The 144179-nt window shown below is 40.4% G+C and overlaps 3 protein-coding genes across 3 annotated transcripts; 1 reads left to right on the forward strand and 2 right to left on the reverse strand.

Annotated features, from left to right (window-relative positions):
* Positions 1–25081: 25081 nt before the first annotated feature.
* Positions 25082–46567, reverse strand: LOC134501471 (tyrosine 3-monooxygenase-like). The gene is made up of 12 exons (XM_063309312.1): positions 46433–46567; positions 45045–45219; positions 43970–44058; positions 43112–43179; positions 42388–42438; positions 41588–41733; positions 37248–37383; positions 35170–35239; positions 30916–30972; positions 29845–29940; positions 26617–26750; positions 25082–25241 (listed from the first exon to the last, which is right to left on the reverse strand). The coding sequence occupies exons 1-12, from the start codon at positions 46565–46567 to the stop codon at positions 25082–25084; spliced, it is 1317 nt and encodes a 438-aa protein (XP_063165382.1).
* A 3165-nt stretch (positions 46568–49732) lies between these two features.
* PAH (phenylalanine hydroxylase) lies at positions 49733–86796 on the reverse strand. Its single transcript, XM_063308504.1, has 13 exons — positions 86669–86796; positions 83754–83861; positions 73953–74136; positions 67356–67444; positions 63720–63787; positions 57423–57619; positions 57017–57152; positions 56423–56492; positions 54975–55031; positions 54366–54461; positions 52416–52549; positions 51847–51962; positions 49733–51004 (listed from the first exon to the last, which is right to left on the reverse strand). The coding sequence occupies exons 1-13, from the start codon at positions 86687–86689 to the stop codon at positions 50961–50963; spliced, it is 1320 nt and encodes a 439-aa protein (XP_063164574.1). The 5' UTR covers positions 86690–86796; the 3' UTR covers positions 49733–50960.
* An 18831-nt stretch (positions 86797–105627) lies between these two features.
* ASCL1 (achaete-scute family bHLH transcription factor 1) lies at positions 105628–106348 on the forward strand. Its single transcript, XM_063309313.1, has one exon. The coding sequence runs from the start codon at positions 105628–105630 to the stop codon at positions 106327–106329; it is 702 nt and encodes a 233-aa protein (XP_063165383.1). The 3' UTR covers positions 106330–106348.
* The last annotated feature ends 37831 nt before the right edge of the window (positions 106349–144179 follow it).

A 144179-nucleotide genomic window follows, 5' to 3' on the forward strand; every position in this document is an offset into this window, starting at 1 on the left:
TAAATCATATAAATAAAGTTTGGGATGCTATTGTTAAAGGTTATATATACAATGGTAAATGAAAGAACTGCTGTTCTAGCCATTTTGAAGATTAAAATGGAAAGTATGTTTTTTTTAGTGTAATGACATCCATGCCTGTATTAGAGAAAGGATGATAGATTTTTAAATATCCACGTCAGTTAACTTACTGTGAATCTGGCAGAACACCAATTAGTTTGGGTAATTTGGCAAATTTTTCTAGGAAGAGCAGAGACAAACAAACTCCGAGACTATAGTCCAAACAATTTCACAAGACATTATCTACTGGAAACTAACACATTTTTAACCATTGTCCAAAAAGTGATATGCAGTTTCTATTCTCTGAGCCCTAATATCTGCACCTTTTTCACTTCTTAAGGTACTTATTGCAAACTACCAAATTATTACTGATGTAATAAAACTAGATTGGAAAAACCAATAAACGCAAGGTGTTTCCAGGTTCTGCTCCTAACTTTCCTGTCTTCTTCGTCCTGAAAAAAATCAGATTTTGCCTGGCTCCTTATAAGTTATTTTCCCTAGACTCTAGCCCTAATTCATAAACTTCTACCCTGCCTTTGTTTCCTGGCCTGCACCCAAAGGAACAGCATTCCTGGAATAAAAAGTTGGCAATCCAACCAATATAAAAATCATTAAGTTAGTGGCTCCTTCTGGAGCTAGTTATCTAAGGAATTCCAATAGATAGTTCTTTGACGAAGAACATTTTGCTCAGAACACAGCTGGAGCAACGGTGCTTCTATGTCCTACACCACCCCCACCATGCTATATTGCTGTGCAATTGCCTTAACTCTCATTCATCATCTAACACAGAGATAGGAATCTTGTGATCCACCAGATGTTGCTGCGGAACTGCAATTCCCCGCATCCTCCACAATCAGCCATGCTGATTGGAATCCCCAGGAGTTGTAGTTTGGCAATGTTATTAATTATATCTGTTTCTGTGACAATTTCATAGTATAAACCAGTATAGACCAGTGCCTATGCTGGCTGGGGAATTCTAGGAGTTGAAGTCCACACATCTTAATGTTGCCAAGGTTGAGAAACACCGGTATAGATAGACCTGTGTTGTTGTTGTTGTTGTTGTTGTTTTTTAATGGTGGAATCACTGCTTTCTGAGGGTCTTACCACAAAATAGTTCAATGAGCACTTCTGAGCAGATAAATGGGAAGACTGAGATACCATGCTTAGGCTTCTGAAATCCCAAAGATTTAAGACAAATCCTTTCCACTCAATTCTTATATCTTCAATAATTACAGCCAAGAAATTTTTTTTTTCCTTTCAACATGCAATAGTTCTAGCACTGTGATAAATTCTAAACAGATATAGCATTTTAAAGTCAGATTACATTCCCCCCCAAATAAGGGTTAAGTTGACCCTGGAGGAAGATTTGAAATGGCATCCCCCTCATCAGAAATACATTATGTCTATTATAAGGAAACTGCAGCTTCCCAATACTTAACCCAATCTTTTAGCTACTCCTGTCCTAATAGCTGTAGTGACTATACCTAACTCTTCAAATCCATTCCATGTGATGGGACTCAATTCGGTTAAAGTAGACCCTATTGCATTTTTATTGTCTTTTGGTATTTATGAGATATGCATTATCAAATAATAGTAGCCTCCTTCTATTAAGGATAACCAAATAAGTCTTGCTCCATTGATAAGCACCTCTGAGATTGTTGATTTTTAATAAAATATGGGCTAAGGCAGACATAGCTCTCCAGTTTATTCAGTTTCTTCTCTGATGATGTTAAAATTATTGTCAAGTGAATGTCTTTTTTATACATGGAGGTTAATGACAAATATGATAATATTTGTCATTAAATGTTAAATTTAAATATTAAATTACATATTAGATATTAAATTTGTCATTAAATATTAAATATGAGAGCCAGTTTGGTCTAGTGGTTAAGGCAAGAAACCAGGTTAGGCTAGAAACCAGGAGACTGAGAGTTCTAGTCCCGCCTTAGGCACGAGAGACGGCTGGGTGACCTTGGGCCAGTCACTCTCTCTCAGCCCAACCCACCTCACAGGGTTGTTGTTGTGGGGAAGACAGGAGGAGGAGGGAACGTTAGGGATGTTCGCTGCCTTGAGTTATTTATAAAAATAATAAAGGCGGGATAGTAAATAAATTAAATAAAAAATAAACAAATAACAGGAAAGTTCTCCCTGCCCCCACAATTGTGGGGGTGGGGTGGGGGTGGAAATGGCATAACAGAATCTCAGAACCTGATGCCTTAATGCAACAATGCCTTTGTGCAGAAGCAATAGCAGTCAAGACTTCTGTTTTGCTATCAGAAAGCTAGAGCTACTGTGATACAAGAGTTCTCAAACAATCTGTACTGAACAAGCAAACTAAACTAACCATGAACCAGTATATACAGAAATGTACTTGATTTCTCTCCAAGATGAAACTATGAGGATTCTTTAAAATATACACTCATCCGATTTTTCAAAATCTGGACGGCTATTCAAGCTGGTTGGGCGCCATTTTCCATGGTTTATTGCCTGTAGTGAAAACTCCAATTCCCCATGCTCTATTTGCAGTAAACCTAGCATGGCAACAATCTGTGCCAGTTCCACTACTAGTGTAGTGATTTTTTTTCACATCTTATGTATGCATGTATGTGTACATATATACTTTTTTATTGTGTAATAAAAAAGAAAAGGAATGCGCCATTCATAGGCCAAGGAAAGTATCTGTTTACATCAAAGTTGAATTTGCTAATAGAAAAAAGAAATGATTTCAAAAAGTACAGGGAAAAACAGCACCCAGGTGACTGTTGTTCCAATCTGTAGTTTATTGTTGTTTCTATTTGTTCTAGTGGTGTTTATATCAGGCTTGGACTGAATTGTCCTTCAAACACAGGAATATCTTTTGCTAGGATAGACACTAAGTCTGAGCATAGATAGAGAAAGAGAGGCAAAAAGCTCTAACTATCCAACTATCCAAGCACAGGGAAATTAGCTTTACTTATAATAGCAACCTGTATAAATAAATAATTCTATCACTTGCCCCAAATTAAGACTATCATTTGCGTTAGGCTGACAAACAGTTATCTTTATACCATGGAAATTGTAGGTGAGATGAAAGACATTTCATCCCCAAAAGGGAACCAAAAGAAAGTTTCTAAAACCTGTTTACTGTTCACCACTTCTCCTTTGCACCTCCTCCTCACAATGGACAATTGGAGCAGAAATAAAGCCAACTCCAAGAAAGGTAGCATTTTTTGTGCAAAGTGGTAGGTGGGAAAATGTTCGTCAGGGTTCTCCTCCCAACTGCTGTCTTTCCCTGAGATCATCCCACACTCTGTTTACAACCATTTGGCAATGATTCGTATTTCCAACCACCATTATGTCTAATTGTCATTCTATTATTCCAAGAAGTGCTGCTATCTGGATAAAACGGAAAAGGCTAAGATACATTCTGATGTTACTCTTTGACGAAAAAACAATCAACATAAATTTCTGGGTTGAATCTAAAGACCTTCTTCCAGTAGAGGAAACACATCCTCATGAGCATCACAAGCCAGGAAGGTGAGGCAAATGATGTCAAAATTATCATGACATCATCGCACACTTGATATGAAGTTGTGTTATGACATGATGATGCATGCAACATTATTGTGGCTTCTAATAGATGCCTATGCATAACTATTGGGGCAACTGTGTCTGTATCTAACTCATATATGGAATGAAACGAGACAACTTGAGCCCAACAAAAGCAGTCACTTCATTTCTCCAATGAGCACTTTAAAATGCCTGAAAGTATCTCAGCCCAGAGAAGCACTTTTTAAAATAATAGTACAGAGGATGTAACATGAGCTTAATCATTTCCAAATGGATCTTGAAAAACGTTTGGAAATTTACCATTACACAAAATCACAGCAATGCTACTAGAAAGTTACAGCAGTTTCCAATAAACTTGAACTTTTAAGTTTCCTCCATGTGGTCAGTTTCAGAACGTCCAGTTCTCCTTTTTATTGTATGTAAAAGCTAGTTACTTCTGTCAAAGTCTTTTTTAAAATATTGGTATTTATCAAAGTGTTGAAGCTGGCATTCTAAAAAAAATTACGTTATGTTCCACCACAGAAGACTCATTGTGAGATGCAAGAGGAGTCTATATACCAAAGCTAGTTTAAGCTGCTCTTTTTCCAAAAGGCCACTTGACATTCCATGTCACCAAATCATGACCCAGTCAAAGCAGTTCATGTAAAATTCGTTATTTTCTCTACCAATATGGAAATATTAGGGAAAACGCCAGTTATGAAGCTGAGCTGGTGTCATTGCTGGAGATATCCTTCTTGAAGAAAGATTTAGTATCCTTTCATGAAAACCATCTGTTCCCCATTGCCTGACTACTTTGACTTTACAATGGCAATAAATATACTGCTGGTACAGAAATCCATTGCTGGACTGCAATCGTTTCTTAAAGGAAAGGGGGAGGGATGGTGCTGTGGAGCAGGGGAAAAGACAGTTCTGAAATCCAACTTAGATGTAGTGCTAGAATAACCTGAGATGCAGAAGAATCAAGAGGACAGCAGAGACCTGGAATTCTGAAAATATCAAGTCTCTTGATGGTGCAGAGCCGATGTAGAGCCTAATCATCTTATGTATGGAAAGAAGGTTCTGCATAAGGTTTTGCATAAGCATTCATCAGAATGTGTGAAAATTGGGACAATGTCTGCAGAAGCCCTTTTCTTTCCCCCTCCACTGGCTTACTGGAATATCTGCACAACAGTGGCAAGCTTCCAGCCACTTTCTTAGTAAGAGCACAAGAAAAGAGATAAGGGGTTTGCAGCCATAAATTGTCTATGTAGAGGAGCCTTACAGTACTCATTGGAATTCTTGTGTTGTTGCTACTTTAACCTCCCTTCTAATAAATATTACTAATCAGAAGTCTGAGAGATTTGTTTTTTGGATTAACTGTTTTCAGTCCAGGTTGTTAGGAGGAAAGTCTAACATTATTGCAGCTGTGGATTGTTACCAGCAGCGCTTTATAAAGTGTCTGGAAAAACCTACAGCAGGCTGCTGTGACAAGGTCACCAGGCATTCTGCACATAAAATCCCCCATGTTTTCTCAGAGCTGGAAGTGAATTGGGAAAAGTCCTATGAGGTGATTGGGTGTCAGCTTCACTTGGTAGTCTAGATCAAGAAATCAACTCCACAGGAAGGTTAAAACTACTTTTATTGAGATTGGCTATAATAATAGAATCTTACAAGTCTGATTGTGCTGTACCACCTCCTCCTTCTTATAGTTCAGTGAATTGGGGAGGCATCTGGCAAAGCCACTTCCTAATGTTATCTCACTATTCCGGACTTACAAAACGTTTCAGCCACTTTTGCCTAGGTAATGGTTTCTGCATATTTCCATCTAGGTCATCTTGCTTACTCTCTATATTATGATTTTTTTAAAAAATTGGTTCAATTATGTCCGATTCTCAGAAATTGCCAAGTCCCTGCAGTTTTCTTGGCAAGGTTTTTTGGAAGAGGTTTGCCACTGCAGGCATCCATCCCTCCTGTAGTGAGGCATTTATTACTACCTGGATCCACCTACCTCTCTGCTCCTTGCCTCCTTCCTAGGGCTGAGGGAGAGTGACTGGCCCAAGGTTACCCAGTTGGCTTAGTGCCTAAGGTGGGACTAGAACTCACAGTCTCCTGGTTTCTAGCCTGATGCCTTAACCACTACACTAACCTGGCTATTTTTTCAAACAAATATTGCCTATCTCTAAACTTCTTTTTTTGTTGAAAGTTTGTTGAAAGGATTGTATAGTAGTAGTTACAAAGAACCCTGAAGGCAGTAGATTATATAGGCCATTGTTTCAATCAAGATTCAGTTCTGGGCATGGGATAGAAAATGCATTGGTCACCCTAATGGATGATCCATGTCAGTACTTGGATGGGAGGCACCATGACCCTCTTGTCTTGCTGGATCTCTCTGCAGTCTTTGATACCATCAACTGTGGTATCCTTCAGAGTTACCTGTAATGGGTTGAGATCTTGGGGCCTATTTTAGGATGGCACCACTCCTTCCTGAGTGGTGGATTTCAGTCATTGGTTACGGGGAAGATAAGTTAAGCCTCAAACAATCAAGTATGGGTTATACCAGGGCTTGGCCTTCTTCCCCATTGTGTTTGACAAAAATATGAAGCCATGGGAAAAGTCATCCCTTGTGGTGGCATCAGTATACAAATGGTACTCAATGTTACTGGCTTTTCAGAGCCTGAGAAAGTGGATAGCTGTTTGCAAAAATTGCTAGTGACCCAAAACATTTTATATAAAACAGTTTTTTTTAAAGGTTTTTATTTAAAGTAATCTGAGATGAGCCCACCTCTGGACAGTACTATCTAAGTGGAAAATCTAAAATGGTGGTTCTTAAACTATTTGAGCCAGTTACCACTTTTCCCAGCCTCCAGAAATGTCATTCCCACATACAAAAAACAGATTCTGTTGCTGTACACAAGTGTCATGGCAGCAGCAGTCACAAACTGGATCCTTACTTCACAAACAAGCAATTATGAATTGCTTCATTACCCCCAGGATATGCTCAAATTACTGCCTTGGGGGTAATTAGCCCCAGTTTAAGAACCACTGGTCTAGAGTCTCATTATTGTTCTGCATATGAGTTGTGAATGTTGGAAAAGGAAATCCTTGATAAGTTATGGCAGAAAAAAACCCCCCTGAAAATCAACACATCCATAACATGCTGGAAGTGTTCCTATAACATTGGTGTGTTTCTTATAACAGAGAACCCTGATCTATAGACTAGTCCACAGTTTCTCAGCAAAAGCAACTTTAAGATTCAACTTCCAGAATTCCCCAGTCAGCATGGGAGTTGAAGTCCATACATCTTAAAGTTGCTGAGGTTGAGAAACACTGGTCTAGTCAATCCATTCCTTAATTTGGCTTTGCCTTCATCCAGCCTTGCTTGTAGGAGAAGTCTTTACCTTTACCAAGACAGATTTGAAAATTTGAAAGTGTGCATGTTTGGGTGCATGATCATCTAATGCATAGCACTAAAGTAGCTTGGGATGTATAACTTTCCCTAATATGTGCATTTTTGTACATAAGATTTGATTTTGTGTCACAAAATCCAGAAAAGTACAGGATCTGAAGAAGGGTTATGTTGAACACATCACTGCACTTGGAATCTGGGTTGCTTACAACTGAAGCTTGAGCTGGTCTATTTGTCTAACTTTTGGCTCAAATTATTATTTGCTCCTGCTGGTTTGGCCCCTTCAACTTCTCTGGACAGTTTTCAATCTGTCTGGAAGAAGCCATTGTCTAAAAATCCTAGTCATATATGGATTTCCACTGAGATTTTGGTTTCATTGGGATCTTACAGAATGAAAACAATTCTTGGCCTGCATGTTTGGATATCAAACCCGCAAAGATTTAAGGAAAAGTTTTCCTCCCTAAGGGTATATTTTTAGCCTTTTAGTCCAAAACAGCAGAGGGTCTTTACAATGGGATATCTTGAGAGCTGCTTGAGGAAGGCCTCGTAACACCCAGTTGCAGAGCACCTTTGTCCTTGAGGATCAGGCATTGCAGAAATGATGGGACATATTCTTCTGTGCTATACTGTTTATTTTATAGAGATATTCATTCTCCTTTAATCACTTTTATTTTAGTGAAAATGCTAGGGGATGAATTTTATGTGTCTCTTCTTCATTCAGGTCCCTGCCAAAGAGATACTAATAGCATGGTTACGTTTTGTACTCTTGTTGTTGCAGGATGCAGTGCTTTACCAAGCTGACTTAAACTAGTTTTGGTTAGTTTTCTTTTGAAGCCTATATTTCTAAACATAATGTCATAATGGCAAATAGGAGGGTGAGTGCAAGATGCCATTGTATATATCACACTCTGGTTTTATTGGTCTGTGCTGAACTATGACTGTAATAAATTGGTTCATGTTCCTCCATAGAAACCCAAGATATTGTTTGCTTAAAATGTTGGCCAAATGAATTTCTCCAGTTTTCTAAAAGAACATTCAGAAACAAGTGTAGCTTCATGTTTACCTATCAACTCTTAATACCAGTTCAGACATACTAAACAGCCTCAGAATTAGCATCAGTCATTCATTTGTCACCAGTGATGCACAGCCAATTGTCCAAGGAGCAGAAGTAAGATAACCACCTTGTCCTTATATTGAACTTTAGCCTGAAGGCTGCAACTGGTTACAACTTTGAGAAGAAATCATATTTTAAATGGAAATTAATATGGAGTATTACAAAGCAAAGCATACATATGTGGCTAATTTGTATGCCATTTAGTATGGCTTTGTTTTCTTAGCTGTTTGGGTAGCTGTCAACAAAATGTTGTTACAGAAAGGGTTAGGTTTATACTTTGGTCCTGGTAGATGAAATCTTTCTGGCCATTGCTTGCTGATGATGACGTCTCAAATTACAGCATATCACACTGGGAAGAATCATTTATCTAAATGAGATTTGTTTGTTATGGGTTTTTTAAAAAGAATTGGCAACATTGCTGAAACATGGGTGGAATTTGGCACTTACTTTTTGTAGACTAAGAAGTATGCAGAAGATTCAGGAAACATAAGATTGAGAAAGCTTTGCTGAACAGCAGTGGCAAAAAGCAGGAAAGAGGGTGCTCAGGCTTCTAACCTATGACTTTGATTTGCTGACATCGAAGTTGGAGAATGTCTATGTTTGCATGTTCATCCTTCAGACAAAAGAAGGATCTTCTGGCCAGCTAGAACAGAACATTAGAATATAATCTCCATTCTACTGTTAAATCTTCAAACCTGCTCAACAGATTATATGAAAAACAGATTACATGTTAGTCTATAGATATATATGGGAACAATCAGTCAAAAGTGAAAAACACTTTATATGTTAAAGATTTCAGATTCAAATTCTAGCATCTTAAGTTATTTTAAACAGAATTATGGAATTATGGAATTCAAGAAATGGAATGATCCTTGGAGATTATCTAGTCCAGTGTTTCTCAACCTTGGCAACTTTAAGATGTATGGACTCCTTTAAGATGTGTGGATCTAAAAAAAAAATTAGTCTTGGTGGAATCTGGCCAGATCAGGAATCAGAATAAAATATCTCAGTGTCTTATGACAACTCAGACCATTTACCTTGCAGAATCTACCTTGCAGCTGCTCTCTAGGTCTCAAGAAGGTGTTCCCCACCCCTTTTAGATAGAGATGCCAGGGATCAGATCTTGAATCTTTTGTATGCAGAACACGTGCTCAGCAACCGAGCTGTGTTTCATATAATTTGAGAAAGCAGAACCTGATCTAAGAACAGCTTTCATCCTTAAAATGTAAAGTCTCATAGCTGCAAGGGTGGGGCAGGGAGAATAGGTGGCTAAATCCAACTTTAGGTAGGTTTGATGCATTTTCAGAATTATTTTAAATTTCTGTTCCCAGGTTATTTTAATTAATCTCTCTCCCCATAACACACTCTTTTGCTGTTGTTGTTCTACTATTGTTCAATCCAGTTGGATTTCATTATTACCACATCTGGCACCATTGCCTCTTCTACACCTTTATTTCAGGTTCTGTCTTTCTTTTTCCCCCTGTTCATATATAGTCTATCCTTATGGCTATGACAGTAAGTGAAGCACTAAATATGTGTGAACCTGTGAATGTAAGTATACCTTCTTTTTTAAATAGGGGTGTGTGTGTGTATGTGTAAGAGGGGGGGGGAAGGAAGGAAGGAAGGAAGGAAGGAAGGACAAAGTGTTTTTTACATTTCTGAGGTTTATTTTGAAATTATAGTAAAACCAGAATTTAGTATAGCCATCATAAAAAGATCAAGAATATGAGAATGAAATTAAGCTGTACTAGTTATCTATAGCCAACATGAATTTTAACAAAGACTAGATGCAGACATGAATGCACAAGGGAGTTTTGATAACAAAGAGTGCCAGTGTGGTTTTGAGCAGAGTTTAAATGTCAGCAAATAAAGTACATTTCAATACCCTTACAACAGTCTCTGTTTACATGGTTTTGTGCCAGTATTAGGGCTAATAATGGCTTGCTATTGGAGATACTTTGGAAGACATCTGCTAAAGTTATTTTTCTCCATCACTGGATAATCCTTCTTTACATCAATGAACTTTGTCAGTTTCCTCAGTGACTTCAAGATAATCAGAGAAATAAATATAGGAACAAAGGGCCTTTTTAAAGCAGTAGGATTCTCTTTCAATCTTAAAATAGTAGAGATGTCTCAGATATCTATAATAAGTTTAGTTGCTCCTTCTGGGAACAGGAAGGAAGGCCTCAGTAATCAATAAATGAGAAGTTCTCAGTAGTCAAATTAGAGATGAAAATAACAGAATTTGGAGATGTCAAAAACCAAAAAAACTCACACAGTTTGGATGTAGGTGATGAAAGAAGAAAGGATAATTGCAAAAGTTAAATGAATTCTGTATGATATCTACAGAGCAGATATTAGGTATTTTCTGGAACAGATACACAATTTGAGGATTCATAATGTTCACAAGAAAAAGGAAAAGAAAACTGCAGTCCCATAATTCTTTAATCTGCTGGTAGGGTATCACAAGTGATCTTTAAACATTACTTCCTGGTGATCCTGATTAAGGACTACTCAGCTGATGATAGCTCTAATGGACAGGGCAAAAAGGGATGTGGCCATTGGTACTCTACTTTTGTGGTTTTCCTGTTGTATTTCCTTGTTCATTAATTAAAATTACATCTACTGTCTTGCTTCCTTATTTCTCACTCATGTTCTTTAGTTTGGCTTTAGTCATACACTCTAATGAATCAGTCTGAAATCTGTGAGAGGTTTTTGAAAGGAGTCTTGCACCTTTATATTGTAGACAGTGTATGCCGAGAAAGGGGAAAAAAAATCATGACTTCTAATATTCCGATTTCCCTACCAATAACCTGACCTTTGACAGGAAAGAGTAATAAAGATACTACTTGTGCCTTTTCCAACCCAGGGCTGGTCTTTGAAATTCCATCCAACATTTCCTCTCATTGATTCCCATTTGGCATATCAGAATCATAGTGGGTTTAATGAGTTCTGGCAGCTTCTTTGTCATGGCCTGAGTAGGCACTTCCTGAAATGATATGTCTAGTCTGCATATATCTGCCTCCTTCTTGGTAGGCGGTCTCCAACCTCCATCACATGACTCTTCCTTGGGCAGCATGGGATTGTCTCATCTGCAGGTGTCCCAAAGTCACTCTAAAAAATTAGCCTAGCATCAGTTGTGTAATTCTACTGGCACAGAATGATTTCTTGATGTTCCTAGTCCAGAGGGGAAGGTTCTTCTACTTGCCTGTCTTGTACCTACCATCACTAAGAGAAATCCCAGACAGGATATAACCTTAGGCAACACAGTGCAAATTGCCTTGTTTCAGAAGAACATCCTAGGCACGGGTACAGGCATAGCAGCCTTCCTGGTGTCTGTACTTTTCTATAAGGCATACCTACATAGCCAAAACTTGCTGCAACCCTTCCAACCTCATGCCGCTGGGGTGGTTCACTCCAAACCCTGGCTCCAACTTTAAGTGTAACGGAAACCCAGGAACCTCTTCTGTATGTGCTGGCCACTGTTTCTGCTTTTCCTGCCAGGAAGTTTATGCTTTGGCATTTGCAGACACATCACAGCTGTCCAGCTGATAAACTGACGCACTCTGGGTGGCCCCATTTGCCTCCTGAGATTTCACAACTGCTGCTGAGAAGTGAACCTGAAGATTTCCAAGCTCTCCTTCAGACAGATGAACTTGCACACAAATTGAGTGTTGATTTCTCAGCTCTTCCGTAGAAGACTATTTCTTCTTCAAATATTACTCCATCTGCTGCTAAAGGCTTGGATAAAAGTCTGATCTGACCCAAGGCATCCTTGCATGAATATACATCTATAACAGTGTTTCTCAACCTTGGCAACTTTAAGATGTGTGGACTTCACAGTGAGAAATGCTGGTTTATAGAGATCATCTTCTCATATAAACATAACTGTTTGCAAAAATCTTCAGTGCATGTTCTAAGCCACATACTCACACATCTTAAAATGGCTAAGGTTGAGAAACACTGGTCTAGCCCCTATGAGGGAAAAGGATGCCATCCCCAGCTGTGGATCCCACTGGACCCTGAATAGATTGAGATAGATAGTCAGATGATAGATAGATAGATGATAGATGGATAAATAGACAATAAATCCAAATGAATATCAAAAGGAAAAGATAGCCAAAAAGAAAAGCAAGGATAAAACTCCAAACAAAACCCAAGACTGTTATGGGGGAATCCCTGGTGCACCCAAGACTGCATCTGCTGCTGCATTCTGAACCAGCTAAAGCAGGGTTCCTCAGCCCTGGCAACTCTAAGCTGTGTGGACTTCAACTCCCAGAATTCTCCAGCCAGCAAAGGGAGTTGAAGTCCGCACAGCTTAGAGTTGCCAGGGCTGAGGAACCCTGAGCTAAAGCTTCTGAATTCTCTTTAAGGACAACTCCATGTGGAGCACATTGCAACTCACCTCACAGGATTGTTGTTGTGGGGAAAATAGGAGGATGGAGGAGTATTAGGTATGTTAGCCGCCTTGAGTTATTTATAAAAATAATAAAGGTGGGATGGGAAATAAATAACAAAAATAAATAGTCCAATTGGGAGGTAACTATGGCATAAGTGACCATGAGCAGTGCCTCCCAATCTAGGAATGTGTGGAACTGGTGGACAAGAACTATTTATGAAAAGACCTTCCTGGCCACAGCTGCCACCTGCTCCTTGAGCAGGAGCCACAAGTCCAGGAGGACCACCATATTATACACCAACTCTGCTTGGGGAGTGCTACTGATGTTAATGATGGAAAATCACCAGACATGAGGCCCTAAAACCCACAGTCTTGTCAGAGCTGAACTGAAGCCGGTTCCTCCCCATCCAGACCTGCATAGTTCCCAGGCACTCTACACTGTAACAGAAGAAACAAAGCTGTTCTGTGGTCAGCTGATGATGGACACAATGGACAGATGGGTGGTCAGGTGATCATTATATGGAAACAAAAAAATGGAGAAGTTTCTCACAACTCTGTGAACATATATGGGAGCTAAAAAAAAAACCCCAGCTCCGTTGCCCACCACAATGTAAATGGATGTTCCTCTACCTAATTATGTATGGGACTCATGTATTCCCTGTGAAAGAGGCAGGATTTCTCCCCACCCCATCTCTCTCTCTCTCTCTCTCTCTCTCTCTCTCTCTCTTTCTTTTTTTCTTTCTTTCTTTCTCTTGTCTCATGGGGAAAGCTAGAAAAAGATCCAGAAGAATCCAGAATGTCCAGAAGAGTGCAATGCTAACAACAGCTAAGATACTGTGCAGAACCCTCAACCTCCCAGGCTTCTGGTAGAGGACCCAAGGTTGAGGAAGGCACATACCACCGATAGGGGTGAGAAGGGAATTTGAGAGAGAGAGAGAGAGAGAGAGAGAGAGAGAGAGAGAGAGAGAGGGAGGGAGGGAGGGAGGGAGGGAGGGAGGGAGGGAGGGAGGGAGGGAGAGAGAGAGAGAGAGAGAGAGAGAGAGAGAGAGAGAGCGCGCATAATGTTTCTCATGAATGCTGCAGCCAATTTGGGCCAGTATTCTAATTAGCTCTTTTTCCTATATCAGTTGGGCTGCAGAATAACTAAATTATTCTCTGAATTCAATAAGGGGTTGCACTGAGATGCAGCCTTGATAAAAAATTTCCAGAAATTTAGCCCTTTCTCTAAATTTCTCTGTTTTGGATTTAACAATTTATTTTTAAATTACTTTAGAATTTTGGTATTAACTTCTGGTTTTAACCAGCCATTTCTGTATCCTTTGTATACAGAAAGGGAGGATAGAATTTCCTAAACAAGTTAGCAGGCAAACAATGTGGGAGTAGATTTCACTGAAGTTAGTGTAAATGTAAGTAAGCCTAGGCTATAAGTTCATCCTTGTTTGTCAAGTTTTTTTTTAGCACATACTTTATTCTAAAGTCAATGCATCTAACAACAGATGTGTACATACAATTGAGCAGATTTACTCAATTATACAACTGATTAAGTGGAAGAAATTTTTTTAATAAGAATTTTATTAAGTTTGAAACAAAGATAAAAACTACAAAAAAGCAAAAAAGCTACAGAAGGAAAAAACTAAAAAAAGTGTGAAACACAAGAAAAAAGAATTTTGAAGATTACATAAAGAAGTGACTTCTGACTTTCAACAGCAAGAATATACAGCAAATTCCATAATCAATCCCTTGCTCTATTTCAAACCAAAATCACATTATTTCTATAAATCATTCTATTAGCACACTATAAAAATCACTAAATACAATTGCTCCTCCCCTTGCATTAAAAGAAAAAAAGTACATATAAACCTCCAAATCAATTTCCCTCCCCAAAAACATTTATTTAATTATTTCCTTCCATTCTATATATTTCTGTCCACTATAATAAAAATCAAATTATAAAAACATTTAAATTGTTTACTTTTATAATTAATAATACTACAACAATCTTAACCTATTAAACCTAAAACCAAACAATTATTATTATATCTTATAAATCTTAAAAAGCAAACAAACCTTAAAAGTAATCCAATAAATCTTAATCCAAATCATTAAAGAAAGATAAAATCATACAAGCTTTAATATCAATCCAAATAAGCATTCTTAATTCTCTACCCCACCTCAGAATAAACCAAAGCATTTACATATCTCCATATTATGCAGAAGGCATTTTTCGTACAGAAATCAAACAGCCCAGCTACCCCGCCTTGAAAAATCAGACTTCTCAGTAAAAAACCTCCCACAGAACAGAGCCTCTTCTTTCCCATAACATTCCATCAAAAAAGAAGATCTCCGAAAGTTGTTGACACAAGAGAAAGTATGCTAACAAGCAGCTCCCAGAGAAAGTGAATAGAAAGCAGAAGATTCAAAACAGCAGATTCAACTTGTAGGAAAATGTTAAATTCTTCAAATTCAATACAAAAATAATAGCAGGAAGACAATTATTTATTCTCAATCCTCCTCAATATCCAAATGGGAAAACAAGCTAAAGCTTCAAAAAATTTTAAAAAATTAGTCCCCAAAATAACAAGCACCAAGAGAGATCACTTCTCCTTGCTGTAGAAAGTCTCTCTTAGGGTACATAACTTTAAAAACATATAAATTGGGTGATTTAGAAATTGGGTGGCTCAACCTAGTGTCCCTTAAGGCTACAGCATGACTTGGAAATGGTAACATCCCTGCCCCCCCACCCCGGCGGCTCTTACCCAATTGGCGCGAACACTGTTTGTGATTCTCGGGCTTCAAGTCGCTATTCCAGAGGGCAGATGGGATGATTCCAAGCGTTTTCTTTGTCCGTGAAATCACTCTTGGGCTTCAGGAAAAGCCTGCCTGAGCCCAAAAGAGAACCACCACTGTCAGTTCTGTCCCCAGAGCTCGCGGACACAGCTGTTCAGTTGGCCATGTCCCCAATGGAAGTCTGATTAAGTGGAAGAAACTGACGAAATCAATTTGCAAAAACTGTTGATTAATCTTCAATTGTGGTAGTCACATTTTAGTCCACTCTTTATTTTCTTACAGTTGAGAGTGGAAGGCTCTTAAAGAAAGGCTAAGTTGATGGTAATACTCAAGAGCAGGGCCTGATTTCAGAAAGCATAGGCCAAGACTTAATTGGGTCCCCACTTAAAAATACACTTGACCCAGACCTTTCCATGGGACTTTTATTCTCAGGAATTGCGAAGGACTGGGTGCTGTTTTGAGTGAGCCTCTTACAAGTATGGACTTACTGGAAGTGGTGACAGCAACAGCTTTCTAAAGAAATGAACAGCATTTTAATTTCCTACAATGCTTGGTTGTTAGTTAGATTGTTTACTCATTAATGTCATCCCAGTACTCAGTGGGAGAAAACATGATCTACTTCTTGAGTTCCAAGTTAAAATAAGGACATTATCTTTCAGGAGCCTTTCTGTTTGGTAACAATACCTGGCTTGAGGTTAACTTTTTGGCTAATAAGCAAGGCCAAAATCTGAAATATAAACAAATCAGTTTGCTTAGAAACTGCTCTTTTGTTTATTCACAACTCATTGACAGAGTATTCTTTATAAAGTAAAGGATATTTCCACGAAAAGGTAATTTGCTCCAGTCTAAGGGTACAATGCCCATGTTCCAACCCTTGACCATTTTTATTGCCTACTGATATCATGGTAGGCCTTACTCAAGGCCTATATGCACTGATCACAGAAGCTGTCTGCCTCTAAGAAATCAGGATATGGAGGGTCACTCCCAGAGTCCCTACTGTCCTCTTCTTCACAGGACACAGTAGCAAAGGTCAAATATCACAAAATGAATGAAATTGTTGTATACTGAAGCTAAGAGATATTTATTCCTTTCCCAAGCAAAGAAAAAGCAGCAGTGCAAGGAGCAGAGGTTCTTCATTCTTCAAGTCATTCTTCAAAATATTGCATATTGGTGTTATCCAGCTGGATCCAACTCCAACAGAAATTCAGGTCATCCTTGTCAATTTATTCATTTAGAAAACAAGGCACAATACCAACACACAGAGCTAACCACAATTCCATGGTGCTGAAATAAAATTTAGGTTATTACATAATCTCACATATACATAAAAAGGGAATCCAGGAGTTTAAAAAACAGTAAAAATGCCATTCACAATATATTAACACTTTTTACCGCACTCATTGCCCTAAGCCAGAATCTTGTTTGGTTGGTTTCAGTTTAGTACGTTGTGTGAAACTCACCTCTGAGATTTGTAACTTAGAGTGGCTTAGGGCACTATGTGAATACAACCCATTGTGGCCCAGTCAACAAACCATGATTTTAAATGGTGGCTAAGCATGATGCCAATCTTTACCTTTATCAAATTCCTTTTCAAAGTTTGTACATTTTAAATTTCACCTCCAACCTGGTTCCTTGCAGATGTGATGCTTTATGACCCTCATCGTCCTATATAGGCCACGTAGAAAAGACTGTTCTTAAGAAGGGCTACCCGAATGATTGATTACCATGGTTGTTTTCACCCATAAGGCAGTTCTTTCTCCTAGCTTGATTCTTCTGTTCCTTTTTCTACAATCAGAGAACAGAGGAGGGAAAGATCCCTGCCAGTTTGAGTTTTTCAAATACTTCGACTGAGATTATAACAGATCTTCAGAAGCGCTAGCTGTTCATTTTGCTCTGTTCCCATTAAATATGGAAATTCCCTGCCAAAGGAACAAGGATTCCCATTTTTTTTTTGACAGCTGGACCCTGAGCTAGTCAAAAACCACTCAAATGTAACTGGAATAAAGGCAGCAGAGACTTTTTTTTTTGCTCTGCAGGTCAGTGACTCCCAAATCTTTCTTTGGCAAGCAAACCAAAAACCTCTTTCCAAAGTCAGTCTGTGTTGAGGATGATTATGAACTGAAATTTGGACAGCAAAATCAAGCATGGTTGATGCTGTGTTCAGAGGAGGATTTGAAAATTCAATCAAATGATATACATGTTGGCAGAGTGCTAGAAAGCATTTGGCCCAGGAGAGATCAGAAAAGTCACATACCAGGCATTTCTATAAAAATAAATTTATTTACAGAAAGCACAAAAATATATTTACAGGCTTTGAATTTTCACAGGCTCTCAGAGAGGAGAGAGATCTCTTTCAGCTGCATACTCTCTGCAAGCCTAAAAAGAAGGAACTAAGTAACAAGCAAACTGCCCTCGCTTCAGGCTATGCAACTATTAACACCTAAAAAGAGGACAATCAAATTCAACCTCTTCACCCGCCCAAAATGATTAGTTACCATAGTAACCTTAATCTGTAGCAGAAAACCATATACCAATAATACATTCCAATAATATTGTTAAGTCCAGCCTCTACATCAGCCTTTCTCAACCTTTTGACTCTGGAGGAACCCTTGAAATATTTTTCAGGCCTCGGGGAACCTCTGCACATTCAGGTTCAACTATAGGCCAGAAGTTACAAAATTATTATACTTGTTCCATGTGTAGGCCTATAGGCCTGTATGCATTTACAGTGTTCTTAAATTAAAAATAAAGAATGATATTTACCTCTTTAATGTGAAGTTGCCCAAATTTGAAATAATTTTTTAAACAAATTGTGATCTCCTAGGGAACCCCTAGTGACCTCTCATGGAACCCTAGGGTTCCACAGAAACCTGGTTGAGAAACCATGTCTACATTGTCCTAAATGCAGGATTAGACTGGTCAGGACAGACTGGTCCCTGTGATAATGGGTCAAGATTGGTCTGGATGGCTTTTCACATACTGTGGCTAGAAGAATTTCAGCCAAACAATTTGTGCAATACATTCATCTGTTTTATTTTGTCAGTGCATTTCTTGATATGTCTTTCCAAGCTGGCAGTGTTCTTAAACCCATGCACAGATCTACCATACTGGGTCTCAGATTGCTATACAGAATCACACTGTTGTAAGTTAACCCTGTCAATTAGGGATCTCCACCAGTGTGATTAAGGTTGTTCTTTGGAATCCATGTTGCTTATAACCCCTCCCCTCCCTTTTGAGCTTTTTTTTTTAATGATGCAAAAAATCAGCCAATATAGGCCTCTGCAGCTGATCTGGCCAATCGGAAGGTCGGCGATTTGAATTCACGTGACGGGATGAGTGTCATGAGTAAGGATGGCGAGCAGGGGGCTCCCATCCAGGCTGTAAAGCGCATGCGTAGTACTGAGGAATTAGGTAGCCATTCAAAGAGACACAGATCGGGCCCACCTTAGCCTTTGGGGTTTATATGTCTGGTTTTTCCCACGCTTCTTCAGTTTGTTAGGATTTTCTGTTATGTAGCAGTAATAAAACACTAGAGACCTATTCCTTGTCTCAGAGTGGTTCCTGGCTGTTAGGACAATGAGCTCCCGTTGCTAGTCCCAGGTCCTGCCAACCTAGCAGTTCGAAAACATGCAAATGGGAGTAGATTAATAGGTACCGCTTCGGCGGGCAGGTAACGGCATTCCATTCAGTCATGCCGGCCACATGACCACGGAGGAAGTGTCTACGGACAAACGCTGGCTCTTCGGCTTTGAAACAGAGATGAGCACCGCCCCCTAGAGTCAGACACGACTGGACTTAATGTCAAGGGAAACCTTTACCTTTTACTAATTTTTGAGTCACAAAGAGCTAACTTTAAACAATTCTCTTGTCCATTTAACTTGCAAGTGGTTGTATTTAAAAACCACTTTGCACAAGTTCTTTTGCAATGCAAATTACTTACAGATGTAAAAAGATGCCCAGGTGGTTTTGCATAAGCATTTCACTGTGCAATACTACCCATCTCTACTCAGAGCTAAGCATTATTATATTTAATGAAACAGCAGCCTGTCCAAATCTTGTGCCTTGAGAAGCATTTAGCTGCCTGGGAATTCTGAAAGTTGCACTCCAACATCTCAGGAAGATATAAAGTTGGGGAAGGTTTGCAGCCTTGTTCAGATTACCCCAAGCACATAATTTGTGTACTTTTAAGAATATGCTGATTTTTTCTGTTCTGCAAAAAATCACTCAAAGGGTATTAAGATAGTTAAAGTATGATAGGAATGCCAAGGATGAAAGCCTGAAATGTTGAGAGTTTCAAGCAGATTTAGCAAAGGAGTGCCAGGTTTTGGACTGCCTTGTCCAACAGAATGTTGAGCTGTGCTACCAGAACTTGTCAGCAGGGCATACCATTCATTTCATATTGCATTTAAACTGTGTTCAGTTGCATGGCATCCTTTTCCTCTAATTTGCTTCTTTTCTTTTTTACTCCTTCCACAGAGCAAACAAATAAATAAATAGACAACTGAATCATTGCCCTGAATATATCCACTTCCTTTTTTGGTGGTATGGATGTGTGTCTGCTGTGGAACCAACAAAACACTAAATAATATCTTTACCATGTTTTGACATTTACCCTGTTGTTACTGTTGTCATTTTAATTTATTTTATTAGCATGGAAAGTCTCCGGTATGAATACGTTCCACAACACTAGTTGTAGAATCAACATTATCCAGCATTATCTAGTTGATTTTTTTTTTTTTTGGACTTTGAGTCAGTGTTGACTCCTGGCGACTGCCTGGAGAATTCCCTGAAATTTTCTTGGCAAGGTTTTTTGGAAGTGGTTTGCCATTGCCTCCTTCCTAGGGCTGAGAGAGAGTGACTGGCCCAAGGTTGCCCAGCGGACTTTGTGCCTAAGGTGGGACTAGAACTCATGGTCTCCCAGTTTCTTGCCTGATGCCTTAGTCACTACATCAAACTGGCTCAAGCTGAACAATGGGCTGCCATAATTAGTAAATTATTATGGATTGTTAACCTGTTTTTTTTTTTAATTAAAAGGAACAGAAAGCAAAGATCTGTAGTAGGATGGTGCTTTTTAACTTGACTTAAAGGTGAATAAGGAGCTGGTATAATTTGTAGGTGATACTAAATTATACACATGATAAAAACCAAACCAAATGTGAAGAGCTCTAGAAGGATCTCTTAAGTGTCACCCAAATAGCAAATTCAATTTAATTAATATACATTAAAGGAAAACTCCTAACTTCACAAACAAATTGATGGGGACTGAGCTATCTCCAACTAACCAGGAAAAAAAAATCCTTGGGGACATTATGAATCATACAGTAAAGACATCAGTTCAGTGCAGGGCAACTGTGAAAAAGGCAAATTCCATGCTGTAGATCATTAGGAAGGAAAGTGAAAATAAAAATGCTAGCATTGTGTTTATGCAACCTCAGCATCTGAGATATTGCATACAATTCTGGTTGCCATGCTCATGTATCTTACGGTTACTAAAACTTCAAATATAAGTTAAATATGAGAATGAAGTTCTACATGCTTTGCTCCCTCATCTCACCAATCAATCATTTTTAAGTGAAACAAAACTGATTTGTTTTGGTTTCATACTACTGTAGACTATAACACTCTTTTTCTGTATGCAAGGAATATGAAGACTAAAGAAACCAAGGTTATAATGGGGCCAACCTCACAAATATTAAAGTAGCCTTTTCTCTGTTTCCTTTCTCTCTATAGTTTCCTTTCATTACACAAACTTTTAATGGTTTATTATTGGGAAGTACCACAGAAAGAAAAGAATGCCAAGGTGCAATGGGGAGCGGGGGGGGGGGGGCAGGAGTGGAAAATATTAATGTAATGCTGTCATCTAGTGGACAAAGGAAGATTATTATTGGAATACTAAAATATAATACAGTTGCAGAATATATTAGTTAAGATTGTTTGCAGATGCTGGCCACCAGTGTAGGTACCATTTAGAATACTGTGATCAGAGTAATACCATTAGTTGTGATCTTACAACATGTTAAGGTATGGTTTACACTCACCTAAAAAACTTGCAATAAAGCATGGCTTGCAAATCATACTGGCCGGGTTAAAAACATCTAAAGCCAAAGTATATAGTCTTGTTAAGTTTTCACCTTTGAATATAGTGCCAATTCAGCCTTTGGTTTGGTTTGGGTTTCAGTTCGTATTTTCTGACTGCCATGGTCTCCTATGCACACTACAATGTCTTTGCACTTTGACATCATTAGCTTCTCCTGGTGGCTTATTAAAGGTGCTAACCACAGCAATTATCCATAATATCCCAGTGTTGTATCACATTAGGGCAGGGTTTCTCAACTATGGTTCCATGGAACCCTAGGGTTCCATGAGAGGTGACTAGGGGTAGCTGGGGGATCACGATTTATTAAAAAATTATTTCAAATTCGGGCAACCTCACATTGAAGAGGTAAGTTTCATTCTTTATTTTTAGTTTAAGAACACTGTTAGTTCATATATACAGGCCTACACATGAAACAAATATAATTATTTTGTAACTTCTGGTCTATATTTGAGTCTGAATGTGCAGGGGTTCCCTGAGGTCTGAAAAATATTTCAAGGGTTCCTCCAGGGTCAAAGGTTGAGAAAGGCTGGTCTAGGACATTGTGAGAAGAATGTGTGGATGATCAGAGCTAGTGTTGGTTGTCTCCCCTTAGTGTTTGTCTCCAAACATGCCCAGGTGGGCCAAAGGAGCCTTAATTTTTACAACACCTTCCAGCAGGGTTAGAAATGTGTATGAAGGGGACTATACTAATACATACAGAACTTGTTCCCAGTTTGTACCAAATATTTTTCGTTAAAAAAATCATGGCCAGAAAAAAATCATTCTGTTTAATAGGCATATGGGAAGAATTATGTATTTTATCCATTTAATAAAAGTTCTTCATTTTACTTATGGTATAATAAAGTTAAAATTAATGTGGATTTTAAAAATAATTTTATTATATGTGCCATATTGAGAATATGGAATAGATATAAACCCAGGTTGTGCCCAAAAAACATCTCTGTGGATCTCAGCACAAGAAGCATTTCAGAGAAGAGAAACAGCACGCAAAGACAAATGGTTAACATACTGAGAATTATTAGAAAATCATAAAGGGGAATGTAAGATTAAATCAAGGGAACAAGTAATGGCAGAAGGATTTGTCAATGTTTTTCCCATTTACAGTTATCAGAAAGATTAAAAAATGGATAAAAAGACTTATGGTATGGAGCAAAATAAGACAGAATTTGGAGTACAATTGTGCACCAATGATGAACATGTAATTGCTAAAATGTATAAACTTTTGTTGAAATTAGAAACAGAGGAAGAACAGGTTAAAGAATATATGATAAAGAGGGCTAAGAATTTTGGTTATAATATACAGATAGACCAATGGGAAAATATGTGGTTAAAAGGGTTGAAATATACATTATGTTATGATCTCAAAGAGAATTTTTACAAAATGATACTTGAGGGACATGTAAAAAAGCTTTAAAAGTTTGGATTCAAATTCATACATTGATACAGAGGATCTTAAAGATTAATATTCCGTTGAAGCCAGAACTTCTCCTTTTAGGATTGATGGATAAACAGTTAGAAAAAAGCCATGGAAGATTATTTCAACATACGATTGCTGTGGCCACATTTCTGTATGCACAAAGATGGAAAGATTCAGCACTACCCACTATGGAGGAATGGTTGGCAAAATTGACAGAAGTTGTTGAGATGGATAAATTGACTTCTTTGATTAGAGAAAAGACACTATCTACATTTATTGGTGACTAGAAACCCCTTATGGACATTTTCCCCTTTGTGGAAAAATGAAAAAAATGAACTCGTGATTTATGGTTTTGATGATTAGACAGGATAGATTATAGAAAGAAGAGAGTCATGATGTAACTTTAGAGACAGAGGTTAAAATATAATTGTACTGATAACTGCTGTGAAGAATACCAGAAGCTACTTCTTTATATCTTTATATCTTGCTCTTTTTTTCCTACTTTCTTCTATTTTCTTTTCCTACTGCACTTTTAGCTTTTCCTGTTATTTCTCTCCTCCTGTTTCATTTTCTCTGTTCTAATTTAGTTTGTAGGAGTTCTTATTATTGTTCTTAAAACTTTTAATAACAATTATATATGTAAAAAGTTCTTGATCTGACAATGAAGCAACCTCATGAGACTGAGCACACGATTTTGCTTCTTATGTTATGAATTCTGGATGAGCTTTCAGGTGATGCATTTATTTAGTGTCAGACATTCGCTTACAACTTAAGATAAATAACCATACAGTATTACTGGATGAACTGGCAAGACAAATCAGCATGCTTTAGAGATCAAATAATCTCAACAAAAGGATGGATATACAGGTAGGCAAAATGAATTTGGTCTGCAACTAGAAACATTAAAGGCCCATCTGAAAAAATAAAAGAAGATACTATTCCAGCAAAGGCAAAATTAGTAAGAGCTATTCCACTAATCTACTATTGGATTAATGACATAAACTCATGAAGGACAGATTTGCCAATCACTATTTACAGGTAGTCCTCAACAACCATTTGTTTAGTGATGGCTCAGACTTACGATGGTGCTGAAGAAACCGACTTATGATCTGTCCTCACACTTACAACCATTGCAGCATCCCTGTGATCACATGATCACAATTTGGGCTCTTGGCAACCAGTTCGCATTTATGACCATCGCAGCATCCTGTAGTCATGTGATTGTCATTTTTTACCTTCCTGGCCGGCTTCTGGCAAGCAAAATCAATAGGGAACCATGTGATTCGCTTAACAACCACTTGGTTCACTTAATGCCTGTGGTGATTTGCTTAACAACCACAGCAAAAAAAGTCTTAAAATCTGGTTGGATTCGCTTAATGACTACATTGCTTAGCAACCAAAATGCCAGTCCCAATTGCGATCATTAAGGGAGGACTACTTGTAGTCATGAACTGTCAAGTTCAGAAAGCCTTTTTCATGGTGGCAACTAACTATGGAACACCTTCCCCAGAGAGGTCCACTGGGACCTTCTTTATGTTTGTTGCATGAAGAACTCTCCCCCACTCCCACCAAGAATCAGGCTACCAGATTAAGTTTAATTTGCAATGATTATTTAAACTTTTCATGGTTTTTGCTTTCCTGTTTTACTGCAGACACTTTTATATAAAATGTTCATGTTTAGAATTATATATTGTTCTTGTTTTGTCAGTACCCTTCTATTTTATTTGTTTCGTCACCCAGAGGATCCTATTACTAGGCAGGATGCAAAGGGTGATGATATTGATAATAACACTGATAAAAAACAAAACATAAATCCTAAGAAGATGTATTCTTCGCAACCCCAGTTCCTGGAGAACATGGCCTGGTGGACCTTGCAGGGGCATTTGGCCATCCCAGATTGATGGCTCAGATGGGCCTTTGATCTAGTCATGCAGGGCTACACCAAGAAAACCAAGGGAATAAAGGAACACAAATGACCTGTTTGTGTAAATTTGTTTTATAGGAGTAAATCTGTTTTCTAGGAGTGCACCTAAAATGTACTGCAAGAACGAGACAAATTATCATTGAAAATTTCCTAGAAAATGGCTGATTTGAAATTCACAGGGCTTCTTGTTCCCTTGTTTGGCAAAACATTTCACTGACTTTCTATTTTGAAATGGATTTGACTACCTACTCATTTTTTCCAGTGCTGCAGACAATTTAAATGAGGACAAGATCCTCACTCTAGCACTGTTCTAATGATTGTCTTATACATACTATAAATTAGGTCAATTATTTTATGAAAGCTTTTCCAAAACATTACAGAGAGTGATTAGTTCCTCTTTCAAGTGAGTGGCAATTTCTGATACTTTCTGTGGTGAATCAAGAACTTCCACGCTGCAGGTGATGGGGTTGTAGTGAAGAGGAAAAGGCTTCTTGATTGTAAGAGCATATTTCCTGTGGAAAGCAATAACAAAGGATGGATATCTGGTCTGAAGAAAAAAAAGTCTTTTCCAATTGCATGACAGCATAATGTACCATTGCCTCTAGCACTTTCTGGCAAAGCAAGATTGGCCTTAATATTTACCAAGAAAATACTCATTATGGTTTTGATTTTTTGAGGATGAGTGTGCTATCTATGAGTGGAAACTTACTCTGTCTTTTTTCCCTTCCCTTTGATCCACATATAGAAATAATCTACATATCTCATTAGACTTTTTAATAACGATCTTTAAAGGTTAAAAAAAATGGAAAGGCCCTGATATAACCTTTATTTCCAAGAAGTCATCTGGGACCCCTTTCTTGGAAAACAAAATAGACGAATGGCTGCACCCCGGTGCTTCATTTGGAAGTATGTCCAGCTGCCCAGAAAGTAGGGCATGTGTCATGAGTAATGATGGTGAGCAGGAGGGGGCCTCTATCCAGGGGGGAAAACGCATGCGTAGTACTGAGGAATTAAGCAGCCATTCAAAGAGACACAGATCAGGCCCACCTTAGCTTTTGGGGTTTATATGTCTGGGTTTTTCCCACGCTTATTCAGTTTGTTAGGATTCTGTTTATGTAGCAGTAATAAACACTAGAGAACTACTCCTCGTCTCAGTGTGTGTCTCACTGTTAGGACAGCATGTAAACATAGATAGCACAAAATGTTCTAGGGAAGGGAGGGGCCAGAGAAACCGGCATAAGGCTTTGTGGTAGTGCATCAGTGCTTTGTAACAGGTTATGCCCACCATGGGAATAATTCTGTGAATGCGTCACACCAGCAATTAATTTATAATTGCATCCTCAGTATGTTTACAAACTCCAAATGTACTAATACCAACAGCCTATAAAGACCAGGGATCCCTGCTACATGTTGATGAAAAAGTTCTAAACCAAGATTGCACAGCTTTTTTAGTTGGGGGCTCCACTCACCTTGAGAGTCACATTGAGGTCATGCCAAAAAGTGGATAAGGCCAGAAAAAGTTATTGGAACTGGGAGAATAACTTTGTTTTAAATGAAGTTTAAATTTAATTAACGTTTCATTAAATTGTCAAATATTGTTAATGATTACTCCCATACATCTAATAGTTTTTTCTTCCCTCAGACTAAAAATTACAACTCAGCATCAACTTCATAAGAGCTCTGTAGGCTAAATGTATTATTTTTGTCTTTTGTGTTTTGTTTCTTTCTTCTGTTATTAATTAAAAAGCAATACAAATTAATAAAAAGAACAAGAGCTCTGTAGACTACATTTAATCATGGACATCTAGGGATTGAAGATTGTGCACTCATGATCTAACCCCAGATCATCCTAATCTGGTTATATGCATATACCATCTTTATACTTACTGGAGCTGAGACTTTGCATTTTCAAAACATTCTGCTACGAAGTAAATGGGCTGGAAGGTCTGGTCATGATAAGGTTGGACCACCATCACATCTGGATCAAAGGGTTTATATTCTGGCTTTTCTGATAAAGCATACTTTTAGTAAAGAACAACAGTAGAATTCAATTTAGATTTAAGTCAGTGCTGTTAACAATACAATAGATAATTTGGAGCATCAAAAGGGATGAAATGAATGGATATAGGAAGGCAGAGTGAATTTCCACTTATGAAATCTATGGAACTTCAAGGAAAGATGTTTTTTAAAATTTCGCTTCCCCATGTCATAGAAACAGTTTTTTCATGCAAGCCAGCATTTATTTCAGCTTTTTCAGAATTCAGATTCACTTGATTTGCTCATTTCTAATGTCTAGCTTTGTACATTTTTAAAGACAGATAAGATGGAACAAGGTTAAGCGAAACTTATTTCTCATCAAAACTGTAAAAGTGTTGGATTTTCATTTTAAAGCTCTATTTTGAATTTGGAAATCTGTTACATTTTTTGCTTGTTTATTTGTTTTTTGTCCCTTCAAGTCAGTTTTTGACTCCTAGTGGCTGCCTAGACTAATCCCTGCAATTTTCTTGGCAAGATTTCAGACGTGGTTTGCCACTGCCTCCTTCCAAGGGCTGAGAGAGAATGACTGGCCCAAGGTCACCTAGCTGGCTTCATGGCAGGACTAGAACTCACAGTTTCCCGATTTCTAGTCTGGTGCCTTAACCACTACACCAAATTGGCTCTGTTACATTACCCATCATGCTATAGAATCTAAACAATATCATTCCCCAATCAACTAATGCGACTCTTCTAGCAAACATGGTTTTTTGGTCTTGCATAAAAAAATATGTGGCTGCTTTAATTAGCAATAGGGAGGTGCTATGCTCATGCCTGTGTAGTTCCAAAGGACATGTTTCCAAAATGTGCACAGCATAGTACTGTATATTAGCCAAGCTTCCTGGTATTTGGATCACTGTGGTTATTGTGTTCTTAAGTGCCAGAAAGGGAAAAAAGCAGCCTTCAATGTAGACTTCCCCAACCTAGGCACTCTCCAGATACATGGTCCTCAATTTCCAGGATTCCCAGGCGGAATGGCCATTGCTGAAGTCAGTTGAAGTCCATGAATCTGGAAGGTGTCCAGGTTATGAAAAACTGCTCCAGAGAGACATTGTCCCTGCTTATGCCCACATATTATGACTCTTATTGGAAGCATTCATGAAAAGGAAGGAAGAGATGAAGAGGACATCTTTCTAGAAATGGTGATGGGGTGGATCCTAATATGAATCAGTAAAGCCCAGATTCAATTTATGTTGTGTCAAAGCTGGGAAAGTCATATCTGAAACTCTTCTGGTTTCTCATTTGGCATTGGACCACTGCCTGATTTTCTTCATGCTCAGAAGCTCTGCAGGATCAGATCTAGTTGTAGCTGGATGGATATTACTAGGGAATTCCAAGGGTGTAAGTTAAACTGGGAGGCTGAAAAACTATCCCTAAAGAAGACAGCAGGAAACTGCTGCCAAGAAGACCGCATGCCTGCCTGTGGTCCTATACAGGAATCACCAGGAGTCAAGCTGGCCCGAGGGCATCTTTACCTTTTGAAACTTACAATTTCTCCTGAAGCTGGAATAGGAAATTTAGGGGGAAAGCAGCCTTAATTCCCTTCCAAATACTAAATTTTAGCTGGACTGAAGCTCAATTACTTAGTTTGTAGTTGCATGATCTATAGTCAATTATCCCTGTGAATATTCCTTAGATCTAAACCAGATGCATTCGTAATAATATATAGGTACATTATGCTCAAGGCTTACGAATACATGTTGAAAAGTTTTTATCATCTCGGACCCGGCTTCCTTTCAGAATCCTTCATTCTTTGCTGTGGGAAGTTATGCTTTAAAAATGCTTGATGACCCAATATAACCTTTCGCAGTTAAGGGAGGTTTGTTTTTCAGCAAACGAAGCATGCAGAGGAGAAAGGCCTGCCAACTGTGAACTATGGGCCATTACATTTTACTGTACATGGGCTCAACTCCAGCCTGGGTGTTAACATAAAATTCACTGTATATAATGCAGAACAGCTGAACATACAGTAAAAATATAGTGCAAAACTGAATGTGTTGGGCAGTTTTCTAAAGTTCAAGAGACATCACATTCACTGGCAATGCTTTCATGGAAGTTATGGGTTCAGATAGAGTGTGTTTAAATTTCGCCTCCCATTTTGAAGGACAAAACTGAGTTTCTAGGCCAATGATACTTGAAAACGAACTCTGAAATTTGCCTTCTCTTAAAAACACTACCTAGCCCTTGCTTTATAAACAGATATATTTAAAAGCAATGATACCACTGGAATCATTCTGGACAACTTCAGCTAGGACTGCCAAGTGAAATCTTCCACCAAAAGTGGTGCCCTGAAGATATGTTGGACTCCATCCTCTGTAATTCTCAGCCAGCATAGCTAGTAGCGAGCGAGGTAAATATTAAACCCAGAGATATAAGTGGCCAGCACTTTATATCTCTGTAAAAATGCATTGCATTTAAAACAGGTGCATTAAAAGCAATGGGATTTAAAGTAGGCATGACTTACTGTAAATCCCATCTACTTCGTTGAATTACTATAAGTTTTACTAATTTGGGGAAAAAATTAACTTCCCTTGATTCCACTATGTCTATATATTAAGTCACCCAAAGAATAGTTAAATCAGAACTTAATTCAGAGGCATCCACAGGGGTGGGGCAGAGGGGACATCAAAGAAATCAAGATGACAGTTGAGGTCCTGCCCCTTTCTCCATGTGTTGCTTATGCATTGTACATAGAAAGGGTTGTCATGAAAAAAGGTTGTTACACCCCACCCCCACCCCCCCTGGACACTTCCGGTTACATTTATTTTAATGGATCTATTCTATGTATGACTAAATATGAATCCAAGCCACGTATTTTAAATACGACACTGAAACAATGACCAATATGAGCCTTCATTCCTTCATTCCTTCATTCCCTGATGGCAAGTCCTTTGTTCATCCTTAAGACCCCATGAAGAGTTTTATTTCATTTGAAAATAAATCCAAGAGCATCTGGCTCTGTGCTACCCTCCGATGTTCATTTCTGGTAATGCCTGTCTATTGCTAAATGTTGCAGACTTCTAAGCTGTTGATGTTTCTAGGGAAGACAAAACTCAGACAAAAATACTTGTAAAAACTTACTATCAGTTCCCCATAGGAAGAGAGGAGACCTGCTCCATAGGCTTTGACAGTTTCATTTTGTTTGCAGAGGCCAAACTCAACTGTAAACCAATAGAACTAAGAAGAGAGAAGAGGAAGAGGAAGAGGAAGAGGAAGAGGAAGAGGAAGAGGAAGAGGAAGAGGAAGAAGAAGAAGAAGAAGAAGAAGAAGAAGAAGAAGAAGAAGAAGAAGAAGAAGAAGAAGAAGAAGAAGAAGAAGAAGAAGAAGAAGAAGAAGAAACATATTATGAGAACTTGTCTGGAGTAAGTAAACCTTTCCAGTCCTCAATCCAGTATTTACAACCAGTAATCCCTGGGTCAGTGGAGTTGCTTGTTCATTTGCCTTGATACTTCTTTGCTGGTGTGAGACAGTATTGTGTTGGCAACCTTTTGATTTTTTTCACTGTACCTCTACTTGATACAATATTTGATGCATTTTGGGAAAACAACAACAGCACAATAGCCACTAGCTGAACTGGGGCCACCAAAGTTCAGTCCTGTAAAGGAGAAGGGAAAATGCAAATGTAGTTCAGTGGGAATTGCATCTATCTAACCCACTTTCTCCAACTTAGCCACTTCCAGGTATATTAGAAAACAAGTCCTGTCTGCATGGCCAACATGCTGAAGGGCAGTAGCCTGGAGAAAGCAGTGCTAGATATGCTTGGGTTCTAGATGTTGGCCATGGGGGGTGGGGGGGAGGGGATGATATAATGCAGTGTTTCTCAACCTCAGCAACTTTAAGATATGTGGACTTCAACTCTCAGAATTCTCCAGCCAGCATGTCCACACACTTTCAAGCTGCCAAGGTTGAGAAACACTGCTATAATGTGATAGCATTTTGCAAGAACTAGACATGATGATTCTTCCTCCCTCCCTCCCTCTTTCTCCATGTGTCTGTAAGGACAGCACAATTTGGATTTTCTGGCAGAAAATAACAATATGTCCTGGCTCTTTGGAAAGAGTTGAATATGTTCTATTCATGTGCATATCTCATATAGTACATGTGGATCCTTTGGCATTGTATTTCTGCTGTGGAAATGTGATGTATACTCACTGTTGATAATTTTTCAATGTCAGCATCAGATGCTCCAAGAGAAGCCAGTCCGATATCCTAAATCAAGCATAGTGGTTTTTATTCAAGTTATAAGCCATGTTTCCATTCCATCCCATAAAAGCCTTTCAGAGTCAAATCTTCTTGGTTAAAAGGGAAAAAATAGAATAAAAAGAAACAGGAGAATAGGCAAACAGGAATAGCAGAGTTATACTATTTTCAGTGGCACCTTCAGGAACTTGCTGTTTTCATCAGAATGTCACACACTCTGCCCCTCTAGTGTGTGTGTGCAACATCACATTGCACGTACAAAAGGGGCAGGGCTTGCACTGTGATGCTGCAATGTTGCTTCTGCCATTCTTTTTCCCCTTGGTACCCCTGCCCCCAAGGACACCACTGACCATTCAAGCAGCACCCCACACTAGCCAAGGGGAAAAAAATTAAACAATATGCTGTAAAAATCCCCCTGTCTGTAATTTAATAAGGAACAATTAATTAGGAAGTGGCTAGAAGATGCAGACCGTTCTCATGTGAACTAACCACAAACAAGTGTTCAATTCAGAAAGTGTCTCCATTTAATCCAGTATACTTTTGCTGACAGTGGTCAGTTAAGTAGGTGCAGAAGCCAAAAGATCTCTCACAACCTTGTCTTTCACCAACTGATCAGAGCTACTGTATAGTTCCCTGGAACACAGAGGTCTCTATGCCTAATGGCAATTGCTGGACCCATCCTCCATGAATTTGCTTTTGAGAACACAGTCTTTTCCCAGGAATGTTTATACTGAAAGCAAGGTTGTCATCTTTAGGATAAACATCTGTATGGTTTGGTCTGCCTGCAACTTCCCTCAGGTCAATTTATTATTTCATGATTGTTAATAACAAAATGTAGAGCCAGTACTTCATATCTGGATTCTTGTTTAGCCAAGAAAAAGAATGTATGGAAGTGGAGCATATACTTTCTAATATGAAATACCTTCCTAATCCACCCCATGTGATTTGAACATCTGGCAACATCAGTGCAGAGCTGCAAATCAGATTGTTTATCCTAAAAGCAATTTAACCCAACATTGCTCAGCCCAACCCAGGCAACAGCTGAAAATGAAAATGGCCTGTGCAGCATTTAAAAAGAGGGTATAACAGGAGACCGTTTGCCATTATTAGCTGCTGCTGCTCCTGTTGTTGTCCAGAAAGTTATGGTACTATCAGCTGGTCCAGAATGCAGTGGCCCAGGCAGTGTTGGGCATGCTTCAATATGCCCATTTAACACCACTGCTCTGCAAGCCGCACTGGTTACCAGTGAGCTCCCAGGGACAGTTCAAGTGCTTGTTGTCACCTATAAAGTCTGTCATGTTACAGGGCCAGGTTATTTGAGAGACCTCCTGTCTCCCATGGTTTCTGCTCATCCTCATTCTGCTCATATTAATATCAGGCAGAGCTGGTGCACTTCAGGTCCTTCAATTAAACTATGCCATCTATCATGACCCAGGAAGTGTGCCTTCCCTGTCGTGGCACCTGCCTTCTGGATTGATATCTGTCTCCACCCCCAAAAATCCATGGGACCCCCACCCTTATGATATTCTGGTGGTCTTTAAAATGTGGCTGTTCTCCCAGGCCTTAGGATAGAGTAGCTGTGGAATTTTTCAAAAGATGGAATATTGTTGTCTGGGTGCTTCAGAGTCTTTATTGTTTTTTCTATTTTTAAATTGTAAACTGAGTAATTTTGGAGTTAGGCAGCCTTTAGATCAGATCAGATCAGATCAGATCAGATCAGATCTAACAAATATATACCAAGCAGATTGGGCTAATTCTAAAACTGCTGCTAGAAAATGCAAAGCTCAGCCCCTTCAACCTGTTATCCTTCAGATGAATGCAGACTGGAACCATAATCCCATTGATATAAATTGGAGCTCTATTGTCATTGTAAGTCACGGTTCCCATTTAGTATGTCACATTGATATAACGTGTAATTTTTTTATGAACTACAATATCATTCACCACTCCTATCTATAAAATTCTAGAGTAGGTTCCTTTGAAAATATGGAGAATATAGAGCATTCTCCTTATGGAAATCCAGACACTCTGATAAAAGCTCAAGGGAATCTGGGGGTATGTAAAAGTAAGCCTTAGAAAGTTCTCAGGAGAGCAGTTGCAAAAATAAGGATGGTTGTAGATTAGTTAAGATATGATTGTTGGAGAAATAGAAGGTATAGAGCTGTCCCAAGATGTTTTGCTTTTTGAGGCAGTAGAGCAAACAGCTTGCTATCATGGTGATTCAAGACTATGCTTGGAAATTTGGCACCTGGAACAGAAAATTCAGAAAAAAAGTTTTCCTTGAGTCTAATTCCTGATACCTAGAATCAGCTGCTGAAGCAGATATCTCATGTCTTAATAAAAGGCCCAGACATAGCAATGGAAATGCCTTCCCCATAGGGCCTTTCCAGCTCTCAATAAATCTTGCTTTATGGCTACATTTTTCTATCAGCTGAAATCTATCATCATGATCATCACTGTTGATGTTGCTATTGTTATCATCATTATTTTCCAAAGCTCTTTAAACTTATTACTTGATGAAAATGTTTTTAATTGATATTTTAATACCATATTTTGATCTTTCTACACCACCCTGTGCCAAAATCTTGATTATATTTTGTTTCTATGCTTAATACATTCCTCCTGAGATTTTTTTTAAAACAAACTTGTATTTATTTATTTATTTATCTATCTATCAAATTTGTCACCACCCATCTCCTCCCACTGGAGGGACTCTGGGCGGTTTACAACAAAATAATAGAAAAACAGTAAATATATAATAAAATTCCAATATAAAAGTGCACTATAAAACAATTTCACATAGCTACTAAATAAAAGTAAAGTCCAGATGGCTGCCATCTCATTCAGTCCTTGCATAGGAGGGGCACTTCAAGGCACTAGCCAACCCCAAGTATGACTATTCTCCTCCCCGCCCCAAGCCCGGTGGCAGAGCCAGGTCTTCAGATTCTTCTGGAAGGCTAGGAGCGATGGGGCTAACCTCACTTCCAGGGGCAAGATGTTCCAAAGGGCAGGTGCTACTGCAGAGAAGACCCGCCTCCTGGACCCCGCCAGACAGAATTTTCTTATCAAAGGGGTCTGCAGCATGCCTCCTCTGCATGATTGGGTGTGACGGGTTGATGTAGTGGGGATGAGGCAGTCCCTCAGGTAGCCTGGTCCCATGCCATGTAGGGCTTTGAAGGTGATAACCAACACCTTGAATTGAACCCAGAAGCAAACTGGTACCCAATGCAGCTCACGTAGCAAAGGTGTTATGTGTGCCCTTCTAGGGGTGCCAAAAATAGCCCGCGCAGCTGCATTCTGGACCAGCTGAAGCTTGCAGATACTCTTCAAGGGCAGCCCCATGTAGAGCACATCGCAATAGTCTATATGGGAGATAACAAGGGCATGAGTGAATATATATGAATATATGGTGAATACAGGATGTACTGTCAGAGTCTAGATAGACTCAGCCTTTTGTTTAGACTTAAGAATTATACTGTCCCCTTCTGGCTTCTTAAGGGAGGTTCAGAATCCACGTAGCTGCTTAGCAAAATGCTTCTCTGTACCTTCTCTGCCAAATTGCCAAGCCTTCCTCCAACTTCTGCTGTGCTTTGCAAAACTCTACCCTAAGAACTAATTCTGCTTTGGGTAGGTAGCATTAGGTAACAACTCTGGTTGTCCCCTATCTGGCCTAAATTGCTATATATGCAGTCAGCTAGGAAACTGCCTGACATTGGATCAAACTATTTGTCTATCTAACTCAATATTGGCTATACTCTCTGGCAGAGTTGAACAATAGAAATATTTTTCCAGATGTTAATAGGAATTGCAGAGGAGGAAATAATTATTGTAGGACACTTGAATGGAGCACTAGATCCAAGCTTAGACAAATCATCCCAAGGGGGAAAAAAGGAAGACAGCTTCCAAGAAAGGTTTTTCACTAAATGGATATATTGGCTTTGACCGATGCTTGCAGAGTTGGTAATTTCCCACTCTGGTATTCACATAACATGCCAAGCATAATTAGTTTTAACTCTGGTTACAGTTGTTTGTTTTCATTTGTTTGCTGTATTGTGCTGTGTTAGTTTATGGTTCAGAGAATTGTTCAATTCAGAAAAATGGGTTAATGACTTAACTGCTCAAGCCTATTCCATGAACACGGTCAATATGTGATCTAGCACCATGCCATGGGCATTCCTCCCATCAGAATGAGAACAACAAAATTACCTGCGAAAACTGAGCAAAGTCCTTATCAGCCAACATGGGAACATGGCCCAGCAGTTCGTGACAACAATCCCTGCCAAAGCAAACAGGTTAAAAGTTGTCATAATGGTGTCCCTGGCTTTTAAGTGAAAACTCTTGATTGCCACATCCCACCACAAAGAACATGCATATACTCTATATACGGACTGTCTTGCAGCTGTTCCAACTGCCTCTTTCCTGCTATATTGAGGAATCCTGACATAACCCATTCTCCAGGTGGAAAGTGGATTTCAAAAGCTATGTGAGAGTCAATTTCCCACCTAGTTTGGATGTTTACCAAAGGACTGCACTGAACAGACACAATCCAAATTCAAACCAAAGGGAGACTCCATAGATCAGTTCCCATGATGGTCCAAAACTACTGCAGGCCGCATGTGGCATATAAAGTCATGTATCAATTGAGGAACTGGCCAGAAATGTTCAGATATCAAAATACAGGTATAAAACCTTTTGATTTGGAAAGGTCTCCAAATGATCCTACACCTAGCCGTGCTGAAATTGATAAGGTGGCCAGCCAGATGAAGGTGCAGCTCCATTATGAGCTATTTTTAAAGATATCTTATTTTCTAACATAAGACTTAGATGAATGACTCAACCAGTGTTTTGGGGCTTAACAGCCAACGAGAGTGCTGGATGGAGTCTCTTGCCACGATAATGCCTTCACTGGCTGCACATCCCAAAACAAGCAGCTGACTGGTTCAGCCCACTGCTGTGCTTGGACATACAATATTTACTTATTTATTTATTTACTTACTTACTTATTTATTTATTTATTATTCACATTTCTATCACCGCCCATCTCCCCCTAAAAGGGGGACTCTTCATATGTACATACACAGCTGCAGCCTCAGTTGGCTGGCTGACACAATAAGCTGGCAAGCTGTACTGAGGAAGAGGAGGCAGCAAGGGCAGAAGATTGGTGATCATGGAACCATGGTTGCCTAGTTTCTTAAAAAAAGAAGGGCAGTAGCAATCGGGTGGCAGCCAATAAAAGGATCTTGGGAGCTCCTTGATTGCTCAGGGCCCCCTCAAACCAAAATGCCAATGTATATTAACATTGACCTTGGCTGTGTTGGCTTGCACCGCTGAGTATCATAGTTCATCAAAGATACCCCATCCCAGGAAGAGATGGTTGCAGTACTGATGAAGAGGTTTCATTTTATATTGTTGTTCTAAACACCATTCAGTACCGTACAGAAGATGCAAAGATACATTTAATGAGAAATCAGAATGAGAAGACTCCTCTCTTTACTGAGCTGTATACAAGCCCATGCATTCGCACAGTTACATTCAGGAAGGGGTTTTTCAAGCTAGGCTTACACTACAAATGATTCTTTTCCATCTTCTCTTTGGCAGCTGCCCAGACTACCATCTGTGGCTGGAAAAAGATACTGATTTCTTTTCCACTTTTAAAAAACTAGAAAACAAACTAGAAGGCAAAGAAGGAAGAATACTTGTCCCTCCCCATACTGGTTTCCTATTAGAGAATGCAGTTGGATGAAAAGAGGGAGAAAGAGAAGTACAAAGTATTAAAGGGTGAGACTATACATGATCAGCACCATGTGTAGTTTAAACTTTAGACAAATTTACACAAACTTTTTTTTAGAGGATGGAATTTGGCAGTGCACATGCTGATATTGGATTCTGATGTCAAAAGTTGAAAAGAAGCAGAATGTAATAAAATATGGCTGAAAAAACTGATGGATAAAAGAAATGACTGTGTGGCCAAAAAAGGGTGTTGCATGTGAACACATCATAAATGATTGAGGCTGACAGTGATAACTGTGTGAGTGCCAAGTGAGCAAGAATCTGAAATACTTCCTACAACTTTTTGTCTCCAAGCTACTTTTTAAGAATTACGTCCCTTGTGCCCCAATCCTGGAAAAACTGATATGCTGAATTTGCCTTCTTCAACCTGGAACCATCCAATCTTTTGGGACTGTGGTTGGCAGTTCCAGTGCATGGGATGAGTAGAAGGTTTAGACAATCTAAACGGCAGCAAGAAAACCATGACATTGATCAGTCAGTTCACTTCTACTTACGGTTCTGGGGAATGCATGGGTGATGACAAATGCCTTATGTACTGTGTGCTCTGAAAGACACGAAATGCCAGGGCAGCAAGGAAATCCCGAGGAGACAGTAGCCCTGCAGCTGGTCTCAACCTAAAGCCCGTTTTTTCTATAGGAGAAATTTACAGTGCAGTAAAATATGCCTGATACCAAACACATCTAGACACTAATAACATCTGCATATCCACTGTCAAAATGTATATCTACTGTATGAAAATGAGGGCAAGTTCTTGAGAGGTTCTGGTGTGAGTAGATGGCCTTCCTTTTAGACAAGGGAGGGAGAAGCCCATATTTTTTTCTGTTTTCCAGTTGGACCTCCACACACAAACAGGCATCCATGTCAGTCAATTTTCTAACCTCTAATGTGGCTTTTGTAGGAAGAATTAGAGAATATAGTAGGAAGAAAGGGTTGCAAACACTCACTGTGACCTCCACTTACAATACTTTGGAGCCTGCTCCTCATTATTTTTGGGTCAATCTGCTGACCACTTATTAATGAGATTGTGTCCTAACAGTCAGAAATCACGCTGAGATGAGGAGTAGGTCTCTAGTGTTTATTACTGCTACATAAAACAGAATCCTAACAAACTGAAGAAGCGTGGGAAAAACCCAGACATATAAACCCCAAAGGTTAAGGCGGGTCTGATCTGTGTCTCTTTGAATGGCTGCTTAACTCCTCAGTACTACGCATGCGTTTCCCCCCCTGGATAGAGGCCCCTTCCAGCTCGCCATCAGTACTCATGACAGATTGATTTTTTTAATATTGAAAAGTTACCATGGAATTTATTTGGTCTGAGGACTAGATTGGTGCCAGATGAGAATGTTGGGGTCCAAAAGATGCTATTGCCAGGGAAATAGTTCTAAGTAGGTAGAGCCAATCTATTGCAAGCATGAAGCCCCAACATCTTCACCCCCACACACCTCATTAACACAACATTTTAAACTTTGATTATATGAGATGACAATAGCATGCACTTTGTGATTTCAAGCACTTTCTTCCTTGCTGCCTCTAATCTCTTGATTAATATCTTCCAGATCAGCATATGTTCATTAAACAAGGAGCTTAACTGATGCCACCAACAAGTTCACATACTAGGATTCCACTTTCTAGGATATTTCCTGTTATATCTTCTGGAATGAGAATGAGAATGCTCATTCTCAGTCTAATAAAATACGATGATTCAAATCACTGTTATTATATCTCAGTGGATTTGCAGGTCCCTGATGTCTTCACCTGGGTATTAAGATCTAGGGGAATTATTTCTCAAAGGTGCCACATTTGTCAGGAATTCCCTATCTGGAAATCCAAGATAATATATTCTCCTTGTTCATTTACAGGTGCCACTGACTGACTTTTGTAAGCTTCTGGCTGTAGTTGAAGAAGCAGCTATTCACCCAGGCCTTCAGTTAAATTTTTGCTGCTGTACTTTCTGTTTGCCATCAATGATTGTGTTGCACAAATATGTGTTTTGAGTTTTTAAGCTGTTTTGTGGATTTTGGGTTTTATGGTAAAATAGTTATATTGACTGGATTTGTTGCATCCCTGTCTGAGACTGTTTTATTAATAAAAAAACAGATTACAAATTTTCTCAACTAAACAAATGCATATTTTCTTCTCTTTATTGTTTAATATTGCCTTTCCTCCAGAAGCTCAAAGTGGTAAGAACAGTGTTTCCTCCACAAGTTTTTCCCTGCAACAAATGGATGGATGATGGGCTCAGTGAGCTTCTATGTTTGAAGACCTGAATGTGGTCTCCCCACATCCCATCTGGCATTATTAGTAACTGGATCTTAGGAGTGATGCGATTTACCAAGCACGGCTGCTACTTTATTATTCCATTTTCCCGTGCATTGTCTTGCCATGAAAATGTCTCTCTCACACACGTACACTTCTTGTTAATGTAAGGCCCTTCCCTTTTGCTCTCTATTCTTCTGTAGGGTTGTAACTTCCCATCTCATAATGGAATCTATGTGGTCTTTTGGATGAATGATCTTGGAACCTTCTCAGAGCAATTGCCCTTTGCAGAGCAGCATGCCAGAGTGTAAGAAAAAACAAGGAAGTTCACAGTGATATCCCCAAGGGGGAAAGCAACATCTGAAAATGTTTTTGTAGAGACGCATCACATGAAAAACTTCATCCGTGATTGCTTTCCAATAAAAATAGGGCTGTAGTTAAGAATTGGAAGCAGGGTAGGGCTCATTTAGATTTGGTTTCCCAGAGACATTATAAAGATGACAAGAATCAAAGGCAAAATGAGAATACATTTCTTATAAATACTGCTACATAAATTGCTTTTTATTATTTATCATTTTGTTCTGCCCTGGAATGAGGACACTCAGGGTATAAAATATATGCATTCCCCAAAAATATGATTGTCCTTTTCTATTTTGCAAACCATGTTGCATTTTCATACTTAGTAAATGTGTACTTAGTCTTTTAATGTGGAAATTGTTGACATACTATATTTTTGAAGATGATGTGATAGGTGAATCTATCATATCATCTATGGCTTGATTCAGAACTGGATGCTGGAATGGATCATCCTCCAGTTCTGAACTGTTATTATGAGTGCTTCATCATAAGTCTCCCATTTCTGAACTCTGCTGCTATCATGAATAAAAATAGTAATCTTAGCAGTTACCCAGCACTTTAACTACCACTGTATCTTTAAATAGAATTCAAGGCACAGACCCTGCTTCAATGAACTCTACCAATTAAAAGAAAGGTGATGCCTGCTCAGAAATGCCAGGGATTAAGCATGAGCTGCCCCTGCCACACACACCTGGAGACCTGAAGTCCTCTTCCCACAGGGGAAGCTATCCCTGAGGACACTAATCTTTCCCCTGCCTTAATCTGCTGAGTAACCAGTTGTTGTCTGTTTTAGATAAAACTCCCCACAGACATTTCTGGGCTACTTGAATGGATTGATATTTTTGTGTATCTTCTCATAAAAGATCAGGAGCTCAAGGAACTTTTGTGAGGTAGGTTGGGCTAAGAGAGATTCACTGACCCAAAGTCACCCACTTTCAGGGATGAAAGTGGGTTACCCTGTTGCCAGTTCTCAACCATTACACCACACTGCTCTCTAAATGGATAACACTGAGAGAGGGAACCATTAGGCTATAAGCTGGTAGTGTTCAAAGTCAACAAATATCAAAAATAGTGTTCTTAAGATGTTGGCATGAAACAAGAAGCTGTTCAGTATAACTGACTCCATCAGGTTCATGCTTTTGATGGAGCCTGTGGTTCCATAAATGCTACCATCATCACCTCCTTTAGTGGTTCCCTTTGAGGTCAAGCAAAGTCCTCCTGAATCCATGATGATCAGCTGAAGGCAGAATGACAAATGGCGCACTTCAACTCTGATATTTAAAGCAACCACACCTGCCTCTTTTGCAGCACAGGAGTGGGAGCTAGTAGGGACAGGAGCAGGAACCAGCACCCTGTTAAGAGCATTTATGGGCTTTTCTTCCTGCTAAGGCTTCAGAGCAGCTGTTCTCAACCTTTTGACCCTGGAGGAACCCTTGAAATATTTTTCAGGCCTTGGGAACACCTGCACGTTCAGGCTCAAATATAGGCCAGAAATTACAAAATTATTATATTCATTTCATGCCTAGGTGTGTATATATACATTAACAGTGTTCTTAAACTAAAAATAAAAAATGAAACTTACCTCTTTAATGTGAAGTTGCCCAAATTTGAAATAATTTTTTAAAATAAATCGTGATCTCCCAGGGAACCCCTAGTGATCTCTTGCAGAACCCTAGGCTTCCACGGAACCCTGGTTGAGAAACCCTGCTTAAGGTTACATCACTCCTGATCCAAAGATGCGTCTTTTGGTAGAAGTCTTTTGCAGGCTTCATTTTATCCTGTGCCCACTCAGCCACAAAATAGATGAAATGAACCTTATTCTGAACCCCTCAAAATGTTGCCTACATTCTTATAATTGTTCTGATGTGCACCAAATGCAACTAGAGTAGGGCTTTCTTCCTTGTTCTATCATCCACAAACAAAATGAAACTCAGAGGAGAATATTATGCCAGAAATTGTGTTCAAGATAACTTTTTAAAAATTAACACCTAGGTTTCTAAAGGATTTCTGAAGGGAGCCCTGGAGTTCAGATGCTTATTGGCCTTTGGCAAATTTCAAGTACTGGACATCTTCCCAGAATCACAAGCTCCTTCAGCTGCATAAACCTTCAGAGGGGAAAGCTAACAATTGGGCTAGAAATCAGTACTAGTGAGCTATGCCAAGATGCTTGGCCTGGAGGTTCCTTGAGTGTGTTTCCACCCCAGCAGTTGCTCTAACTTACCTTTCAGAAATGCAGAGACATCTTGGAGTTGAGGGATACAGTCAGCTTGGTATCCACAGTATTTTTCTAGTTGACGAAAGGCTTCCAGGTATTGCTTACAGGCATGGGTGGGGTAGAGGCCACTCAGCTTCTGGTAAATTTCTTTCCTGAAAATAACAACTATTAGCTAGCAAAGAACACCATTTTTTAAAAAAATCAGAGTTGTGCCACCTAAGGCTGGCTGAGGAATTCTGGGAGTCAAAGTCCATGCATCTTAAAGTTGCCAAGGTTGAAAAACACTGCACTAGTGTGAAGAGTTTAGTCCACTCAAAAATCAAATGCAGACTCGGAATGGAACCATTTGCACATCTCCAGCTTTAAATGTAATATTATACCAGCAATATTAGACCAGCCATTCCCACTCTGGTGCCCTCCAGATCAATGGACTACAACTCCTATAATCCCCAGCCAGTGTGGGGTATTCAAAGTTGTATTCCAGTACATTGGAAAGATAGCAGACTGGAGAATTCGGTCACATGAACAGTAGATAACATTTTAAAATAAAATAAATATACACAAATAAGCTGATTTCCCTCAATAGTGGGACTGTTCTTTTTTCTAAGGAAAGATGGGCAAAGACGTATATTCTTTATGGGTGTGAAAGGGAGTATACAGATGTTCCATAAATCAGTATTTATAATAAATGCAATACAGGTAGAGCAAAATGAGACTAAAATATTATTACATGAACGTGAAAATTGCAAGATGGGGAAGACAGCGGCATTGTCAATTCCCCATGTAGGTTCAAGTCATACACTTACCAAGTGGCAGTTTCTTGAGCAGTGTACTCAACTCTTGGCAAAGGGTCACCCCTGGAAAGGCAAAGAAAATCAGAATAGATTAGATCTTCTAGCTTTTTATATTTTATATTACATGGGATCCATACTGTCAAGCTTCACACAGCCAGGCAAAACCAAGGAAGCAGAAACTACACAGATTTCAGCAGCCTATCTTTAATGCTAGGTTGGGGTACATACAGGATCCTAGAAACTGTAATAGGACCTTCCCAGCCTCATTTATAGTGAGCTACTTAAAGTGGAGTCTCTGAATACTTCCAAATGCTTCTTCCCAGATTTCTCTGCACTTGGGCTGAGTTCTCATTTACGAGATAAGCTGTCAACTGATTCACCCACTGCTTTTCCCTCCCAATTTTTTATGTCTGTGTTCTCTTCCATTCTTTTCTCAGCCTCCCCACAATCTCTCACAAATACTAGTTCTTGATGGTTTTTCTTAGGGTATTTTGTCAAGTAATGCTGAACACGCAGGAAGCCACAGATCTTTAATGAAGCAACACAGTGCTCAAACTTTAAGGCAGGAGGTACACAACTGTTGGCTTGAGAACTGCACCAGGCTTTGTGTAACATATCAGGGCTGCACACTGAAAAGGAGTGGAGCCACAACCTATTTTGGGTACCTTAAACATTTGCAGGGATGAAGGTACATAAAGCTTACAGTTTTGTTCAATTATTAATTTGCTGCACTTACTGTCTGTAGTTAAATGCCAGGTCAGCAATAAAAGCCCTCCTTCTCCTATATTCTGGGTCAGCATAACCCTAGAAGAGGAAGGAAAATGCTGCTTGCTAAAGTCCAAACAATTCAACCCCAAATCCTCAGTGCTTGAATTCAGTTGTGACAATAAGGGGAGAATGTTAAAAAATCTGAAACTTAAGTTAACATTGGGATAGATGATTTCAAAGAGTCTGCATTCATCCTTAAAAAGATGAGTAACAGAGACATGACAAATGATTTACTGACTTGTTTTATGTAGGTGGGCTTTGCCTTGCCTTTCAGTGTTAAACTGAAGGCAGTGTATGAAACCAAACTCACATTGGGAGTTTGTTGTTTTCCTTGGCTATAAATAGGGAGGAAATAACCTTTTGTTCAATTTGGTTCAACAGCTGAAACTAAAAACACCAATTTCTCGATGTTTTGGCACAGGAAGAGTCTCTACCCAGTTCTTATTTCACTTTCAGTGGAACATGTGTAAAACCACCTGGATTTGCAAGCACCTATTGTTTCAGTTTCATCTCCTTTCCACCACATAAGCTCCATCACCATAATTTCTGCTTCATTAAAGAGAGATGGAGATGGAGATAGATATGTAGTTTCTCAACTGACATTTACAGAGAAACATGAGTGTGACAAGCCTCTGTTCAATCTACATCATGAACAGTGGTTGTAAGAAGAGTAATTATGCCAAGGAAAAACAAAAGAGCAACTATCTTCAACTGGATGGTTAAATATTGTACCAAGTAGCCTCTGTTTTATTATTTGTACAAGATTTGATAGGGACCTTGGTAACTCCAAGCCTAAATAATTTGGAACAGTGTAAGCATAACTTACCGGGTGGTCACAATTCAGATCAGGGTCAAACTTGGTGATCAGATGATGGCAGTAGTCAAGATCTCTTATTTTCTTTGGGAACCATGGGGCTGTTGGCAATAGTATCGATTGCACACTGTAAGAATGTGACATCTACAGGTTCCCTGGGAGTAGCAACAGTAGTTCATTTGTTCAGTGGTATCAACCTGGTGCCTTCAGAGGTGTTGACCCTACAAACCCCCAAAGCCAAATGGTCTAGAAATTCTGGTAGTTGTAGTTGGTAGTTCTAACATTTCTGTAGATAGGCTCAAGCTATACAGTCAGGCAAAGATGTTGAAAAATGAGATCTTACGAAAATAATCCAGTACTTGAGTTTACCAGCTAAGGGACTATGTAGGAGTTAATTAATATAATCTCAGTGTTCCTATGTAATCAATCAAGACCTTTGCTTGTTGGGAGGCTTACAAGTAAAATCGATCAATCAATCAATCAATACGACAGATGCAGATCAATGCTTCCTTTGGAAGTGTGTTTATGCGCCCAGAAAAAAAGATAAACTGGGGCAACATGGAGAGTCAGAGGGGCAGGTGGTAGCAAATTTGCTCACTGATAGGCAAAAAGTGCTCCAGATTGCAGAACTATACATACAATATAGTGACTGTGGCCCATAATTGTACAACAGCTCAGAAGAAAGATCAGTTACTCCTGGGAGTGGCACTGAGCATTTATAAAAACAGCAATCTGCTACCCTAGAAGAGTATCTTCATCTCCAGATATAATTATGCTATAGATCTGCTTTTGTGATAATACTTTTTATATTGCTGTTTTATAGTCCAGGTCAACCAATGCTTTTATTTTATAAAAATATTTTTATAAAAGATCATCAGGATAACATTTTGCTACAGTAATAAATAGAATTGAAACCCACATAAAGAAACTATCGTGCAGACAAAACATGGCCCTTGGATCACATATTATCTTTAAAACTCTGGCTGATGACTTTTTAAAATCTAAGCATGTTGGTTTCATTACAGTTAGTAACCCTTGGTGTACAATGAAGAAGGAAGGAAGAAGGTAAAAGCTTTTCATTGCGTACCTTTTTCTTCTCTGATAGCTTCCACATCCTCTGCCACCCTCTTCAAGGAATTTAAAAGACTGCTAACCTCACAGTCCTGAACTTCACATCTTACAAAAAATTCAAGGTCGCCATCAGCATTCTTAGATATTCTAGCTGGTCTGGTTTCAAAATGATGGATTTTAGCTTCGAACATCTATAAAAGCCCATCATGGGAAGAAATATATTTTACCACTTTAGCTTGTGAAAGTAAATAAAAGTGTAAACCTACTTTTTCTTCCAAGAGTATTCCCCTATAATACTTGAAACACTTCCCAAAATATTAATCACTCCCCTGATAAACAATTAATAATATTTTTGTTTATTTTCACACAGAGTAGAAGATATATCCACACACCCCCATAATAGATCCGTAGAAGTGCTTTGAATTTGATCTCCCAAAGGTGCTTCAGGGTGTGCAGAGTGTGAACTGAGCCTTAAGGCAGTTGTATCTTTTGCCTGTAGATATGCAACAGCTCAGAAAAGACTAGTTACTCCTGGGAGTAGCACTGGGAAGATGACAGTGTGAATTATGCTTTTTGGTTCTCTTCTTCGCCTTCAAGATGAAGAGTGCTAAGATGGGGAAAAGGTAAAGATGGGTTTAAACCTGGCAGGTGCCATGCCTTGCCAATTTTTCTGGGGCTAAGACCAAATCACTTATGAAGTCCATTATAGTGGACTTCATAAAAGAGAAAGGATACAAAAACAGTCATAGACCTACGGAAGTCCTGTTGGAGGTATGGTGTTACAGTAAAGGAATTAGGACTAGATTCAAATCCCCACCTAGCTACAAAGGAAAGCTTGGGCTAGTCATACTTTCTCTGTTAAAGCCATCCCACAGGACTGTCATTAAGATAACATAATGGGGAAGGCATCTATGCTGCCTTGAACTCCTTGGAGGAAATCCAGGATGGAAATTTAATGTAACGAGTTAAGAGAGCATCAACAGTATTGAATGAATGTGTATGAGACATCAGAAGAGCATGGTTGAGTCTTCCTGAGAAAAATCCAAATGCCCTGAAAAAAATTAATACGATTTTCCCTTACCATTTGCCTTCTGAATGGGCAGGGTATCTACTTCTATAATACCACACAGCAGAGAATCCAACATATCCTGAACTATACAGTTGAGGAAAAGTATATGAGGAGGTGCTTTCAATGCCAGTTTTCCACAACCTGTTTCCTTCCATTATCATTCCCAGTGGAATTGGCATTCATCCGGCTCTCGGATTGGAGAAGATCCCCCCTTTCTTTTTCCTTCCATCCCTTCAAACTGGGACGCACAGAACCCCAAGCTTTAAAGGCTGTTCCCTTTAGAACACGCAGCGCGTGAACCTGTTGGTGTAAGACAGCACTTTCCACAGAAGTACCTCGAAAACTCGAACTGCCTTGGAGGTGTCGGTTTTCCTCCTGTTGCTCAGGGCGAAGGTGAGACTCAGCGTAGCGCCCCGCTCTCCTCCTTTCCGAGCCTTATCCGGAGACCGCTGCTTCTCCGACGGCTCCATCTCTCTCCGCCCTGCGAGCGACCCGAAGCTCTCCTGGCCCTGCAAGATCTCTCTCGGAGGAGGTGGAGGTTCCCCGACAGGATCTACTCAGCTGCCTAAGCGCACCTTTTAGGAGCGGGGCGGTGGGGTTGCGCAGTTGCTTCTGGGCCGGGGAGAACTAATGGGGCATTTGCTGGGGACGGATTTCTCCCATCTGGGGGTGGCGATTCCCGATGCCGCCTCCTTCCTTCAATTTGGAGCCTTCCAATCGCGCTGGACTCCAGCGCCAATGTCGAGGCCGTCTGGGGACGATGGGGAATGGAATCCAGCACACCCGGAAGATACCAGGTTGGGGGAAACTTTCGCACGTGACCTATCCCACTGTGAGTGGTGGAGGGAAACAGAATCCAAACGGGAACGTAAGAATAACTCTCGCCCTCAAATTGATTTGACAATGGCTTTTGCGGTTCTTGCGTTGCGGGGTAGTGCTGGTTACTTCCGGGTGATGTATCCATTTTGCTTAGTTTTTTTAACGGACTTCTAGCTGCTTTGAGAACCGTGTGTGTTCAGAGACTCCTAGAAACGCTCCCCGTCCCCCAAGAAATGGGGTAGAGAGAAAATTCGATAGCAGTCCTCAGACTGCTAAGGCGCAGACGCACATCATTTAAATGGCTTTACCCTGGTTGTGTGAATATCACTCCTTCTTCTCCTCCTGCTCCGGTACAGCAAGGAGGCTGTTGGCTGAGCTAAACTGATATACTGTTGAAGTGGGTAGGAAGCCCGTTCAGTCGCATTCGCACAACACGTTGGGCTTGTTTGTAGTTCCCGGCGTTGTAGGGAAACCAGCTATTGTTATTTCCTGTTCTGTGATTCAAAGCATCGTACAATTTATTTGAAGAAAGCAGGCACTAGGAACTCAGCAATTTGCTTCTTTTTCCGGGTTTATGGATAAACGTGACATTTAAGTGTAGTTCTTAAGTTTACTTGCCAGGAATTCCCCGGAATTCTGTGGGATTTACGGTAAGGCAGATGGTGGCATCAGGGAAGCAACCTCGCTCAATGTGAGTCTCAATTCACATTTTACCCCACCGGGAACAGTGACTATTAAGATCCCGTTGCCCGACACTGAAACACTTCAGTGCCAATTCAAGGTGGTTGGGCATCACTCCACCCAGACGCAAAATTCGTAGGGGCACCGTGGCGCTGTCCGCGGTGCTGAAACTTTGACATTGGCAGCTGAATCCACAACGGTGGATTAAATTGATATAGTTCTCTTTGCTACTTATGATTTGCTTCTCCAGTTAGTTTTCATTTAAGGGGTGATAAATGTGTATGGCTATGTATCTAATTGTTTACCAAAATTTCTTAAAGATAGTACAAAAACCTGGTTTTTAGACTGAAAATGTTTTGCTTATGTAATCATTATTTTGTTTATACTGTTATTTATTTCAAGAAAGCAAGAGAGATCTAATTGGTTTAAGTAAGTAAAATAGTAATAACAGTATAAAATCTTTATCAGTATTATTTCAAGGGGGTGTAACTGATAGGTGATCAGTTCCACTACTGATTTTTAGTAGTGGAATATAATCATAATAAATAATCTGTAAGTACATGTAGGATTTTATGAATATTCACAATACTATTTAGGGTCTTGGACGTTAGATCAACTAATTGCAATTTCATTCAGAAAAATGTGTTCAAGAAAATCCCAGAAACTGGAGGGTGAATTCCAGAAAGTTTCCCATTGGTGTAAACATAGAAATGTAAACATAGAAAGCCCAAATACTAATAAGAATCACAGCTGTTGACAATCCAGACACCATAGATTTCCCTTTTCAAAGGAATTAGTTGGTTTTATACTGAACAAAAATTGCTTCAGGACATATACTGTAAGTCTAATCCATCAGTCTGTCTCATAAAATCTGAATTAGTCATTTCCTCAATTGGTCTAATGAGATTACTTTCAATGAAAAGTGGGCTTAAAAGTATTAATTAATTACATTTTAAAATGTATTCTTGCATTCATCCCTAGGTTGGCTAGTATTTGTTGTTGCTTATTCGTTCAGTTGCTTCCGACTCTTTGTGACTTCATGGACCAGCCCACACCAGAGCTTCCTGTTGGTCGTCAACACCCCCAGCTCCCCCAGGGATGAGTCCATCACCTCTAGAATATCATCCATCCATCTAGCCCTTGGTCGGCCCCTCTTCCTTTTGCCCTCCACTCTCCCTAGCATCAGCATCTTCTCCAGGGTGTCCTGTCTTCTCATTATGTGGCCAAAGTACTTCAGTTTTGCCTTTAATATCATTCCCTCAAGTGAGCAGTCTGGCTTTATTTCCTGGAGGATGGTCTGATCTTCTTGCAGTCCAAGGCACCCTCAGAATTTTCCTCCAACACCACAGTTCAAAAGCATCGATCTTCCTTCTCTCAGCCTTCCTTATGGTCCAGCTCTTGCAGCCATATGTTACTACGGGGAACACCATTGCTTTAACTCTGCGGACAACAGCCCTAATCCCAGGTGATCTTTTAAGTAAATTTGAGCTGTAGTGACTGCTTCAATTAAGGGTAACATCCGATCTTAATTAATTTGCCCTTGTTTTTTTCCCACTACCTTGGGAAATGTGGACATAATTCAGCCATGTTGAGCAGTGCTGTCATATTCCATGAGTTGTAAGGAGTGCTTATTAAGACCCTATTAAGTGGTTTTCATATTGCTACTAGGCAGTGAAATCTTAAACATCCAATGAAGTTTAATCCCAGATAAAGAATGTTATGGCTGCAGCCTACAATATATTTATTTAAAATACTAACTGGATCATATGCAATGAAAACTATGTGGTTCCTCATATATCTGTTCAGCTTATCTTCATAATTTGTTTTTTGTATCAAACATATTATGCAAATAGAAAATCCCATTTTTCAGTAACATCAACCTAGTTCAAAACATAGCCTCCCCTTCACTTATGGATTGCCAGATTATACTCCATCTCTTTATAAAACCACTTATGCATATATAGTAACAAATCTTTTTATTACTCCCATTTCATCCATCCCTGGTGAGAGGAGGTAATCTTATCATGAGCCATCAAAATTTCACTGAAAATGAGTTTCAAATATAAGTCAATTGGAATTAATATATTAATTTTAGAGAATAACTGTTACAAAAACCATTAGGTTCCATGCACAGAGATAGCAAATGTATTATATTTATTTCAAATAATTATACATTTTAAATGTTGGGTTAAAAAAATGCAATTGGCACTTCGTTTTTATTCTACAAATTAGGTAGCAATGAAGAATTTAAATGTAAGTAGTTGTTCAAAATGTTTAGCTTTACATGAGCTAGTGTTCTATTCATTTGAATAAGAATCTTTTCCAGATAAGAGTATCAATGTTTCTGCCAGTGAAGTGCCTCTATCAGCAAAAATACATCAGTAGAATATGCAGACCAGGACATAATTGTAGATGGGATATAAGTAGTGCAGGAAATAAATATATTTGCACAGTATGCTGGAATCTTCCATATCACAATTATCTTTTTCCTGATAGGTTGCCAATGGTAGAACCCTAGTTGAGCAATTTAAAATATTTATCTTTAAAATATTACACATTACTATCCAATAATATATGATATCTAACATCAATATAATTTTCACACCTGATCCATAGATAATTAGTGCTGTAAGACAGTAAAATAAAGACTTCAAAAGCTGTGGATAGCAGGTAGAGTATGGCTTCTTGAATTCTTTCCAGGGCTGCACTGGAGATTTGTTTCGAAAATGGGCAGGGGGTGTTTCTCTGAAGCCCTGACCTTATGCAGCCATTTTCAATTTTACTCTTTCTTTTGCCACCTCTTCTACACCAAATTTGGTCCCATTCCATATACTTTCAGAGAGTTGTCCTGTTGACAGAATCTTGACCACCTTCACATGATTTCTTTCCAACATTATGTTGAATGTTGAATGTTGAAAATAATAAAAGCTGATATTAAGTTGATTAAATGCACTTCAGAAAAGAATAGCTCTTGTATAAAAGATGAATTGAGTATGCTTATCTCTTCTACTATCTTCCTGCATTTTGTTTTTTCAATTATATAAGTTGCATTTGTTTATACCAGGTATTACTGTAACAACATATAAATACAGTAATATAGAAATCATATTTGAAAGGCCTAGCTCCTACCTAGAGTTATCTATATTAATTTTATAGACATTTATATGATCATATTGAAATCAGGGGAGGGGAAATTATAGGTATATTAAAATATTACACATGAGATATTTGTTACATTTCTGCACTATATGTTAATTATGGGCAAACTGACTTTGTTAAAAGAAATGTTTCTTGTTTGTTATAAGGCATCCCTTTTGCCATATGGCTTTCAGAACCCACAGGAGACGCCCAGAAGTATCTCTTTCACTTTATCTTCTGGAGAGCATTGCAAAGAAGCTCCATTTCACCTGCAAAGAAATCAAGAAAATAAATGTTTTACTTTGCTCTAGATTTATTACATTTGCATGCTAACTTTTCCTCCATGGAGTACAAGGTAGTGCATCATCCCCATTTTACCATGACAGTCAAGATAGTGACTCAGAGATTGCTGGGCAATTCCCCAGTCTAAGATCAGCATGCTAACCAAGCCTACCTCTTTGTTAAAAGTATGATATAGTACAATCTCACTGTCATGGGCAGAATGCAAGGCACCCACTATTCATGTTGACAATATATGTGTTTGGGGGAAAAGTTCTGCATGACTTAGGACGAAGAATAACAATGAGGTGGTCAACTGTGCTACAGCTGTAGATTTATTGACTACAGATTCCATACAACATAGAAGCTCTCAGTCACACAAGATTCTTTTTGTGCACAAACAACCATTAGTAACCTTTTTCAGATCTTGAGCTCAGTACAGGAAGCTGTTAAAGATATTGTTTAGGCTGATAAACAGCAGAAATGGATAGTCTGCAAAAATACATGCATTTGGAAACTCCTCTGACTTCCAGGAGGGAATGAATACGTAAGTTTCTGCAATCCAATCACAAAAGTGTTTTTTAAAATATGCTACTAGAATTGGAATAGAGAGTAATGTTTTCAATTTATTACAAACATGGAAGTCATGATACTTGATTCTAACCATCTCACATGGTGCCCAAAGTTTCAAAGTGCACAGGAAGTCAAATGTCCATTTCTTTGTATACAAGGATCTGTTAGCTGAATAAAAGAAATGGGCAAGACACATCTATAAGAGATCCCTGGTGAACATCAGAGCAAACCCATCCAAATGCTGAATGTGAGCACTTACTGCCAATGGCATCGGCTAAATTCTTTAATTGCTTAATGTTGTCCAAAACTTCAATTCTTTCAGTATACGGATTGTAACGGACTGAAAATGGCCGTGAAATCGTTGAGGCATATTTTCTGTGGGACAGAGCAAACATTTAAATGCAGCCTTTTGTTCAGTTTTTTGTGAAATGCCATTCTTTAAAGCTGGGAAATCTAAATTTTATAATTTGTTTGAAATGGAAAGATGAAAGGTAAAGCTGAGAACTTGTGCAATAAATGAAAACTATTATGTGTATCTTAGAGGCGGAGTGTGAGCTATGCCTTTCCTTTGATATGGGGACAAAACAGAGATTGTTTTGTTTGTTTATTTGTTTTCACTTTTTCATGTACTTCCTGCAGTCTCAGTTTCTCAGTCTTCTCTTGTTGTGTATCCCTTGCCCCCCCCTGACCTATCATTTACCTCACAGGTGAGCTTTTATTAATAACTTTATAACTCCTTCTTCAAATAAAAAAAATACTAAGGTCGCTGGCATATTTATCGTACTGATATCCATGAAACTACTTGCAAGTAATTTAACCAAATCCTACCTTAACTTTTGTTTTGCATCTTCAAAACTCTCAGCCACATAGTAAATAGGTTGGAATTCAGTAACTGGATATTTTTGGATTGCAGTCTTTTCCAAGATGAGAGGTTCAGTGACAGGTTTATCTGACAGAGCATACTAAAGGAAAAAGACAGAAGGGTTTTTATTTTAAATAGAAATGATTGTTTAAGTAGTTTAAAGTTTAGGCCACAGTTTATTTATTTATTTATTTTTCAAATTTCTATCACCACCCATCTCTCCCGAAAACGGAACTCTATCCCCTCAGTTTAAGCTTAATAAGTTCTAATAATTCTTTCTAATACTGAACGTGAATGGGGAGTGCCATTGGACCGCGATCAGGTATACAGAGAAATGTTTTAGAGGTGTAGAAATGCAAACAAATTGAACTAGAGAGTGAAAATATCAAGTCAAAACAAACAAAAAATCTGTCTGAGTGCTGAGGATCCTCATAACCACAGAATTAAGAAAAACACTGAAAAAAAGAAAATATGTGGCCGTGATGGAATGCCTTTGCAGAGTGAATTACGTGATGGCAACCCCAAACAGGAATACTCCATTTAGAAGGCAGGATACACTCCATTTTTTCTTGCAGTATTGTTTGATCATTTAATTAACAATTATATTCAGGATTTATTGATGCCTTCATGTGCTGGAAGAAGATCCACCTTCTTACATTAGCATTCTCCAACCTGACAATCTCCGGATGGAATTGGAGTAAAACTCCCATTATTCCCAAACAGCAAGATATTGGATAAACTGCCTGGCAATTACGAAGATTGTAGTTCAATACATCTGAAGCCACCAGTGTCATGTTCATCGTTTCGATGTGCATTGTACATTGTAACGTTTCGCATGTCAGGTTGCTGATACGTGTTCTGTTTGGGAGGGGCTGTGCTGACTCCTTCTGCTGGGGTTGGGAGCTCTACCCAAAACTTATAGTCAGGCTCCAATCACTTCTGGCCAGTCCTTTCCCACAACCAGCATAGCCACAGAGGAATCCATCCAGTTCAATAGGACTGAGATTGATCTTCCTGGAACAGGTAACAACATAGTTTCACAACTAGAATATCCTTATTTTGTTCATTTTTCTAACATATCTATGAGAAATATGTCAATCTCATTTCCACTCACGAGAATCAAAATAAAAGATGGTGGCAGATTCAAAACCTACCCCTCAAAATACAGATGGAAATGAACCTTGAACCCACTCTGGCTCCTTTGACAAATTTATTTCAGGCACACCATATACTCCAACATCATCATGCTTTTTTCTTTCACATGAACCCCACAGTCCATAATCAGCAGTCTGATGTTATTTCTGAAGAGCCATAAATAGTTTATTTGTTGATTGATTGATTGATTTAATCAGTGTATATCGCTACCCATCTTGCAGTTGTCACTCACACCTTTTTTTTCTCTCTCTTTTCTTTAATTTTGAAAGGGCTGGGGAGGGCCTGCACAGCATGGTATCTTTCTTTCTCCAGAAGGCATTAAGGAAGGGAGGAAGAGGGAGCCGTACATGATCTCTGTTTGTCTGTTTATTTTTCTAGGACAACATGTCACCATGAATTTTGGCTCTTCCAGGCTACAGGGTGCTGAGTCTGTACCCGATACTCCAACACTGGCAGCACTCTCATGCTCAGAATTAGGCAGAAGAGGGCTTCCTTGTTGAGGGATGACCTGTTTTGGAGCATTCCTCTTTCCCACAAGAGTGGAAAATAAAGAGATGGCTTGCCCAGTGATGGGTTAGAGTGCTTTGAAAATATGGATAAGAAGGCTTTCAAGGACCAAGAAGATGACAGGAAACCAGAAAGAACCTACCAAATTTAAGTTGTGTTGCATTCGAAACAAAGCTATATAAACATCACTATGCCTAACTTTTAATTTGCAGAAAGATTCACCAACTTTATTTGCAGAAATCATGAATCCATACTTGCAGTTCACCAAATGATGACAACAGTCCAGCACCATAGGCCTTAATCTCATTGCCTTCTTTACAGAGGCCAAATTCCACAGTAAACCAGTAAACCTGATACAAGGTAAGACACAGAGATTATTGTTAACTGTTGCTTACAGAGTTTCAGACGATGCTGAAACAGGGCTCTGTGTTAAATAAAAGAAATAAAGTGATCCAAATAAAAGAAAGTTTTGTTCTATGAATAGTGCATGAATGGACACTTTCTTGATGAGTCCATTATGAATTAATAATGATTGGGTGTTTATTTGGCTAGCAGCCTCACTCTCTTTGCATATAGCTAACCTTCAAAGTGCTATTTGCTTCACCTGCATATAAGGTGCCAATGCATCAATAATTATAATCTTTTAGGTAATACTGTACTTTAAGCTTATGAACACTATGGTAGTTAATGGATTTTAAATGGTTAGCTACATTAATAGTATTGTGTAACATATTTCTCATGTAAACTTGAATTATTTTCCAAGGGAGAGTTTCAAGATAATCCTGAAACCAACAAGCCTTCAGCTTTCATTCCATATTAGTTGCAGGATGTGACTGAAGATGTTAACAGAATTCAACAGTTACCGTTGCAAGTTTCTCAATATAATCATCTGGAGCTCCTAGAGAAGCCAATCCAATTTCCTGTAAAAGCAAAACATTTTCAGTTTCTTATTTTTACTGTCATCTATGCACACACATCCTTTGTGCACCTGAGAATGAAATAATAGGGGGAGAAATTATCAAGAAAATCATTTCTCTTTTCTAGTTGTAAATTGTATTTCCTTCCAACGTTGGTTATTATGGTTATTGTTATATATGTAACTTTTAGAGGAAAAAAACACATGTGCAACACATGTAAAAAGGGGGTGTGCCTTCACTTCCATGGCTGCAACTGCCTCCTTTAAAACAAGTCCTAACAGTTTTGCTTTAAGATAAAGATTGGACATTTCAATATATTTAAAATTATCCACTGTATATTTCAAAATGCTACTGAATCTTGACTTCATATAAAATAATCTTTACGATCTCAGCAAGTCCTCTAAAAGGATGATTTTTAAGCCATCATTCAGATCACTTGTCCTTATCTAGGACTGAAACACAAGTTACAAACTCAGGGGCTTCATTCATATAATGTGACAAAATTGTATAAAATTAAAACCAGGAGCCTATTTTCTTTTTTTAAAAGACATACTTCTTAACTGCAGTAAAAATGACTGAACACAGGGCTCTCTTTCTTTAAGATCTGATTTTTTTTAAACTGAAAAATAGAATACAAGGGAATTTAGAAGCATTTCAGTTCCCAAAGTGCAGTCTATACATCAGGCAGACAGCTGTTTCAACCCTTCTCCTAGCCATCCTCCTCTGCTGCTTTTTTTCCCTTGGTGCTCAAAAAAATGGTCCTGTCCAGTCCCCAAAAATCCTACCACCTGTTGCCTCAGCAATCCATCCCCTCCAGGGACAGCCTGGTGGAATTGCCCTCCAAATATCATTGGAGAGAACTGCACTCTTAACTTTGGGTTGGTTCTAAACTGCAGGTTTTAGTTTTCAGCAGTGGGTGAGCAGGACATGCAAACCCCGACTGTTGGATGAACTATATATGGAACAAATCCTAAAATGGGTTAATTCTGTAATTAGGTTAGTAGGCAGTACAAATAGAATCAATCTGTGACTCTATAAATACTTTGGACAATAAGACTTATTTCCACAGAATTGCACATAGGAATTTATTTAAATGTATTGGCTGCCCAACTCCAATGGACTCTGGGTGGCATACAAAACTAGGGGAGAAAAACATAAAAACACCTAAAAACATTAAATCAGACAGACAGCCCAGAATAAAATGATCTAATAAACAACAAAATCAACAAAACAAAGCAAAACAAAACAGGGTAATAAACATCAACCCCAGGCCTGGGACCAAAGGCAGGTTTTCAAAGATTTCTGGAACCCTAGGAGAGATAATGGATTATCTCCTGCCTGAATGAACTCTCCTACTTGTCAACTGTCAACATTAAAATATAGCTTTTACTTACTTGAGAAAACTGAGCAAAACTGGGATCAGCAAATAGGGGGACATGTCCTAGGAGTTCATGGCAAATATCACTAAAATAAAATATAAATCAGTATGAAATCATTCTGATAGGATGTATTTGTGAGAGGGAAAATATATTGTAATAATCCTGTTATTTCAATAAACTACTGCTAGGAGAAGCAATGTGAGGTGCTACAGATGTTTTGGACTTCTTTCAAGCTTAGCCAGACAAAGGCAAGAGATTGCAAGAATTTTGGCCAAAGATATCTGGAGGACACCAGATTACCTGATTTACCTTGCTAAACCTATATATGAGTAACCAAATTGAATGAACATTTTCCTACCATGACTCCCTTCCCTTTTTTCTTTGTTCTTTGTTGTGCCAACTTATAGATTTATGCCCTCTAAATAAGAACCAATCATCTTTGGAAAATAATCATGCACATTGTCTACAAACAGACTATAAAGCCATATGTACAGTACATTTCTGCCTTGTGCATCAAAACGCCTTGGTCCTCTTCCCTTTTGATCATACATAATATTCCAGGCTTCCAGCTATAATGCAACTGTACACTTTTCAAGAACAAATACGTACGGTTCAGGTGTATACATTGGTTTTGATGAATGGCGAATGTATTGTGTAGAGTGAAATACTCTAAAAGCCAAGCCAGCCAAAAAATCTCGAGACGAAAGAAGACCAGCCACAGGCCGTAAGCGAAATCCAGTGCAGCCTTGAAAGAACAGAAAAGTTCTAGATTACCATGTTTTACCATGTAAAAGTTTTAGATTACCAAAAGTTCTCTTCGACTGGTAAGTTCTAGATTACCATGTGGCTGAAATCATACTCCAGCTTTAGCCATGTTCTAGGGTTCATGTACAGCATTCCTACTCAGAAATCACTGAGTTACTTATTCCTAGGAACATATGAACAGAATTGCAGCCTGACTGTTTCTGATACATGAGCCATATTTATATCAGACTTTCAACCACTATTTACTTACTTTTCAAAAAATTTGAGACATCTTCAAGCTGGGGAATGTTATCCTCTTGGTAGCCACAGTATTTTTCCAGGAGTGGAAACACATGATTGTGTTCATAGCAAGCATGTGTAGGATAGAGAGTCTTCAGTTCCCTAAACACTATCCCCCAAGTCTTCTTCTCTTCCTCAGTGTAAGTCACCCTGGGTATAGTTTGCCCACTGAAAGGGAAATCAAAACAAAAAACAGCTTGAATTACAGGAAATGCATTCTCATCCTTACCAACATCAACACCAGAAAAGCCATTCAGGCATTCAGTCTGATCTGCTGCGGCAAATATTTACAGGATAGGCAGGTAAGGCAATTGTTATAATGAATGTTTTGCTAAAATGTGTTAGTGCACATGTCCTTTGATCCTTCCACTGTATAGTCAAACAACTTTATGCTAAACTTCAGCCAAAAAAAAACTACAACTGCTTAGATATCAAATACAAATAAAACACATCAAAGGTTCATGTATGCTAAAATTCTCCTTACTGTTAAATACCATATTCTACTCCTGGTTCAGGCAGCCCACTTTGAGACAGTTTAATTATTGCTATGGGTTTATCACATGTTTCATACATTGATCCTGTTGTGAAATAATTGCATTTATCACATCTGGGATCCTGATCATTCTATTCCAGCCTGCTACAGCCATATGAAGCGGTCTTATATTGGATCAAACTAATATTATGCTGAAATCTATCTTACCATTTCTGAAAACATTTTTCATGAGGAAGAGGTTGTTTTTTAAGCTTATTATCAGATACTTTTGAACGTTCTTCCACTTAGAAGTGGCAGAGGGTGTTACTGCTGGGACTGTTGCTTTCTGCTCACCTATCTTTCCATTTCTCTAAGGCAGTGTTTCTCAACCTTGGCAATTTTAAGATGTGTGGACTTCAACTCTCAGAATTCCCGAGCCAGCATGGCTGGCTGGGGAATTCTGGGAGTTGAAGTCCACACAACTTTAAATTGCCACTGTCTAAGGCCTTTGTAGCTGCCCAAACATTCCAGTCTAAAACCGGCCGATAGGATATTCCATTAAGATTGAGGAGACATGCAGAAAGCCAGGGCTGATACAGATCCCCAAAGAGACAGTTGCACAATGAAAGACAGGACATTCGCAATCATTCCTTGGTCATCATATAACTTAGCAAATCAAGAACATCATGCTCCACCCCTTGAAATTCTATGGGAAATCTCCATTGAGATAAATTTTGAAAACAAATTCTCTTTCTTCAGAATGAATTAACGCTGGAAGAAAAAAAATGCAGAATTTTTCCGCACAGCATTAGGTCAAACTATTTACACATGTCAGTATTTTCTATTCAATATTCCCCAACTTGGTGTTCACTTGCAGTCTTGAGACAGCAATTTCCAGAATTCCCAGTCAGCAGGTGGATAAGGTAAATAAGTGCACAAAGCAACCACAAGGGATTTCAAACCTACTCTTATTATAAAGAGAGCAGAAAGTGTTCTTTGCAACTTTCTGGAGTGTACACACTCATCTCTTTTGCCCCATGAAGAGAATGGCATCAGGTTTTAAAAGGCTCAGAGCAAAATGCTTTCTAATGGACACCTCCTTCTGATGGACTTTTAAAAAGCTGTAGCAAACAGGCAGTTCTCTACACAGTTGGCCCCTAATTCCTACAATGCTCCAGCATAGCTCATCTGGGGTACCATGGAAAATTTAAATATTTAAGAAGATGCAGGGAAAGTGTCAATGAAGAACACTGCTGGGATCCCTGAGGGTCTGATAGCTACCTGGAGATGCTGTCTCCCTCATCCATGGCACTCTCTTATTTCTGATTGAATTGGATTTGGGAAAAAGATCAACTCCCTCCAAAACACCTGTTGGGGATTAGTTCTAAAGGAACACCACCACCCTTCCCAACTTCCTTCTCATTGTACATGCAGTAACAGTTTGGCCTAATTTCTCCCTTGCTGTTCTTGCTTTGCAGCTTTAATGATCCGAAGAAGAAATAATCTGATGTGCATGTCACAGACACCGAAAATCAGGCCCTTGTACAAAGGGGCTGGCTTAGCTAAACAATGCCTTCAATCTCTCCTGGCCTGAAAACTGGGGTGCTAAAAGTCAGCTCAGGTAATGGCTCAGCAGGAATAGCAGATCTGTCTCTTTCCTAAAGATAGCTCCCGAACGGTCATCCTAGCTCTGTCTTGAACCCAAAAGGAATCCTTTGACTTGCTTGACTTGTTGCCTTGACATTAAAACCAAGGGAGGTCAGCTCCTCAGAAAATAATTTTAAACATGGACAGGCGATTTATCTAAGCCTTTCTCCCACCCTGCCCGAAATCAAAGCTCCTTTTCCAGCAATTTAATAGGGTTTGTGGCACCGCAGGGATAATGCGAGGGATTTCTAAAGTGGCAGCTCTTTGTCAGAAGACAAGTGATACCCCCACCATTCCCTGTCCCTTCACTTCAGCCTGAGCCTAGGGCAGCCCCCTGATAATTGTGCAATTTACTGTGTCTCTGCACCAGTCCTCCTTGATCTCTGGAGCCTTAAACATGATTTTGAATGAGTTGGTGGGGTGGGGGGAGTGATGAAACCACTGTGGTTTCTATAGCATTGACATTTCTCATTAATCCTTAGGCCACCTTCGTGGGCCTAAGAAAAGAGGAGAGGTTTAAGGCTCTGTCAGACACCAATTTGAAAGCTGCTGAATCAATAGACCAAGGCTCAGGGTGGCAGGTGAGAAAGGAGAAACGAAGAGGAGGGGGTATAAGTGTGGGCATACAAGGAGGGGGACATAAAGATGAATGACTGAGGGTCTTAAAAATGAGCCACACAACACCATCCTGAATTATCCCTCCTGTTCTACAGATTGTCCTTGATAAGACTATAATTTCATGTTCACAGCTTATTGTTTGCATGTTTATTGTTTTCCTGTACATACGCACATGCACGCAGTAAATGCTGCACCATTCCTGATTACCTGTTTATCCTATTCTTTTTTGAAGGAGCTCCGTGTGACACACCCAGCTTGCCCTATTTCATCCACACAGCAACCTTGGGAAGAGGGTATGGTGGAAAAAAAAATCACCCACTGGCTTTGTGACTGAGTAATCATTTGAACCTATTAAAAGCCACACTACTATACCTCATTGCCATGGATCCATGTCAACTCATGGATTTTTAAACCATGTTTTGATTAATACATAACACTACTCCATAAACTATTCCTTATAAACCACTATGGCTAGATTCAGACAGGTTACCAAATCAAAGCCACACAAACCAGAAGAGTCAACTCTTGGCTCTAAAATCCATTTGAAACTCATCAGTCAACCTGCTGCTGTCTTAGGAGGCTTGCTTCTTGTGTGGCCTAACCCTGGTACTAAGAAAATATTTCCAAGGCATGAAGCAGTAGGTGCTCTTCTCCTATAGCTAAAGGAGAAATTTTTACATCATTGGCAGTGTTCACACAACTATATCTCAGTTTAATAAGCTAAGATACCAATGTGACTTCCCTCACAAGTACACCCTCAGTCTTCCCTTGATTGATGCAACCAGCCATCATGGATCCAGAGCCTCTCTTTAAAGATAGTTCCTAGTTTTATATCCTGGCTTGTTTCAAAGCAAGCTACATTATTTTCTAACCCTAACAAAATGGAAAATTGTGTATCTCATGACTTCCTGCCTTTGAAAAGAAAAGGAAAAGAGATTTCAGGTGCAGATAAAATCTATATGAGTTCATTAAGATGAGCCTGATGGTCATTCATGCATGTTGTTCAACATAGACTGAGTCTATACCACACAATACATCCTAAATCTGAATTAGCAAAGCTCAGTGTCTGTTTTCCCATAACACACTGTGATGTCCATTCAAATAAATCATATCCTGGCTCATCATGTAGGTCTGGTTCCCACAACATGCAAAGACAGTAGCTGGGCTCCTACTACATATTAGCCAAATCTATTTTAGCCCCCACTCCATAACCCCATCTCTTGGAGCTGCTGGTATCAGCTTCTCGGTAATTCCTATAAAAAAATCAAGCCTGCTTTTCTTTAAAAGTTTTCCCTGTTCTGTCACTGAGGTTGAATGTGCATTCAATATCCTTTCTTTTTCTTTTCTTTTTTGAGTGGGCCTTTGACATCCTTTCTACCACTTTGCCAGTTTTGAAGCAGAAAACACTAATGCCCAAAATAGGCTTCAATAAGTGTTTAAAAAGAATTCCCTCAAATGAGGACCTTCACCCCACCCAACCCACCCCCATAAAACAGGCAGGCAGGCCAGTCCCTGGCCATCCCATCCCAACCCCTCTGCTTTATTGACTAATACGAACTGGTTGTCTTGTGAATTTCAGATGAATCCTATTTGAAATAGGCAATAAATAAGTGAACCATCTTTAGTTTGGCACCTCAATTTATAAAAGCTTCTGATAGTTAACTATCTGGATAGACTGGATGAGAAGAATACAGTCTTTCAACTAGCAGACCACTCAACTGAAATTTCAAGAGGTGTTGCCAGGTTTTACTCAATTGCAATCACTACAAGGGGATCTGTAGCCTAGCTTTGATTCATGAATCAGTGAATACATTTGCCCACAGGTGTTGGGATAATTTTTTTAAAAATCATACATTTTTTTGATTAATTTTCTTTTCTTTTACTTGTTTTGCCTTTTCCTTTGTTGTTAAGTAAATGTGTTGTTTAGATTATTGCTCTTTGGTCATATACATAAATACAGGTATGCAAATTATTGGTAGATATATAGATCAGTCTGTACTTCCTGTTAGTCACCAATAGGATTTAATTATCAAATTGGATCATGCACAAAATCAGTACCAGACTGTCTCTCCATTCCCATAGTCCAGAAAACAGTGTGAAAATTAACCAACTCATTGAACATTTTATAATGCAGCTGGAACAGTGACGATAGTCACAATTAGATCAAGACCATATACAATGCATTATTTTAATCTTGCTCATAGTCCTTGCTAGAATGCAAATTATACACACTCCCCTCCTCTCCCCTGTTTAATGTGAAGCATATGAGATGCTGTGTTATTTGGTGCCTGGGGCTTTGTAGTCGCCTCTGATGCCGCAGCACAATTAGATAACAAAGCTTTGTGGCGCTGGAGCATGGTCCTCGTCTGAATGCAATTTATTACCAGAAGGCTGTAATTTGGGGATAAATGCAGACAGAGGAGGATCTAAGAACAGAGGAGGAAGAAAGCAAGCAAGGGAAAATAAACATTTTATGGAAAATTTGGCTGGAGGAAAATTTGGCCTGATGGTCCATCTTATTTGGACACTCATTGAATTCAGATGGGCCCCATATGAATGAATCCAGGATTCACATGGTATCTTCTCCCCTCATTTGTTCTGGTTTGCCTTTTTATATCTAATTTAATAGCAAACTATTTATTTAAACTTTTCCTCCTTACATTCCTTTGATTTCAGAATGTCTAAACTTCCTTTCTGTTCAAAGACTTCCAAGTCTGCTACAGATGAAAATGAGATTTTTCATCCAGCATGATGCTTCTTTTTGATAGATCATAGCATGCTGGATGTTAATTTAACATTCTAAAGCACACTTATCCTAAAGTGAAAGGACCCATAGATGCTCCTATGACCTTACGGATTTAAATTCAGCTCAAGAACAAGACAAATGCTTTGACAGTACAAGTAGTTCAACAATTAAATCAAGTACGTATGGGGAGAGTGGGCTGACCCTCACTGGAGTTCTTTGGCCAAAGATTGAGGAACAAGACTCTGTTCTATTATTCTTTGAACAGCTATATGCCTGCTAGTGGTCTGGAGTTCATTCATTCTTGTTCTATTATTTGATGCTGCAAATGACAGCGTTAGTTGCACATCCATCTCAGCTATGAGGCCAGTTCCTCAGCATCTTCAACAAAACAGTACTGTTGCAAAGAATAAGCAGGGGGAAAGCTAACGTTGACTTATGAAGTATCTAATATGCTCCTTAATCATTTCTAGATAATTCAAGATGCACATTTCTACAGTATGCAGTGTTATGCAGTGTTCTTATGCAGTGTTCTTCAAACTTTCTCACTGATTACTAAATAATCATCCAGCTGACTGGTGGTTGAAGAGGCAGAAGCCACTGCTGAGGCAGTGAGGGGCCCTGGCCAGATGATTGATGGTGAATGTGGGGAGGCTGTTGTGGGCCATCTACTGGACTCTGTAGACTACCAGTCTGTAGACCACTGTTTGAAAATCACTCATCTAAAGAGTCACCTATTTTATGCCAAAGAAGACAAAGTTATTTTAGAAGGTAATGTGCACACTTACTGCCTGTAGTTGTATGCTATGTCTGCAAATTCCTTTCTTCTGGCCCGGTAAATTGGATCTTTGAAACCCTGGAAACAGATAATGAAAAACATTGCTTTGTGAGCTTTTAAGACACAATTTAAAGAAAACTGATGTATTGCAAGTATAAGGGAGGGGAGTTAATGGTCAAGATCCACCCAAAGGTTCAAAGACCTGTCCTAGGCATGTTCAATACAAATATGCAATAGTGCAGCCCCTGTGAGAACATAGTTACTTCATATTGTTTTGAAAACATCAATACAGCACCATCCCTTTCCCCATTTAAATGACCTTCCTGAACAGCACTGATTCACAAGTAACTGTTTCCTATACAAAATGCATTTTGTGTGCTGTTTATCAGCTCGGTGAGACTTACTCCAAATAAGTGTGTATAATATTGTAATGTTAGATACCAAAGAGATTTGACAGGATGGGCATGCTCCAGGTCTGCTCTACTAAACAGTGTCATCTGGCAGGACCTAGGAAGTGTGCGTTCTCTGCCACAGTGCCAGCCCCCTAGAACCGCTTGCCCTGACATTCAGATGGCCCTGACCCTCCTGGGTTTCTGTAAGGCCTTGAGGCTTGGTTTGTCCCCCATTACTGGGCCAGGGTGGTGGATGAGCTGAAATAGGTGGAAGGTGGGCTGGCCTCAATTGTGTCTTGCTTCTTTGTTTTTACTGCATTTGGGCTTTTGTATTGGTTTTAATCCTATGTTGGCAGCCCAGATGAGGAATCAGTGAGTTGTGGGGGGGGGGCATATAAATTGAACTAAATAAATAATAAAGATATTCTCAGTATTTGTAATCACACAGCAGTTTTTATTTGTTTACTATGCAAATTTATGTGGCTGCACATCTAGGCATCTAGCAAGCATAAAAACAGAAACATCCATATAAAAACATTAGGAAAAAACCAGTAAAAATGCTGGCTAAAAATCTGTCCACCATCCAAAAGCAGAAATCTGGTTCCATTAACATCCTGGTCCTAAGGCCTGAGGGATGAGCTGGATTTTTAAGGTTTTACAAAAGGGCAACAGGGTCAGGGACATCCTAAACCAGGAGGGAAGCTGTTCTACAGGGCAGGCACCATGACAGATCCCAGATGACTTTGGCGCTTACGGAAACACACTGCTTGGTTGTACTAGTATTCTAAGCAATTTAAAAATGATGTTTCTAGCCTAGTTTTTATAAGTCAAGGAATAATATACTTACTATAGAAAAATGACTGGAGAGAAAATGCCTGCTTTTTTAAAAATGAAAATAAAAACAATCCATGCAAAATGACAACATATCATGATTAAATACAGTAATAATAAAGATGATGATGATGATGATGATGATGATGATACAGTAAATTATATCAGAAGAAACACTAATGACTGACAGTTGTCAGCCAACCTGTCTATTCCAGAGTCCTGTGTTTCTTAGCAGAAGCCAACCATCCCTTTCTAAAGAAGGAAATTAAAAGGACGATATCACTGGCAGATATGGTTTTGGAAGATATGTAAAAGAGCTACTGTTATTTGAAGTCAAGAAGATACAGAAGTCTCAAGGACCAAAACAGGGCATGGCATTGGGCCCAGATACAAAATGGAAACTGGTAAAGCTGTATTAGAAATAGCACTGTATTTCCTTAGTAGTCCATGTACTGATCAATAGTTGGGTGATGGCATAATGATGATAATTATATATTAGGAACTGGTAGCTTCACTTATCCTACACAGGACAGATTAATTGCCCAGGATGACGCTAAGATCTAAGTGGGCTGAAGCAAAATTAATATAGGTATTGTGGAAATTTCAGATATTTCCAGTTTAACTTATTACAGGCAATATCTCGGTATACTTTTGTTTCTCCATTCCAAACAACAACAATAACAAAACCCTACAAGAAAAGGGCCATTGTTAACTGTTTCTAGCAGTTGGGTTTGAGATGGATCTTTCATTGGGATGCATTATCTTTTGTTGATAATTTCATCTTGCTTTCAGTGACTGTGCTTTTGTATCTCTGATATTATTCACTCATTCTTCTGTACAATGACCCCATTCACCCTGCTTTGTTCTAGGACTCGACCAAATATTGTGTGTGCCAAATAATTATATGGGGTACATTATTCATTTTAGATTAAACTAGTGAGCTAGTGAAAGGCTAATCACTCTTCCTCAATTAGTGTAATAGCAGTATTTTTTCCTGCATCCTGTATAATTTATTTACAAGTACCCAGCTTCAGTTAAATTAATAGTGATAATTGTTGGCTATACTACATCTTCTGACATCAGAAGGATACAGAATGTTATTTTCCTGATCAGTGAGTGGTAAGCAATTATGTGGTCATTCATTCAAAATTTTATTTGCTACACAATGGTAGTACGTTGTGAACATTTCCTTCTCTCTCTGTCTTTCTTATCTAGTGGGGCCTTTTTTAGTAAGGCCCCCACCTTCCCACCCAAAAAAAATATTACAATCACCAGAAGCTGTCCCTTGCCTTAAATTCTCTCCCTCTCCCTCTCCCTCTCATTATTTTGGATTTCTTGGTAGAAATCCCAACATACATACTGTAATTTATGAAAAACACAACACACAGCTACTGTGGAGGTTTGCACATGAGGAATATATTAAAACACCAGAAGCAAATGTTTAGTAATTTTAGAAAGGAATTATTTAGAGGAAGAGTTAAAATGGAAAAGAAAAGAAGGGGGAATAAAGAAGATATCAAATCATTCACAGAGATACAATATAACAACTCTATGAGTATTTCCAAACTATACGCAAGATTCTTTGCAGTAAGGGAGTTTATCTGACCTCCCATTAAGATATTTCTAATACTCAGAGCAAAGCTTCACTTAAATATAGGAATCTGGAGTTAATAAAAACTGCCCCTTGTTGTTCTTCCCAATGAAGTGATAGCTGAGTTATGATATCAGCAGCCTAGATAATCATTTGCACAAAAACTAGATCCACCACTCTTGACTACTTTGAATTCACATGTCAAAAAAAAGTCCAGAGTAAAGGTTATGTGATGTAGTTCTCAGTCCCAGCAACCCCAGATGGCACTGTTGAGCTACAATAGAATTTCCCCCCTCTTCCCCAATCTGGATTTTTTGACCCAGAGCCCTTTAGTTTGTCACACTGCTTAATAAGTAATTCTGAAAGTTATAGTTGCTATACCTCACCAATTTAGGGACTGATGACACATCCACAGAATTACAAGAAATCATACATTCTTTGAAACATCTAGGTTTCTGTTTAATTATCTATATCCCTTTTCATCTGCACCATTCAGACTATAAGAAATTTCATATTTGTATGATCCTGACAGTTTCTTTTAAATCTGCATTCTGTTCTAACTTCACATAGATGATCCATACACTAACAACCACCATTGAAGATCATTGTTCAGGCTTTTGTTGTCTATGGCAATTATCATGGTGCCTTCAAAATGTTCTTTTGGACTTCAGCTCCCAAAATTCTCAATTCTAGAATGGTAAAATCTGAGCAATGCTTACATTTTAAATGTAAAATGAGATTAGAAACAGATATTTTTTTTCAAAGGGGAAAATGAAAAAGTAACTTTCGTTTTCCTTTAACAGATTTTCAGAGTCATTCTTCTCTTTCTTACAGGATGGTCAGCATCCAGTTCTGCTCCATAGCTGAGGATCTGATTGGCAAATCTGTCCAATTCTTGAATAGTTCTTGGGAACCATGGCACTAGAAAGCAGAAAAGAAATATCAGTCATGATTAGCTCCTTGTCACTTCCTAAGAGGGTAAGGAATATGAAGTTTAATTTGTTTATTCAATATTTGCTTGGCATTTGCACTGAAATAAATATAGATAAAAGGTTGGGACTGGAAGTTGGGTTAAAGCCTGGAATTGCTAGACTTGTTCAGTGAATTTTGTCCTGGTGGCTAAGAAAGATCTCAGTGGCTTACCCAATCAACTGGACAAAAATACAGATGAATATGTAGAAGGCCGTTTCTAACCAACTATTTCTCCAGTTTATATTCTGTAAGAAGCAACCATTGGAAAGAAATCAGTAAGGCCTGTCTGAATAAAGTAATTTTTGGTGTAAATTCCAAGAGTAAAAGAAATGTGTTAGAATAGAACTCTTATTGATTGGACCAGACTAAAAGAGATTGAAATGCATCCATTTTTTCTCCTTGGCAAATAGTGCTTGATGGACTTGTATTTGCATTTTCCATTTCCATATTTTTTCAGCTTTTCACTTTCTTATTTTTCAGTTCTATTCAAGTCTCTCCAAGACTTTTGTTGTATTCCATATATGTTTCAGAATATTAATGTGAATAACATCCTATATTGTATATGCAATATCAATTCTGTGCTGTGCCTTGAATATTTGGTATTGTTATTGAACCAGGATCTTAGTGAGGAACATAAACCATCTCTATTTTGTCTATGCGTTGTTTTCATTTTCTACACTGGTTAATTTTATTTCTTTTCATTTGCAGAACTCAAGACTTCCTTCTAGTCCTGATTTAAATTAGCAATACTCTTTTTTTGAGCCACTAGATGGCAGCAGCAACAGCAAATATTATAGCTTTGACCATATTTGTGTATGAAAATCTCTACTTTAAGGACATCCAACCCCTTTGAAGAAACAATTGTGCCCTGAAGACTCGTCACAAAATAATTGGAGCAAGACACCCAGTCGGAGCCACATCTATTATGATCTATCAGCCACATTGACACTCTCAAGTATTGAGGCTTCCGCTATGAATCTGGATGCTCCTAAGACCCACAGTTCTGTACATTTGAGCCATCTAGGTGCTTGAGAGTTAATTTCTTGACTGAAGTCCTACAACTCTAGATGCAGATCTCAAAACATCTCCCTTCATCTTAAAAATGCTCCATTGCTAACTGCATTCATGCAATCCTACCCACATTGCTTGGCAACTTGTAATTAGTAGTGACACATTTAACAGTACCACATTCATGTAAGTAAGCAGCTTGTTGACTGAGGACCTTGTTTCAATTGGGACTTTGGGGGAAAAAGTCCTGCTCAGACTTATGTGTTCTAGGATAGACAGGATCAAACCATAAGTAGTAGGGAAGATGGGTGAGAAAAGCTTAAAGAAATATTTTACTTTCTACCCATCCTGCTGCTGGCTTGACTCTAAATCAACCCTGGATTGTTTTGGGATAGTTGTTGGGATTTTGTTCCTATTTCCATCCCTTCTATGTGTCTCATTTCCATGCAACAGTTAGAATATGCAAAATGTATGTTTAGATCCAGCAAGTAATCTGAGGCATATGGTGCAGCAGCCTTGCTAAAATTAGGTAGAGCTAACCCAGTACAAGCTGTTATGTAGAGTATTCAGTCACTCTGAAGTTATAAGAAGAGGCTGGTTTCCAAAAGGAGTTAATGGGCATTAGCCGAAAGTGTTAAATTCCTTTGTTTGTTTTGCACATTATATTAAATTCTGCTCCCTAAAATCCAGAGTTTCAGAGAGCCTATTGAGAATAAAGAATATTCAAAACTTTGCTACACTTGCATATATCACTGGCATGGTCCTCTCAACACAAAACAGTCTGGTCAGTCAAACCAAAAGACTCCACAGAGCATTGTTTTCTACAGTAGTCAACCAAATGCCTATGGAAAGCTCATAACAGGGAGCACAACATTGTGCTTTATTGTTTATTTCCCAAAAACTCTTATTTCAAGGCACTAGTTTATAGATGATCAACCACTGATGCTCTAATCCTTCATGAGCTTGTCCAATCAGAACTGGTATGTCAAAAGTGGGTTGCATATAGCCAACTAATATCCTTATTTAGACCTTTCTACACATTCTTATGCTTTAGATCTGACATATGTTTTTCCCTTAAATGTTTGGGGTTTTGCAGTGTTATTTACATACATTTTAAACCTACCACTGGAATATTTTCATGGCTTCCGTTGTGGCTTTTGTTTTCATACATAGGTTTGTTCTGATTCCGCCCTGAAAGTGTATTATGGAAACATAGGATGTGCATGTGTATCTGTGCACCAGCTTTCCCCATCCTGGTGCTCTCCAGATATGTTCAACCCTAACCCCCTCATTGTCAGTTATTGCACAACTACAAGAACTTTTGCTGGTTTGGCATAGTTGGGTTTATAGTGCAACATATGTGAAAGATGATATCCAGTTTGGTGTTGTGGTTAAGGCAACAGGCTAGAAACCAGTAGACTGAGAGTTCTAGCCCCGCCTTAAGCACGAAACCAGCTGGGTGACTTTGGGCCAGTCACTTTCTCTCAGCCCTAGGAAGGAGGCAATGCCAAGCCACTTCTGAAATGCTGCCAAGAAAATTGCAGGGCATCTACTTGCCAGCAGTCAAGATTGACTCAAAGGCATGAGAGAAAGACAATGTAATACACACAGTGCAATTTTTTATACCCATACATATCTATTCAGAACTAAGCACAGCTTAATTTATATTATTTCATCCCATGTATAGGATTGCCTAAAAACAGAACATTTTTAGAGCATACTGTTTCTTCTGTGGCTGTTAATGAATGGCCAGTGCAAGCTGTTGCAACACTGACCCTCTGCAGACCTCTGCAGGGTCCATGCAAGTTGATTAGTAATAAATATTGATTTGTCTGCAGGAGGAATAGCAGCATTTTATGGTCCTGCTGCGGACACCCAAGTGGTGACCAACTTACAAGAGGTCAGACGCTTAATGGGATGCTAATCAGCTATTTATATGAGGGCAAGGAAGCCAAAGAGATTCAGAGATTCTCCAGAACTTTGCCCGTTCTGGGGAGGGGTCAGTGACAGGGCTTCAATATTTATGGCCATTTCCAGCTCAGGTTGGAGCCAACTGTTCTGGTCAGCCCCAGGGTCCCCAGCTAACAAGGCTGCCACAGACCCTCAGCTTCCAGCTTGTCTCCAAACAGCAATAAATTATTTGTTTTCCCACTGAAACTGAATCATATTTAATTATTTCATTCAGGACTCCAAGGGATCTAATACTAAGCATATTGAAAGCACCCCATTGTGTTTTCATGACAATGCATTTCAACCCCTTAAAAAAATCCCTTAATTCAGCTTGATTGTCAACTCTGCAGCTACACTGGGACACCATGATAAACCTATAATTTACTACAGATGTTCTGAAGCTTTTGGGGTCAGTTGGCAAACTTAGAATTTTGAGAAGTTGTTATGGGCACTGTTATGACAAAATGTGGCTAACCTGGCAAACTACAAAGGTCCTTTTCATCAGAAGGTAACTTGGTCCTCAGAGTCTTCTGGAGTGGGTAGCCGTAATAAATTTAAATAAACAAATAAATATCCCCTTTATCCTGGAAGGATGCTGTCTGATACGCAGGTTCCTTCTGGCTTTTTTTCTGTGCTGTGTTGGTAGCAGTCTCCTATCATTTTAGTTTTCTAAAAATACTTCCGGGGTTTTGCAGAGCCCTGAAGCATTTTTAACCATCATCGAAATAAAGAGTTAGAAGGGCCAATTCATGCTTGGGCAGGTGTCTTGCTTTGCACTACACTAAGGTAAAGTCTCCTTTGAGTTGTGGTGGATACAACTTGTTAATGGCTGGGTTCCCACAGCACACAGAAATACAACTTACTCAGGTCTATCTTAATCTCACTGTAGAGTGCTACATGAACTCAGCCAGAGTATGAACCTTAGCATCTTTACTCAAATGTCAACTCTATGTGTGTGTATAAGAATTTTGATCATAGTAGAGATAGACTTCTGGTATATGACTCTGCTCAGAGTCCCTCTTTGGGGGGAGATGAGCGGTAGTATAAATTTGAGAAATAAATAAATATAAACAAAAGGTCCTTTTAAAAACAGGGTGGGTGGGAAAGTGTCTTCATCAGCCTTCCCTGCTGTGTGATTGAGGAAAATGTACCACAAACAAATGTTAACCACTCTATGATGTTCCTCAGATTAATGATCATGCTGTTAGCGATGGGCAAATACTCTATCCATCACTATCAATTTGTCACCAAGTCTTCCCCGGCCCATGCATGTATCTTACCATCTGCCCATCTCTTGTGCAGTTGCTATATTGCCATCAGAAGCCAATTGGGCTAAACTTTTTAGACCTGGTTACCCAGTCCTATTTACACAGACACACACACACACACTGTGTGCATGTTTTTAATCTATCTGCTATTTTATCTCTTTTGTTCCTTCTCTTAATCAATCATACCAGTCTCACAAATGTGTTTTTTCCTTTTATTTTGGTCTCTGATTATAAATGAATAAATTTAGATCACACACACACACACACACACATCCAATAGAGTTCATTTACACACACACACACTTATGACAGATCTTTGCTCGTATTCCAAAGTCACCTGGAAACGTATTGATCTGGTTGGCTAAAAGTAAATCATTTAAATAGTGTCACTGTATGTATTGGAGTTTTTTTTTTAATGGTACATATTGATTAGAAAAATTATTCCTTCTGGACTGTCAGACCCATTGCAATTTTTAAAATATATGATCTGTAAGAACATCAGCTTTAACTGTAACATTACCATGTATTAAATCAGGGCTGTACACTTCTTTGTAGCTTTGTGATTATGTGTCTATGTAAACACCATTTGTTAGTATTTCTTACATATTAATCCAAACCTCCAAGGGCTACAGGGGACCTGACAATGATACAATGGTATTGCTGGAGCAGGTGGGGCTGGGATACTTCAGCTCTTTTTTTGCATTTTCAGAGTTCATAGGAAAGTTCAGTAAAATCTGGGGTTTAATGCATCTGTTTTTCTATGGATGGGTGAGGGAGGGATTTTAAAAAGTGCAACATTGTAATTCAGTAGCTTTATTTGTTTGCTTGTTTTATAGGCTGCCCCAATCTGTTGGGTGGATGCCAGATTTTGCCACTGTGATCGCAAGAGCTGCAGGAATGAGGACCATGTGCATCCCTTGGGCTGTGGGTAGCTCACCCCGGTAAAAAGCCATTATATAAATCTGCCCACAATATTTCATCCTAACCAGACTTACTTGAAAATACAACTAACTTGTTTCAATGGATCTTACTAATATGAGTTGCATAATTGCCTGTAAAGTAGAGCCCTCCCACTTACTTCTTTCCTTCCTTACTCTTTGTGGCAGAATTATGATAAAGAGAGAAGAATCAAGATAGCCTTCTAGCTTCCAAAAGTAATTAAACTTTCAATTTTAACTCATTGTGGTTCCCTGACAAGCCATAACATTTTGCCTGTCATGTTCCTTTCCTTTTTTCCTTTGCAATGTCATGGGTAGGACACAAAAGAGAGGATAAGAAGATTATCAGGATTCATTTCAGGGAGATATTATTCCCCTTTCATGTTGCTCCCAGGAAGGAAAAAGACACAACAGACCTAAAGCATTTTAAACCAACCTTTTCTGAAATCCTATTAGGATCACACCTGCCATCTGAAGAAGCCATGATCAGAAGACTTGGATGAACGTACATGAAACAAATGTGTACTAAACATGAAGAATTTAATACTGAAGGTAAGTGAACTGTATTGGTAAGTCCTGAGCTAACTCCTAGCAAGTTCCCCTGAGCATATTTGCTACTAGATTCTATATAGTGAATACAGGTAAGTCATTGGTGAATAATTCTGTGCATGAATGTAGTCTTCTTCTAAGTCTTTGACTCATGCCTTAGAAGCAAGAAATTATAAACATCTCTGAGTTCTTATGTTTTCTTCTTGTGAATGTGGCATGTATTCAGATGTCTGGTTCAGCAACTAAGACAATATAATTGCCCATAGCTGGGCCAATAGAAAAGTAAGAGTAATTGGAGATAGCACTTAGGACCAATGGACTTAGTTTGAGTCTATGTCTATCTTGCTTGCAATCATTCATAAGTCTGTTCCATCTAGTTTCTGTTATCAGTCAGCAGGGCAGGGTGTGATCATTGTTAATATATTTTTGATAACTTAAATATTTTCATAAATAATTCATCCTAAAATATGCTTTTTAATATGCATTTTAACCTATATTTATGTGCAGTATGCACATTTCAGGATATCACAAATGTCTGTCGCAAAAGATAAAATGTGAAAATGTGCGCTCCATTACTTCTTTGTCTGAAATGTGTGAATCAGGCTGGTACACCCTGCAAATGCAAGTCTACTGAACATCTTGAGCATCCCCAGGTGAGACCAGTAGTGCTCCCTTATACAAGAATTGCAATACTAAACTGTGCTGCTAGGATGAATATGGTTATGCTGAAATCTATTTTCTTACCTGCATCTTTCCTTTTCTCACGTGAAAGTTCATGAACATTTGCTCTGATGTCATCTCTCAAGGTCTTGATGATATCTGGAAGGGCAGAAATATTCTTGCTCTCCAAATTAATGAAAAATTCATATTCATCTCTGTTCAGCCTGGAAGGTCTGGATTCAATGTGAGTCAAGTTTATCCCCTTTTCCTAGAAGACAATGCAATAAATAATACTATTTTTTTGCTGGTGGCCTAGAAAGTATCTGAGAATGTTTTCTATGGTCTGCATAGAGTATAAAAAATTGGATGACAAGAAACTTTGCTAATAAAGTGTTCTCATTATTTTTTTTAATAAAAACATGTATTTAAAATGTTGAGTCCCACAGAAAAGAAATTGGTAATGAAGTTATCAAAGATTGTAGGCCTGCATATGCTATTCTAATAAAGATTAAATTGATACCTCTGCAAGACCTGAATATAATGAATATCTACCTTTCTTTACTTCCTACTATCAAACCAATGGCCATTAATCTCAATGGCTATATGGTTCCATTCAGCTCAAGGACATCTTGATTCTTAATAGCGGTTGCTAGGGAACAGCAATGCAAGATAAGTACTGTCTTCATCTTGTTCTGGGGCTCTTTGTGAGCATCTCATTGGCCACTGGGAAATAGGGTGTTGCACCAGCTGGATCCTTTTATGTTCTCCTATTTGAGGAAGGTTTATTAACAGTTTCAGCCATAACCCTTTCCATAAGAAGCTGGGAGCATCTGAGGACCAGATAATGACCTCCCAGAATGAATACTGTATGGGAGACTGAATCTGCCTTTCTCTCACCAAATGTACACACTCCAACTGTCCCAGATAATACAGCAGAAGGCCCAAATGTGACATACTGTATAAGTTACTACCCCAGTAAACCAGGAATAGTTCCAACCTTCTTGGACAATATGAAAGACTGCAAGTATCTCCATCTCAATAGCTGTTTTGAGAGATAGGCTTGTCACATACGTGAGTACCAGAGACAGGAATGGGGCATTGCAGTATCTCACTGATTTATTTTTAAATAAAAAACCCTAAAAATATTAAAGATCAGGTAGGGCAGAAAGTCTGATGGATCTCAAAGAAGGTGGATCCAGGACTATATACTCACGCTGTATCTCAAAGTTACATTTTCTTTTTAAGAAATATAGTTGTGGTCATGAAAAATATCTATCTGAAAGAAAGGTACAACAACAAACTGATGGATGGTTTAAAATATCATGAATATAAAAAAAACACCAATAAATATAGGGTGGTGGGTCTTTTTCCCCAGAGCTGAATGTTAAATATATTCAAGAGCAGGGTGCTACTCATGGCATAGAGAGAAATTCAAAAGGACGGTCTGCTCAGAAGCATCGGACACTACTGGATCTGTCTTTTCTGAAGTTCTAAGCAATGAGCAGCAAAGATGAACTAAACTGTTTGGCCAGATACTAACACAACAAGTTGAAAAGGTCAGAAGTGCATTCAAATCCCCCAGCACAGGAAAGAGGTCCTCCTAACGGGGATGGCCTCCATGCAAAGACCTCTGTTAACCAAACCGAGCCCTGAGGTCAAGTTGTTTTAGCTCTCTAAAGATCTGCATTGGCCACAGACAATGCTTTGTATTTGCTATTTAATTAGGTGCTTGCAAATCATTAGAGGGCTCCAGAGCTAGGGAAGGGTGAAGTTTAAATTACTCCAAGCAAGATTTATTATGATCAAGACCAGACCCTACAACTCACAGTCTGCTCTAAGCAAGAATGCTAGGTAGTACCATCATTGGAATTAAGATTTGGGATTTATTGTGAGATTTATCTGCCTTTCTTGCAAGAAGTGAAAGATATTTCATGAAGTCAATGAACTGAACTGAGAATGGAAGATGGAAATGTGAAACTCTGTCTTGATCTCTACCATTCTTCCATTGCCTTTAGAATCAGATGCAAAGATTTTTGTGCTAGAGAAAAGTTGCTGTCTCCACTATTTCTTTAGTAATTGACAGAAGCCAATCATCAAGGGTCCCTGGAAAGGGACAAACGATTAACCCCTCTGCTTCCATAGCAGCATCACAGGTGCATGCTTGATTATTATTAAAGACATACTAAGGAACAAGGAAACCTGCATCTTGAAGTCTAAACCTACCTACTCATACAATCTGGAGGCAGGCTGCAGGAACAACACAACACAATTACTACCAGCTCCATCTGCAATTCCTTTGGTTGTGTTCTGATGAGGGGGATCAGATGGGAAAGGTCTGTCAATTTTAGGATGCTCAAAGGAATTGTGGGAAGTATAAATTGATAACTGGATCCTTCCATTTTAAAGGAGCCAGCTGGGAAAAAATCCTGAAAGCATCAACTGGTCAACCATCTACAGTACAGAGCTTTGTGGATCAATGATCTGAGTTGATAAGAGGCAGCTTCCTGTCTTCAGTTTTGTGCTGCTTTTATATGACAGTAAAGTTAGGGTGGCCACATGTCTATTTCTCCATTTTGAACAGTCACTAAAGGACAGTTGTCTGTTTGAAGCAGTCTCTAGTCCACATCTAAATTAAAGTTAAAGAACTGTAATACAAGAAAACAAGGAAAACAAAGCTAAAATTTAGTAACTTCCAAATCCCCAAGTTATAAAAGTTATCAAGATAACTTCCCTGTTAGTATTAAGCATTTCAATCAAAAACATTTCCAGCACCTAAGAACTCAATGACGTTTTTGTTAGATCCTAGTTAGAGTTCTGTACTCCTAGTGTCTCATGCTAAAAACTGCAATTATATCTATAGTATCTTTGTTGACTTTTATATTACAAGACAAACACTAAACAAAAAGTAGGTGGCAGTTTAAGTTTACAGCATGAGTTAGAAAATCATTGCATATGATTCTGAAATCCACAGCCTTCCACCAAGCTAAGCAGTTTTTAGTGCTTGTAGGATTTCTTGCAGTTCAGGGGCATCTTCAGATAGATTGGCAAACAAACCAGGAAGTCTGAGAAACTGGTTTGGAATAAGGCAACATACTGAATCATGGTTTGAAGTTCAAGCCCAGATTTCATGGCAGATTTTCTCACTTGCTCACTATCCCCATAAAGAAAAAAAATGAAGGGGCTTCATGCACAATCCAAAAATTTTGTTCATAAGCCAAGGACTGGAAGGAGATAGAATTTTATGAATATTTCCAGTAATATCTATTATACTGCTGTAATCTTTGTCAGTTTATTATGTACATCAAGGTTCTCTTAAAGACCATGAGAAGAGTTTGTGCAGCTGATTTCTGCTGATTGGATTATCTCTCAGCATTTCTAGAATCCATACAGCTCTGCAGATTTTTATCCCTCTTATCAAGGAACAAAATTGTGACTTTTGGGTGTACCTAATTTATGTGCAGTATCCAATGCTTAACTGGTTAAATCTTGATTATCAGCAAGATATACAAATAAATTTACTTTTTGTGTGTTGTGTGATAACCTTTTCTTCCAGTGTGCTTCTCAGCCCCTACCCCTGTGAGTTCAATAAATACCAAGTTTTTTGAAACATAAATATTAAATTTCCTTATCAAATTGTCTGTACTGATTTCACAATGTTTGTGCACATGCAGAAAAAAAAGTACCAGTAGATTTTTTAAAGTGCAAAGATATACTATCTCAAATTGTATTTGAAATATTCTTGTAAAATTGACTCAAATATTAGAGTAACTGAATTCAGCAATTATGTAATATTTTGCTTTTTTAAATAAACATCCTAATCCATTCATTTTTTTCCTCTTGTAGAAAATGCTGCATTATCTTAAGTACATATATTTTTGCATTTCCCACAACAGAGGAATGGATGATTAATTTTTAACTGGTCCAAACAAAAGCATTTGAACTTGGAGCTGCTCTGAATTCATGTACAAACATCACTCCCCTATGAAAAGGCTCAACACATGATCACCATTTTCTCTATGGCTAAATTATGCTGCAAACATGAGTCTTTCAGCTTGAGCAAACATTGCTAAGGCATTGCTAAGTTCATCCAAAATGCTGACAGAGATACTTACTGCTTTGATGTTTATGTACTGTGGAGGTAGAGAACAGTCCGCTATCTTTCTTACTGTATGTTTTTATAATAGAGGAGCAAAAAAGAAGATGTCTCCCCAGCTGCCCTTCAGAATCAATGGCCCTTTCTGCATTTTTAGAAACACACCAGAAGAGAAGCAACTATGTTGGGCAAAGCCTTGAGCTAACAACATTTACCCCATAGCAAGCATAGGAACCACTTTTTCTATTGAGGATGCAGATAGTCTAGGAAAGGCTGCTTGCTGGTGGTAGGTGGGGCCAAAGACAGTGTTGGGTGGGGCTAGGGCCCAAAGTGGGAGGGGCAAACCTTTCTCACTTTTTCTTCCAACCCTTTTGTCTATTCTTTCTCCCTGCCAGTGGTCTAAGCAATCACTTTTAACCAGAGGATTTAAATGACAGAATGAAGAAAGCATTGGAAATTAACTGAGGGACACTTGTAATCACTTCACTAAATGTGCCTTATTTTAGTGGGCCTGCATTTGTGGAATTCCTTCCTTCCACCCTTTTTAAACAGATTTTCAAAAGTTACTTAAAAAAACTTTCCTTTCTGGAAAGATTTGGGTTTTCAAAGGACTGGTTCAGGCAACTAATTTTTAACTGTCACTCGCTTAATTATTTCTATAGCTACTATATTGTGTGTGTGTTATTGTTTATTAAAACTGAAGTTTTTAATGTCATTTTAACATTTTCACCCATAAAGGCAGAGTAAAAACCTTTCAATAAATAAATATTTTTTACACATAGCTATTGTGAGAATGTGTGACACAAGTTCAGAAATAATTCTGCTACCTGTAAAAAACCTCCCATCTCTGCCTCCTGTCCAAGTCCTGAGGGGAAAACTGAAAGGCATCAGTGGAAATTTCAATTCCAGAAGCTTCCAGAAGATGGAAAAAATATCCTCCAGGTTAAATGCTCTGCCTCTTGTTCCATGATAACTATTGTTTTAATAATTAAATCTATACCAAGTAATGGCTTCCATGCAATAAACACAATATATCATTTGGCACTCACATTGTGTTGACTTCAGTTGGCAATATTAATACAAGGCAAATAGGCTATGAAAATATAATAATAATAATAATAATAATATTCATTCTTCTCATTAGGTTCATCTTCGAGGTTACCATGAATACACTGAATTGCTGCATTTCCTATGGCTTCTTTGTAAATCATCCAGAATTGCTGGGAGTTGGTAGCATATAAATTTAATATTATTATGGTTGGTCACATGGTCAGCCAGATGTTTAGACTGGATTTGGCATTTTTGTCCACCTATCAAGTCCTTCCCAAGCACCTGGGCTAGGTAGATGTTGTTGTTTAATAACATCATCCTTGCAGGTTGTAAGCTGTTCCAAGCAAAGCTGCCTTTTGCAATTGACTGGTGGTGATTTTGTCAATGCTGATGGTGTTCAAGTGGTGCTCCAGATGTTTTGGAATTGCACCCAAGGCACCTATTACTATTGGCACCATCTTTGCTTTCTTTTGCCACAGTTGTGCTACTTTTATTTGCAGGTCTTTATATTTTGTGATTTTCTCCAGTTCTTTCTCTTCAATTCTGCTGTCTCCAGGTATTGCAATGTCCACTATCTAGACTTTTTTGTCTTTCTTATAAAGAATGTCTGGGGTGTTGTGTGGCAGATGCTTGTCTGATGATGATGATGATGATGATGATGATGATGATGATGATGATGATTTTGCTACAAGCCCCAGTGGCTGGAAGCTAAAACAAGTGGGCTTTCCTGATTGACTGCCATGAGATGAAATAGGATTGAGTTGCACAAGTGATAAACAAGTTCTGCTGAATCTGTAAAACTTACTCTGAAAATAGAAGGCCATATTTCCAACCCTACACAATGTCCTTGGCCAGTTAGCCCCAATCTGTTGCCTTTAAACATGTTGGATTACAATTTTACATAATCCCTAGCCAGCACAAACAATGGAAGACCGAAATATTGGAAAGGCACCAGGTTCAGAAAAGCTGAAATAGACTACAGAAATTTCAAATGATGAAATGAACTATTTACAATTAACCCAAAGAAGGTTGCATAAAAGCACACAAATTGCTCCATTTAGCCGAGTTTTAGAGCTTTTCCAACCTTCTAGTATTGAATCAGAGCTGTTTTACATGCAGATCCACATTATACCACTGAGACATATGACTGTATTTTTGCCCAATGCTCATAATAATTTCTTGACAATCTTGTCTCACTTGGCTGAAATTAATTAAGTGGCCATTCAGTATGATAGGTAGGAAGCAAGGAAAGCTAGCATGGAGTGGAAAACAGTAATATAATACTCAGAAGGAATTGTATCTTACAAAACCTTAAAGGCTGTCAGAAAGAAGAGGACAAATATTTGCTGAGCCAAAGATTGGGATTAACTCTAATGATCTACATGTTAAATGAGGAACGATGCTGATTTTGCTCCTGATGTTAAGAGATATTTAAAAATGAAACAATTTTCAGGAAGGGGAATGATCAAATCTTATTTTCCTTTAAGTTGAGCTAGATTCCTGCTGATTTTACAGAGACATACATGTAGTTACCCTGGCAACAGTTGGGAAATAATTTGCCATTTCCTTCTTCCAGGATTTTTTTTTTAAATCCCAGTTTAGCCTATAACCCTAGTATTCCTTGAAGACCTCACATATAGACACTTACAAGCTGTGTTGCTGCTGAGCCCAGACAATGCCTGTCTCCATCACTAGACACCTTCAGACAAGACTAGATTGCCATTGGTGGGGTACTCTACCTCTGAATTTCATGTGTCAAGCTGATCCTATGACATGAATGAAGAACAGAGCTGCATGCTCATCACAGCTTCCCTAGAGCTCTGCAGGGGAAGGGCAGTGTATCTATGGAGGCTAAGCCACCTCAGGAGAAAGAGGTTAAAGGAGTATTTCTTCTCCACTCTTATACATGACTAAGAAGTGCAGTCATGCTCTCACTCAGACTGAAGAATAGCATTTCAACCTCTTTTCAAGTTAATGTCAAGTGAATCCATCTGATTAACATCCTCAAGAGAAAAAACAAAAACCAAGAACATATACTGCTTCTCAAGATACTATTCCATATAGCCAGCTAGTATATCCACAAAGTGTATTAGTCTTTAAGCTGCTACAGAGGATCTGTGATGTTTTTGTTGTTAACAGTAAGTGAATTTTTATCAGTAATCAATAGGGAGCCTGAAGCTCATGAACTACATGCAAATTTCTTGTGACCCTCAGAATCCCTCTAGATCTGGTCATAGAAACTTAGATTGTACAACATGATTTTTCTTTCTCTTTTTTATTTATTTGCTAAAATAGTAAGCAATATAGTTATCTGACTCTACTAGGATTAACGCATCTATTTTATTTTAAACCAATTCTCAAGGGATGGTTTTCATCAAAAGGATAAAAATTTTGACAGTGACTCTCTGGTGACATTATTACATCACCCCAATGCCCTCTGTGTAATTCAGAAGCAGGTTGTTGGCCTCTTTTTTAAAATGCAGCCTCCAGCTACAAAAATTTGCCTGCCCATGATCTAAATGACATCTCAAAGCTTGAACAGAGCCATTTTGTTATATAGAACCTCTTATTTCCATCCCACATACAGTACATCTTCTGAGTGAAGTTTGAGTTAGATGCATTGATTGAAAATCCTATTCTAAAGTTGTTGAACACAGAAAAAATGGTCTTTACAGGTCTCATTCTGGGTAATCGTTGATTTTTTTTTCTTCAGTTACGAAACAGAAGCTTCGGGAAGAAAAAACATTTCTACCCCCCACCCCCTCTGTATTTCCTCTCCATTTGCAACTCATTTGTTGCTGTTTTTCTAAATAAAATATTTGTGAGACTCCATTTATCACACAATTTGGGTTTAGTGTAACTCTTTCCTGCCACATACAGTGCATTTAAAACCCAGACTAGATCTTCTTTAAAGAAATAAATAAACCCATAAACATAAAGCATGGGATTTCAAAAGAGAAGCTAGCTACTTGAAAACAAGAAGAGGCATTCATGCTGTTATCATCTTTATGGCTCTTAGACACACAGAGCGAGCATTGGGACTATCTCTTGTGCATAACCCAGAACATGTGGAAATATATTTCACACTGAAAACAACTAGTGTTGCTGTCATAATTCCTTTTTCTGTTTCTCCCCACCCCCACCACTTTCATTCAGTTTGATACAAACAGCTGTTTTTGATTCCCCCCCTCCCTATTGGGAGTACTTACAAAGTGACTGAAAAGTGTGTATGAATGTTCCATCTTTCATTGCACAATCATCTCTGGCTTCCCATACTTAAATCCCAAAGGAGGATATCATATGGAAATTCCTCTTGTTAGGATTGTGGGGTTGTTGTTGTTTTTTCTTTTTATTTTATTTTCCAGATTGAGAAATGTGGACAGCCAGGGAAGCTTCAGAGTGATGCAGAGTTGGGCAACTGGAAACAACAGTTCCAGTTGTAACAGATTTCATCACCTCTTACAATAAAATAAGGTAAAAAATATAACACCAAGAGAAATTCTAAACTAAATTATCAAGCACTCAGAGGAGAAGAAGGAAAAAGAAGAAGCTTCTTTTGTAGGGAAAGAAAACTTTTAAGAAATCGCTTCAAGGCAGTTTCATATGACCATAACAAGCCTGAGATACATAGAATTAAGAGGTTTCCAAATACGATAAATGCAATTATATTACTACAAAGAGTCAGTGTCTGAAATTAGGTGTAGATTTCTTTCAACAAACCATCTCAGGATGGATTATCTGAATTAAGCATAATGTATGGCACTCTATAGTAGAGAATGTCAGTGCATATTGTCCTTGAAGTGTCTTGTTTGCATTTAATTTTTGAGTAATTCAAGGAGACTTTCTGGCTTCGGAATGACATAAAGTTGTATTAAGTGTAATAGGAAGGAATGATTGTAAAAAAGTATGTTAACTTATTTAAACAAAAAGATCAACAGAATGGTTGCTTGCAAAGATCACCATCTAAGATCAGATCAAATTTCGATGACGACGATGATGAGCCATCAAGTCAGTGTCGACTATTAGCAACAGTGCAGAGTTTCTCCAGGATGAAATGTTGATGAACCCATCTTGCAAACAGTTCACCATGTCAAATCAGCTGAACTCAATGTTGTGGAGATGAACAGAAATGCATAATTGATTCCCCTGCAGCTTTGAGCTCATCCCCCACCCCGCTGCTCTAGAATGACACTCTCTCCTCACGTTGAGGAGAACAGACGAAAATGTGGAGCATGCCTTTTTCAGATCAGGGGGAGAGAACAGGCAGTGAAGTTACAGAGTGATAGAAACTGAAGAAGAACCAAGAGCAGCCTCCACCTTATAATAGTGAGGTATGTTTAAAAAAAATGCAAAAATATTCTGAAGGAATGAGCGAGATAGAAAAAGGTACAAGTTGTTTTTTGCAGGGGAAGAATGGTTGGGGAAGTTGGATGACAGATTTTGTCATGACTGATATCAAATCCAGCTTATCTTAAGTTGCTGCTTTCTGCAATTTCTCACCATTCCCCTTTGCCAAAGGGCCAATATCATAGGAGAGGAACAGAGAAAGGAAAGAGTAACAGCCAGACTTTTTTTTAGCACAGGCTTAATAGACAAGTTTGGGAGGTGGCAACTTTGGGGTGTCATCTGAGATTGTCCACAAAGCAGACAACATCTGGGGACTACATGCATGACAGCTGGACTGTCATGTTGCAGCATTGGTGGGATTTCTCTTCCTACAACAGCTTTTGTAAATCACATACCTCAAATATGCGAAGGACTTTAGCCAAGGCTCCAACTTCTTCTTTGAGGGAAAAAATCAGAGAGATGGCATCATTCTGGGAAGCATTCTCTTCAATGTACCTGGATTCCTGCGTAATAGATATGAAATTAATTGCAAGTCTTTGGTGCCTGGAAACAAGTTGTATCAAAATCCTAAGTTCTAAAATAGATTCTGGCTAGCTGTTTTACACCCCATTTTTCCAAAGTTTTATTATAACACACATCCACATGTTGCCTTACCTTAGCTCACATACAAGCAGACTGAGAAAAAGGGTTTTAAAGGTTAAACATGTTTAAAATTGCAGTTCTTGCCATTGGCTTGTTTCTGGGGAGGGGGTGGACTTTGCTGTAGCAAGCTTCATAAAATCTGAATTGCACAGACAATATAATGGAAAGAGGTTGTTGTGAAGCTGTGGGTTGAATTACTCCATTTGTAAGATGTTCCTCTGTTTTCACAGCAATGACAACTAGAAGCTTGCTTTTTTAGAATGCATAAAAAAACAAATCTGATGTCTACCTCCTCTTTCTCAGTTTTATTAGTACTGTCAGTCTTTCTGACTACTGTTTCTTCAGTGTCTGGGGCTATATGTGTTGAGTGTGAGACAAGAGTACTTCTTGTTAAATAGCCCACATTGCTTCCAGCATGTATCAATTGTGGCAGTAATCCATTGGCCCAGATCAAGCCTGTGAAGCTTGTGAGGAGTACTTATTAAATGTCCGACAAAACTTCAGCTAGGACCAGTCAAACATAAATCTGGTAAACATAAATGTCTATTTCCAGTAAATGTCTGTTATAAAAAGAAAAAACAAAACAACTCATGCCATTTTTGGTTAAGCTCTACCTTTTGGAAAGCAAATTGTACAACCAATAGATTTCAGGATTAGGATGAGAAAAATGTCTTGACACAAAAACGTGTCTCTTTATTGCTTCATTGCTACAAGCAGTCTTGCTAATTAAGAAACTGTGAGGAAATTAAGCACATCCAAAGACTGGGGGAGGGGGGTTATACTTTCTTATGATGAAAATCTTGAACAAATCCAGAATTGCTTGGAAGTTCATCCAAGCAATGCACATTTGATGTTTTATACAGCATTTATTTTTATTCCTGGAAAATCAGAAATTAATTATTTGGATTCCACTGTGGTTTTCTAAGTCTTTTAGCTCCACTTTGGTTAATATGGAAAAGCAGCTCTTTTTAAAGAGGCCATAGCAAAGTGGGAGAGTCCACCCACAAAAGCCATGGAGCCACTAAAACTGGAGAATAAGAAGCAGCAATAGCTAAAAGCCAATTAATATTAAACATTTCAGTTCAGAGGTTATTCCAGCTAAAAGAACACTCAGAAGTAGGGACAGCTCAATGCAATTGAAAGGCAGATCTGCCATTTGTTTCTATGGCCCAGGTACCTATGAAGAGGCTAAAGGCTACATATGCACCTTCAGAGGTCTTCAAATAGGTGCATCCAACTGTTAGATAAAATAAGCCTTGGCCTAGCTTATACCTACAAAGATCAGAATTGTGGAAGCCATAGTATTCCCTGTGACACATTACGGAAGCGAAAGTTGGACTTTGAAGAAGCAGGATAGGAAGAATACTGAAGTCTTTGAACTTTGGTGGTGCAGAAGACTTATGAGAATACTGTGGACAGCCAAGGAAACCAATGGTTCATAGAACAAATTAACCCAGAGTTCTCACTTGAGGCACAAATGACCAGGCTCAAATTGTCATAGTTTGGATACATTATGTGAAGACCTAGTTCTCTCGAGAAGGCTGTAATGCTGGGAAAGGTGGAAGGAAAGAGAAGAAAATGACCAGCAGCATGGTGGATGGGCTCAGTTACAGTGGTGATTGGTGAACCGTTGGAAGACCTGAAAGACCAAGTTAGGGATAAATTGTGGAGAAAGTCTATGTGGTTGCTAGGAGCTGAAAATGACTTGATGGCACATAATCAATCAATCAATGGTCTAGTTTTCATATTACACTGAGGCAGGCATTCACCAGATTTCAGATCTGCTCACCCTTGGTGACAATCAGGTGCATTTGAGGATCCTTGCTTATACTGGGGAAAGAAATGAAATACTGCCACAAAGAAACTGGATGAGATTATTTTTTCCCCCCAAATTCCTTTGTTCACAAATCAGAGGATTTGGGGTAGCTAATTGTATACTACTGTGGATAACTTCTGGTGTCTGTGGTCAGCAGAAGATAAATATTTCTGTCAGTCACATAATTCACCAAAGGTATCATTCACCAGGATCACATCTTCAGATTCTAAGAAGGCTGCCTGAGATATCTGTGTTAGACTTGTGTTTAACAGCAGTTACCTAACATGTAGATACAAATGAACATGCATTTTAAACCTCAATGAATATACACTATGTAGGTCAGATTGTTAAATCTGACAATTGTGTGCAAAATCAACACCTTATTTATTTGTGCTGGAAACACTCTCATAAATATCTAGCTTTCTCCACAGTAGCCCAAGTAAACATATGATAAATATCTATCAATACCTATTAATAGATATTTATCATATAATACCTATATTTATTCGTAGAAAAATCTATGTGAAAAATGCTATACCTACAAGTTTATTCCCCCCTCCCTAGCTCCAGAACAATCTCAAATAAAATAAAAATAAATAATAAATAAAAATAAAATAGACATAAGTTTGTCAGATTCAGCATCTAAGAGCAGGTTAATATGCAGGAATAGAAAAGTAATGGCTTGTACCTGCCTATAATTACCCTGCTGTTAAAGCATAGAATTGAAAGCTGGTGTCAGTTTTATAACTAATAACTGAAACATCATGAATTCTTTTAAAAAAACACACATTACTGTTTGTTTATAACATTTAAACACCTTCATAAAATGTCCTCTTAATATAATGGACTTACTTGGAAAATATCTCCATTCATGTTGCTGATCTCTTTATTTGTTTTTTTCCCAAGCACTAATGAACAGGATTTTTCCTAGAACCTGAAGATATGAGTGACGTTGCAGTGTTTGCAGGATCTTCTGTAAACTGTGTACACATATTTAAAGCTGAGTTTACAATTGAAGACTCAGCCCCCTTGTTTGATCTCAATCCTTCTTTGGCAAAGTTTGGGGTTTTCTTGACACACCCCTCTGCACCACCCCCTTCAGCTCAAAAGTCACAATGGTTTACCCATGAGTAACAAAAGCCACAAACTGGAGCCCTTTTATCCCTCTCCATGTGCTTGCTGTTTGGATGGACAGCATGAATTATTTTTTTCTTCTTAGGATTTGCATTGTGCAACTCTGTAATTTCAGTTCTAGAAACATTCTTTCCCTACCCAGATGACAAACCAAAATAATGTTCCTTGCCTGTAGCAATACCAGAGAGGGTCCTGCACTTAAGCTTTCACTTAGGCCCTAAATGGATGATCCAGCCAAACAAGACTTCCAGACAATGGTTTATTCATATTTATTTCATTATGCTTATATCAGAGGTAGCGAAGCTTTTATTGCCCAGTGCTGAGGACTACATTCCAATTTAAATGGGGCCACATTTCATGGGAATAGAACCACAAAATCAGCAAGAACACCAATCATATGCATCCTTGTCCTGCATGTCTGCACAGAAGTAAGGGTATTAGATTGCTAAATTTCACAAGATTCTCGTAGCTTATTTTCGGGTAAGTGAACATAAAATATAAAAGTGAACAGCCAACTGACAGTGAAATGAAGGTGCTTTAAACTCTCTCCCATCTGTTTTCTATCCAATACAAAATGATCTACATGAAGATTTTTTTCTAGGGTGTTTGTATAAATTGCTGTCTGCACCATGCAGTTCTGCATGGGCTTACTCATCCTAAATCCAAATGAGTTCAGTGAGATTCCCACATCAGCAGGTAGAAGTAGTACAGACTTCCTAAGCAGGATGAAACAGCCCAAATGAACCACGTGGATTGCACTTGACCACTGCAACGGCTTTCAGAAGTCACCCCGGGGCACTATGAAATACAATGACAACCAGCTCCACCCACAGGCCTTGGTGGGGGACAATGAGGAGCAAGTGACTAAACATGCATCATGACCAAAACCCGCCCCTTAAGTTTTTGCATCAAGATATAAGCAAGCAAGGGCCAAGACTGCATCGTGTTGTCAGGGCTTCTGTTGTCATTTTTGAGGCAATCTTGCTTTGCTGCAGATCCCTATCTTTCTAGACACTCTAGGCCAGAAAAATGTAATTTAATAATGTACTGTGCATTTGTGGAGGAGTTCCTAGATCCTTGGGACACTGGCAGCCACCTATGGATTCCAGTGAGTACTTTTGACTGGGACCAAGCAGGATATTTGTTTGCCGCAAATGAAACCCTTTTAACTTTACCAGCCTTTTTTACTTTTCCACTTTAGTTGAGTTTTCCATTCTCCTTTGGGTGCTGTGTGGCTCACAATTTTTATTATTTTTTAATGTTAGCCCCTCCGAGAAACCTATTCAACTGAAAAAGCAGGATGATTTTAATACAAAAGACAATGTAAGGCTGTCTTACTTGTGGGGTCAGGAGAGCTAAAGCCAGTTGATGGGGATGTGGCAGAAAAAAAGAATGTGCCAGGGCATGTTTCTACTTGCATGGTTAGGTGTAAATAGGGAGAGGCCCTAAGTCTTGTGACTGTGAAAAGGAATGGCAATTCCAAATTACAGTCACTGGTAGTTTCAGTTTGCACAAGGAGTAGCTACTGGATTGCTACACCCTATGATGCTAGGGTGGCCATGTGCCCTACTTGTACAGTTGGGGGTGTTTGTGGGTTTACATATGAGGATATGTAAGGGGCAGCTGTGGCCAGGAAGGCCTTTACACAAATTCATCTAATGCCCCAATTATGCCCATACCTGGACCAGAAGGCCCTTAGGACAGTCAGTCATGCATTGGTCGCCTTGTATTTGAAATACCGCAATGTGCTCTACGTGGAACTGCCCTTGAAAACCCCTCAGAAACTGTGGCTTTTCCACAACAGTGGCAAGGGTAGTTTTGAGCATGCTATGGTGTGTACATAACACCTCTGTTTTGTGAGCCGTACTGGTTACCAGCAGGTTTCCCAGTGCAATTCAAGGCGATGGTTATCAGCTATAAAGCCCTTTGCGGCATAGGGATGGTTATTTGATGGACCATCTCTGTTCCATAGCTTCTGTCCATCCTAAACAATGATGCAGAGTCAGCATGCTTTGGATCCCACCAAATAGACAGTGTCACCTGATGGGACTGAGGAAGTGGACCTTCCCTTTCACAACACCTGCCCTCTGGAACAATGACTCCAAGATTTGCATGCCCCCCACCCTGACCCTATTTAAATGAGCCGTTAAAACCTGGTTCTTCCCACAGGCCTTGGAACTAGAATGGTTGGTGAGCTTCTTGTGGGATGATGTTGTTTTTGGTGCTGCTGGCACTTTTTACCTATTTCATGTTGTACACCACCCAGAGTTAGAATAGCGTTGGGCAGCCTAATAAACAAAACAAACAAACAAATAATGCAAAACAATCTTCCATTTGAAGGCATCCTCTGTTTGAGAAAGTAATTGAGCTGTCCAATTTAAAAGAGAAAGATCCATCAGAAAAGGGAGCACAAGGCTTTCAAGTCATCCATCGAAGTGTCTGCCTTTTGCAAGTAAGGGCACGGTTTGATTGCCAGGCAGGAGGGCTTAATGCTTGCAATAGTTCATACATTTGTTCTTCTTCCTAAAATGATCGCTTGTCAGCAGATGGCACTCTGGCCACATGAGTTTAGGGAATTCCCACTCTGGCATTTTCTTCACTTCAAATATATCACAGAGCGGGTGCCAGTGCAAATAATCAGCATCAGACAGGGCATTAATACAAGAAACTGCAATCTCTTTGCACCTGGATCAGCACCTGCCACTCTCTTCACTCTAGTTAATTGAGTCAGTATGGATTGTCTCACAGCAACATCCAAGTGCCACCATTTTTCGGGCATTTTGATCAGTACGCAAACAAGCAACACTTAACAGGGCTTTTGGTCAAAGTTATAAATACAAGCAGTTAGTTAATACTGAATAAGACCATTGTCCACGCTGCTCAGTTTTGTCTACACTGGCTGGCAGTGGTCCCCTTCTGGAGTTTCAGGCATATTTTCCAAACCATCTTGCAGATGCAAGGACTGTTCTTCAGACCTGTTGTATGAAAAATGTGAGGGGGGCACACCAGTTACTGAAAGCAAAGGTTCACACACTTTTGACACACACAAATATGTAGCTTTGGATCATTTTCCTCAATAAATCAATGAACAAGTATAATGTTTTTGACTCATTTGTTTAATTGGGTTCTCTTTATCTAGGTTTAGGATTGTGTGGAGAACAGATAATGTTTTAGGTCATATTTATGCAGAAATACTGAGCATTCAAAAGGGTTCACAAACTTTTAATCACCACTGTATATCAATACCGAGAGTGGGTTCACATAACTACCCAGGTTAAAAAAACAATTCCTGTCTTTATACTGTATGTGCCTAAACAAAGTATTATGGCTTAATTTGATAGTCTGGTTTATTATATTGATTACTACTACATTCCCCAGTCTTATGGTACTGCACAGTTGAAATCAAAACAAAATACAACAAATAAATAAATCAACATAATATACCTAAAACCAATCAAACCACACTTCAATGATAACATTAAAACTAAACTAAATCGGCATCCAATGTCCATATGCCAACTTCCAAATGCCTTTCTGCACAACTCCTTCTTCAAAGCCTTCCTGAATCTCAGGAGCAAAGGCCCCATCCATATCTCTAACAGGAGGCAGTTCAAAGGGGTGGGTGCTACCACAGAAAAACACATTTCTTGCTTTCCATGAGGGAGGAAACCTCAGCATGCCCATCTAAGAAACACACACCAGATAGGTAATTTCCATCTGAACAACAGGGTCCTGCAGTATAATGGGCTGTGAGAATAACCTTGGGAGACAGGAGGAAGAGCTGCAGCCTAGACAATGGTCTGATAAGAGAAATCTGAGTCCAAAGCTGGAACTGAGGTGGAGAACATGTCTCAGAAGGGGCCCTGCCTAGTTCTCTGGAAAGTAAAGGCAGGGGAGGTAGGGAAGGGTTTTCAGATTTACAAGATTCTGTTATTGTAACCTTACAATAGAGGTAGTATTAGTACTCATGGTTTTAGTTTCCTGTCTTTACTACCTTGCAGGGCTGACATGCAGGTACCCAAATGCCAAGACATGTAGGGCTTTGTACATCAATACCAGCACCTTGAATTGTACCTGAAAACCTACTGGCAGCCAATGCAGCACCCACAGCACAGGTGTTATATGTGAATAGCAACTCTTATCTGCTAACATGCAGCTGCAGGATTTTGTACCAATTGTAGTTTCCAAATAGTCTTTTGAGGCACCCCATGTAGAGGCATTATAGTAATTTAACCAGGAAGAGCATGAGTTACGGCCTCAGAAAGGGCCACAACTAGGGCTCAGCCAAAGCTGGCCAAAAACTCCTCTAGCCACATGTTCTACCATCTGTGAAGGATTAGCTGTGAGCCTAGGAGAACCTCCAAGCCATAGACCTGCTTCTTCAAGAAAAATGCTATCCCATCCAGACTAACCACTGGAAAATCAGAGCCACATGGTTTTTGGACAACAGAAACCTACCCTTGCTGGGACCAAATTTCAACCCTTTTCTTCTCATCCAGATCCTTACAGCCTCCAGTCACTGAATTAGGACTTCCACCACACCTTCCTTTCACAGGAACCAGGGACAGATCCTAAAAGTCTCCCAAATTGAACAAGTCACCTTAAACAGAGCTGGTGCTGGAGCACACTCCAAAAACCAATATAATAAGGGTGGAGAGGTAAGAGCACTTTGCTTCTGTTATCGCTTTGATGTAGGCTTAAACCTGTGTTCAGTCAAGTTCACTTTCAGTGTTTGCCATGTTATAATGGTATGTGGGAAGGACCTTGGGAGGCTGGGCCCAGAGATGATGCCTAGGGAACAGTCAGATAAGAGACAGCATAGTCTGCAGCTGGAGAGTGGGCAGGGCAAGAGGCTCAGAAGGGACCCTCCCTAAGTTCTTGAGGGTAAAGGAGATGGGAAGAGAATTGTACTGTCAGACTTGCAAGGTTGATGTCAGCCTTACCAGGTAGACCAGACAGGAAACATGATCAGATGAGCTAATTCTACTTTATTGTAAGGTTACATTAACAGAATCTTGCAAGTCTGACAGTACAATTCTCCTCCCATCTCTTCCCATTAATTATCTCACCATTCCCTAGGCAGAGTCTCTTCACATACCATTACACACATACCCTTTCAGCATCTTTTAATTCACTTTATCTTCCTCATCACTACTGCAATCTGACCATCCTCCCTCATCTTCCAATGGTCGCCTACTACTTTACTCCCATAACAAACCAACCAATCTCAAGGCACAATCTCCTAAGTCTCTCCAAGTGTCCAGCTCCTCATTCACCCACACATCTAACTCAGCCCCTGGATCAGTTAGTTATTTGGCAACAAGATACTTAGATCAGCTCCTCCCCACCCATACAGCCACCCATTTATTTTCCACTTGCTCTTTTTACCTTCCAGGACACTCAGTCTTCCAACCCTATTCTCACCAGGGCTGGCAAAGACCAGTTCCCCAACTCCCTGTTCTCTCATTCCGGAATTGCCCAGCTTCGGATGGTGCTTCCTCTGCATCCAGTTCTGAAGCTGCTGGTGGCCTTGTAAATGCTCCAGGCCTTCAAAGCTGTCCAGCAGGATCAGCCATTCTCAACTACCAGGGGCCCTGGCCTGGCAATTCCGCCTCCAGTATCACCTGATTGGCCAATCTCCACATGGTTCACACAGTGTGTTAAAGATACTATAATGCCTGAATTCCCCAAACAGGTTGAACCACAATTTCCCCATTGTAGCCTAGCCTAGCTTTTTGGGTGAACTCTCCTATTCCTAAATCAAAGCACAACTCTTTGTCTCTTCAGCACCAGCCCATTTCTTTCAGAAATCTGATCTTCAAAAATCAACCCTTCCTGCATATTGATGGTTGTAAGGACTGAGCTGTAGGTTACCTTCTGAGTCATGAGTTAAGACAAAAGAACAATCAGCATCATAGAACAAACCAGGGGTCAAACTTCAGGACAAACAAATCAGCAAGTTAAACTTCAAAAGGGAGGGTTTTTTAAATTGTTTTTCCTGTCCAAAAAGAGTCAATGATCAGCCAGGGTAGGTGGAGCCAAGCCAAATTTGGATGGTTCTTTCAGAGTGGCTGTAATTTCATGGGGCACCACATGCAGCACTACTCAGCGTTTCCTGACAATTACCAAAACAGCTCACAAGATTGAGAAGCATCACTAAAAAGGAGGAGGGAAAAAAAACCTTTCTGGAATGAGATCCCAGAAACTAAATAGACATAGCAGAGTTGCAATGAATCTTCAAGAGCCTTTTTTGCCATAAAAGAAGGATGTCCTCTAAAATTAATCAGTTTAAATATGTTGTAAGAGTATAGTTCTTTCCTTGGGCAAGAAGGAAAGCATGATGGCATCTGTCTTTGGTTTCTGCTCACTCCCTGCTGTTTGTCCCCTTAACAAATTACCATCAACAGACTGCAGCCAATGACCAGAAAATCCCGCCCCCCACAAAGTTTTCTCCAATCTGGTGTCTTCCAAATGGGTTGGACTTCAACACCTGCTACATTCAACTACTATTCATGTTTGGGGATGATGATTATCTAGTCCAGGGTTTCTCGACCTTGGCAACTTTAAGATGTGTGGACTTCAACTCCCAGAATTCCCTAGCCAGCATGCTAGCTGGGGAATTCTGGGAGCTGAAGTTCACACATCTTAAAGTTGCCAAGGTTGAGAAACACTGATCTAGTCCAATAGACTAGGAGAGCACAAGGCTGGGAAAGTTGCATTATGCCACGCTGTGATCATAGTACCAGCAGTGCTTGATTTACAAAGGCATCAAGGCAGAAACTGATCAGGATCTTGGCAAAGAATATAAGCATCCTTTGCCAGTATCAGTCCCAGCAAATTAATTACAGTATCAGCTTTTGGCTACTAGGGTGGGCTTATACAGGTTTTCTTAGGCTGAGTTCACACAAGATACTCAAGCAATAGCTCATTGTCCTTATTCTAATTCCAACAGGTCCCAAGACATCAGGAAGTCAGGAAGCTTATGGTCTGATCTGATGGAGGTCTTTGCTCTCTAGACAGATGCTTCTTGTTCTTGTATTACTTTGCCTATGGAATAGAATATTCAAACTTTCACATACTGTAAATCGTGTTGATTTGCAACTAAACTGTGTTACGGGAATGCAAATATTTATTTATTCATATTGTTGTCCTACCTGGCAAGAGTAAGTTGACACAAACAGTCACAAATATATACAGTGGTGCTAAAAGTTTGTGAGCCCTTTCAAGTGTTCAATATTTCTGCATAAATATGACCTAAAACATCATTTGTCCTCCAAATGTCCTAAAACTAGATAAAGTTTTAGGACATGTGTCCTAAACAAGTGCTAAAACTAGATAAAGAGAACCCAGTTAAACACATGAGACAAAAACATTATACTTGTTCATTGATTTATTGAGGAAAATGATCCAAAGCTACAATGCAATAACTATTTTCTAATATGACCAGTTGCTCCATCATCCCTCCTAAGAACACAATAGGAGCCCCTAGACAAAACCAAAGGTTTTTCACAATCACACCCCAGCAGAAAGCCCACCAGCAGGAACTGAGAGCCCCCCACCCCTCCCACAAGTATTCCCTAGCAACTGACCCTAGTGATAGCAAAGAACCAATATGATTAGCAAATGTCCTTCCTCAAAATCAAATACATAAGAAAATCTGGAGAGTCCTACTCATGTAAGAGACCTGAAATAAAGTAACTGAGTTCAGCCACATATTTCTAAGTCGCATCTGCCCCAACAAGCATGGTCCACAATGCGGGATGGTGAGATTTTCCATCCAATAACATTTTTTGGAGCATGTAATGCCCTTCTCATCTAACTCCTTTGCTTTCAATGAATGGATCAGAACTTCAGAAAGGTGGCATCTCTCACATCCTCATCATGAATGTATATGATTAGAAACAATAAACCAAAAAAACGAACAGACAGACAAACTATCAGTAAAGTAACAATACTTTAACAGGAATTTAGCAGGAGTTTGGGCAGGAGTAATTTAGGGCTCTGGGAAACTTAGTTAAAATTCTCTCTTCAGCTATGTAAGGCAAATACATCCTCCTTCACACCTGGTCATCCAAGAATGTGTAGCTAAGTATGATTGAAGACCACTAATCTTAAATAATTTGTCATGGATATATGCAAAAGCAGACATATATAGAGACACTGATTTTCGTGAGCTGTCTTGGAAACCAAGTTCACATGGGGTGACAAGATAAGAATGTAAGAACAGTGCTGGATCATTCCCAAGCCCTATCTAGCTCAAGGTTATTCTTTCCATCATGGTCAACTAGATGAGTTACAGAAGGCAAACAAACATTTCCTGAGGACAACCACCATCTCTTTCCAGCACCTGGAAGACGCTGACAGACACTGCTGTGAAGTATGAGAAGCAGTTGTGATTTATCTCAATGGAGTGCTTTGCACTTGGGCGAGACAATTGCCTCATCACACTACAGAAAAACATGATTTGCCTCAATTCTTTGCATCACCTTTTGGTCTCATCCAGCAGTTGATTAAGGCAGAAGCCTCTATCAGCACTTCCAGGAGCTGACTGAAGGTCCTGTGTGAAGCTTCTGGAAAGGTCCACTGCCAGTACACCCCTTACTGGAACTGCCACAGGAGGCTTTCGAACTGAGCAAAGCATAGTGAAGCCCCACAGCTGCTTTTAGAAGTGGTGTGTGTGTGTATGTTGCTTTACAAAGCAACTTGGAAGGGGTATTTTGCACAAAAGTTCTTCAGAGCAAATCACCTTTATGAAACTTTGCCCATCACCACTCCCAGCCTTTCCCTACAGTTGTCTAAGAGTGTGAAAAGTCATCTAAACAGATGACCAAGATTACTTATGGATTACTTATACTTTCCATCCTTTAACAGTATCACCCCCTTGGAAGTTGCAACGCTCCAGAGATGGGCTGGGAACTGCAACCCCACACCTTCTTGATTATTGTAGGCTGATCGGGTTTCGTAGTCTTAATGAAGATTTGTAGTCTTGTAATTTGTAGTCTTAACTGAAGAGCCCCAGGCTGGAGAAGGCTCCTCCACCAACTTTCTTTCATCCACTGAAAGCCTTCATGTCTTCGGGTGGCTCCCGGTATTCCGAAACCAATGAGCCCGACTGATCCGCTTGCTCCACCTTTCTCCAAGATCCCTCCGTGCCTCCCTACCCTGCCAGAGAGATGCAGCCACTCTTGCCCTCGGATGCGGTCTAAGCCAGGTCTACGCTGGAGTTAAAGGGACGGTATTTCAACTTCAAGACCGCCGGGGGAACACAGAGGGAGCACCGCCCTCCCTCTCCTGGTTGTGGAGTCTGGCTCCCAAACTTTCGAATGGGAGCCATAACTTAGAGCAAGCAGCCAGATGGGGAACGACCCGGCTTGATCTTTCCGGCCGAAGGAGCCGCTCTGCCCGTTCCCGCCTCGGCCGCTGATGGACACGGGACACGTGGCCCTACGATGCAGACACACGACCAGCCTCCGTCGGTTCAGCCGCTTCCCTCCAACCTTCTCCCGAGATCCTTTGCGCAGGAAGGCGGGTCTAGGTGAAAGAAGGAGTGGCGTGTTTTTGGGGATGACCCTGCAAGCGGCTGGGGGGTGCGGGCGGAGTGATTTGCTTGTAGAGCCCAGCGACGTCTGCGGGAGAGTAAATGCTTGTTTCTCTCCGCATAAAAGCAGCCAAAGATGCTTGCTTGGCCCGTAAATAGAAGGGGTGGGTGGTGGGGTGGGAGAGGGAGATTTTTTCTGTGGCTGCGCTACACGCACCGGTCCCACGTCCCCGGCTATTTTCCTTTTGGGAAAGGAGACTAGAAAGGGCTTGAGTCTCCTTTTTTCCCCCGATCTCGCTTCTCTCAAATGGGAACGAGACCTCTCCCCCCGGGCTGCTCATTAGCATAAACTGGAGCTAAGATGCTTAAACCCCTCATTATTTAATATGTTCTAATGGGGCAGAACAGGGGGAGGGCGGCGCTTGGAGGCCGAGCATAAGATGCGTCCCTTTCCCCCCTTTTGAATTTTTTTTAAGGGAATCATAATGAAAAAGACTCCCAAAGAAGGGACAGAAACAATGAAGGCTTGAAGAACAAGGCAGAAATCGTCAGGGAGTGCCCGTGCTGAGGTCAATGCCACGGTCATCCCATTCTGAAAGAAAAATTTAAACAGCGAGAAACGGAGAGAGAGAGAGAGAGAAACCCCGACCTAGCTGAAGCGGGCGAGAACCGAAATCCCGCTTGCCATGATTGTTTCATCTTCCTTTCCCAGTCCCAGGCTGAAGAGGGAACCGTTGGAAGAATCTGAAATGCTCAGCGCGAGTGAAAACCTCCCGTTTAGAAGAGCTGTCTCCGTTTTGCTTGTTTAATTACGCATATTTTAAACAGTGAGCATTAACACAACAAGCAACACGCTTTAGACGCACCTTGCCTAGAAGTCAACTTGATGTCGCTTTTGAAAGCGAGGAAGAGGAAGAAGAAGCCCCCCAAAGCAACCCAACATCTGGTGCAAAAGACAAATCCATGTAAATTGTTCCACTTATGTATTTATTTAACTCCAGCAACAAGGTTTTAGGACTCAAGTCTTTAGTTGGAAAACGTTCAACAAAGCCAGTTGGTCTAGTGCAGATTTCTCAACCTTGGCAACTTTAAGCTGTGTGGACTTCATCTCCCCAGCTGGAGATGAAGTCCACACAGCTTAAAGTTGCCGAGGTTGAAAAACACTGGTCTAGTGGTTAATGCAACGGGCTAGAAACCAGGGGACTGAGAGTTTTAGTCCCGCCTTAGGCATGAAATCCGGCTGGGTGACCTTGGGCCAGGCACTCTCTCTCAGCCCAACTCACCTCACAGGGTTGCTGTTGTGGGGAAAATAGGAGGAGGAGGGAGCATTAGGTATGTGCGCCGCCTTGAGTTATTTATAAAAATAATAAAGGCGGGATAAAAAAATCTTTTTAAAAAATGAGTTAACTTCCCTCCCTCCCCCTCCTTGGCAGCCCGCTTTATTTTATTTTCTTGGGTTGCGCCTAATCTTTCCTCCCCTGTACTCAGCGGTCTGGGTCTGCGGGTGCGCGCACCCGGCCTGACGCTCCGCTCCCGCGCCAGTTGCCACCCACTGCACGCTCTCTCGCCTGTTACCGACGTGTTTCTATACAAACTTCAGCGTCCAGTTGTCATATTAACTATTACACGGCGTAATGACTGAAATCGTCAAAATAAGAGGGAGACGCGAGAGACCTCGCCCCCGCCCCGCGATCCCCCCACTTTTTTTGTCCTCCTCCTCCTCCCCCCTCCTCCTCCTCCTCTTTTGACTGCTCAAAGATTTTTTTTTTCAAAAAAACCTTTGCAACAAAAGCACTAATTGGGCTCCAGAAAATACCCTGACAAGGCATGGAAGATAAGTTTCATAAAGCCCCACAATTGCGAAGGGGGAGAGAGAACGCTCAATAGACCCCACGCTTCTTTTCTAAACTCTCTTGCTGAGCCAAAAAATAGGCTGATTCTTGAATGCTAGGCCAGCAGAGAGAGCGAGAGAGCGAATTCCCTGGGTATTGTAAAGGACCCCCTTTTTCCTCGCTTGTTCTGTCTTCCCCATCCTCCCATCCAGGCGAGTTATGTCTTCTATGGGGAGAATAAGCTGGGCTTTTTTTTTAATTAAAAAAAAACCAATGAAAGACCTTTTACTTCGTTTTTTGATCTTAGACGTGGAAAAGAAAGAGGGGAGGAGATGTGCCGGAGTTCCAAGCCACTGTAACAAAATACGGGTATAAGGAATCGTAGGGTTCCTTTCTCTTCCGATAAAAGTTCCAAATGTATGGATTCTTTTGAAGACCTGTATTTAGATTAACGGCTTTCCTTATAGGCTTCCAAAGGCAGGCGCCTCATCATAACTTACACGCACAAGGATGAAGGGGCAGCTTTAAAGCAAAATAAAAAGCAGAGAAACGGGAAGAGAAAAGAGAGGGGGCATTTTAAGAAAATAGGGCTGGGGCTGCAACACCTCCCCTCCCCCTCAAAAACTATACTATGATAATGACATGGGAATTTCTTAATTTAAGGTGATCAGGATAGAGAATATTTATCATGATGGGGAAATTAAGGACTCTTAATTGCAGTGCAGAACTAAGGAAGGATCCTGGATGGGCTGTGGAGAGAGATCACATTTCATATATATAACTCTTTTAGTTCAATAGCTACATTTCTCTGAGAGGTAATTTGAATAGGAAGCCAGAGAGTATGCTTATTTAGGAGCAGGTTTTTAAAGGGATTTTAAAATTGTCTCTTGTTAGCTTAAGGAATTTTTCTGTAGTCTGAGATCTAAGGTAGTTGGAAACTTGTCTAGTTTAAATTAGGTTATAAATACAGTAGATGGCCATTGTTCCTGGTTTGGTTGACTTGCTACTATGGCATTTATGAAGTTGAGTTATGTATCTAGTAAGTAAGTTTATTGCTGCAACCACAGGTCATACAATATAACATAGCGTAAAATTACTATGCTATTTAAAATAACTTAAATATTTCTTTCAAAGTTTAAATGACAGCAGAGCAAAAGTAGCAGCCTGACTGCTGACAGTCGGAAACACATCTGCAAGAAGATAGTTCAATTGTTTGAGGGCCAAGCCCTTGAGTTCACCTACCATCAGTAATTTGGCCCTGATCTCATTGTAAATGGGGTAGTGAGGGACATAATGAATAATATCCTCCACTTGACCAACACCACAAGGACAGAGATTGTCATGAGCACTGATGGTGAGCAGGAGGGGGCCCCTATCCAGGGGAGAAAACTCATGTGTAGTGCTGAGGAGTTAAGCAGCCATTCAAAGAGACACAGATCAGACCTGCCTCAACCTTTGGGGTTTTTCTCACGCTTCTTCAGTTTGTTAGGATTTTCTGTCTAATGTAGCAGTAATAAAACACTAGAGACCTAGTCCTTGTCTCAGCGTGGTTTCCTGACTGTTAGGACAGAGATGTTGTTCAACAGGACATGTATTTAGTGGCTCAAGTCTCCTTTTCTGCAATTCCTTGTCATGATTAAGGTACTTGGCTAATAAACCCACTTGCTAAGTAGTCCCACTGAATTCAGTGAAACTAACTTCAGTGTGTAGAACTGCACTGTCACTTTCATTTGTTTTGTTGCATGGTTGTTGGAAACATTTAAGCTCTACCAATTCATATGACCAAACTGGTATGTTGTTGTCAAAGATATATGATAACTGAGTATTCTGCCTAACTGGATCCACTCCATCAGGCTCCAGAGCAGAGGCAAAGAAGAGAAGGGTTCAGCTGACCTCTCCCTACTTGTCATATCACTGGCAACCATTCTATCCTGTTACCTAAACAGTTTTCACACCAGTTGGTCATCAAATTTACCTTTTTTCCTAGTCTCTGCCAAGCCCTTTGCCTTATCTGTCATGTTGTTTAGATAATAAGCTTAAGAACAGTGGAAGTGTGGATTAAACATGCTTCAAATGAATAGATAAATATTTAAATGAATAGCTTTTCTGCATCTTTATGTGTTGGGATTTCAGGTAGAACCCGAAATTTGGTCCTTATGAATATATGATTGTACTTACCTGTCCCACTGCTATCAGGATGCAGTGATGGAGGAAGCCAAGAGAATTCAGTCTGCATGACGGAGACATTATGCTATGGGCAAAGAAATAGCACTGTAGGTGTGCAAAGTGGTGACATCATTCAATCCCCCCCAGAGTTAATTAAAGCATCATTACAATGCATTAGAAGATGTTCCTTCAAAATGATGTTCAATATTGGACAGAGGAATCTGGTAAAGTGTCCAAGTTCCCCCACCATGCACGTAATTAACCATTCACACCCAGGGCCCAGAAGTGCAACATAAATCCTTCATTGGCCTTCACAGATTTTCAGCCATTTGCCAAGCTGCCATTCCATTCACTCCACCCAGGCCTCCAACAGAAACCCATGACTCATGGTGAACACATTTAGAGATTAAGGGGAGCTGCTGTACATGTATAGCTGAAAAACATGACAGAAACCTAAAGTTTAAATACAAAATGGATTCTTTCTTTTTCAATGCTCTATTTTATTTTATGTATATTATGTATTTTATTTTATTTTTTAACTTGCAAATAGTTCTCCTGTGGTAACTTCTTCATGCTTGAATACCTCAGCTAGTTAGCTGCTCATACAGACACATGGAAGCCCAGAGTGGGAAGGGACCAATTCTACCATCACCCCTGCTCAGTGTAGGAATTCTGATAAAAACATTCTTGACAAATGACTATCCAGTCTCTATTTGACCACATCCAGCAAAAGGGAGAATACCATCACCTTGGACAACTGATTAAATTGCCCAATTGTTCTTATCATTAGAAAATAGTTCTGCTAGTAGCATTCAACCAGAATATAACTTAATTCAGTTTATTCCAATTATTCCCACTATTCTGCTTTCTCCACTCTGGGATGATAGAGAGCAGGTCATGGCTACTGTCTCTTCCTTCTGTGTGATGTCCCTTCAGGAATCTGAAGATTGGATTCACACAACATGCTTAGTTTGGCTACTGAATTAAGCCATTTTCTGGATCTGCACAACCCAGTGAGTCACAAACTAAGCAAATGTGCTTGCTCAGACAACCTGCTAAGTCACAAGTAAACCATGTTTAAGCTATCCTAGCTTAGTATGTTGTGTAAATACAGCTGCAAGACCTTTCAATGACCTAGTTAAGCACACTGTGTGAGCAGGACCATTCAGGTTCTGATCTACTGTACTTCCAAGATCCTTTGACATCTACTATGGTTTTCTTGTTAAAATATCTTCCCTGGCTAAGGGTCTGCTTCCAAGCACAATTCAAAATGTTGTTTATCATCAGGCTTTCTGGCATTAAGTAGTTCTGGAAGAACCTTTCTCTTGGTCCTCCATAAATGTTTAGGAAGGAGCAGAAAAATGACTACTAGGATTTGGAAGTCCCTACCAAAGGACTAGGAGCTCCCTCTTTGTTGTCCTTCTGCCAATAGTTGAAAATGTTTTATTTTGTCAAGACTCTGGGATTTTCAGCTGACAAAGTTGAGTATGTTTTGTTGACTTTTTAAAAGGGGTATGTGATTTAATCTTAATCTATTTGTTAGCTGCCTTAAGTACCTTTCTTTGGCAGAGAGGTGGGATACAACTCCCATAATAAATATATACATATTTTCACTAATGGGTACTTTCTTCTTTTTTTCACATGCAAGAGCATTACATCTTTATGATCTCCTGTTTTCAGACAAAAACAATCTGAGCTACTGTATAATTTCAGAACTTAATGATGCCATTCTACTGCATTTGCTGACCTGTTTTCCTTTTGATAGGATCAGTCTTACATAACTCTCTTGAAAAATATACCTTTTCACATTATCCTTTCCCACGCTAATGTCTTTCTCATATGTTGGAATTCAACTCTCATCATCCCCAGTCACCATGGCCAAACATCCTTGCACTTCAAGTGTGCATCCTTGCACACTTAATATTTGGTGTAAGTAGGATAATAACAACAGTGACAGCAAAGTCGCCAGCAGCCCAGGCATATAAGCAGACCAATGCAACCATCTTTGCCTTATGTCCATTAGTAGCAGTTTGTTTGTCCTTTGGCAAGCCAGACTCCTCCTCTCCCCAAAGCTGCCATGAAGAGAAAGCCACATGGGTGGGATTGCTCCCATCATCTCAACCTCTTAAGATACTCTCTACCAGCCAGGTCAATTTTGCCATCTTTCTTTTATGGGCAGCTGAACCTACATTTAAATGAGGTATAGGGCTTTTGCCAGGTACTTTTTATTTTCTAAGTGTGCCCAGAGATATTCTTGAAAATATATATGAAGCTGAATGGTGCCATCTCACATGGTATCATGCAAACTTCCCATCTAATTTACGTAATGAGTAGTTTTGTGAAAACACAATGTCAGAAGACTGGAGCCAGGCAGGTGCCAAGGGAGGTATAACTGGTGCCCATGAACCCAAGGCTGCTTCTCCTGAAGCACTGCATGAGAGATTTTCTTTAGGAGGTATTTCTTGCCAAGCTGTTTGAGAAATGCAATTCCCTTCTATCATGCAGGAAAATGAACATAAATCCACACAAGAATTCTTTGGGCTTATTTACAATGGTGGCAGGATATTTGTCCTCAGTGAGCCGGTTTTACAAATCTCTCTTGAGTCTTGAACAGGTGTTCTTGCAGTGATGAAATTTGTCCAACAACAAAGATCCCTGCTGCAAAGTAAGTCAGAGTGGAAAGGGCTTTGGATTTATTACATATCTAAGGCTTAAATCTAAAAAAACCTCTTTGGGGAAGAAAAGGAAGAAGCTATACTACTTCTAATACCTATGGTGAGCTGTGCTTGCAAGAAACAGAGATTTCCTCTTATTTGAGAAGAAATTCACCAACATGTTTCTTCCAAATTTATTTATTTAAATGGATTTATATGGCTGTCCATCTCACTAATGCGACTCTGGGCCGCTAGCAAAAGTTCTTTTTTAAAAAAATACAACATAAAAAAATACATATCATGACAAATCAGAAATGCAAAGTGACCATCAAGTTCCTGTTTGTGAGAGGAAGCCATCTATGCACACTTGTTCTTTCTATCAGCTTGATACTCACTCAGTTTTACTGAGATATATAGACCCTATTAGGGTGAAGAATCTTTTGTAAATGAACAAATACTTTCAAATTCAAACTTCTTGCTCGCAAGCTAATCTCTGTTGCAATACTCTATAATTTCCTACCGGATGCTGAACTGGAAATGAAGTCCAGTCCAGCAATATTCTAGTCAAAGAGACACTAAAACATGGATTGCAGATGAAACCTCTGGGGTTTCACTACTGTGGAGCTAAACTTCAATCTTGTGCAGTACCTTTCCTTCGTCTCATGGCCTGCAGATGTATTGGACTCAGGGCTTTTGTGCAGCTCTGGCAGGCTTTGGGGAAATACCCATTTTGGCACTTACCAACTTTTTTTCTCTGTGACAATGCATAATGTAATTGTTTTCTCCATTGTTTTGAGTTCATTGAGTATAGCCAAGTAAATGGAATGTGGGGAAAAGGCAAAATACTGGAATAAAAAATATTACTGCCTCGAATGAGTATTAATCTACCTGATTATTTCATATATTGAATAATTCTTTGTCTGGCCCAAGGCATTTGTCTCTGAAGTATTATCCCCTTAAAGATCCCTGATTGGGCAACAATTCTTATTAGTTAACAAATCTGGTCGGCACGAGGGTGAATATGGCTGCTATATTACGACCAGTCCTCCCTGAAATCTGTTGGAATTGTTTCCAAGTAAAGACGCTTCAGCTTATGCAAATTCAAAGCGTTCTTTCTTCTTCCTTTAGGGAATACTGTTAACAAATTGATCGGGCAATTTCGACAGCAGGATGTAGGCAGCTTAATCAAATCATTCTGGAGGTATTTTGGTTTTCCTCGCCGACTCATAGAGCGCCAAGAGAGAAAGAAACGGGCGTATCAGCATCCTTTGGGGGGAAAGCCTCCAGCTCAGGGACGCCGCCAGGTTGGCACTGCAACGCGCCCGCTCCTCTCTTCCTCTGCAGGTCCCCGGCGCTCTTCAGACGGGCGCTCCACCGCCTCTATTTCATCCGATCCACCTCAGCGCGTTGCAGGAACGGCTGCCCTTCCAACTCGTCGCGCTGTCCGCGGCCCGCCGGCTTCCCGTCCGCCGCTTTGGGCCATCCATTGTCCTTTTTCTACCTCGATCCCGGAGATGCCTCTAAAGAGGCACCGCCACATCCCTCCGCCCAGCCCCAGAAGCCTGAGAAAGGGTCCGGACCCCTCGGGCAAACTCCATCCCTTTGGACACCCTGCCGCCTCCTCTCTCGGAGCCTCGAACGCCGGCCGCCCCGCATCTTTCCCTGCGGCCCTTCCTCAACCCCTCCTCCTCCCCCGGCCCATTACCGCCCACTTCTACGGCCAACCAATCGGCGCTCGCTGATCCGTGTGGGCCCCAGCCTTCCTCATCCCCAAGCCGTGGTCCAGCCCAATTGTTTATTCAGCGGCTGGGCCAACGGCACGCGCCGGGCGCACGCACTTGCAACAACAAACCTTGGAAGGGGAGAGGTGGAGGGGAGAAGCGGAGGCGGAGCTCGGTCCAACGCGTGTGCGGGGTTTTCTCCCGGTCTCGGACTGTGTGCGCGCGCGCGCGCTTTCCTCCGTACCGAGCTTTCCTCGCCATCCATCCAGTCCCTCCTCACCCCACCCCACCCTCCCCGCAATGAAAAGGCGGCAGCTCTCTTCCGCTCGCTGCCATTCACTGTAAAGCCGGGAGTGTGGAAGGCGCAAGGTGCAGGGTGGGCGTGAGGAGACGGAGAGGCAGCCGAAGAGGGAGGAGGAGGCGCGAGCGTGGCGGGGGGGGGGGGGAGTGAAGTGTGAAAAGAAGGGGGGGAGACGGTAAGCGGAGCTCCGGCCATCCCTTATAAGAGAGACAATCTCTGGTCCTTTTTTGGCAAAAGAGCTTTGGCCAAGCAGGCTGCGCACACGCGAGCGCCACGAGCCTCCCTCGGTTGCAAAGAAAGGGGCGGAGGGAAAGCAAGCGGTGCCATCGGAGCTCGCCTGCGTTCTACCTTCTGCAAGCCTCCCCCCTCTCCCTTCCCGATTCTCTTCTCTTCCTCCCCCGCGCCTAAGGCCGGCAAACGCCGCGAGCCCCGCCGCGCGCCTTGCCTCCTCCGTGCGGCCGCCCAATGGCCAGCGGCAGCCCTGCCAAGATGGACAGCAGCGCCAGCCAGCCGCCGCCTCCCCCGCCATTCCTCCAGCCCGCCTGCTTCTTCGCGGCGGCCGCCGCGGCCGCCGCAGTAGCCGCCTCACAAAGCGCGCAGCAGCAACAGCAGCAGCAGCTGAGCCCGGCGGCGGGCGGCCAACAGAACCAGCCCTCTCCGGGCGCCGCCAAAGCGTCTGTTGCGGCTGCGCCGAAGCAGCCTCAACAGCAGGTCAAGCGGCAGCGCTCGTCGTCGCCGGAGTTGATGCGCTGCAAGAGACGCCTCAACTTCAGCGGCTTCGGCTACAGCCTCCCTCAGCAGCAGCCGGCGGCGGTGGCGCGGCGGAACGAGCGGGAGAGGAACCGCGTCAAGCTCGTCAACCTGGGCTTCGCCACGCTCCGCGAGCACGTCCCCAACGGCGCGGCCAACAAGAAGATGAGCAAAGTGGAGACGCTGCGCTCGGCCGTCGAGTACATCCGAGCCCTGCAGCAGCTGCTCGACGAGCACGACGCCGTCAGCGCCGCCTTCCAGGCCGGCGTCCTCTCGCCCACCATCTCCCCCAATTACCCCAACGACATGAACTCAATGGCAGGCTCGCCTGTCTCCTCGTACTCCTCGGACGAAGGGTCCTACGATCCCCTCAGCCCCGAAGAGCAGGAACTGCTGGATTTCACCAACTGGTTCTGAGAGGCCCTGGTGGCCCTCTCCGCTCTGGCTTTGCAGCAGGTGGGTTTGGCTTGGCTTCTCGGGCGGGGATTCCAGGCGCGGGCGGCGGCGGCGGGCTCTTGGGGCGCCGGTGGCCCCCTTGTGCGCACGAGGAGGAGGAAGGAGCAATCCTAGAGCAGGGTTTCTCAACCCTGGCCGCTTGAAGATGTGTGGACTTCAACTCCCAGGATTCTCCAGCTCTGCTTGCTGGGGAATTCTGGGAGTTGAAGTCCACACATCTTCGAGCAGCCAAGGTTGAGAAACACTGTCCTAGAGAGCACCACCAGGGCACTTGCTGCTCTGAAGCAGGGCATTTTAAAAAGCCCTGCCAAGCTGACCTTACCATCAGGAACATGGCAGAGGACTCCAAATGCAGTTATGAGGGCTTGGGGGATGAGAACCACATCCCACTTCCAGTCACCCAACAGTCTTAACCTGGTTATTGACAGGGGCTGTCATAATAACCACAAATTAAAGCAAATGGCTGCTTTGCAGAAGATGCTAAGAGACAAAACAAAAACCAGCTTAACATTAACCAAGCTTGACGTGTTGACTGAGAGCAGCCGCTAATTTTTTAACTGACCTCATTAAGCTGTTGTGTGAACACAGCCAATGAGAATTGAGAGGCAACTCTGTGGTGCATTTTTCAGTTGATGGCAATAAGGTGGAGTGAATGGGTTGGCTGGGAATTGGGTGTCTTTGTCAAAACCAAAGCTATTGCTGAGATTCCCAAATGACAACTGGGGTGGGTAGCTGTGTTTGAATGTGGGGCTGCTGCAGACTACCAAGTACTTGAAAAATACTCCTGCAGTTATCTTGAGTGACTCTAGTAAGATCCATCAAGTAACTCAGCCCTGGCCTAAGTGGGTTTGTGTATTGTAAAATCTGACTCGCCATGCCAGGGTTCGATAATGAACAAAACATTTAATCTGTGGTAGCCCTGGAAAAAATGATTTCTACAGTTTACTGGGAATCTCAGTGAGGTTTATCAGGAGCAGAGGGCTTTTCTCAAGTAGCTGGATTCCACTGCCCTTAAACTGGTGTTGTATGTTTACTTATATTCACCCCACCCCATAGTGTCTCATCTAAATAAACAAGTATAAAAATCAATAACAAGACATAATCAGTTATAAGCCATCATACCTGAATTTCAGTTTGCTGGCATCCTAATCCAAAAACAATTTATCTGGAAGAAAATTTTCCATATTTAAGCAACATTTCCAGGTAACGGGACCCATAGTTTTGTGATACAACCATCCAAAGGAAATTCTTTCCAACTGTGAGCGATAGCCAGGATATCCATCCTGTTACAGTAAGTGGGACCATCCATGGCCATAAGTAGACTGCCTGTGTCATGTCATACATGTCATATCTATCGCCATAAATAGATTGCCTGTGTCATGTCATTTAAATCCTGGGTCTCATCAGTGCCTGGCTGGAAGTTTGTCTAGGAATTGTGTGCACACTAACTTGAGGTTCACCATGGAAGAAAAGCTCAAAAAGAATAATTAAACAACTCTATGTTTAGTGCAATTAAATGCATGGGTTTAATAGGACCGACTTCCTAGCAGATGTGTTTAGCACTACAGGCTAAAGCTGCAGTACTCTTATGTTTTTTGATGTATAAGCATCTTTAAGTCCTTCAGAATAAATACATATGACTGCACAGTCTAGGACAGAATCATTAATTGGGAATGGGCGTCACTGAACTTAACTGAGAATTGCATAACAATCCCAAATAACTTATTTGATGGTATTAAGTTAACTCCAAATATGCAAGTATAGTGCAATCATATATATCTACTCAAAAGCTAGTCTTACTGAAGCAATCATTTCCAGGTACGTACATGTAGGGTTGCATCCTGGACTGAATTGCAGTCATGCTTATTGTACTGCTTTTGCTATGTGGAGTAGTGACCTGTCATTCCAAAGCCAACTGCTTGAGAACTGGTGTTTTCCATTTGGGTCAGATGTTGACCATGATTTCTCTTCTCTTTCCTTATATTGCACAGGACTTACTGAAAAATTCCATCTTACTACTGCTACTTTTCCCTTCTCATTGTGGAAAGGAAGGAGAGGAAAGCCAAGTCAATGAAGCACAGGAGGAATTGAACTTCCTCTCCACAAAACCTGAAGCACTCCCAGATTCTGCCTTTGCACTCCAACTGTTTAAAGAGACGTGCAGCCCAGGGCGGTGGGCATTTACTAGGAAATAGAGTCCACCCAGCTGAATAGGGCTTGCTATTCCCAATACGTATGCATAGAATTGCAGACCAATGCTTCAGTCCCTTACATACTTATTGAAAGTGGGGGTTACTTTCAAGTAAACATGTAGAATCACACCACACAATGGACCCACAAGCAAAAGGGAGAGCTGTGATGTGAAAACATCTATCTACTTATTCTCTACCCCAAAACTTAAATTATACTGCCTATTTCACAAAAATCTTCAACGGAACTAGGAGCTTCCCTTCTTACTGAAATACAGTATTGCCTCTTCCCCGCTTTTGAAAACTTTTTCACTACTTCCTGGCCATAAATTGGAACACAATCTCATTCTATGTACCAAGAAGTAACAGGATTTAGATAGAATTATTAATATGTGGTCAGACCAAACTTAAGCATATTTACTGAATTCAGTAAATTTATTCTGAAATGTGTGTGAAAAGGTCTGCAGTCCTAGTTGCCTAATACTTGCAAAGACATGGAAAACCCAAACTATGCTGTACTCAAAGAATCCTCTGAAAATGTCTCTCCTATCTTTGTCTACTTTCCCACTACCATTCCCATTATAAAATGCTTCCATTTTTTTCTTGCAATCTTTTTATTATATAAAAAATCTATTTGTATCAAGCCTAACCAATTTGGGGGATATATTAAGCTATTTTTGTATATAAGAGTCAGAGAAATTTATAGCCTTTTTTTGTACAAATGGTTTAAAATGTGTATATCTTGATAACTTTTTTAAAGATATGTGATGCTTATTACCTCTTCATATCTAGATGTGTAGACAACATGACCTTACAACTGCCATGTTTTTGTTATGTGGTTTTGTAAAGGACTTGGAAATGCCTCCAAATGTACTTTAGCACCAATGTGTCTTACTTTTTTATAGAAAGTTTGCTAATGTATTAATAAACAATGTTCACAATGAACAAACTTTATGCAGCTATTGTCCAAACGCAAAATGGTAGCTATTTATTTTACAAGCTGCTGCCTTTTGAAGAAAAGAAAGAAAGAAAGAAGAGGAAACACTCCTCTACTGCCTTTCCATGCTGTTTTATTACAAACTCACAAAAGTCACGTGTAACAACATTTTATACAAATTAGTTTGGTAATAAAACTTTTGTTTCAATTAAAATGATGTCTTCCTGGTTGTTGTGTACCCTTCCGCCATTGATTAAACGTGTATCAGAAAAGGCAAATATTTGGGTGGGGTGTCACTTCTAAAGGTGCATATACAGGATTTCTATACAAAAGCTCCCATATTATGCTGGTATTCTTTTGCCTTTCTGTTTTGCAAATGTGTATTAAATCAAGAGAGGCCTGCCTGTCTGCCTCTTCCATTGTCCTTCATTGTAACCGCTGGACATGTCAAAATTTTCTCCAGAGATTGGATCCCAACAGAGAGGGAGCTCTTTCCTACATCTTCAAGTCTTTCAAATTTGACCACCTCCTAATAAAACAGGGTGTTGTGAATGAATCAGATTGGGCTGGGAGGAAATTAGGGGGCTGACAGATAGGCAGGGGCTTGTGAGGAGAGGAGCATAATGGCTTATAAATATATTATTTGCATTTATCAGGCACTACACATAAAATCGCCCTAAGTAAGTGCCAGTGGTGGAAAAAAGAAACTAAAAAATAAGCCATGAAACAGAAATGCGCACCTTAGCTTCAAATCACTGATCTTTCTAGCTGTTATGTTCCTTCAACAGCGTGATCTGCGTGTAAAAGTACCCAATTACCAAGACTCAAAAAGAAATTGGGGCCTTCTCTCTCACTCCCTTTTTGGCTAGCCTCCTTGTCAGTTAGTAAAGACGTGACTAGAATATATCTCAGGTTCATTCCCCACCACTGCCACCCTCCTCCCCACCCCCTTCCCCCTCCTGCTTCCGTGCTCAGCTCCTCCCGCGTTGCTTTCCAATTCAGTTTGTGCGTCCCACCACACTACACGGCATGCATCCTATGAAACATGCAACCTATGAAACATGCATCCTATCCAATGAAGATCAAATAGCTGCAGGTAGCCAGCCACCCTGTCTTTCAAATCCAGCTTCCTCAAAACAAACAGCAAATCATGCAGAAATTCTTCAGGCACAGGCTATAAAGGAATTTTATTTAATTTACTAGCATTGCATTTCCATACATTCAGCCTCTTCTCTCTCCTCCCCTCCCCGCCTTCCCCCCATGTTTTTCTCTTCTCCCCATTAATATGCCGCTAGGAGGGAACTGGGGAAGTAAGCAGAAAACATCCCAGCGCCCATTACTTGAGTACAAACATTCATTGTTGAAACTGATCTTGGAACCACTGTTTGATTATGAAAATAGTAACGGTTATCGCCCCCCCCTCTGTTTTCCCCACTTTCCCTTCTTTTTTTTAAAGAGGCTTTTTAAAAAAAAAATACACCCACTTTTACACTGATGCTATGATAAGGTTTTCAAACTGAATTTAGCCATAATTTATGGCTATGAATTAGAATCCTGCTCATTTTGATCTGAAGGCCAAGTTAACATTTCCATATGTGGACAGGTGTTTCTCTCTCTCTCTCTTTTTCTTTCTCTTTCTCTCTCCACCCCTACTTCCCCCCCATGCCCCCAAATCAGATCTGAATGTGATACTTCCTCAGGTGAAAGAAATGACGTTCTCACTGCTTGTAACAAAGTCCAAGACAGGCATCCAAATTTTCTCACCTGAAGACTCACAGGTACATCTCTTCCCTGGGAATAGGAAGAAGGGGTCAAGAAGGATTGAGGTAAATCTCTGAGCATTTCACAATACAAAAGCCTTTTCTTGTGTTAGGAGGAAAGCTACTCAAGGGCTCTGACATGTTGGATTCAGCATTTATAAACTCCATAAACCAAAAAACTCTACTTAATTGCATGGTTAAGTTTTCCAGTTACCCATCTAGAACGAGATGGGGGAGGATCAGGTAAATTCACTCAAAATACAGGTGGATATTTTAGATGTTTTTAAAATGGGAGGGCAGAATATTACAAAGCTCTTTGCAAATACATCTCAGCTATGCTTTTTTAGCCCTTTATAATAAACAATTAGTGGAGCAGTAGCTGCAAGCAGACCTAGAGGCTGCAGTGTTTCACAGAAGCAACTGGGGGACATCTGCAGAGACCCTTTGGTTAGAGAGGAGCTGATGAGCTCAGACAGGCAAAAGAACAAAAAACAGCTACCAACATGCAACATTGGGCTTCACATTACAATGGGCTAGTATCCATGCCTGAATACTCATCATGCTATTCCCCTTGGAGTATGCAGTCCTATGCAGAGCAGAGAAAAGGAGCAAGAAATAAAATAATAAGCCAAAGAAATTAAAGACGTAAGAAAAAGAAACAGAGGTAAAACTTGTTTACAGTAAGACCATGTATTACAGGTAGTTCTTGCTTAACAACCATTCGTTTAGTGACAGTTCGGATTTATGATGGTGCTGAAAAAACAACTTATGACCGGTCCTCACACTTACAACCATCGCAGTGTCCTCATGGTCACGTGATCATGATTTAGGAGCTTGGCAACCGGTTCGCATTTATGACCATCGTAGCGTCTTGTGGTCATGTGATCACCATTTTCTGCCTTCCCAGCCAGCTTCTGGCAAGCAAAATCAATGGGGAACTGTGTGATTCACTTAACAACCACATGATTCACTTAATGTCTGTGGTGATTCGCTTAACAACTGCCGCAAAAAAGGTTGTAAGATTGGGTCAGATTTGCTTAATGACCAGTTTGCTTAGCAACCAAAATTCTGCTCTTAATTGTGGTCATTAAGCAAGGACTACCTGTACATCTTTCTATCCTTGTAAATCCATATCATCCGTCCAGTACACCTCTTCGTACTTTGCATTTTGTTCTCTAAACTTCTCAACTCTTTCCGTTTGAGGATCTTAACCAATTCCATCCAACCACAACTTTCTCAGTCTTCCCCCTCCTCTCAGCAAATCCACTCTTCATATATCCATTCTGCCATATGACCAAACCACTCCGATAGAATAAGTTCATACTGGTCACTCATGTTTGTATTCAATCCTCATGTATTAAATCCTGACCCAATCTCTTTTTGTTTACTACCCAAGTACTCCATTCTTACTGCATTCAACTTGATTTTAGGTTTCTCCAGACATATCCAACACTCACTTCCAAGTAACAAAATGGGCAAAAACATGCTATTTTACTCATTCTGCAAATCATTTATTCCTCACAATGGATCTTTCTACCATCATTTTCATGTATTAAAATTTCTCAGCTTCCCTCTGTTTAGTGACCATTATGCCAAAATACACAAATTCAGCTACTTGCTTTACCTCTGTTGTTATGTATAACTTATTTATTATTCTGCTGTTTCAGTCATGACTCTAACTGGCTTACAGCAAAACGTACAATACGTGACATTACACTAAATAAATCTGTAGTCACCCACACACTTTTCAGATCCATATTTCTTGTTGCATCATATAATCTATCTAACATTTGCTGCAAATCATTCAAATAATCAGCCAACAACATAGAATCATCTGTATACCAAAATACATGTACATTCACTCCCTCAACCAACACATCTCTAATATCACCACAAGAACTCCTTATATTTTATCCATAAATACATTCACACATCTTGGCCTTACTCCCTGGTCAATGCTGGACCATTTGCTAAGCATTTTGTTTATTCTCATGCATGTTTTGCTTTCATGTTCACGGCTCTTACCACATTCAACAATCAACCTTCAACCCCATATTTGCCCCAAATATTTTATAATTCAAGTCTAATCACTTTATCATACTGTATGCCTTTTCTAAATAAATAAATGGATAGTAAACATTCTTCTTCACATTCATATTTTTCTCAGTAGCCTGCTGAAGAGCAAAAATCTGGTCAGTACTGTTTACGTTTTGCTTAACATAAAGCCATCACTTCTCAAATTTTATTTACTGTAACCTTTGGATCAGAATTCTGCCAGATATCTTCCCAGGCATGCCTAACAAACTAATCCATCTGTAGTTTTCATATTCTTCACTCCTGCTATCTTTCTTTTCAGACATGGGAACAAAGCATTCTTCAGATTGCTTTGAGGCTCAGATGCATCCTTGACATACAACAATTCATACAGGTACTCTGTAAGCACCACATTCATACTCATATGCCCCCCTTTTCATATTTTTAATTGGATACGAACATTTATAGCATTCAATTCCACCATTCCTGACATACATTTCAGACCTTTCATTCATTGCTAAGCATATTCCTTCACTTCCCTGCATGTACTAATTACCCCCACTCCACAGGACCTGTGAAAACCTTCACTTAGATCAGTGTTTCTCAACCTTGGTAATGTTAAGATGTGTGAACTTCAACTCCCAGAATCCCCCAGCCAGATTCTGGGATTGAAGTCCACACATTTTAATGTTGCCAAGGTTGAGAAACATTGACTTAGAATTACTTTTTTTAGTTTCACAAACTACATACCTATTTTTATTTATTTAATTTCATTTGTTAATGCACGGTCCTTACCATTTATTCCTTTTACATTCCATGTCACAAATTTCCATATACCATGAAAAGTTAATGTACTTCCCATGTTCCCTCTCTGTTTAATCATTCCTTCCATCTTTACTATGAAATGCATGGTTCCTAATTTTTCCTTTTCCTTAACAGCCTCTCCAGCTTGACATCTCCCAGACATTTGACACCAGCCCCCACTTGAAGTTTATCATGACACAATTGTACTCTGACAAACCCAAGCTTCCCCTTTGATCCAACAACACTGTGCTCTTCCTCTTATGAGGCCATGAGTAAGCAACCTACAGTTGTCACTAAGAGTTCTGGTTTAAAAGTAGCATTTTCTCCACTATCCCACCTCAACTTCAAATGTATCACCTTGGAAGCAAAATCAGGCATGACTGGGAAGGGTTGGAAAACTGGGCTCCATTCATAATCTGTTTCCTGAGTTCCTTTCATACTTGCCATCTTTCCCCTTTCTATTTTTGACACTACTTCTTTTCAAATTCCCATAAAGTAAGAAACCTTTATGAAAGAAGAGGAGGCATATTAGGCTCTTCTACTTTAAAAGTATTCCAAAATGGCATCTGTAGGACTTTTTAGATACAGCAACTGTCAGCCCAATAAGGATTACCTGAGGGACCATCTTTTCCCAGTTGTTTCTACCTGTCTAATCCATTCCGGCAGGATGGGCATGCTCCGGGTCCCGTCAGCCAAGGAATGCCGGCTGGCGGGGACCAGGAGATGTGCCTTTTCTGCTGTGGCGCCTGCCCTCTGGAACATCCTCCCTCCTGAGATTATGATGGCCCTGACCCTTCTGGCTTTTCGGAAGGCCTTGAAGACCTGGCTTTGTGCCTGGGCCTTGGGCCCCGAGTGTGCGAAGTGCCCCATTTCATGGTTGTGCTGACACCAATGGTTTCAAAGATCTCTAGGTTGTATTTATATTTAATTTTTGTATTGTTTTTATTGTCTGATTGTTTTCATTATTGTAAGCTGCCCAGAGTCACTGGTCTGAGATGGGCGGCTATATAAATTGAATAAATAAAATAATAATAATAATAAATAATAATAAATAAAGTAGACCAGACTAAGAATGCCATATAGGTCATGATGACTTTTATTGTAACAGGTATAGTAAAAGAATCTTACAAGTCTGAATGTGGTTCCCCCTCCCTCACTTTATCTTCATGTGAACTAGGGAGGGGCTTGTATGAGACATTTCCACATGTTATTTTCTTGGTCCCTCTTATCTGACCATTATTACCAATAGTGTGCACTGAAAATGACTTGTTTTTGGCCAGTGACAAAGCCAAGAAGGTGGCACCATATTAGCAGCTTAAGGTTTGATCTGGATACGAAAGAAGATCTGTCCATTGCCTTGGTAAAAGCTCTTCCTCCTGTCCTTCAAGGCCATTCCCTCTGCCCTCTACAGCACCCCTGCTCATCCCCCCTGCGGTATAATGAAGGATCAAACTAGGCTTTTGTTGTCTATTTGCTAGTTTCCCTACAACTGCTGTTTCAATCATTTCCCTTCCTTTTTCCCCTTAAAGTAAAAGAGGTGGCTGTCCAGCCATTAGTCAGTTTCAGTTATTTAACACTATACAGGGTCTAGCAAATTGTATTATTGTGGTAGGGTCTGTCTCCTTCATCTTTGAGCAGATTTTGCCCTGGAACCTTCCCGTGTGTGTCTTTATTTCATTTTTTAGAAGCTTGTCCAGATGAGGCATGGAACCTCATAGACAGAGAAATCAGCTTAGAGAAGCTAAGGCAAGGCCCATTAGCCACAGGACCCTGTTCATGGATTCCTTATTGGCTGATGACATACTGGAAAGAGATGATAGCAAAGCCAGAAAACAGTCACTCTGTCTATAACAACTAAGTAGGATGTTCAGCTGCTCACCTTTGAAGAATATTCTATCTATCTATCTATCTATCTATCTAATTTGTCACCGCTCATCTCCTCTCACCAGGATGCCCCCTCTGAATTCTCGGTCAAAAGTGCCATGTACCAAAGGCCAGACAAGGACATTTTGCTCTAAAGTGGAAAATCCCACAGGCACCTCCCCACTGCCCCACCAGTGCTCTTGCTAACAATGCGCTGAGGAAGACAAAGCTTTGCAATTTTTTGTGCCATTTGGTTGACCTGCACAAAAGTGGAAGTCAACTACCAAATTTGGGATTTTTCTGTGGTCTTGTTCCCTTTTTTATTTTTGCCTACCAAAAAGTTTTTGCCACCAGTGAGTTTTGTACACCAATTGATTATGTCTGATTATTTTGTCCGACTTAAACATTCCACCCCACCCCCGATGGGTTAGGATCAGGGTTATTGATTGATGGCCAACAGTTACCTCTGCAAAGTTATGTACCCATGATGTGATTACAACAAGGATATCACTCTAACCAATTATGTCCACAGCAGGCAAAAACTTTTTGGACATGATACTTCAATGCTAGTGGTGGGCAATAAAGAGCTTTTTCTTCTTTTGCCTGGCCCACAGCATGCAACTGCACTGATATGCTGAGTGGACTATGGGCAGGAACCTGGAATACAAATCGTAAAAAGAGATGGAATAAATAGCCACGAATCTGTAAAATCCTTAACATTGGTTACCCTTGCAGGATATCTCCAAATCCACTGGCACCTTTCTTTGCCTCGTGGTAAGGCCGGCGTCGGAGAATTCACTTTGAGGTCACCTACCGCGGCTGCATTTCATAGGACGGTACGAGCAGAAAGAGGGGAAGGCTGTTCTAGGTGCCGGACCTAACCCCCGCCCTGTTAGCCCGCTTTCCTCGACAAAGGAAGGAAGGAAGGCGGTAGGGCGCTTTCTTATCCTGCGCCGTATCACGCGCTGGTTACTGCACAGCCTCCGCAGCTGGAAGGCCAACCGTGCCGCAGGGCCCGCCGAAGCGGAGGAGCGCGTGTCGGGCTTAATGATTTATTCAAGCGTTAGACCATCCCGGTCCGCTCCCGACGCTGATTGGCTGCAGGCATGCGTCGCCTGTCATCGCGCGCGCCGAGAGCCCTCCCGCGCAGCACAGGCGCTGCTCCCAAGATAACAACGCCCTGAAGAGGCGCTCCGTTTACCCGACGGTGAAAAGAAGAAGCAGGGGGGAAAGCAGGGAGGCGGGAGGAACGGTCCTAAGAAGTGGCGGTTGCGGAGGGAAGGGTTAAGGCTGCAAAGGAAGGGTAAATCGCGCATAACGCAATGCCGGCAACCGTGGGTTGCAGAGACGCTTCTGAGCTATTTTAGGTCCAGACAGACTCCTCTTACCTACCCGAATCTGGCCACTTTAGGCGCTGGGGAGGGAAAGTATAGTAAGAGATCGAGCTGGCTGGTTTCCCTGGGGCGGGAAAGTGAGGAGGGAGAAGGGGGAATGCTTTGGAACTAGTCCTGTCTAGTTTACGTTTTGGAAAAGTGAAGGAAGTCTGATTTATCGTTTGACAGCTAAGACAAATCAGTGGATGCACACTTCATGCTATGCCTTAATGTGCTTGGTTTTGTTCTGGCTTTGTGTAAAGCGCAACCCAAGCATTGTGGTTTTTGATTCAGTGTTATGTGTGAACCAGGCCACTATAGTTTGATCAACAGTCTGGTCAGAATAAACCATGGCTTAGCCTGTGTGAACCCAGAATTTATATTACAATTTCAAAGACTTCAGTTATGTATCTAGTATGCAATGTGAACTCAGCTGCTATGAGATTATGATTTGTCATTCATGGCTTCTGATCTACCATGTTTTGTGAGTCTAACCAGTTGTTGTTTATTCAAAAATCCAAGGTTAGGGAAACTTGGCTTAGTGCCACACAGGTTTACATGTAAGGAAGATGATGGAAGGAGGGAAACAAAATAATGATGGTGGTGTTAAAATGAGCCCAGATCTAAGGATCATTCTTCGCACCTTCCTTCTTTGGGCCTTCTCATGTCTCTTGTGTGGATGTTTAGTACTCTGGACTCTTGAAATGCACTATGTAATTAGTTGGTGGTTAATTATAATGGTTATGTTTAGCAACCCAGAATATGCAGTGCAAATAGGCTGTGTGGCATAATCCAAAACTTATGTAGGCTATGATCCCTTCTTCAATGCACAGTTCAACATTCAGATTGTCTGTCTAATTTAATATGCCCATAAAATTAACTTCCAGAAAAGGAATTAGTTATTGCAGCAGGATATTCTGACAGATGCTAAAAAGTCATTCTGTGGTGGTAGGCCAAGTTCTGTCAGGTATTTTCCCTTTCATTTCGTTTGGGTGGAGGAAATTTCTTAAGGACTGATCCAGTGAAGGTTAAAAGGATTGAAGTTGGCTATTAAGCATATTCCTAATCCTCCTGTTGAAGTCATCAACAGGAGGATTAGGAATATGCTTAATGGCCAATTCAATCCTATATAGTGTAGATGTATGGAAGTAGACATATTTAGGAGAACTCTTGAAAGATACTTAGTTTTGGTTATATATTTAACTTTTACTGGGTAATCCTGTGCAGCCTTACTTGGAAGTCATTTTCTCTGTATTCAGTGAAGCTTAAAAGGTAAAGGTAAAGGTTTCCCTTGACGTAAAGTCCAGTCGTGTCCGACTCTAGGGGGCGGTGCTCATCTCCGTTTCAAAGCCTTGGAGCCGGCGTTGTCCATAGGACACTTCCGGGTCATGTGGCCAGCATGACTCACGGAACGCCGTTACCTTCCCACCGAAGCGGTACCAATTAATCTACTCACATTTGCATGTTTTCGAACTGCTTGGTGTGCAGAAGCTGGGACGAGCAACGGGAGCTCACCCCGCCGCGCGGTTTCGAACCGCCGACCTTCCGATCGACAGCTCAGCGGTTTAACCCGCAGCGCCACCGCGTCCCTTTCAGTGAAGCTTATTCCCCTAATAATATGTTTATATATTGTTCTTGCTTTAATCATGGTTTGTTGAACAAGCCACAACAGATGTGTTCATACAACACAATAAGTCAAAACCAAACAAATCCCATTATGCTTTGGCATGACATATGAACCCAGCCAGGAATGCAGTTTTATAGAACAAAGTTATACATACCTTCTCAAAATTGTCCCATTGGGTTTAGTGGGGCCTACCCATCATTTAAATGAGTTCAGAGATAAATTTTCCTCCTGTTCAACTTGAAGGCATAGTTCCAGGGACACCCACCAAAAGGGAAAGGTCCAAAAAGTCAGGATGGCTTTTTGGACCTTGACCATGCAACGGAAGCCCTGTCCCTGTTTTATTTGTATGTGACTGCCCTATTGACTTTTTGGATACCCTCCCCCAACACCTGCATAGTGCTCTTTTTAACCGAGTAAAACAGTTTAGTTTCATTGTCCAACTGCCAGCTCAGCCACTGATCCCTCTCAGAGGTTAGTTAAAGACAAAGCAAAAATGCTGAAAATTCTTCATGAATAATGCTGCTCTCCTTTCCTCACTGGAAAGGAAGACACCCATTTCAATGCAGGAGCATTTTGTTATGCTGGTCTCGCCTAAGTCACAGAAAGAGCCAAGAAGAAAAGCTGCAACAATTATGGGTCGCCTGTCAGAAAACATTAACGCCTTCCTTTCCCTGCCTGTCAGGCGTACTGGAAGTGAGAACTGCCATAGCAAATCACACCTTCACCCCTGCAGATATATGAAAGCCAGAAGGAGGGGGATGCTAAATATGTGCGTAGATAGACCTTGCAAACCACATTTTGTTTAAAATAATGGCAGACCTTTGTTTTAGGTTGACTCAAATGATTCCAGAATAAACATAAAACATTGCTGTCAATACAAAATATAATATTTTAAAAAGCAAGCAATTTAAAACTTCAGATAAGCTGATACTAAAAACTAACAGCAGATAAAAATCTAGGATTTTAAAAAAATCCCAGAAAATAAGACCAGTCTTAATTTTCTAAACAAGACCTTCAAAGAAGGGAAGTGATAGACCAAATGAGTATTCAGGAGCCTTGGCACCCCTATAAATGATGCTTTATCTTCCAATATCTTCAGGTGGTAAATTGTCTTCATGGGTTAAGCTATGATTAAAGGACAGAATCTAAGGAAATTGTTTAGGAGAAAAAATACAGGATGTTGAACAGGAGTTGAATGAGAAGGAAAGGTGTTGTATTCCTATTTCAGTGTTGGTGTCCTGGCTAAGCAAAGACCATGCCGAGACGAGGAGAAAGTCTCTAGTGTTTTATTTAACTGCTATTGTAGACAGAAAATTCTACCAAACTGAAGAAGCGTGGGAAAACCCAGACAGATAAACCCCAAAACTTAAGGCGGGTCTGTTCTGGGCTTCTTTGAATGACAGCTCAAAGTCTCTAAACTACGCATGCATTTTTCCCCTGGATAGGGGCGTCCTCCTGCTCACCATCCATACTCATGACAGTTGGGTTTATATTAGTGTTATGTTCAGAACCATGAATCTTTTATTCATCTCTTTAAGTCAAAATACTGATACATAATTATTACTGTTATTATGCAACAATCAATATTCTTAATCTTGAATAAACAGCAACACCCTCCTGTGTGGGGTGCCGCAGGGTTCGGTTCTTTCCCCTCTCCTATTTAACAATTACATGAAACCACTGGGTGAGATCATCTGTCACCACGGGGTAAGGTATCATCAATATGCTGATGATACTCAACTATACATCTCCATCCCAGGTGATACAAATGATGCTGTGACCACCCTCTTTCAGTGCCTGGAGGCTGTAGGGATCTGGATGAGGAACAACAGGCTTCAGATAAACCTTGGTAAGATGGAGTGGCTGTGAGTTGGGGGCTCCTCTGTATGCGGAAACTTACCATCTTTGGTTCTGGGTGGGGTCGCACTGCCCCAGACAGACCCAGTGTGGAATATGGGGGTCCTCCTGGACTCATGGCTCCTGCTCGAGGAGCAGGTAGCAGTTATGGCCAGGAGGGCCTTTGCGCAACTTTGTGTTGTGCTCCAGTTATGCCCTTTCCTGGATCGAGATGCCCTGGTCAGCTCCCACATAGACTATTGCAATGCACTCTGCATGGGGCTACCCTTGAAGAGTATCCAGAAGCTTCAGCTGGTCCAGAATGCAGCCACGCAGGCAGTTGTTGGTGCCCCAAGATTGGCACATGTGACACCACCACTGTGTGAGCTGCACTGGGTGCCAGTCTGCTTCTGGGTCCAATTCAAGATGTTGGTTATGACCTTTAAAGCCCTACATGGCATGGGGCCAGATTACCTGAGGGACCATCTCATCCCTATAACATTGACCTGTCCCACCCGGTCATGCAGAGAGGGCATGCTATGGACCCCATCAGTAAGGGAATTCTACTTGGCAGGGTCCAGGAGGCAGGCCTTCTCTGCAGTGGCGCCCGCCCTCTGGAACATTGTGCCCCCGGAGGTGAGGCAGGCCCCTTCGCTCCCGGCCTTCCAGAAGAATTTAAAGACCTGGCTCTGCTGCCTTGCCTGGGGTGGGAGGACCAATAGCTCTTCCTGTGGGTGGCTGGCGCCATAGAGCCCTTCCCAATGAATGAGACCTTTTGCCACTTGGATTTTATATCTATTTTATTTTCTATCTATATTGTAATTAATGTCTTTTATGGTTTTCATTGTCAATTTCATTGTAAGCCGCCCAAGTCCCCCTTTTGGGGGGAGATGGGCGGTGCTAGAAATCTGAAAAATAAATAATATAAAATAAATAAATATTATGTTCAGTTGGATAACAGAAATGGAGCTTTCACATTATTTATTTATTTTATTTTATTTTCTGGGCAAAGTCAAGGCCATGATAGGATTCTTAGATTATCATAGTGTCAAAATCTAGACAACCACCACAAGGCATAAATAACAAGATCAAGAAAAGTAACTTATTGCTGCCATCTAGGCAACATCCAGAAATTTGCAGCCAGTTAGGGTAGCCCATCAGTGTCCTGGATTTCTGTGCTCTAGCTGTTTGCTATGAAGGCATTTTAGAGAACTGTTTTCAAAATATGGCCTACTTTCCAAGCTTGATCACATGGACCAGGTATTTTAGGAATTACTATATGATGTGCAAAGCTACCTGAGAAACTGGACAAGTCAACACAGTTTTCTGTCGCTCCTATCTGACTGTCTGGTGTTCTTATTTTGTTCTTTGCCTGTATGCATACTTGTATATGAGTTCCAGCATGATACCTGGCTGCCTAATTTTACTTCAGGATAGTCCAATTCTGCCCAGTGATGCTACTTAGTCCCACCCTCTAATCTGGCTTAACCCTCAGATTATAATATCATATACTGCCTAACGGAGGTATTATATCTCAGATACTCTCAGTGGTGTCTGTTAATTCAGGATGGCAGACAAGTTCTCACACAGGGATAGCCAGAAATAATATAGTATATGCTATTTGTAAAGCTATACCTACATAAAATCAGAGCCCAATAGAGTAAGAGTACTAAAAATCTTATTTTAACCATCTTTACCCATGTTTAGCGTATTTAAAAAGCAAGGAGATCATTGGGCAAATCTCTCTGAGAACTCAGCTCTTCTGGTTCCCGCCAAGTACATCTTATAAATATACAGCTGTAGCTTATGTAGATAGGAAATTTTATTACAGCATCTATACTCTATAAATAGATTTTGAACTTAAGTGTAAGTACTTTTGTAAGAAAGCATTGATTTCAAGAGATCACACATCAAAGATTGTACTTGATGTTTTGTCAAGATTTTGAATATTCATTTACATAATGAAGGAAAAAAGTAGAGAAAGGAGATTAAAAAGGGAAAATATACCCTACCTAAATACTACTTGATATTTGATATTTATTCTTCCTTTATATTGTTTAAATCTCCACAAATTTCCCTTAAATGTGTGGAATGACCTCCCCGGATACCTCTGTGCAACCACCTCTGTTTCTCCTTCAAAATTCACCTTTTGCGAAAAGATGTTAGAATATTCTCAAGTTCCAGTACCCTGCTATCATGAACAATATAAATTTCCTTGGAACAATAACATATCTTTTTACCTAACTGCACTTATTTCCTCCATCTATTTTAAACTGTAGGCCTTTTGGAATAGGAACCTATCAGAATTACTCTATGTAATCTAACATGTACAGAGATGGTAGCATATAAGTAGTAATAAGCATGATGATAATCATTCATATCAATTGCTATTATTTCTTTATGCCCCTCTACTGCACCTTAACTTCCATTTTGCCTGGAGCCTGCAGAGATGAAGGGAAGCAAATGTGAAATTTCACTTTCTGCATTCTGTTGCAGCAAGGAGAAGACAACCTGGACTTACCCATCAGGCAAAAAAGGAGAAGGTGAAAGAGAGTGGAGCAGGTGCTGCTGGTCCCCCCTTATTACCATCTTCTCCATTCCTGTACCCATTTTTCATCTCCTTTATCAGATAGTGCACAAGAAGTATCTTCTATCTGTAAAACACTTCAAAAATCATAGGTGCTCTATAGAAGTCTCAGTGTAATCCTAACTCTAATGTCTGCCAGCTGGAAGGAACTTGGATGAGCTAATCAGGCTTCCTCAATGAGCCTCCATCCTTCAACGTAAATATCAGCTGGGAGATGTGGAACATATCACCAATATGGAACATCAATGAATGAGCCAAAAAAGGGCCATATGTAGATGGCTAGGGCAAAGAGTAACTATATGATGTCTAAGGTCTTTCTACATGTCCACTTCAAATCAAAATTTCAGTAAGCCAAGGGCTACTTTGAATGGAACCCTCCAATCATGGCTGAGGAATACTCTACATGAGAATATTTATATATGAATAACCCAGTTTTGGATATTGGATATCCCATGTGCACACGCACACAGAAATTTGTACTTCTTAGTATTTGTAATGCAACTTGCAATTGAAAGGAAATCATAAAACAGCATTTACTATGGAGAAATATACACAGGCTTAGGGTAGAAGAATATATTTGAAAATTCAATTTAGTACCAACATGTATGAGAAGAGTACATAAAGAGTACACAAAAATGCACTTACGGGAAGTGAACATATGTATAGCTATATGTATTTTGTATGAAGTTCACAAGCAGTTTGAACAGAATTTGCATTGTTTGTAAACATATAAAGACTAACTGTCCTGGCTTGATAATATTGATGCAATGTTAACATCTCTGTGCCCAAGTACACATCTGCAGTTTATCTGTTCATGTTGCCAATGCTGAAAACATTGCGAGCAGTATATTTAAATTGAAAATAGTATTTATATATATGTTGCACATCTAAAATGCTATTCTGCTAGGCCCCTAGCCAGACCGGCAGTTTAAAGAACCATGCATGCTATTTTGGCACAAGTTGCCACGTAAAAAATTCAGAAAACACTTCAGTCTATACCATCTCAGAAATGGACCTAGTAATCATTGTAGAGCAAGCCTCAGAAGTCCTAATGAATTCAGTGATTCTGACTCTTTAATAACTGTTTATTTCTACTATCTATTACATCAAAAAAATCTATAAACTAGGATTTTATAAATCAAAACTGAACATTAAAGAAGTTATATGTCCCTATAGACAGAACTTTATTTATTAATTCATTTATTAGATTCAGAAGGCTACGCAACTCCATAACACTCCAACATTAGAAGATAATAAAAACAGTAAAAAACATAAATCGTGTGTGTCCAGAAACAGCAAATTCTCAAATAGATAAAATCCTGTAGGAGGCCAAACCACTATTCTAACCCAAAGGAATCCTGAAGGAAGAGCCGCATCGCCAGAGACTTAAACACTGTCAGAGTGGGAGCCATATGGGTCTCTGGGGTATGCTGTTCCAGAAGGCAGGTGTCCCAACAGATGTCATTTTAATTGAAGGAACCCGGAGTACCCCAATTCTGCCTGATCATTGAAAAATATAACTTCTCAGTTCTATAACATATTGCATTATGGTTGGGTGTTTGAAGAATACCTATTTACTTCTAGTAACTGATTGGATATTTCTGATTTTTTAAATTATTATTATTATTTTTAAAACCAAATCTGGGTTTCATGCACTTCAGGTCACTTGAGTGAACTCTTAGAAGGTGGGGATGGCTGTAAGGCATCAGGAACGGTAATAATGGACCCGTAGCACCCCATGGGTCCTCCGTTTTCTTTGATGCCATTCAATTTCTTCTACTAGGGTCAGTGCCAAAGCAGGAACCTATGAAGGAGTCTCCTTTTAAGGTTTTGAAATGGAGATCCCTTCATTGTAATGGCATCGGGAGGTAGTTGTCTGTGCTTTGTCTTCAGGATCTGCTATTTGCCCTCTTATAGTCTGGCCTAGGAAGTATCTGCCAGCTGAGGTCACTTTCCCCATTGACTATTTTCAACCTTTTTCTATCATAGGTAGTGGCTTATTGCTTCAGCAAGCAGATTAAGAGTGGTTGGTGGATCAACAGAAAGGGGATGGTAGAGTGCTGCCATTGACCACCTCCTTCCTTTTAGAATAGATATCCCTAAATTTGAAAGACCAGATGTTACTGTGAAAGCACTTCAGTTTTTTACACTGGTTCATCATGACAACAGCCACCCCCACCCTATCCAACTCTAATGCTGATAACCTGACGGTTTCTCAAGTAGAACTGATTCTTTACAGGCATAGATAGATGATTAGAACATTGAAGAAATGGAGAAAGCACTAGAAGCAAATTCTAATGTCTTCAGCAATTAGACATAGGCTGGCTTTGGAGAACAGTGAATCAAAAGAGAAGGTGACAAAGCAGGTCTAGTCCAAGATATTCTAGCACTCAGGATAAGACTCCTAGTCAATGATAGCTTCTAAAAGAGTCAGTAAAGTGACACATAAGATGATTGACTCAATATGTTCCATTCAGTGGAATGAGAACATTTGTCCCTTGCCCAACTTAATAACTTTCCCCCTTCTGAAACAGGTATCTGTTTCACATACCCTCCAACTGGGAAGAGCGGCATGATTCCTCAGGGCTCCATGGTCTTCAGAGAGAGCAGCTGTGTCTTAGGAAATGGATAAATTGTTCTAAGTAACATTAAGAGAGCGAAGGAGGGATGAAACATTTGATTGCCATTTTTGGCTCCAGTTACACTTCTAATGTGCTTAGTAGTTCCAACACAGATCTGCGACATACAAGTGACAAGAACAAACTAATTTTCTCAGACGTCAGTAGTTAAGCAGCCAGAATGGTCCCATGAATCTGACACTGTCAGTGAGTACTGAATGTCAATTAATGTTGACAGTGGGGAAACCAGAAAATCAGAAGGGGGAATTTAATGGGATATGTACTGATTGGAACCTGACACAGAAACACCCTTTGCTCTACCATTTTGGTGCAGGGCCCATCTGACCAATCAGCCAACAATCTTCCTATATATTATATCTCCATTGTCTCTTTCTTTCTGGGTCCCACATCTGTGCATTGGATTTACCGTTCTTGATAAGCAATTTTGCTGTTTATGTCAAAACCCTATTCAAGCATTTTGTACGACTGCTTCCTTTTTGATTCCTGACAACAACAGGTGGTAAGGGAAGCTGCAAGTACCTCTATCCATATTGCAAAGAATAGCAATACGCCATTTCAGCCTTTCCACAGCATCACTCCCCCCCACCCAAATTAGCCTTTCACAAAATTTATTAAAAAAATAAATAAATCTCATGCAGAGTTTTTCTGTTTCCTTGAAAACCCAATGTCATGTGCATGTGGGGTGGCCAGTGGAAATTGATTTGCGAGTCAACTCCTTTCTCTTTTCTTCCTATCTCTCGCTTGAGTGGTTTGTAGGCCTTGGCCCTTGCTTTCACTCAAGGGGAATACGGTTGTCTATGGAAGAGGTCAGCATTTCAAATTGGTTGAGTTCAATGGCACAAATGACATAGAACTGACAAGAAAAGACTGTGTGTGTGTGTGTGTGTGTGTGTGGAGAGAGAGAGAGAGAGAGACGGAGAGAGATGTGTGTGTGTTGCTGCTGCTGCTGCTGCTGGTTGCAGACTTCATAGATCCAAGCTTGGGGTTTTGTATTGTGAGGGGACTTGGCACCAAAATAAATTAAATAACAGGCTTAAAGACTATTGAGGGAAGGACTGAATGCAAATCAAAGATAAGTAGAAGTTTTCTTTTCTAAAAGAGAGGTTATTTTTTCCCCTGCCCCTTCTTGCCTCCCCTCCCCTCTTTTCCATATCTGCACAGGCAGGGTCTGCATGTTAAACATGATTTAGCAAGCATTATTCTGGGAACCTTTTCATCAGGTTTTTGCAAGCGATTGCCTATCTTGGCCTATGATTAATGATCAGCTGTGCAATTTGGAGCCCATAATGACTCAACAATCCACAGGCAAACTATATAGTCACATTCCTTTTGCAGATTTGCCAAGCTGTTACCGAGGGGCCCACAGCCCAGACGGATTGTTGAAGAGATAGCTAAGCATTTCAGCAAATGCCATTCTGCCCTTATCTTGCTGAGGAGTGTGTTAGACAGCAAGCTCATTTACAAAATGCAAAGCCCAGATTTCAGTGGTTTCTTTCTTTTTCTTTTTCAGCCTCTCCCCTGTCCCCACACATCCCCCCCAAAAAATAAAAAAATGGGGACTTGAAATAATTGTTTAAAAAGGCTGGTTATAATAGAACTCTGTGTATGGCCCTGCAGTGATTATGCGGACAAAATACTTCCTTTGTTTCCAAATTTCAAATCTGATTAATTGAGGCCTAATGCTATTAATGCTATTTGAAAGGGAAAAGTTAATCTCGTAAAAGCCCAGGATATGAACAGAATCTGAAAATCTCAGCAGATTTCAAAACCTATAGCCGTTATTATAAACTCACTTGTATCTCTTGATCAGCTTCTGACAGTTTCATTAAAAGTCTCATTTTAGATAGAGAGATAGATAGATGGATAGAGCTGGATGGATGATGGACAGAGATGGGTAGATAGAGATGGATGGATAAAGATGGCTATAGTGAGCTTAGCATTTACATGGCTTGGTTGAATTAACCAAATACAGCTTGATACAGACTATTTCCCTGCAACAGTCAGTCAGATAAAAGTTTTAAAGGTGACTATATTCAGAGTGACAGTAAGAAATCTAATTTGTTAAAGAAATAGTGTAAGAATCTTCCTTCCTTCCTCTCCTGAATTTGAAGGACCCAAAGGGTACCAAAATATAATTGATCAGAACACACACAGAGAGACACACAGACATGTATAGCACATTTCAGAAATCTCTCCCTAAAATAGTAGCAACGTTTTTAGGACCAAGGCTATGATGAATTGAGAGATCAGATAGGGGCACATGTTCACACACATATTTACCCAAACGTATTTACAGATACAAGCACCACACACAGAGTGACACTCAGTACTAAACTCAGTAGCTAAGTGGTAATTGTGTCCGTTATCTGTTGCTGATTCTAATTTGTATGAGTCCCACAACCAGATTAAAAGTTGCACAGTAGTACTGCGACATCTAGAGCCCCATGGGTTTTCCAATTCTATCTAAGTCGCTGCCTAAAATGAAGTCTCTGCCACTGAAGTTTCCGGTATGGAGGGGATGTTCTAGATGAGTGTTTCTCAACCTTGGCACCTTTAAGGTGTATGGACTTCAACTCCCAGAATTCCCCAGCCAGAATGGCTGGCTGGGGAGTTCTGAGAGTTGAAGTCCACACACCTTAAAGTTGCCAAGGTTGAGAAACACTCACCTAGAGCAACCCTCAGCCATGCTGACTAGAGATGATGGAAAAATGGAGTCTAACAGCACTGTGAAGCCTCAGTCTGTGAAAGAATGGCCTGGAAATTTCAGCTCTCAATGATGGCACAAGATTAGTAATGAAAGTGAGAATTGACCCTAAACAGCTTGAATTTGCACAATATACTGGTTTGTCCAACCTGTTATGCTACTCTGAACTAGAGTTAGGTAGTTTGTGATTCAGCATCTTATGGAAAACCAAAACTCTTGCCTTAGCAAGTTGTGTAAATCATGCTAAGCTACACTATGGTTTATTTGCTTGAGCAAAGCATCCTGTGTGAATGCAGGAAAGCAAATAACATTTAAAAAACGTTTTCAGGGTCTATTCCAAAGAATGTAACTTATACATTAAAATTTTCTCTTCTTTTAATTTAGGGAGGAGATACTTCAATGTGCTATTTCTTGGTACACTTTTAAAATCAGACTATAGCTGTTCCTGGCATGGGGCGCATATTTCTTGAGAATAAATTTTAACAATGTATCACATTTTTATGCAAGATAGTATAATATGTTAAATATGTATATACAATACAATATATAAAACATTATTTAATTTATTTTATATCCCATCTTTATTATTTTTGTAAATAACTCAAGGTGGCGAACATACCAAATACTCCTTCCTCCTCCTATTTTCCCCACAACAACAACCCTGTGAGATGAGTTGGGCTGAGAGAGAATGACTGGCCCAAGGTCACATTAACATAAATCATAAAATACTTTATTAATAAATTTAATTAATACATTATTATGTTAAAATCACAGGACATATTTGAGGGGTATTATATTTATCTACTTTCAAATTAGTGTGCACCTTCTATGAAAATGAATTCCCAATTTTCTACTTGAAATGGTTCCTGCTTGAAATGTGCCTTTATTTACAATATAAACTACAACCAAAAATAGTGTAAAAACAAAAGTACATAATCACAGGGTGGTACAATTCAAAAATTGATGGTCTCCCACAATCATCCTAGGTCAAAGGCATCCTTAAACAGGATAGTCTTCATAGCCATGAGAAATGCAAGGGCACTGGGGCAAAAATACCTCCAGGGAGAATGTATTCATAAGTATGAGGACTACTACTGAAAAGGCTTGCCATCTGGCCAACCATCTGGCCTGCATTCCACGGAGCTCTCATGGGGATGGGATCTTCAGCAGACCTTCTCTGCATGTTCAAACTGGATGAGTGCAGTAACATTTGGCAAAGTAGTTCCTGACACACTCCAATGCTACACTGTATAGGGCTCTATAGGTGATTACCAGGACTTCAGATTATGCCTGGAAGCCTAGTGATAGCCAGTGCAGCATCTTGAAATAAGTGTGACTCTGCAATCATGGGTTTGCTTCATTAGCAGTCTGGCCACCTCATTCTGTACCAGCTATAGCTTCCAAGTCATCTTCAAAGGTAGCCCCACATAGATGTATACTGCAGTAGTCAATCTGAGCCCAAGTTATGTGATTTCTACAGCATCTCTGGCTTGGCCTGGGTTGATGAGCTGCAGCTGCATCAGCATACTGATATACCTCATCCCAAAGGTTTCACATAGATGTTAAATTACATAGGAGAAAGGGATTGTAATGATTGCCTAAACCCAAATACTCAGTCTCACAAGCTCGGGCTTAAAGATAACTGATTTATTAAAGGAATAGTATGCAAATACGGAGAAAGCTGAGAATGAGCAAAAGCGCGCCAAATACAAACTTAAAAGCCTTGCTTGTGGGCAGGTCCCGCCCCGTCGCCCGTCAGGACGCTCCCCCTCCCAGGTGCTGAATGCCGTTAGACGCGCCTGGGAAAGTAACCTTGAACAGGAGCGCAAACCCAAACATGCATTCCAAGCCCTCAAAACAAGGGAGGGCAACAGAATGGAAAAACCCCGGGTGAAGGGATACGGAACAGAGAATGACATGTGAAACGTTACAATGTTAACCAGACATTAGAATGAGAACATGACATATTGCCCCCCCAAAAGAAATCAGGGAGCCGGTTTGTCAGGATAGGCAGAGTGAAATTGGGCTACGAGACGAGGAGAATGCACGTCTGGAGCAGCAACCCATTCAGGATGAGGGAAATGTTTCCAGCGGACGAGGTATTGTAGAGTAGAGCGCTGGCGTCTGGAATCGAGAATAGATGCCACCTCGAAGTGCTGCTGGTTATCAATCATGAGGGGAGGTGGAGGAGTAGGTTGCGGATGCCAACGGTCCGATGACAGGCAGGGTTTGAGTAAGCTACAATGGAAAACAGGATGTAAACGTTTAAGGTTGTGAGGTAAATCAAGTTTAAACGTAACAGGGTTGAGCTGAGCAACAATTGGAAAAGGACCGACAAATTTAGGACCAAGTTTTTTAGAGGGTTGTAGGGACTTGATAAACTTAGTTGATAAGTAGACTTTATCCCCGACTGTAAAGGATGGTTCTGGGGAACGCTTTGCATCAGCATGGCGTTTATAGGTAGCTTGGGCATGGTGGAGAGCGAGTAGAATATTAGACCATGAGTCTTTGAGAGAGTCTGCCCAGCCAGCGAGGGTGGCTGGGAGTGGTTGAGGATGAGGAAGTTCAGGAATAGGAACAAATTCACGTCCAAAAACTGTTTTAAAGGGAACTTGACCAGTGGTTTGATGAATGGAATTGTTGTAAGCGACCTCAGCAAATGGGAGTAGATCGACCCAGTTGTCTTGCTGGTAGTTAACAAAAGCTCTGAGGTATTGTTCTAATGTAGAATTAACCGCCTCTGTAGATCCGTCCGTTTCCGGATGCCAAGCAGTAGAAAGTGATTGTTTCGTACCCAAAAGTTTCAAAAATGCCCGCCAAAATTGTGACGTAAATTGTGTGCCTCTGTCACTCACCAAACGGGCGGGGATACCGTGGAGGCGGTACACGTGGATGAGGAAGAGGCGTGCCAGCTGTTGTGCGGTGGGGATAGAAGCGCATGGGATAAAGTGGGCTTGTTTGGAGAAAAAGTCTTTGACGACCCAAATGACAGTTTTTCGTTGACTAGGGGGTAGATCAACGATAAAATCCATGGAGATATCTTGCCAAGGGACAGACGGAGTGGCCACGGGTTGAAGGAGACCCTGGGGCTTGCCCGGTTTGCGCTTTATCGCCGCACATACAGGGCACGCAGTGACATATTCCTTTAAGTCTTTGAGTAAAGTGGGCCACCAGAATTGGCGGCGAACGAGGTGCAAAGTTTTCACGTAGCCGAAATGCCCCGCTAGCTTGTCATCGTGGCAGCGATGGAGTATGGTTTTTCGCATTGCTTCGGGTACATAGAGACGATCGTTGCGCCAGGCAAGATCATTGGTGAAAGTTACCATGTGTCTGTTGGCTTGTAACCAAGTATCTGTTTTAAGGTGGGAGAGCAACTGTTGTTGCAAATCGGAGGGAATTGACAAGGGAGGCGGGCCGCTGGAAGGCTGAGCGGCTGGAGGCGGAGTCGATTGTGCTCGGGTCTGGCTGCGAGTCACCGCTGCCAGACTTAATTGTTTGTCGGTCCAGACGGTGCCTTGGACCGTTGGCCCTGGGCCAGCATCTTGGGGTCTGCGCGAGAGTGCATCAGCCAAAAAGTTTTTCTTGCCTGGTATAAATTTAAGAGTGAAGTCAAAGCGGCTGAAGAACTCAGCCCAGCGCAGCTGTTTGGGACTGAGTTTTCGGCTGGTGCTTAGAGCTTCCAGGTTTTTATGGTCAGTCCAGACCTCAAAAGGGTTGGAAGTACCTTCCAATAGGTGTCGCCATGTTTCTAAAGCCGTTTTTACAGCAAAAGCCTCCTTTTCCCAAACGTGCCATCGTCTCTCTGTTTCAGTGAATTTGCGAGAGAGGTAGGCACAGGGTTTTAAAGCGCCAGATTGGTCAGATTGTAACAAAATTGCGCCTATGGAAAAATCAGAAGCATCGACTTGTACCACGAAGGGTGTAGAGGGGTTTGGATGCTGTAAAATTGGTTCTGTGGTAAAAAGTTGTTTGAGCGTTTCGAACGCTTGCTGACAGGCTGGAGTCCATTTAAGGAGCGCGCCTGGGTTCTTCGAACGTCGCGTATCCCCCTGTCCTTTGGTTTTTAACAGTTCAGTAAGGGGGAGGGCGATTTCTGCAAAATTTTGGGCGAATGCCCGGTAGAAATTAGAGAATCCAAGGAAACTTTGTAATTGTCTCCTGGTACGGGGAGGCTCCCATGCCACAATAGCTTCTACTTTTGCAGGGTCCATTTCAATGCCCTGAGCTGAAATTCGGTAACCTAGGTAATCAATTTGCGACTGATGAAACGCACATTTTGACAGTTTTGCGTACAACTCTGCCTTTTTCAACTTAGTCAATACCTGACGCACCAAGTGGATATGTTCTGACATGGTTTCAGTATAAATCAATACATCATCCAAATATACCAGTACCCCCTTAAATAGGTGGTCATGCAAGACCTCATTGATTAACTGCATAAAAACCCCGGGTGCCCCAGATAAACCAAAAGGTAAGACTTTATATTGGAAAGCCCCAAGAGGACAGTTAAATGCTGTTTTCCACTCATCCCCTTTCCTTATGCGAATGCGAAAATAAGCTTCTCTCAAATCCAGTTTTGAGAAGATTTTGCCTCTGGCCAGATGTGATAACATATCTTTGATCAGGGGCAAAGGATATTTATTTAATATTGAGACTGCATTGAGCCCGCGGAAATCGGTACAAAGTCTTAATGACCCATCCTTTTTTGGCCGAAATAGGACAGGAGCTCCTACCGGGGAATTTGCCGGCTCAATGAAACCCCTAGCCAGGTTTTTGTCAATGAACTCCCTTAGCGTGGTAAGCTCTTTGGGAGACATGGGGTATATTTTTGGGTGAGGCAATTTTACATTTGGTAAAAACTCAATGGCACAGTCCGTTTTTCGGTGGGGTGGCAAGCGATCCGCTTCTTTTTCCCCAAATACTTCAGCAAAATCCTGATACTGATTGGGTAGTCCTTCAAGAGGTTGAAGCGTTTGCACCGTAGTATACGCTACCCCTCCACCCTCCATGTCCTCCAGTAGGTCCTTTTCGGGTACTTTGTAAAATCCATCTGCAAACGTTACAGTTCTATGGAGCCAGTTGATAAAAGGGTTTTGTTGCACAAACCAAGGCATTCCCAGGATTACCAGAGGACCCCCCACCGGAGCTACCACAAATGGCAGCTTTTCTTGATGGGAGCCCATCTGCAAAGCGACCAGTCCCGTGGAAAGATTGACTGCTTTCCCTCCCGCCATAGTTCCATCCAATTGGGTGAAAATCATGGGTCTTGCCAAAGGGAACGTGGGCAGTTCGAGAGCTGCCACCACGTCAGGGTGCATTAAGGAACGGGAGCAACCCGAGTCTAGCATGGCCCACACTTCCACAGTTTTGGTTTTTGAGCTCAGTTTAACTTTAACAGTCAGTGTGGGGAAGTTTCCACTCACCGAATCATGGTTACGCCCGGTTTCTTCCACCTGCCCTAGGGCGCCCTTCAGGGCAGGTGGTAGGCTTTTCCCGCCGGCTGCTCGAATTGCAACTCTTCCTCCTCTTCTCCGAAGGGTAGGTCGGGGGGGTCCAGTTCTGCGAGGGCCGCCTTCAGTTTTCGCGGTGGAGCAGGAGCAGGCGTTTTTACCGTGGGTTTCGTCTGTCGTTCCTCAGGACGGCGTCTCGGGCACGATGTGGCTCGATGCCCTTCTTTCCCACATCTGAGGCACTGACCCTTGGAGAACCGTTGCTCCCTCTCCTCTTCCCAGGTTTTCGGTTTGGGGCGGCTGGCAAGTCCAGATGTGCGCGCTCCTCTAGCAAGACGTGTTTGTCTAAGCTCTTTGGTATGGGCGTAGGTTCGTAGGGCATTTTCTGCGCTTCCCGCCAACTGAATCCACCCATATAGCGTTTTGGGATCGTCTCTGCCTAGCGCCCATCGAAGGATTTCGGGTTCTAGCCCCTGCTTGAACAATTCGATGATTGTTGGCTCAGACCAGTCTTCCACTTTTCCTGCTAAAGCTTTAAACTCCAACGCATATTTAGCAACTGAGAGGGACCCTTGGTAGAGTTTGCGCAGGTCATTTTTGGCCGTTTCTTGAGCTAGGGGGTCTTCGAAATGCTCCTTGAGTGCCCACAAAAATTCATCGAAGTCCTCTAACTCAGTTGCCTCAGCTTGGCATAGTTGCACATACCAATCCGCTGCCCTTCCTCTCAGCTTGTTGGCAATGAAATTGACCTTGCCATGTTCAGACTGAAAGTTCCGACCCCAATCTTCTATATAATGCTTAGCATTCGTAATAAAGAAGGAGAGCGTTGCGGGATCCCCATCAAACTTCACTCCAAATGGTGGGAAGGTTCTTGCCGGCTCAGCTGGCTGTGGCGGTGCCGCGAATGACAGCGTACGCCGAGCCCCCACAGGTGGTCGATCCCTAGGAGGTCTTGCCTCTCGCTCTCCCCTTTGATGGGCTGATCGAGTCTTACTTCTCCCCCGGGTCGACAGGGTGCTGTGCCTGGGGTACTGTGACGGCTCTTCCTCCCAATCCTCCGGGGTGGGCTCTGCCTCTCTGGGCTGATCCTCTCTGGGTAGATCCTTGAGGATCGTCACTATTAAATCCATTTTATCTTCCAATGCCCTCATACGGGCCGGAGTGACCGGCTCCTCCGGGGGTTGGTTGGTTATCACCACCTTCGGTGACAAGGGGACTTCGTGCTCCCAGGACAATTGGGGAGACCCCCTCCCCGTGGTTCTTTCCATAACAGATCTCTGTTCACTCCTGAGACTCTCCTGTATGGATGTCAGCAGCTCGTCCAATTGGGTATCTCGCAACTCCCGACGTGCTGCTCTTTGCGCTCTCGAGGTTAGCGCTGGCCGGCTTTTGGCCACCTCCCGCTCCTCTTCGCCTCCCTCACGTACGCGAAGTTGAGGTTCTGTCATCGCTGGCGTTCCCTCTTATCCAAGGATTGGATGGGGCCAGCGGAAAATGGAAAAAATGATTCTCAGCTTTATGTAATGATTGCCTAAACCCAAATACTCAGTCTCACAAGCTCGGGCTTAAAGATAACTGATTTATTAAAGGAATAGTATGCAAATACGGAGAAAGCTGAGAATGAGCAAAAGCGCGCCAAATACAAACTTAAAAGCCTTGCTTGTGGGCAGGTCCCGCCCCGTCGCCCGTCAGGACGCTCCCCCTCCCAGGTGCTGAATGCCGTTAGACGCGCCTGGGAAAGTAACCTTGAACAGGAGCGCAAACCCAAACATGCATTCCAAGCCCTCAAAACAAGGGAGGGCAACAGAATGGAAAAACCCCGGGTGAAGGGATACGGAACAGAGAATGACATGTGAAACGTTACAATGTTAACCAGACATTAGAATGAGAACATGACAGGGATGTGATACCCCACATTGGAACAATTAAGGGTTTGTTCTATTCACAACACAGTGGAAGTGACCACTCAGGTTAAGAGGATTCACTATAATGCTGTACCCCATTCCCATCCCTTGCAGGCAGGATACCATGACAAACTGTATCAATCACTATTTAGACATAAAATAGGACCAAGAGGAGCACATCCCCTCATCAAGCGTTTAATAAACATCATCTATGAAAGTGACCAGTTTGTTTCTCCCCCACAACCAAGTCTAAATCCTAACAGAAGGGATCTAAATAATCCCAGATACTCTGGGTTCTTCTGTGATTGGTTCCCCATCACCTTCTCAACATTTCCCCAAAAGGGTACATTAGAGACAAGGTGAAAGTTGTCATATAAAGCCAGGTCGAAATATGGTTTCTTCAAGAGAAGCTCACCACTGCCTATTTAGAAGATGGCAGAATACCCTATATCAAAGAAGCATTGATCATTTCCTGAATCAAGCTGCTGCCACTCCCACCCCCATTTGGTTGTCCAAAGAAGCCAGAAGGTGTCTAGTCTGGTCTAGACATAGGTCTAGTCCATAGCTGGCCAAATCCATACTACAGAGGATGCTATCCACTTCCTATAACAATAAAATAACACATTTTACTACCGATTGTGTCACTTACTAGCACTGGGGTTCCCAATGACATGCCCCAGTGTCAAGGTGCTGGTGGTCACCTATAAAATCCTTCATGGCACAAGACCTGCCTATTACTTCTGCCAATCAAATAAGTTCTGGCAGGGTTGACATGCCCCAGGTCCCACCTATTAAGCAGTATACTAGGTTAACCAAATTGCAGAGTGCTGGTGGCTGATGTGAAACAGAAAAAAACAGAGGCCTGGATTCTTTTCTCTTTTTTTTGATAGAGGAGCTTTTAGTTTAATTCTGATCAATCACTGGACATTTTAGGATTGTTTCATGATACCCGAATGAACCCCAAGCTCACATTATTCCTTTTTTTCTCTTCCTCTCTCAGGTGTGGTCATGAAGAGAACAGAGGCTTGGTTTCCACTTCAAACTAACTGAAGTTCCTGATTATTTTCTGAAATAGCTTGTGAAGAAGCTTGCCTTACTGCTGCTTAAGTCCAGACAAGCACAAAAGTACAGCTACGTGAAGCTACATGACATTGCATGTGTCACAACTTTCAGGGCTACATCCTCCAGTCAGGATTGAGCTATCTGATACATCAAAGGAAAAATTGCTCATGCTCTCTCACTTCCATGAAATGAGGAGGCTGAGACTAGGAAGAGATCTTTATCATGGCCCAGTATTCATAAAACAGCCTCTTTCTGCAAGTTAGACTTATCCAATGTTCTGGAAGGAGGTTATGAAACACCTCACCTGGGAGGCTTTTTAAACTTAGTTATGAATGGACAACATCATATGAATTTTCTCATTTGCTACATCTTTTTATATTGAACAACCGGTTCAAAATAAATGATTTTCATTACCATTTACTCTTTGTACCATTGTCTTTAACTATGGATCCTTTATCTTCTCTTTTTGTATACTGTCAGAATCTTAAACTTTGAACAGTATAGAAATTTACAAAACAAATAAAATCATCGAGCAAATGACACAAATTAGGTAATCTGCATCATGACATCATGATGCACATGATATCACTCCTCCTCTTCCATTGCGGACACCCATGGAGGAAGAGGATACTGTCATTTGTGACAGCCTATTGGATGCCACAGCAACACAAAAAAGGTGGGTGTCCACTATGGATAGTTATATAGCATGTGGATAGTATAACTTGTTGCAGTTTTTTGTAATATGTTATAATATTAATTAATTCTGTAGTGCATTTAGTTTTTAACACATGAATAAATTTACTACTACTACTACTATGTCATTGTTTATGCATCTTTTTATTTATTTATTAAATTTTGTCACTGCCCATCTCCCTCAAAAGAGGGACTCTTGCTGGGTACTACTTCTTTTTGTAAAGTAACCAAAGCCATGACTGAATCCTGGCTTGTTCCCTGACCATTTGTATTAAAGTGTGTTATTGGAGAACTTTGGTTACTATGGAGGCACAGATGTCTACACATTCCTGTTGCTTTCCTTAAAATGAGAAAAGCACCATTGCACCACAAGCCCCACTTCTTCTGATGTATGTGCAAGGTTATGACTTGTATGCAGGGCTTGCATTATGATGGCAAAATGCTGCTTTCATCAGACTGACACATTTGACCCCCTCCAGCAGCTGCTGCTGTGTAGAAGCCCAATTAGATACCTTCAATAACCTCATTACAACTATCAGAGAAGAAGAAGGAAGAAAATAGCATCACATTCAAGGCTCATTCCTGAAATGCAGAACCAACCTTCTTCTGTGTGGCATCTTCCAAATGTGATGGACCTCAACTTCCAGAATGTCTTTATGAATTGGAAGTCCAAAGTCTTTATGAATTGGAAGTCCAAAGCATCTAGAATGTCATAGGGTGGGAAAGGCTACATTACATCTGAAGCAGATCTTGTTTCTAAATGGAATTCACATTCATATGTTTTTGTGTTGATATGAACAGGGACTCAAGGATTGTGGGAGGGGAAGAGAGGAAAAAATTCACATGCTATTATTGACAGAGGTCACTTTTAGGTTTAGAGAGTTCCAAGAGATCAACAGAAGTGATAGATCAGACAGGCCAGCAACACAAAGTTGGTATTCACATTAGCAGTGGGAGATTCTTGTATGGGCCAAGAAAATCTAGGGCATTTTGAGAACTGTTGTGCTAAAACTTTGAGGTAGCAGAATATTGATAAGATGGCAGCATCATTGACAAACTTGTATGACCTTCATAGGGCTGGAGAAAACAATTGTACCCACCCACTATGGACACATACCTAACAGCTCAACCATTGGCATTGTGAATATGCTAAATTGTTTTTCTCAGATTCTCATTTCTGGCAATTCTATTAGGTTTGATTTCTTGAATCTGATTTTTTAAAATCTTGCAATACACTGTACATGTCTTTTGGTGATATTTCTCTAAAGATATGTAATACTTTAATTATATGTATTTTTGTAAATAATTTTCCTATAATATACTTCTTTATTGGCCAACTGCATTACACATTCTGAAGAGTGTTTATTTTGAATCAAGGTAAGTTTGTGTTCATATGAAAAATAAACAGATTTCTTTCCCATGAATTTTCTGAAGTCCCAGGTGGAGCATGCTAGTAGATTAAGAAAAAAAAATAGTCCTTTCATTCAGCTGCTTTTACAATGTTCCAATTTCCTGTATTTCACACGAATGTTTGTGACATCCTCCGTTACATGATCTGAAGTTATAAATTAATCCTCTTTCCATTGCACAACACCAGGAGGTATACACAAATGAAATAAGGGAATCTGAAACAGTGAAATTACTTCCTCAAGGAGAAAGGGTGATATTTCCTTAGTGAAGAATTATATTTACCCTGCCACCATTACTACCCATCTCTATCATCCTGAGCACCCAACATTTCTCATTATAGACTACAACCTGGTGGCAGAGAAACAAGGGAAAAGTAGGCGAAGTTTTAATTGCAATTGGTTGGGTTGCAGATCCTAGGTAAATGACAAGATTTTTTAAAAAAGAAAACACCCTCTTGATACGCATATTTCAACTAAGCAGAAGCCCAGAGACTCTCGCCCCCCACTCCCTCCCTTCTGTGTCGGTTTGAATCGTATTCTCCTGAGTTGACAAGCACATGTTTTGGAAACCATTGAAAAGTTTGAGTCATAAATAGAGAAAGCCGTTTGGCTTAAATGTTGCTAGGGAATACCTGGCAACAAGCAACAATGGTTCTTTTAGAAGGTCCAGGGCAAACAGTGACCGTGGTAATGGGGTGGGCTTAAGGAGGCTGCTTGCCCCAAACCTCTCTACTCACACTGAGCCTTCAGCATTGGGCTGTGCTCCGGAAATTCCACACACAAAGCCCCCATTCAACGGGAGGCGGGACAATGCATGTGCTTTGGGGAGAGGGGGAAAAAGGAGGAGGCCTTGATGAGGGTGGGTGCTTTTTTGCCAAAAAAAAATCAAACTTTTTTTCTTTCTTCCTTTTTTTTCCCCCCGCAAAGAACTAAGGGAGGCCCAGAAAGTGCTAAGTTTGCAAAAGAAGCTGAAAAGATTCAGAATGGGAACATAAAGAAGCCAGGGAATGCCCTGTGAATTTTGAACAGACAGCAGAAAAGGGACTCTAAAAAGCAATTAGTGATGCTGCTCAGAGATGAAGAAGGAGATTGCAGAGAGTGAGGAGGCATTAAGGGATGGAGGGGAATTACAGTCATTTAGTACAGCGCTAAAAGACTCAAAGGAGAGGTGGACATCTCCCGGAATTTGTACAATGGAAATAGATGCAGAAATGGCAATACATAGCATTAAAGGACAGGATGCCAGGCTGAAGCTAGGGACACATGCCAATATGGTCCTTTAAATTCATTGCTAGTGCCCTCACTTGTTCCTGAAAAGTGTGTAGAACAGCTAAGTCTGGAGGGAAGTCAGCTATTTTTGTCTAAATAGCTCAGCATTCCAGAAGCTGATTCTCTGATCACTGAGATCCAAATCATCCACGCACATCTGTCTGAAGGGAATCTTGCTTCCATGTAATCAGTCTGAGCCAAAGTGTCTCTGAAAGTCACAGATGGACCCAAGGACTTGGGTGTCCATTCAGTGACAGACTGCGGGCAGGGCTGTCAGAAGAGAAGCAAATAGGAGGCATGTTTGTGAGGAGTTTTGTATGTTCATTGGAGCTTCTTTGCATGGAAAGAGCCATAAAATAATGGATATTTATTTATTTATTTATTTTTGTCCTGCCTTTATTATTATTTTTTTTATAAATAACTCAAGGCGGCGAACATACCTAATACTCCTTCTTCCTCCTCTTTTCTCCACAACTACCACCCTGTGAGGTGGGTTGGGCTGAGAGAGAGTGACTGGCCCAAGGTCACCCAGCCGGCTTTCATGCCTGAGGCGGGACTAGAACTCACAGCCTCCTGGTGCAGTCTACAGAATTGTTTCTGGAAATGATCTCTCGTTTGGAGATAAATGATATTCATAAGAAGATGATAATTGTCTTGGACTAATAATGAAAAGGGCTGTGCAGCATTTGGGTTTCAAAGGCAATATGCTTTTCAAGAGTGTGTAGGAGTGTGAACATAGCTCCTGTCTGGAACTGCTTAAATCTAATGTGTCTTTTCCAAGATTTTTTGGCAGTGGCTGCATGAGGCAGTAAAAGATTTTGGCTACTCTGAAGTTCTGCTGACCAGTGCTATGTTTGCATCCTGGTGCATTCCAAAACACGTTTTTGCCCTTGAACCTGAAGCCCTGCATAGCCCTAGTAACTCATTAGCTGTTAGGGGAAGTTCACAAACAAGATGCCAAGATGCTGTTCTTTGTTCCAGTGTCCTGATCGTAAGTAAAATGCCTCTAAACCAGGAAGTCCAAATTCAGCTAACATGGTTAACAACTCCCACAATTTTAATGACTACCATCCCTAGCTGTGTTTACCTAATTTCAAGAATCAACCGATTGATATAGGATTATTTTTCCTGGCTATTTAGGGTTCCTGACCATTTATGTTCCAGGAGAAACTTAACTGTCTCCTTTAAAAATTAGTTTTAAAATAGTTTAAAAATTAACTATTTTTTGTTATGAATAATGGTGGTATATTCACATGTACATGTTTTCACTTATAATTTAAATTGGGACATTGAAACCAAGGAAGATCCAAATATGGAAGCAGATGAACCGGAGTTGACCTTAGTGTGCATTCCTCTGAATATTTGTCTATATCATGACACCTACAGTATTTAGACTATTTTGACCTGGCTGAATATATCTTTGGGTATCTTTGGCATGTTGATCATTAGCCGGGCCCTTCATTACTGAAAGCAGTGTAACTGTAACACTGAATTTGTGTGTGTGGCAGATTATCCCATTTTTATTATGTAGTACTTTGAAGTTCTTTGAAGACTTGGTCCTCTGATGATTACTTCACACCCAGCAGCTCCTTCTGCCCTTTGGTCCTGATTTTTAGAGCTTTCTGCAGTGGCACTATTATATCCAATGAGATGTATTGCTAATTATAAACTTATTTCCCAGTCCTGATTTTTGGCTTGTTCTCTGATGATCCCTCTTGGTTTGCCCTTCAGTATTGACTGTCTCTTTGGTTCTGACATCCAGTTTCTGGTTAATCTTAGACCCATCCCTGACATGCAGATATAAGCTGAACTGATGCCAAGAAGGGGATTTGTCATGTCAATGAATATTGCAGCTGGCCAAAAGGTATCAACCAGGGAATTTTAAATAAACCAATAACGTGACTTTTACAGTTCTGTATACAGGTTACAGGTACATCCATGAGTAAAATAATCATGTATGGAAGCCTTATCAACTCTCTTGTGTCCATAAAAAGCAATTAAACTGGGAAGATGATAATGCATTACAGCAAAATATATTAATTGAGCTGAATTGGTGTATGTGTATGTGTAGATGTATGTATATACTTGTATGTATATATATATGTGTGTATATACATGCATATGTATGTATATATGTATATGGAGTTGCAAAACAACAATATTCAGATATTTTTGTTGTTCCTTATTCCCAATCTATGTTAGGAAGATGTGAATTGTTATGTAGTATTCTATCAGATTAAAATATTTTGATACAGTTTGTGAAATGAAGAAGTGTCTTGCATGCTATATACATGCATCCATAAAGATGTACAAAAAACTTTCCTAGTCATGTTTTAAATAAAAAAAACATGCAGTCAATAAAAAGTTATTTGAAAACATTTGCATACTTTTTTTTTTTTTTTAGAAAAAAGCCATCTTTAAATTCAAATCTCATATTTTCTTCTTTCTGAGTTTTGCCCTGTAATCTCACCTTTCCATAAAACATCTATTCTAAATTTGGACTTAAGGAATGGGTAACATTTGAAACATGGCTTTTTCAGTACCATAGACAGCACACTAGACACGGGGCTTTCTCGTTTCAATTTGAGAAAGAATAAAACTTCAAAAAATGCAAACATTACCAAGAAGGTTTCTCTGAGAAGCCAAAAACAGAAATAACACTCAAGTAGCTCCATTATAGTCCCATAAAATTTGCCTGAAATAATCTCAGATTACTTTGGAATAAATACATTAGAGAACCCGTGTGGTGTTAAGGTGGCACCAGGAGATCCAGGTTCAACTCCACCTTCAACCATGGAAGCTCCTCAGGTGACTTTGGACCAGTTGCTCTCTCCCTTAGCCTGACCTACCTCATGGGGCTGATGTGGGAGAAAATGGGAGGAAGGAATACTAGGAATGCTACACTGAGCTCCTAAACAAAGGTAGGAAATAATTCTTATACATGTAAAGACAAGTATTTCAGCCTTTGTCTTCTGCTTATCATTTGCCTTATTCAAGAATGGCCCAGTTGGTTTCCAAATATCCACAGCTCAGTTTAAGGATTATGCCTTGTTTTTTAAAGCTCAATTTGCTATTGAATGTAAAATAGTAGAAAAAAAGTCAGATTCTCCATCAGCACAATGTCATATGCCATGGTGGTGCTGTATCGATGGAGTAAAGAATCCAAGATAATGCACAGAAACTCAGGGCAGGGTTGACTTGGCAGAGCCAGATGGCTGTGTGAAGTTTGAATAAACCAGATAGGGGCAGAGAGAGAATTCAGAAGAATGTGGTGTGCCTGTAGAGGTATAAAATCAGGAGGACACCAGCAGCTCCTGTTCTGACTAACAGATTTTATCAGAAGGCATAAGCTTTCATGAGCTGCAACTCACTTCATCAGATGCAGAGACTGGATTGACTGATGCTACCAGATCCCTTCTGAATTTTTGCCACCATAGACTAAGACGGCTCTCCTCCTGCAATGTCAGAGGTGTAATACCTGTTTGCTGGGGAGTAGAACTCCTCATTAATGGCACCAAGTTCTGGAGTATCCTCCTTCATGAGGCATGCTTGAGAGCTATTATCTTCTTTGGTGGCAGGCAAAAAATTATTTTATTCTGCTAGGATATTTGTACTTCTAAAGTTTTAAGTCTGTTATGCTGCAATGGAGCATTTAATTGTATTTCTGCTGT

The sequence above is a fragment of the Candoia aspera genome, chromosome 7 (genome assembly GCF_035149785.1).
Source record: "Candoia aspera isolate rCanAsp1 chromosome 7, rCanAsp1.hap2, whole genome shotgun sequence".
Classification (NCBI taxonomy): domain Eukaryota; kingdom Metazoa; phylum Chordata; class Lepidosauria; order Squamata; family Boidae; genus Candoia; species Candoia aspera.

Bases quoted from the DNA above. Each gene is read 5' to 3' on its own strand.
- LOC134501471 (XM_063309312.1), bottom strand. From the start codon at position 46,567: ATGGAGCCGTCGGAGAAGCAGCGGTCTCCGGATAAGGCTCGGAAAGGA. The intron at 41,734-42,387 runs GTAAGTGTATGA...TGTTATTTTCAG, and splicing joins GCTCAAGAAACTGCCACTTG to GAAAGAAATTTACCAGAAGC. The intron at 25,242-26,616 runs GTAAGTATAAAG...TGCTTTCCACAG, and splicing joins AATGCAAAGTCTCAGCTCCA to GAAATATGCTCTTACAATCA.
- PAH (XM_063308504.1), bottom strand. From the start codon at position 86,689: ATGAATGGAGATATTTTCCAA. The intron at 55,032-56,422 runs GTAAGTAAAAGC...TTGCTTTTACAG, and splicing joins GTTTTGCTCAGTTTTCTCAA to GAAATTGGATTGGCTTCTCT. The intron at 51,963-52,415 runs GTAGGATTTGGT...TCTGTCCCACAG, and splicing joins GATGCAAAACAAAAGTTAAG to AAAATATGCCTCAACGATTT.
- ASCL1 (XM_063309313.1), top strand. From the start codon at position 105,628: ATGGCCAGCGGCAGCCCTGCCAAGATGGACAGCAGCGCCAGCCAGCCG.